Source organism: Mesocricetus auratus, unplaced genomic scaffold, assembly GCF_017639785.1.
Source record: "Mesocricetus auratus isolate SY011 unplaced genomic scaffold, BCM_Maur_2.0 Super-Scaffold_100007, whole genome shotgun sequence".
NCBI classification, from domain to species: domain Eukaryota; kingdom Metazoa; phylum Chordata; class Mammalia; order Rodentia; family Cricetidae; genus Mesocricetus; species Mesocricetus auratus.
The window spans coordinates 89,899,825-90,044,003 of NW_024429191.1; the positions used below are offsets into that span (position 1 = coordinate 89,899,825).

The following is a 144,179-nucleotide window of genomic DNA, read 5'->3' on the forward strand; positions in this document are numbered from 1 at the left end:
AAAGACTGGACAATAAGGGCCCAGTCACAGCTCAGCACCCTCCCGGCTCCCACTGAGCCCTTAGACATCCAGACCTCTTCTCCCCACCCGTCTACTGGCCTGGAGTGGGGAGGTGGCCCTTTCCCTGATGTCCAGCCCCAACCTTTGCTCTTTGGTGATAGACTTGCTGCAGACAGGCCTGAAGACCAAGCTCAAATCCTGCCAGTCTACTTTTTGTCTGTGTGGCTCGGGGCAGGTTAATTACACTGTGCAAGTCTGTGTGCACATCTGTAACTTGGAACTAGCTACTGTCCTCAGTTCACATAGAGCTACAGGGGTGACTTGGCCTCTGTTCGTGTTAAATATAGAACCATGGCCTGGCACACTGTTGGCACTTGTAATAAATGTTAGTGGGAGTCATTAGTAAGTTTTCTCAAACTTAGCTTTTGCCTGGCTTCCCCAGCTAAGCATTCTCTTTCCAGTTCAACCAAGATCTCTCCTCTGCTTACTTATTGCTTTCAATCCCCAAAGGTAGCCCTACCCCAGGGTCTCTTTCTGTCCAAAATGTTTGGCAACAATGAAGTGTATAATGTTATACAGTGCGGCTACTACATAAGGCATGTGACCTAGGGCCTAACTCCCAAATGTTCAACCTGTCCCCAAGGATCTTGCCACTTCCACCTCACATCTAAGCATACAGGGTCAAGAAAGATAGGGGTGGAGGTAGAGGGGCATACTATGAATCAACTTTAGTTTTCCACATTATCTCAACAACAGACAGGCTTTGTAGGCAGACACAAATTATATGCAAATAGTATGCAAATCTGAATGTAAATACTTTGGACCCAGGGAGAAAATCCAGGAGGAGACATTCCCTTTCCTCTACTTCCCATGAGGCATTTCATTTTCTGATTGGTCAGTTGGGAAATCATTATGAAGACTCAAAGGTGCGCGTAATTGTCTGGAGGAGTTTGTGTTACCTGCTTGTCAAAGGTCACCTACTGAGGAGATTTAGGAGAAAATGCCTGTCGCTAATTCCTTCTATGGAAGGCAGGGCTGTGTCCACTCTGACCCTAGCCTTGAGAAAGAATAAACATGGATGGAAGCTGGGGGGAGGGAGGAGCTGCTGGCCCAGGGTAGCTTGGCTGTATTGTCCCTGGCCTGGGTAGAGAAACCTACTTTTCACTTCTTTTCAAATTTGAAAGGATGCTTGAAGGAACATAGCTGGGCTTGGGACCAGAAGAGGTCAGGAAAAAAAAAGAACATGGCCACGCTGTTCCCTCATTCGGATTTGGACCTCAGAATTATTTTTGATTTTTTGGTTTCTTTTTAAAGATTTGTTTTTATTTTATGTGCATTGGTGTTTTGCTTGCGTGTGAGGGTGTCGGATCATCTGGAACTGGAGTTACAGACAGTTGTGAGCTGCCATGTATGTGCTGGGACTTGAACCCAGGTCCTCTAGAAGAGCAGCCAGGGCTCTTAACCACTGAGTCATCTGTCCAGCCCCATCTCTTTTGTTTTGATTTGATTTTGTTTCTGAGATAGCGTCTCACTGTAGCCCGGGCTGCTCAGAAGCTCACTAGAGCTCAAACTGGCCTTAAAACTCCTGGTCCTCTTCCTGCCTCGGCCTCCCAAGTGCTGGGGCTCTAGGGATGAGATTCCTGGGCCCTAACAGAACAGGACACAGAGAATCTCTTCTACAATTGTCAGAGGGCGAAAGAGTTCAGAAAGCATGCCTCCCACCTCCCATGAAGCCCCCACCAGCAGCATGTGCTCTGAAGAGAATGCTATCACTAGGATGCTCTCCTTATGAATCCGTGGTCCCCCACATCAGCTAGCACCCAAATTATCCTGGAGGCCCATCCATGTGTACTGTCAGCTTGTGGCCCGTTCTCAAGGAGGGTTAGCTCACACCAACTGCTCTTCTTACATTTCTCTTCCATTCTCTCCGTTTGAAGTGCTCGCTCTTCAAACTTCAGACAGAAGCTGAGGGCCACCCCTACTAGATTCAGACTCACCCATACCCTACCCAGCTTCCTCCTTCCCTGAGGCCCCAAGAGAAGACAAGTCAATGGTCAATTAGTCTGGCTCCTCCCCCCAGGGAGCACTTAGCCTCTCTGGGTCAACTTCAAAGTCCCTTTAATGCTCAGAGTCTTCTTTTCACCATTCAAACCATGCAGTAGATTTAGAACACTGTCTGTATCCAACAGGTGTACCTAAAAGTTGTCTATAATTATCCTATTAAAAGATGATCATATATATACCCCAAATCCCAGGTCCAAGGGCAGCCCTGTCCACTCTTCACCCACACTGTCAAAAATGGAAACACTAGAGGCCCAGTGTAGCAACAGAACCCTTGGTTTCTGAGAGTGACCACTGCAGAGATGAAATTGTATTTACTCTTATTCCAATTAACTTAAACAATCATATGTGGCTGGTAGTTTTGGTGCTAGTTAGCAGTGGCCTAACCATCTGACAAAAAAAAATGAACTATACTATATACAATGGATTGATATTACCCAGTATAGTTCAGGCCAGTGTGGAGAGACTGGTACCGCTATCACTATCAGCAGGCAAGTCAATTAGCTATGGCCTTTTGCTGAGTGATAAGGTAGTATCTGCCATTTGAAGTGTGCATTCATCAAGTTCTCAGAATCTAGAATGAAGTGAATTTACAGAAAGGTACAAAAGGGTCAGGGTAAGAAACTAATGTGTATTTCCTGTTTCTGTTTTTAAGTGTGTGTGTGGGGGGGAGTACCATGGAGTATGTGTGGAAGTCAGAGGACAATATTCAGGAGTTGGTTTAATCCTTCCAACACATGAGTACAAGTCCCTTTACCCACAATGATCGGTCTGAATCCTTATTTCTTTTCTTTTTACTTTCATTTTATGTGTATGTGTGTTTTGCCTACATGTATGTATATGTACCACATACATGCCTGATACCCACGGAGGCCAGAAGACAGGTGGATTCCCTGGCACTAGAATTACAGGTGTTTGTGAGCAGTGTGTTGCTGCCGGGAGTTGAACCTGGGTCCCTTGCAAGACCAGCAAGTGTTCTTAGCCACTGAGACATCTATTAATGCTGTCAATCATGCTATGCTATGGCCCTCTACTCATCTAAACGCCGATCAAGATACTCAGAGTTGGTGAAAGATAGTTAATTAATTCTAAGTGCCTAATATGGGTTCTAGAACAAAGAAAATGCCAAATAAGTGCTGGCTGCTATTAATTGGTAACAACACTATGAATATGTTAATAGTGCAATTATTATTTTTAATAGTAGTAGTAATATAGAGTCAAGATTTCTGTCAAAGTCTTATAACTTCATTCTAAGTCCATCCTAGTTCTCGTTTTGCTTTGTTAAATGTTCATCTGTTTACGTTTAATCGAGGTGTATGTGTGTGTGCCTGGGTGACTTCATATGCACCATGTGCATGCAGGAGCCCATGGAGGCCAGAAAATGACATCATTGAATTTTCTGGAACTGGATTTATAGGCAGTTGTGGAATGCCAGGTGGGTGCTGGGAACAAAACCCTGGTCTTTTGTCAGAGCACCAAGTGCTCTTAAGCGCTAGGCCATCTCTGTCGACCTCAGGCCTTCGAGTTTTATGATAATGAAAATTCAGGGAAGACATGGTGGCTGAACAGAAGAGTCCTCATGGAGAATATGTTAGAAGGAGAGTATGTTACTTTAACTCCACGGTCAGTGCTGTCAGTCAAGGGTACAGAGTCCAGGTATCAATTGTGGGTGATTTGGACTCTTAAGAGAACATTTAGCAATTTCTAGTGTCCTTTTTGGTGGGGAATCATGGTGCCGCCTTAGAATTCAGTGGGTAGGGGCCAGAGATGCTTCCTAGCATTCTATCATGTATAACACAGACCCACCCCAATCAATGATGCAGCTACAGTGGCTTCATGTCTCTTTGGGCTGAGTGTTTCCACATACCATGGAGGCGATGAGCCTAAGAAGAAATATCCCACAGGAAAGGATGGATTGGCTTAAGATCAGGAAGAGGTACAGACTTTGTGTCCAGCCTATAACAGGTTCAGTGAAAGTGATAACAATAATAATGTTATCATTTACTTTAAACCACAGCATGGACTACCCCCCCTTAGACCCCAGAAATTGGTACTACAATAACCCTTCGCACTAAAGCAAACCCAGACCTCAGCTCATTTCTCTGTAGAAACACTTATATGAGAAAATGCATGGGAGGTATAGAAATCAAAACTGGAAATAACTAACATGAAAATTTTTAATAAGTATACATATACAGTGTGTGACTGAATAGAGAATTGTAGTTTGGATGTTGTTGAACTTGTCCCTCGCATGAAGTCTTAAGAAGTTAGAAACTTAATGTGACTATGGGATCCAGAGGAAGCACCTTGGGGAAGTGATTTGGGTCAGAAAACTCATTAGGACAGGGTCCCATGGTTGAATCCCGGGAACTTTATAACATACAACCATTCCATGTCCTATGCCATGCATCAACTTAAGACTGCCCAAAAAAAGGACCATCACCAGAGGCCAAGACCAGAGTTTACCCAGTCTTGGATTTTGAACCAAGAACCACAAACCAAAATGATCCATCATCCTTCCTTTATAAAGTGTCCAGCCTTATACAATTAAGCACGTTAGCAAAGAAACTAGTAAAGGGACACTGACAATTATTCAGGACTTCTCTACATGGCACCCTTGAAAGCTTAAAATTCTCTTGAAGGGTAACAAGCTATGAGAGTAGTTCCCTAAATCATGACAAGTCAATGTCAGTCTGCGAAGGATGATCTAGGAGCTGAGATAGCTCCTCACAGTCCCATCCCTTCTACTTCTCTCCTTATTCTTTTTCCGTGTGATGGGGAGAGGGAAGAAAAGCAGTGTGAGCCCTCCAGCCTGCATGCTTACTCCATCTTTTCTTTTAAAAAACTATGTGTCCATTGGTAGGTGACTGAACTCTTCTGAGTCTGGGAAACCTGCCCAGACCTTTCCCCTATACACTGTCAGATCTGTGATAGACTATAAGGTTATTTACTAATTTTGCTGTCATCCCCTGACTCCCCCTCCCCACCTCGACCCCAACACACACTCCAGGTTATATGTTGATGCTAACCTCCATCTCTCAGAACAGAGCTGTGTTCGAGATTTAGACTTTAAAGAGGGGACTAAATTACCAACATGAAGTCCTGACTAGTGTCCTTATAAGACACACATAGGCACACACACACACACACACACACACACACACATACATATACCGCACACATATACATGCATACACACACTTGCACACTCATACATACACACAAAGGCTGAACACAAGGAACACAGAAGAAGTTAGCCAGAGGCCTCAGAATAAGCCAGTCCAGAAGGCACTAAATCTTGACCTTACATATCCAGCCTTGGGAACTAAGAAAAATAAATGTCTGTTGTTTAAACCGCATAGCCCTGGTATGTTTTGTTATAGAAAATGAACACACCTAGAATTGTCTTTACAGTTTCACAGAAGTTTCTGGAACACCTTTGCAATCTAACGGAAGTGAAATCTTTTGGGAGGATCCCCGCAATAGTGCCAAGCTGTGGAATAGCCACCCTGGCTCAGCCCTGTTGCGTGCACAACTGAGCAGGCTTTGCCACTGTTCGTCTGAAGCTATTCTTCCAAGTTTAAGATCTCCTATGCAGCCTGAGGATCTAGTACAAACCACTGGTCAGATTTCTAAGAAAGTAGGAACAGTAGGGGAAAATATCTGAACTCTTAGAGGCCCTTCCATGGGAGTGAAATGCTCCCTTCTGTGTCTAAAAACTGTTTCCAGCTGGAGTGTGGAAATGGTAGGCCTAAGAGTCCGTGTAAGAAGGTCAATGTGAGGGCAAGATGTTACTGGGGCAGTGTCCTGCCTCTGCATTTATTCTCTGCCCTGTCTTGTCCCCTTCTCCGCCTCTTTCCACAGTCAGGCTCTCTCTGCAAGCTGCCTGCTTTTTCCAGTTCTTTCTCTTCTTTGTCTTTCTCCTCCTTCCTCCCTCCCTCTCTGTGGTGGGGAATCCCAACCTCAAACTAGACTATTGTGAGACACTGAGGAGACTGTTAAGGCATACTGCTGGGTGGGTCCATGAGCATATTCCCATAGTTGACGGGCACGAGGGACTGGGATGTGGTGGTAGATCTGCTTCAAATGGAGGTAGCAACACCCCCGGTACACTGGGATGCCCGGTGGAATGAAAGATGGAGGGGGAACCCCAATACCATGGGCATCCTCTGTTCACTAGCCCTAGTGAGGGGAGCAGTTTTACTCTACCAAGCCCATCTTTCATGATCTCCTCCTTCACGCCCTAGAAACCATAGAGACTGCCCACCATGGACTCAAAGCTTTGACACAATGAGCCAAACTATGTCTTTCTCTGTTTTTCTCAGGTGTTTTATCATAGCAATGGAAAAGCTAATGACTCCCCGACACACACACACCAGGATCTCCACTAGCAATAGGTTAGAATTAAGGAAGTCAACCATGATTTATCTAAGAAGCATGGTTCACTTAGTTGGGTGAGTCTTGCCCTCTCTTTCCATCCAGAATCCCCCAGCCTAAAGTGTTTCCATGACTTCACTGGATTTAGCAATGGACACCAGTTGGTTTGTCTTTTCTCCTCCCCAGGAAGATATGAAAGCAAAAGAAAGAAAGAAAGAAAGAGGACTACTGGGATTGTTTCCCAAAGTACCCAAGGCTAGCCTTCTTCTATCTTTCCTTTCTCCCTTCAACACCCTCTGCTTCCCCCATACCATTTTAGAGACAGAGGAATGCAGACAAGGGCTTGGAGCTCCAACCTCAGGAGAGTTCAGAGACCAAACAGACCTAACACAAAGGGAAAGAAAGGAGAGATGGAATTCAGCCCATTTCTTTCCCACTTGTTGCCTGGTTCTCATTGAGCCCGGTCTTAGATTTCCATGGTCCCATTGCCTGCTCCCTTTGAGGACCTGAGCCTGTTGAATAGTGTTCATTTTTCCTAAAGACTCCCTTGTGCCATCAACAAAGACAGATGGTTGGACCCATTGGCCGACTTCCATACGACTTCATTTGCAAAGTCCAGGAAAAAGCACTGGGCATCACATCACAATCCTTATCAATGCAGCGATGGGCGGGGAAGGCTAACCCTGGGCAGAACAAGGGAAGACAACCCGAAGGCAGCTATTCCATCATAGGAAGCCTGCTTTTGATTTTGCAGCTCACACAATGCTTCTCACCACGCCTGCCAATCGGCCCAGCAGGGGAGTGGGGGTTGCGGTTGGTGGGGAAGAGGAAAGCAAAGGCCTCATTCAAGCTGCCTGACCCTGTCTGTGCGTGGACTGTGCTCTTCTGCCCTCATAATTCACTTCTCCGAAGTGTCACGGCATGAAGGGACGAGACATGCTTCCTCATGGTTTCCCTAATCCTCCCGTGTCAAGTAACACATGCATCACTCCCTTGCCCTCCACACAGTTTTGGCAGGTCCTCCACCAACATCTGTTGCCTGAGGCCTGCCCCATATGAGTTTTGCCTTCACCAAATGACAGGACCATTGGGTTAAACCCCTCTCTTCCTCTCCCTTCTGCCAGGTCCCAGCTTGGGGGCTCAGGGTGGGGCATTCTTGCCTGAGACAAGCACCAATCGGGCCGAGAGACAGAGGCGGGGCCCTAGAAGTGTGTCCTGAGAGCCATCTCCCTTCCCATCCCCCACCAGAATGACACCGCATGACCTCCTCCACAACATTGGTAATTTGTCTTGGAGAACCGCCATACCTACAGCAAACACAGGAAGGATTAGAAGGCAACATATGTGGTGCAGTCACTTCACCAGGCTAGGGTCCTTCCTGAGGCTGAAGGATTATTGGGGGAGGGGGACTGGGGGACACAGGGATGAGAAACAGAGAGCAAGAAGACAAATGCTGAACAAAATGAACTCCCAAGAGCTGAAAAGAAACAGGTTTCAGACCTGGGTGTGTAGAGGTCAAATATGATCTGGGCTCTGAGGCACAGGCTCCTGACAGCCCATTGGTGACAGATGTGGACTTTCGCCAAGTCAACCACAAAACAGGATCAAAGGAAGTTGAAAACAACAACTGTGGCTCCCTAGCTAAAGTCTTAGCTCCCTTGGAATGTTGGCACAGTGGACACGGCCAGGAAGTAGAAGGACCACTAAGAAGAACTCCATGAAAATGAGCAGAGGGGAGCTGGAGAGATAGCTCAGTGGTTAAGAGCACCGGCTGCTCTTGAAGAGGACCGGGTTCGTTTCCCAACACCCACATCAAGCAGTTCATAAGCTAGCTAAAGAGGTTCTAACACCCTCTTTTGACCTCCAAGGGAACCCCTCCCCCAACACAAACTGAAAGTTTTTAAAGTGAGTTGGGGAAAAAAAAGAATGATCCAGAGACTGCTGCCTTTAGCACTCAGAATAGTCTCCAAGTGACCAAACATCAAACTAAGGGATTGATACCTAGAACCAGCCTTGATGTTGAGTGAGTGGGTGGGTGGGGTGTCTCTTTACCCTCATTCAAAATATGCAAATGTACTTTTATAGTCTCAAGGAGTTCAATGTCCTCCTGGGCTACACAGCAAGTAAAAAGTCAGCCTGAGCTACATGAGACCCTGTCTCAAAGCCACGGAGTGTACTTAACAGGCAAAAGAGATACTAACATACTGGATTCTGATTACTGGCTTTGAAAGCATGTAACTTGGGTTCAAATCCAGATTCCACTCTGTGTCAGGTGACCTGGAGAAGGCCATTTGATGTCTCTGGATTTTGTTTTCTCTACAAATAGAGGGGGGTTAACAGCATCCTTTGTCTTAAAGGGCTTAACTATTCTCATGCAATGCTCTTAGCACAATGCTGGCAAGAATAAGAAGCCTATGATTATCAATTGCTGCTCCAGTATTGATCCATAGGGATAACTAGACATCCTGAAGAAGGAAAGCAGCTGCGTGCTCACGTTGCAGAACTCAAGGTCTGTCTGCAGAGAGTAACGGTAACATGCAAATGAAGTACGTGCTAACCAAAGGCATGCAAATTTCATCCACTCCTTTGGTCACTCTGTTGAAGACCTAGCTTTCCTCTCAGCCACCCACCTGAGGAAGGGTGGAGACTTAAAACTAATCAGTGAGGGGACAGGTAGGTCTCTAATGGGTTGTGGCATTTGCTAGTGGCCATACATTTTAATTGGCTCTGCATTGGCTGCTCTTGAATTATCTGGTGACCTTTGACCACTACCAACAGGCTATCATCCCCTCTGACCAGAGTTCTGCAATTCAGGTCTTCTCTACTCTTATTACCTAGTCTAAAGGCTTGGAATTCTCAGATTTCTCCATCCCAACTCCATTTGATCAGTCTTCTAGGCCCCTATATCTGGGCTTCATGGGGATCAAATCCCCAGACCAGGCATTAGTCACCTACACCCCAAGGGAAAGAAGAGATGACATCAACACTACTTCTTGGATGAGTTTCCTCTATATAAGACATCCTACCCACCAGTAGGTAACCCTGGCTTTAGAAAGAACAGTTAATGACCCTGAAAAGAGAAGACATATGTTCTTTGTCACTAGCTATTTCCATTCTGGGGAACTCCTTGGATAGAACTTCATGCTTTTCTATGGGCAATCAGGGTGCTGTGGGGGACAGTGGATGAAGTCCTTTGTGAATGTGTGTTATTGACATGTGCACAGCCATACCAAGGACCCCTAATGCCTTGGACCCATGGGAATGGCAAGGCCTTCCCCTTTTCAAATACAGATGTTGTAAGCAGGGACAGTGTAAGCCCCAGACTGCTCCTCTACAGAGACCCCCATCCTACCCTACCCAGATTAGCCAACCACCTCCATCATGTCCACACACTGAGTTTCCAGGCTACTGTTGTGTCTCCATCAAAGTACTCGACCTCCATCCAATTCTAACATCCAGTTTTCTGCATATGTGCCTGTCATTTCTTCATTCTTGTTGCCCTAGTGAGGGCAGCCCCTAGGCCATGCCGTTTGCAGCACAGTGCATCTCAAAGGCAGGCAGAAATGGCTCAAGAAGGTACCACACAGTTTGTGGATCCATGACCTCCCAGACATATTTTGATGATGTAAGGGGTAAAATACATTTGAATGGAAGTTCCTAGTCTTACAAAGCAGTAAGCAGAATTTAATTGAGTAAATGAAATCCCGTCTTAGTATTAAGATCCGTTTCAATAAAGCTGGAAGATTTTGCTGACAAACTTGTAACACATAGTTTCTACTGCAACTCAGCAAGTAACCATAGTGGGCTGGTGGTTGATACCTAATGCAATTTATGTAAATGATGAAGTCATAAACCAGAGTAAGATCATCTGTGGTTGATTAGCAATGTCTGCCATAGGAATGGTGAAATAGTCCCGGTGATTAACAATGTCTACCATAAGCCATGGACATTACAAAATAAAAGTTCTTGTTTTGAAAATTAGAGTTGTGGGGCTGGAGAGATGGCTCAGAGGTTAAGAGCACTGAAGGCTCATCCAGAGGGATCTGTGTCCTCTTCTGGCCTGTAGGTACACGTGCAGACAGAATACTTTATACATAATAAATAAATAAATCTTTAAAAAAAAAGAAAATTAGCGTTGTTTGGACTATCACTGAATAATTATTTTAGGAATTATCACAGAATACAGAACAGAGAAGAAATAATTAATGCTTTAAGAGGTAGATGCATGAAGCGATGTTCAAGGATAGTTTTTTTAAACATTTTTGTTTATTTTTTGAGAATGCCATACATTTATTTTGATCATATCCCCCCAACTCCTTCCAGATCTTTCCCCACCTCCCTACCCACTAAATAAAGTCTGATTCATGCTGGCCAGTACTCCTAAATGTGAGGCAGTGGAATTAATATACCCAGCCACTCCACTGAAGAAGACTGGTTTCCCTCCAGCTATCAGTTACGAGTACCTTCTTGTCCAGGGGTGAACCTTTGTACCCACTTCCCCTCCTCCACACTGTGGTTGTGCATACCTGTTAAAGCAGGTGTGGAAATCCCCTCTCTAAGCACCGGGTCCAGTCATAGACAATGAGGTCAACTTTGATTTCTACATAGGACACTGGTTTCACTTTTTTTGTTGCCCTAAAATAATTTATTAGGCAGACTGATCTTCCAGCCACCTACACCTGCCCTTGGCACTGTTACCCCAGCCCTTGATTCTGAAACAATCTGATCAGGTCCCAAGACCTGCATTGGAAATCAGGCAAGCTCAGCGCAGGTGACTATAAATGTATAGCTGTTGGTTGTAACCAGACAGGAGATTGACATAGACCGACATACTTCTTGTACATCGGGGGGGATAGTGCTTTCTCTCTTGTCTGTAGACCTCTCCTCCATCTTTCAGACATGCCAAAGACAGGGGAGTGGGTGAACAAACTCCTAATTTGAAACCAAAGCTAGGTTTTATTGGCTTCACTTGAAGACTATTGCAGGTTGTTTCCCAGTCTGTTTTGTAACGGACTTTTGCTGTCCTGGTAAAATGGACAGATATAGGTGGTGCTGTGCAGCTCTCGACTCTTCTTGTCTGGAGTTCTGATGTGATGCCTGAAGCTGCTCTGTATCCAGGAGGATGAAAAGCCACCAAGTATCTAAGGAAGGGGTATAGAAAAGTAGGAGGGGCACAGGTTTGAAGATCACTCTGTGCCAAGCCAGCCCCGCACAACCACATGCCTTCTTTCTTGTAAGACTTTTTTTTTTCTGAGACAGGGTTTCTCTGTGTAGCCCTGGCTATTCTGGGCTGGCTGGCTTTGAACTCGGAGATCCTCCTGCCTCTGCCTCCTGAGTGCTGGAATTTATGGCATGTTCCCCCAGGCCCAGCACTCACAAGAGAATTTTTTAATGATTTCTTTTTATTTTAGTAATTATGTATGTGCATTTGGGCGGTGCCCCATGTGCGTGCAGGTGTCCTCAGATGCCAGAGAGGGCATCAGATCTCCTGGACCTGGAGCTGGCAGCAGTTCAAAGCCCTTATGATGTAGGGGCTAACTTGGATCTGTTGGAGGAGCAGCCAGTGCTCTTTAACCACTGAGTCAGCCCCTAACAACTAAACTGTAAAACTGCCACCATTCAATTTGTATTATTTGTAGCTCACAGGATGCCTTTATTTTTATTACTTCTATTTATTTATATTTATGTAGTGTGTGTGGTGTGGGTTTGTGTCCGTGTGTCTGTGTGTCACAGAGCATGTGCAGAGCCCAGGGGAGAACTTTCAGGGGTTGGTTCTCTCAGTCCCCTAAGTGTGTTCTGGGGATAGAACTCCGGATGTCAGCCTTGGTAGCAAGTACCTTTACCTGCTAAGGCATCTAGACAGCCCACTCACAGTGTTTCTAAAATAACTATTTACAACTGTGATTTGATTTCTTAGGTTTGGGACCTATACTAAGTTTGGAAGTTGCTTTAATTGGCTCTCAAATCATGTCAAACAAACAGCCTTAAAATGTCAAAGGGTCACAGAGAAAAATGTGTATGGTACCAGCAAGCAAAGGTAGCAATGGGGTCCTGAGAAGATGAAGGCAAGGAAGGCCAGGGTGATGTCTCTGCCATGTTCTGTCTGTAAGTGCGCAGTCTAGGCATCAGCAACCCTCTCTAAGCAGCACTTCCCAAAGTCCTGGATGTCAACACCTTAGAGACTTGAGTCAGAGAGAGCCCATCTGTACACACAACCTCCGCCCACCTCCAGCTTCCCCAGTAAACAAAGGCTCACTGAGTCAGCTCCTGGCACTGGGTTCCTAATCTGGAGACCACGCCTCCCCCCCTCTCTGTGTGTGTGTGTGTGTGTGTGTGTGTGTGTGTGTGTGTGCAGCTCAGTAGAGATACTGGGTCAACTGCTATAGACACCCAGTCAAACAGTTCAGTACCCTAGCACTCATAGGCAGTGTCCTTTGTTCTTGTGACCCAGGTACAAAACTCAGAATGGCCTAGGAGGACCTGTTCTTTTCAAACAGTGACATGGTACTAATTTGTCTTGAGAAGACCAGCAAGGAATCTTAGCACATCCTGGTTTACCCAATTGAAACCATCTGTGGCCCATGCTGCCTAGCCTTTCCCTATGGGCCTAAGAAGAAACTAGTAGGGGGAGGAGTAGGGGAGCACTCCTATGACTCCCCTCTGTGCCTGGCATTGTACTGATAGGTATCTTCAGAAGTAGATTGCTTTTGAGCCTTACAAGAGCAAGATACTCTTGAGTATCAAGATCAAGATACTCATGAGTTGGTTTTCTCATGAGGGAGAAAAAGTACCTTACAAAATCAACTTGGGGAAGGTTCGTTTGGGCTCACAGTTTGTGGAAAGACAATCCGTGGTGTTGGGGGTCATGTCACAGCAGGACCAGGAGCTTGAGGCAACTGGTCACATTATACACACAGTCAGGAAGCAGAAGCTATAGACACTCATGTGCAGTTGGTCTTCTTTCTCTTTTTTATTCTGTACAGGATTCCAGTCTTTGGATGGCACCACCCATATTTAGAGTGCATTTTTCCACTTGGACTTACCTAGTCTAGAAACTCCCTCATGGTCGTGTCCATAGGTTTGTATCCTGGAGATTCTAGAGTCTGTCAAGTTGGTTACAATATTAATCATCATACAGGAACTCTACAGGCTGTGGGCTATTATCCCCATTTTTCAGAGAAGGAGGTAAGGCTATAGGAGCACAGATGACTCCTCTGGGGCCCACAGTGAGGTATGTAGGCTAGTGGTCACACCTATGCACAGTAACCAGTCTTCCTTGCAATTATGCTATGCTGATAATCGGTCCTGGAACACGAACTGAAGAGACATCTAGCACCTTGCAGTTAGACTGGTAAAGTATCTTGCAAATTCCTGTTCTTGTGACTGGAGGGCAAAGACTCCAAAGTGGAGTAGCCAGAAGATGGAAGGAACCAGACCTTTGCATTGCTATCTGGAAGAGGGTTTGCCATTTATCCTTTTGGACCATGCAGTTCATCACCTTGAGTGGATTTGTTGTAGAAGAATGATCAAAATCATTCTGATTTCTGCAATGGCCTCATTTCCTCCAGAGTCCATGATAAGCCAGTAGGGGATTCTCTGAAGCAACCAGACACGGGCATTGCACAAACTCACAGGCCCAACACAGCCGCTGGGAGGGGAAGCCCCTTCAAATGGAGGGTAGCATGTAGATGAAGAAGACACACCAGGAGCTCTCTCGGGCATGCTTTTCCACTTTTCCTTCTCCAGCCAACTCGGCCCTTGGACAAAACAGAATTTGGAAAATACACATTTCATGGAATCGAATGTAGCTTCAGGTTGTGCTTGAAGTTGGTGGAGGTGGAGAGTAGGGGAGGGAGCTGTATGGTAATAATGTCTGGAACATTCTTCCTAAGAGCCATGGCTCCACTTTTGCTTCTTAAACACGGGAGGAATGAAGTCCAGGTTCTTTCTGCTGTGTTCCCAAGACTCGTGAAAGCCAGACACTGGATTCCTGGTGAACCTAAAAGGAAAAGCCCAAATAAGTCCACAGTGTTACTGGGGAAATGACTTGAAGGACCAGTGTTTCTGATTTTTCAGGTACATGCTCCAGGCTGGGATATACTTCAAGAAGCTGAACCATAATCATCATACAGGAACTCTACAGGCTGTGGGCTATTATCCCCATTTTTCAGAGAAGGAGGTAAGGCTATAGGAGCACAGATGACTCCTCTGGGGCCCACAGTGAGGTATGTAGGCTAGTGGTCACACCTATGCACAGTAACCAGTCTTCCTTGCAATTATGCTATGCTGATAATCGGTCCTGGAACACGAACTCAAGATCATCTTTTATTGAGAAATTGTCAAAAAAAAACAAAAAAGGAGGTGGGGAAATGGATTAGTGCACTGGAAAAAGGCTAGAGGCTGGGAGTGAAAAGCAACAAAGGTTTGGCATAGAGGATTTTGCATCCTATTCTGCAGTTCACATTATATAGCATCTTCCATGGTATGTGACTGCTGATAAATATTCATTGGAAGGAGGAATGACCTAATGTAATGCAAATCACATGCAAAGAATATGCAAATCAACCCATTCTATGAAGTCAATAGGTGAGGTACCATGCATGTTAAAACTACAGAGCAACAGCTTCCAAAGACCCAGGAGAGGCTCCTAATACTAGCAGGGACCTTCCATTCTTAAAGGGACCCCATAGTCAGAAGGGACTCTACTGTCAAAGAATGCCACCAAGCATGAAACAGCCAAGCAGGGGCAGTGAGATGGCAGCAGAGAGAAAAATAGACATGGGGACAATGGCTGTTCCCTTCATCCTTGTCAAGGCAGCTTCCAAACAAGTTCTCCTTCCTGGCCCTCCCATCCTGATCACATCTGATAGTGATTGATTGGTCAAGTCAGCTGAGTGACAGGGAGGCAGGCTGATCTGCTTGTACATTAGCCACGCTACTCAAGATGGCTCCTTCAAGCCCCCCAACAAAAGAGCAAGGGACACGGAGCGGGAGCAGGAAGAGCGAGTCCCCAGCGCCACACCCAAGGCGTTTACAGGCTTTTGTATCCTTTGAAAGCTTGCTTCCCTCGAGCGTTGCAGGCTCACACCAGGACACAAATGCTTCGCACAGATCTACATGCAGACACACAGAAAGCAAGAGAAGCCCAGAGTCACGTGGATCTGGATTCTTCTGCTTTTAGCATCCTCTGGGAACCGCAGGAGGGGCTGATGTCATGAATTCTCTAGCCCCAGAGAAGGTCACAAATTGTTTCGGATTGGAACCCTTGGCTCTGTTTGCTTTCAGTGACTCTCAGACCTCCTGACAGGACAGGCGGACATGGAAATAAGTCAGGGGTGACCCTGTTGCTGACCCGTAGCCTCACCAGCCGACTCCTGATTGCAACCTTCTGGCTTCAGTAACAGCCTTTAATTCAGGCCTTCTGGCTTCTCGGAGGCCACAGTTGCAGTTCAGCGGCAGTAAACAAGGGTCAGGTCAGATGTTCTATGCCCTCGGTTCACAGTGTGACAAGCCAAGGTAGGAAGAAGGTGGGGAGCAGGGGGTGGGGTAGGGGCACTTCAGGAAGGAGCAGAGAGAAGAAGGTTCTAATCATTCAGCAAACCCATACCTCCCTTTGCCTAAGTGCCCATCTTTTAAGCCCATGCGCAGAGCTGGTGTATTTCAGTCATGGGATGCAAACCTAATATGTGTGTTTGGATCCTGACTCTCAAAGCCCTACCTTCCAACCTCTGCTGGAATTAGATCATAAAAGCCACTCTCACAGCTATGCAGTAATACAGTAGGGCATGAAGGCAGACTCTGACTAACGTTTATATATACACAGCACAGACACTATTTATGAGGGCCACACACACACACACACACCTTTGCATGTACCTTCATTGTCACACCTCTGTAAACAGGGACATGGGCTTTTTTTTTTTTTTTTTACAAAGGATCTTATATGTGAGGCAACTTACACCAAAGAATGGAGGTGTTCTGCTCTCTACAGCCCGGGGCATGGGGTCAGCAACACCGCACGCAGACAGTGGTGTCTCTCAGGATGAGTGGGATACTTCCTCCCATCCAGCTGTCCCCGTTTCAAAGATGCTAAACCTGAGACCCCGCAGGAAACACCTCCACAGGTGAAGGCAACACTTCTGGGAAGTAAGGATGGAACTTGGGGTGGGAGATGGGCTGAACTTCCAGTGTAGGTGGCTCTCCAGTCCACAACCACTAAGCATGGTTGTCAGATGCTCATCCCTGTCCCCCAAACCCCCACCCCAGGTCTGGCCCCACCACTTCAGCAAGCACTCACAGTTGGAGCCCTGACTCCTGTAGCAATGTGCTTATATGCCAACTGGACCGTTTCTAGTGAGTAGATCCTATTGACACAAAATAGTGCCAACAGGGCTGACTGGGGTCTTGCCTCAGTCAGAAATGGGCTGCCACACCAAGGTCAGGGCCCGGCTTTGGATCCCCAGCACTCATGTAAAAAGCCAGGCACATCAAGGTACATCCCCCCACTTCTAGGGAGATAGAGTCAGGCAGATCCCTGGGGTTCACTGGCTAGCCAGTCTAATCAGTGAGAGACTGTCTCAAAAATAATGAGTCATTAAAAGCCCAGCATTGACCTCTGGACCCCAGACACTGGTGCATACATATTCTCGGGGAGACTGCATATGCGAATACAACACCACCAAGATAGCTTGAACTCCGAACATTGAACAACTCTAGTAATCTCTTAAATTCTGATGGACCTCTCCCAGCCCACAGGCCATGGCTGACCCGGGTTCTTCCACAAGTTACCTTTGCTCTGTTTCTCCAGCTCAAATTCAAACACATCCTATCTTTAGAAGAATTTATTTTCAACTCCAAGGTCCTTTCAGGCTTAAGAAGTTGCAAGGCAAATAATGTAAAAAGATGAAAGTTGCCGGGAGGAAGTGCATGCCGATAAGGAGAGCTTTACAGGGCTGTAAACCCAGGCCTTGACTCTCTCTGGAGGCACTGGACTGTCTTTCCAGGCTTTTCTAGACTCAGCCCCTCTCTGCAGGAGAGCAGCCCCCTCGGTAGGAGAAAATTCATACACTATTGAACACGCTCCTCCTCCGGTGACAAGCGCTCATCTGAGCTTCCATTTTGCAGAGCTGGTGGCAGGTGAGCCGCCTGTTTTGTTTAGTTGTTTCAGTGACTGGCGTGTGTTGAGCTGGACAGGCTTTCTGAAATGCATGTTTTGCTTTTGCAACCTGGGACACCTTTGTGGCCCATGGCCATGGGGAGCTCTGCTCGGCCCCACATCAGGAAGGCTTCAGAGTAACATCTACCATGCCACCCAGGCAAGATTCACAGTCACCAAGGTTAAGCAGGATGAAGTCCTTTGGGGGGAGGAGCTAGCATAGTGTATAACAAGGGGTTCTAACCCTTTCTATCCCGGACAGTTTGCTGGATGAGGACCTTTCTTTGAGTCCTAGCTCGGATGGCCCCGAATTGCTGAACTAAGAGAGCCATTTTACTCTCACACTTCCATTTGTTATATAAAGGATGAGTAAGTAGTTGGGAGTGTGTCTCTCACTGAGCCTGGTGGGAATGGATCAAAGCTGAAGCCCTGGGCTTGATTCCCAGCACTGTGTAAATAGGGCGTGGTGGTGGTGGTACACTTTTAGGCTGGAGGCAAGAAGAGTTCATGGTTATCCTTAACTAAGCTAGCCGAGTTCAAGGTCGGCCTGGGCTACGTAAGAACCTATCTCTAAAAAAGAAAAAAACTGAGGTAAAGAGTGAACAGATCAAGCGGTTCCTGATTAGTAGAACTCACTACCACGTCATCAGGGGGACAGGTGATTGTCAGACTTCCGAGACTGACCAAGCTGAGATGCCATGCGTGGGAAGAGACAGTATTGGATCAGTTTTAGGCAAGACTGGCCCCTGAAGGCAGGAGGCCCTAGAGGCCGTTGTGAAGGTCATACATGGGTCTAGTTTCTTCCACAAAGGGCATGCTCTTCAGGCTGAAGTGAAGTCTTCATTCTTTGGTGCAGAGAGCCCCTGTATGCTGTGTCCCAAGTCATAGCTCCCTGCTGCACACGCCACATATGAAAAAGACACTGAAACTTGAATGCCAGCCATGAGAAGGCTCAGAACGAGTTCAGGCTTCCCCCAACGGACTAGATTTCAGCCAGGGCAGAGATGAGAATAAAGGCTGAGAGCTGGCCATCCTTGTCCACTCTCTTAAGAAGCATGGCCAGATGTCTTCATGTTGTTTAGATGGGCGGGGGAGGGGAGGCTGGAGAGATAGCTCAGTGGTTAAGAGCACTGGCTGCTCTTCTAAAGGTCCTGGGTTCAAATCCCAGCAACCACGTGGTGGCTCACAACCATCTGTAACAAGATCTGGTGCCCTCTTCTGGTATGGATGAAAGTGAAGCGCTCATACACGTAAGATAAACACATAAATAAATGTTAAAAATAAAAGCAAGTCAGACGACCCCTCTTCTCTCTCTCTCTCTCTCTCTCTCTCTGTCCTGTCCTCCCCTCTTCTCCTTTCCCTCCTTTTCCTGTTCTGATGTCTCCCTCTCCTTTCTTCCCCACCCTCCTTGATATTCCCCATGGGAAACGCATGCATGGCAAGGAGACAGAAGAGCCAGAGGTGCTGATGGTAAGTCTATCTCCAGGGACACTAGCCACAGTGCTTTCCTTTGTTATTGTCACCAAAGGGTAGTAAAAACTACATGCATAGAGTGAACTATAAAAGCACATTCCCCTTCTGAGAATGGGGAAATATGAAAATATCGAAAGGGGAAAAGGCTGGAAAGGGGCTTCCAGCAGACCCTTGTCCAAAGGAGGACAATGCTAGAGGCGTCCGCAGCTCTGGTCTCTTGTAAGAGAGAGAGGAGGGGAGGTGAGCAGATGTGTCTGGAGAAATACTCCACGCCACTTTCAGAAACAGCCGATGTCACATCTCCCTGGCAAGACTGACTCTCAATAAATGATTCCCAGAGGGAGGCTGCAGTGGCTGTGTTTACTTAAAGGTCCTAGGATATTTGCACTTAAGTAAGAAGCTTTCTCTATCAAAAAGCTGTCATGTGAACAGTGTAGTCCAGATCCAGAAAATTCTGCACATAGAGTAATTGATATCCTCCAAACACTGGGAAATACACAATGCTTCAGCTTGCCCTAAAGCGGCATGCTTTCATTCAAAAACACCAACGTCCTGGAGATGCAGTTCACCAACTGAAGGGCTTGACTAACACACACGAAGCTCAGGGTGTGATCCACGGCACTGCCTAACTCGGGTTTCTTAGGGTTCTCACCTGCACTTAGAGAAGTTGAACAGAATCAGAAGCTCAAGGTCATCTTTGGCTACTCACAGAGTTTGAGGCCAACCAGGACTACTACATCAGATCCTATCTTTTTTTTTGTTTGTTTTGTTTTGTTTTGTTTTTCAAGACAGGGTTTCTCTGTATTGTTTTGGAGGCTGTCCTGGAACTCTCTCTGTAGACGAGGCTGGCCTCAAACTTACAGAGATCTGCCTGCCTCTGCTTCCTGAGTGCTGGGACTAAAGGCGTGCGCCACCAACACGCTGGGGCCATCAGATCCAATCTTAAAAGGTAATAAAGAATGGGGCTGGGGAGATCGCTCAGCTGTTCTCTCCCAAGGGACCTTGGGTTCTCAGTACCCATGGCAGGTGGCTTGAAAGCACCTATAAATTCAGCTCCAAGGAACCCAATGACTGTGGCCTCTTCAGGCACCTGAGCGAACACACACACACGTGTATGCTCACACGCAGACACACAGACATACCTACACATAGTTAAAAATTAGAAAAATAAACACTGAAAAAATTAATAAAAACAAAATAAAAACAGTCACTCTGCTGTGGGTCCTGGGAAACAGTACTGTCTGACAAGATAAATATATATATATATATATATATATATATATATATATATATATATTTACAAGCTGACAGCTCATTTTACCGCTCAGAGAAGACAAAGACTCAGGGATTCCAAAGCCACGAAGGAAGAGATGAAACGCATGGATGCCAGGCAGTGTTTAAGTGCTGTGGTAGGAAGATGGGACAGTGGGGAGACAGCCCTGGGTGACATTGAGCAAAGCCCTGACAGGCGTTGTGTGGACGGAGGCAAATCTACACAGCCTTTGGATCGTCCGGGAGTTTCCTGAGCAGCTCGGATTGTGTCCTTCTGCCCTCCCCAAGCATGCCCCCCCCACCCAGGGCATGAGGTGCAAATGAAAACTGGAAGGGTGGAGAAGTGACAGAAACCACGTCACCCTGTCCTTGTTGCCATCTGGTGGGCCCTGGAAACCATCAGCGGATTTAGTTACCATGTTTACACAGCAGGCAGGACACACACTGTTCACTCTGGGCGTCCCCAGAGCTGTTGGAATGGACTCTGCTTCCCTGGATTCCTGAACCCACACCCAGGCTTCTCCCCCCTCCACCCCTGAGTGTGGCCCCCATACTTGGGGGCTGGAGCTCCACCTCTCCTGGGCTTCAAGAAGCCTCCTAGACTACCCCAAGTGTAGTGCAGTGTAGGCTGCCTGAGGCCTGGAATAGGTCACATCTAGCTCACGCCTGGGGCCTGGGTGTCAGTTTGGGAAGGAGGACTTGAGAGCATGTTGCCTAACCCAGGAAGGATGGTCCTCCAGCTGCACAAGCTGCCAGGCTGAGGAGTGAATCGCAGACAATGCAAACCACAGTGCCTGGACCACAGGAACAGTTCACTGGACTGTCAGTAGACTATTAATAACCTGTTTCAGATACAGGACATATGTACCTGCTTACAAAGTAGGTGGCATGCGGTGGGGTTTCCCACGTGATCCCCCCTCCATTAAAAAACAAACAACATTTCTGGAGAGAAAAGGCCGATGGTTTAAAAGGCTCACTTCTCACCAACTGCACCAGCTAATAAACGATGACCAGAATTTGAACGTGGGTTCCTGTTCTCCGCCTAACTTTGGGGGATAAAGTCATGGATGAGCTGTCATTCTTCTGAACATGCTGACTTACTTCCCTTTCAACTTAGAACAGGAAGGGGTGGTTTTTGTGAGGAGGGGCTGAGGAAAGGACTATGCTGGTGAAGACCTTGTCTAGGGAACATAAGAACCCTCATTCAATCCTGGAATCCACACTGAAAGAATAAGTTAAAGTTGGTGTGACCAAGAATAATGGTACACACCTGCTGTTCCAGGACTCAGGAGGCGCAGCAGGAGGATCACATGTTCAAGGCTAGCCTCGGGTACGTAAGACCCTGACAACGAAAGGCCAGCACTGGCTGGTAAGGTCAGCTGGACTCACTGGTGAACCCAATGGCCTCTCCACCCAGCTCTAAGCCAACGGAATAACTTGTGTCCAAAAAAAAAAAAAAGGTGAATGATAACACACATGTGTGGATAGACCCCCTCCATTTGCACACGCGAACACGCATACACACAGAGTACAGAAGAAGTAAATGACTCGGGAGAGTGAGCCTTAACCTTAGCAGCCGATCTCAGAGCACTTGACCCGTCTCCCCTGGTGGGGGTGCTTGGTAGGATGTGGCGAAGAACCGAGCAAGAGGTGGTTCGGGGGATGAGACAAGGATGGGCAACCAAGCAAGGTTCTCAGTCCTGTAACACAGTTGCCTTGGTAATCTCTGGCCTTCATTTGCATAGCGCCTTGGGCCAAATGTTACCGACCCACTGGGGTTGGTTTCTCATTTCAGTGTGGACGTTTGTTATAGGAAAGGTTGGACTGACCTGTGGCCTCTAGATGGAAATGAGGAAGCAAGAGGCCCAGGGAGGTGAGAGGTCCCATCTGCAGTCACTCAGTGATTTAGCTCAGAACCCGAAGCCGGGGCAATCCAGGCTCCCTCTAGTCACCCGGCCTTCCTTCCAGCAGACTGTCCAGAGGCGTGCGGCCTCCTTCATCTTTGGGCTGACGTTGCCAGGCAAGCAAATAAGGATCCATATTTGGAAAAAGAATATTCCAGATTGCCCTACCCCTTTCCACCTCAGACCTCGAAGACACTTTCAGCCAAGGACCTAAATAGACCCTGAGGCCAGGCAGGGTCTACTCTCCCTGTGTGAAGAAGAAATGCTTCTCCCACCCAGGACTGACCAGGCCAGTGGGTGGACCAGTCTGGGCCAAACCAAACAGGGACACAGCACCAAAGCACTGTTGACAAACTGGGTGTGTTAATGGCCTCAGCTAAGGCCCAAAGAGGACAAGTTAGAGCCCCAGGCTGCAGAGAAGCTTGAAGAGGCTAGGAGCTAAGTGCAGCCTCCCATGTTGCTACCCTCTACCCTAGCCTCACTACCCCTTGCAGAAGTCCTAGTGTTTCTCTGCTCCCTCCCTCCCTCCCTCCCTCCCTCCCTCCCTCCCTCCCTCCCTCCCTCCCTCCCTCCCTCCTTCCCTCCCTCCCTCCCTCAGTCCCTCTCTCTCTCTCTCTCTCTCTCTCTCTCTCTCTCTCTCTCTACTTACACACACACACACACACACACACACACACACACACACCATATCACACCACACACAGGACAGGGAGGGGAGTGATAGACAAGAGATGGGGGACCAAAGAGAAAGAAGCAAGGGTCTCTCTCTCTCTCTCTCTCTCTCTCTCTCTCTCTCTCTCTCTCTCTCTCTCTCTCTCTCTGTGTGTGTGTGTGTGTGTGTGTGTGTGTGTGTGTGTGTGTGTGTGGTGCACTTACTGGTTTTCCTGAAGACAAGCTGTTTAACTAGGCAGGTTGAGAATTTTCAGCCTCTAACTGGTGTGTTCTAATCCTATTAAATATGTACCAGCTTCAAAACTGAGCTTTTAGAAAACACTCTTCCAACCCTTAGCCACTCCACCCCCACCGACTCCTCTTACCCAGTGTGACTCCCTGAGCTCCAGCCTGAGAAGCCTTTGCTCAGTTGCTGGCCCGAGTCCCACCAGCAGTTTCTCTTTTCTTTATTCTTTTTTCCCCTCTTTCTTTTCTTTTCTTCTTTTTTTTTTTTCAAGGATTTGGGCTGTGACTCAGCTACCTGCAGCTGTTCCCCAGTTACCACCCACATAAAGGAATTTCTGATATTAAAACGGGTGACAAACTTCCTCCCGCCTTCCCCCAACATATTAGTTTGATTGACGTCCATAGCCCAAGTGGCGAAGCTCACCCTCACTGGTTCCTCTCGGTTCACTTGGTGATGGGTTTCATTCTACCCACCCTTGGCTGTGCTAGAGACCAGGGAAGTACCATTCGGGAGGACGTTTACAGAGCAATCTAGAGACCAGGGAAGTACCATTCGGGAGGATGTTTACAGAGCAATCATCTAGCAAATCTAAAGGAGGGAATTTCATTCTCTTTTTATCAATGACTTATTAGACTCTCTTCCTACCATTGTAATAAATCTTCCTAATTGCTCCCACAGTGTGGAATGTCATCAAGCAGGGAGAGAAAGGGGCAAGTCACAAATGGAGAAAGCTCCACAGAGCCCTGAGGTGGTGGCTCAGTGGGTCGAGACTTATTCTGCAATCATAAAGACCTGAGTTTGAATTCAGTACCCATGTAAGAAAAAAAAGCCAGCCATGGCTGTGCTTGCCCATAACACCAGCACTGGGGGTAGGCAGATCCCAAGGGCGTGCTGGTCAGCCAGCCTAGTCGAAACAGAAAGTTTCTGATTCAGTGAGAGACTATGTCTCAACTTAGAGCTGTGGAGGAGGCCACCTGCCATCTTACTCTGGCCTCTGCATGTGCATACCTGTGCAGACACATGCATGTATACACACATATATACACATATACACATATTCATATTCTTGCACCACACATGTAACACACATGTGCACACACACACACACACACACACATACACACACACCAAATTAAGTCTCATAGGGCCATTCAGAGCTAATTTGGGCCACCTGCCTCTCCCTGGCATGTGAAGCAGATGGAATTGTTTCTACCAGAGCACACTCAGTCAGGACCCACAGGGCTAGGTTTAGAAGGGGCCGGCTTCGTCTATCTTCTTGTGGATATATGGGACTTGTTGGGTGGGTGGAGAAGACTTGTGGTGTAAACCATCCAGGTGGCTCTGAAGTCACCCAGCTGATCTCCCATGAGAGGTCCTGTCTCACCCTGAGCTCATCAACTTCATGCTTCTGTTTGAAGGAGGACATGGGCGAAGGCAGTAAAACCTGCCCAATGGGTTGTCATCTTTAGACACTAAACTTAAAGGTGGGCACTCCACAGCAGCCTTTTCAACACTCACATGCTCACATCCCCGGACCTGGAGTACCTGGATTCCTGCCTATTTGGCGGACACTCAGCCAGGGAGCACCAGAGTGGTCCCACTAGTCCCATCAACTCATCCAGAGGCCATGTGTCCTTGCTTCTGGGCAGGGGCTGGTAATGTGATCTTGGAAGGCAGTGCCAAAACCCCCTATTGGGAATTCAGCCAATCCCAGGGCTCCTTGGGGAAGAAAATTCCTTTCCTTGACCTCTGCAGGTGATCAGATTGAGGTTCCCACAGCTTGAAATTTGATTTGATCTTTGATCCCTGCTTGCACAGCTGCAACAGTTATTATACACCATAAAGCATCCGAATTCACTGCTTCTTGTTCACCTGCCCTCCACCCAGAGGGCGTGGGGAGGGGGAGGGCAATGGCAAGCTCTCCTGGGCCAGGGCAGAAGATTCTCTGTTTTTCACCTGGGGGCTCTCCCTCCAATCCAGTTCTGGGTTCTAGTTGTTTTCATTCCCAGGACTTAACCCCAAATTCCAAGAGAAGGAACACTTTCGGGTCCTATCAAATGAGACCACGTGGTTTAGCAAAAGAGAATAAAAAAGTGCTGTGAGTTAAGGCCAAGGTTCAGAAGAACAGTACGTGAGCGCCTGCAGCTCTTGATGGAGAAGGGTCCTCACTTCTCTGTGGTAGAGGGATTGATCTGTGGAGGGGAGATGCAGCTAGGGATGTGAGTTTAACATGTCAGTCTGTAAGAAGTTACAAGATGGGGATGTAGAGATGCATCCATAGTTAAGAGCACTTGCTGCTCTTATAGATGATCCAGGCTCAGTTCCCAGCAACCAACCAGTGGTTCACAACTATTGTAACTCCATTTCCAGGCAAATCAGGGCTGTGTCAGGTTCTGGTACACATACATACGTTCAGGCAAAGCACTCATATACATACAATAATAAATAAATAAATAGATAAATAAATAAATATATTTTAAAAAATGTAACAAGAGGGGCTGGCCAGATGACTCCGTGGCCAGGCTTGCTGCCAAGCCTGAAGACCTACGTTCAATCCCTGGTTTATATATGGTTTATATGCTGGAAGGGAAGAACCAATTCCTGTTGTCCTCTGACCTCAACATGTATGTATGCTATATCATGCCAATACCTATGCAATCACACAAGATAAATACATTTCAATGGAATAATAATAGTAAAAACTTGGGAAAAGTTTTGAAGTGACATGATTGGAGATGCATTTCTGTATCCTGGGTATTTTGTCAGTCACCTGACTTGCATAGAAACAGCGAAGCCTCACATCTTCCATGAAGAGTACACTGTTGTCCACTTATTGTACACACAAGGAGAGTCAAATTTAACAGCTGGATTAATATGGCACGGTGAGTGGACAGTGTTGAGATCCCCTCTTCTACCCAAAGGCACTTGAACTCAAGCTCTTAACCAAATTCATGTTCTGCCCCTCTTTATGTTATTTTATTTGCTGGTTGGTTGTTGTGTATTTGTTTATACTGAAGAATTGTGCGATTAGGAGAATAACGATCTCTCATGTCGGCTGGCAAGGAAGCTCAGTGGATAGAGAACTTACCCAGCATGCCCGGGACTACTTCACCAGTACCGCATAAAGTAGGTGTGGTTGGTACAACAACTATCATCCCAACACCCGGAAAGTGGAGGCAGGAGGATCCAGAGTTCATGACCATCTGCTATAGAGCAAGCTTGATGCCAGCCTCTGTTACATAAGACCCTGTCTCAGAACATAAATAAAAATAACTAGATAGGACCCAAGAGATTGCTCAGTGAAGCTAAAACCATTAGCTATGGAAGCCTGACAGCCAAAGAACTCACATAAGAACCTAGATGTGACAGCGCACACCTGGAATTCCCTACATCCTTAGTGGTCCTAGTGGGTGGAATCATCTGAAAACTCACAGGCTTGCTAATCTGAAACACACAGTGCAAAAGCAAGAGAGGCCTTGCCTCAGTGTAGTGGAAGGACAGAGCTGATTCCTGAAAATCATCCTCTGACCTCAAAATATGCTCTAAACAAACTGTACACAAATGCACACACCACAATAAACAAAAAATAAATTCATTAAAAACAAAAAAACCAACACCATACTTCCCCACTCTGTCCAGAAAACCACCTCTGACACCAGAAAACCAGCCTGACAGATGTGTGGAAGGTGAGGACATTGGCAGTGAGTAGGTTTCAAGGGTTTGCCATACCCTGCTGCTGTCCCCAAACTGCCAAGTTTGCATACAGTTTCTGGCCGGCAGAAGAGTCCCTTCCCCCTCTTCCAGGAGTTTCAAGTAAGACCCTACTTCACTGGAGCCCATGGCTTCATGAAACACGGGGAGGCAAATCAGGGCTGTGTGGTGTTCTGGTACAAGCTCAGCATGTGCTCCCAGCTCAAGAAAAACAAGCGTTCTACTAGCTTCCTTCTTAGTAGCTCACATCATGTGCCCAAGACGCATCTCAACCTTTGAGCATCTTGATGTCTGGGGTTCAGTCTTCAGAGCCCATATAAAAAAGGGGGGGTGAAGCCGGGAAGATGGCCCAAGGGCAAAATCACTCGTTGCACAAGTGAGAGAATTCTGTCTTTGAATTCCCAGAACCTATAAGAAAAACCACTGAGTGAGCCCGGTGGTTGTGGTGGTGGTGGTGCGTGCCTTTAACCTCAGCAGGGGCAGGCTGATCAATGTGAGTTTGAGGCCAGCCTGCTCTACAGAGGGAGTTCCAGGACAGCTAGGGCTATTACACAGAGAAACCCTGTCTTAGAAAAAAAAAAAAAAAGCTAGGTGCATGTGGCAGCCTTGCTATAACTGCAGCAGATAGGGAACTCTGTGGCAGTCTGGTTGGTTAGATCATCTGTACCATAGAGCTCTGGGCTTGACAGAGCTCTGCCTCAACGAAAGTGAAAGATTGATGGAAAATTCCCGATACCAACCTTGGGTCTCCACAAGCTGGAACACACACAAACCCATGTGAACATGCATACACACGTTCATACACACACAAAAAGAAGAAACAAAAAACTGGTGGCATCAGTGTATACTAATAATTCTAATTATAGAGGTGAGATGGGTAGCTCCCTGGGCAGCCAACCTAGTTGAATTGGAGGGACCCAAGGCACTGAGAGATCCTGTCTCAAAACAAGATCAGCAACCTGGCAACCTGAAGAACAACACCCTCTGGCTTCTATATGCAAGACGCATATACACCTTCCCAACACACACACACACACACACACACACACACACACACACACACACACACTGTTTATGGGATTCCTTGACTAATGGCATCATCATACCACTTAAGAAAAACAGCAAGGTAGAGATAATAAGCAAAAAATATCTTCTGCCCTGTGTCCTCTTTGTGGCTGCTTTAAATAAATCTAAAAATGGAATCTAACAATTATTAATTCTTACCAACCTCAGCCTGCACTTGTTACCGCCATAGTAAAACACCACCCTACTTATTTTTTCTTACATTTTTTGGTTGTGAGCCTAGCCTTTAACTGCTGAGTCATCTCTCCAGCCATTATCACTATCTGTAAATGCCTCATCCCTGTACACATCACCATCTCGCTGTCTGTCTCTTCCATTAGGATGGGAGTTCATAAGGGCAGACCCTTCTTCTACTGGGTCCCCAGGACTGAGCTGCTAGATAGGCATACAGTAGGCATCTAATACCTGTTTGTTAAATGAATAGTTAAGAGACTACCCAGAACTGGAAATCTCATGAGATCTCATGAACTCTTCAGGGACTGTGACTTGACTTTTTCCTTTTAGTTCTTTTGCAACCCACTGTGGTACTTGGCACTTAGTAGGGTCTCTGTAAACACAGTGATTGAGTTGAATGTCATGAAGGAGTCTTCGGGATGCCATGTCCTACTTTTTTTTTTTTAAGCTCTTCAGGAGAGGACAAAGGCATAGAAGATACTGTCAGGAACCCAGGATTCCAGCTTGGCAGGATAGAGACAAAGGGTTCAATGCGCTCATTTGCATTTTGTTTTGCATAAATATGCAAGCTGAGTGGTTGAGCCCAAGTCTCCAAGGATGTCAAATGGCAACTGGCTGTGTTTTCAAATAGGATATTCAGTGCCTACACACAGAGGATTCCCACCTCAAAGGGGCTGCTGCTTCTGTCCTTGTTCTGGTGAGACCCCCTGGTCTTGCCTAAGCCAGAGTCCCTAGAGAGAGCCTTTCCTGTCGCTGGCCATCTCCCCACACTTACCCCCTGCAGGAACCTTGGCCAGCCACTTTAAGGTGTGGTGGACTCGAAAGAGGGCCCTGTTGACAGAGTTTACAACAAACCTCCCTTTGCACCCACAGGCTCCACAGATGCAAAGAGCCAAGGCAGGACTTTGTCCTGGCCTAGGCTACTGGTGCAGGAGTTTCAAAATCAGAAAATGACATTTAAAAAAGGAAACCAAAACCCCTCATCTTTACTGAAGCTGGGCCCCAGTGCTGGGAAGCATGGGGTTTCCACACGCACACCCCAAGCCCCCCACTTTAGTTAATCCAGTTGCCCTGATTTGCATAGGATTTGCATAAACAGCACATCGTATTCAAACAGCCCTCACTTCAAGAGCCAAGATTAAGGTTGAGGATTTGTCCCACCCGCAGTAGTTTTGTTCAACCTCTACTACTCAGAAGCTCAGACACCTAAAATAGCTCTTTATAAAACAGCTCTTTATATACTGGTCCAAGAAAAAAAGGATACATAAGCGGGATACAGAGCCCTGGCAGGGAGGCGAGCCTATCCGCTATCCCATTCTCTCTCCCAGGAGAGGAGGTGGGACACAAAATATTTTCAGACCACTCCCAGTACTGGAATTCTCCATAAATCTCTGCTGGGTGCCAGCACCTAAAGGTAGGCCCTCACCAAATATTGGGATGATGCCACATAAGCAAGATGCAGTAGGAGCCAGAGTTAGCTTGTGCTAATATTTGCTGAAGGTGTTTCTACTGCAGTGATGGCCATTTTGGGGATAGGAGGAAGGTCTGGGCAGAGAGAGCAATGTCTGCCCATTCAATTCCTGGACTAGCACCTTGGCTTCTGTTAGCCAAGTGAGCAGTTGTTCTCAACCCTCCTAATGCTGGGTGCAACCCTTTAATACAGTTCCTCATGTCATGGTGACTCCCAACTGTAAAATTATTTTCATTGCTACTTCCTAACGGCAATTTTGCTACTGTTATGAATCGTAATATAAACGGCTGATACGCAAGATATCTGATATGTGACTCCTGTGAAAGGGATGTTTCACCTCTAAAAGGGTCATGATCCACAGGTTGTGTACCACTCAATAGATTGTGGCCAGGATGCACAGGGCATAGTTCATAGGAAAAGCTTTGAGGTCCTGACTTGACAGGAGGCTAGACTTGAGAAAGGGAGGGGTCAGATCCTACAACCCTTGGGCCTGGCTGTCTGCTGAAACTCCTGCCGATCCTTCATCAGACAGACTACCTGGGTCATTTCCCTGTTCCAGGGCATTGTGGTGAAGGAGATAAAAAAAAAAAGGTCCATGATGACACATCACTAAATTCATAGCACTGGATCTAGTTAGAGCCAATTCTAACCCTTGAAAGGCACGGAATCTACTCTAGTATTAAACTCTCCAGAGTAAGTCCTTAGCTGTTTGTTTTATATTCTTTATAAAGCTCTGTTTTTTGGGGTTTTTTTTTGTTTGTTTGTTTTTGGTTTTATGAGACAGGGTTTCTCTGTTTTGGAGGCTGTCGGTCCAGCCTGGCCTCGAACTCACAGAGATCCGCCTGCCTCTGCCTCCCGAGTGCTGGGATTAAAGGCATGCGCCACCAACGCCAAAGCTCGGATTTTTTTAACACTAGTGTGGTGAATCAAATCTAGAATCCCGGTGCTCAGGAGAATGGTTGTGAGTTTGAGGACAACCTGGGCTACATAGTAAGTTCCTGACCAGCCTGAGCTATAGACTAAGACTCATCGGCAGGGGGATAAAAATTATCAATTAAGGGAACATGAAATTAGGGTTTTTGATTCTGTGCTACTGGTCAAATCCAGTGGCACATGCCCGCAGTTCCAATCCTAGGGACACTGAGGCAGGGAGTTTGATGAGTTTGAGATCATGAGACTTTTATCTCAAAAAAAAAAAAAGCAGAATTCAGTGTGGTTTACCCTTGTCAGCTAATCAAGAATAAGAAAAGACATCACGTGATGCTAAGCAGGTGCTTCAGGGGATCAGGGGTACCAGTCTGATTTAAAGAATCCTGGTCCACAGATGCAGTTATCATGTCACCTCAAGTCTGGACTCTCCTAATGCACCTTATGACTGATTTGCTTTTCACCCTTTCTTTCCCATTTTCTTTCACAGGAGTTGAGAGAAAAGGCACTGGGGATTTCTGGAAACTTCCTGCCTATAGACAGCAGCCCCACCCCGGGAAGGCTTCACAACCCCAGCGCCTATGCAGAGGCAGAGACCCACGAAGAACACCTCATCACCTACAGCAAGGAGACACAGCAGCTCAAAATTGAGGGGTTTCTCAGAACCGGAATCTGAGAAGCTGAGGTTGGATGACCAATGAGGCCAATCTGGGCCACATAGTGAAACATTACCTCAAAAATTAAAGTAAAAGATTTTCTCAAAGGTGGGGGGCACTTTGGGCTTTGGGGAATCTTCAGAGGGCCAGGAACCAAACATCTTTTAAACTGGGTGGACATATCTAATGCTAACCACCTCTGAGGCTCAGCTGGCTTAGACGCCTTTGGGTTTATCTTCACTACAGACAATTTTCAAGACCTTTGGTTACTCCTGCTCCCTCTCTCTCTCTCTCTCTCTCTCTCTCTCTCTCTCTCTCTCTCTCTCTCTCTCTCTCTCTCGGTGCTCTGTCAGTGCACCACACCCCAGTGCCTTGTCTCCATTTCTCACTCTAATTTTTATTCCTGGAGTCTGCAAAGATCGAGCCTCAGAGAGCTCCCTGCCTCAAGTGACTTCGCTTCTGTACCCCTGGTGTTTGGACCACCACCGTGGGATGGCAAATGCTGCAGGAGGCCCTCGAGCACCAGTCATTTGCCTATGGATTCTTGAAATGCCTCTTTGGCCACCATAAAAACCTTACCGAAGTCCAGGAAGTAGGAACACTGGGACAAAAAGGAAGCATACAGTTCCAGTCCCCTCCGCTTCACTGACCGTTAATTGTATCCCGCTGAGAGTCCTTCTTCACTCCAGAGAGCATGTCAGGCACAGTTCCCTCTTCCTGTAGTTGTCAAGAGTGTATAGACCCTTCTTTTGGCCCCCTCCCTAGACCCAACCCCAAAACATTACCAGTCTGTCCAGAGGGAGGAGGGGGAGTAGAGGTTTCCAGCAGGGCAAGGGGATGGGGTCAGTCTTGGGCTAGAGCCTTTAAGTCTAGACTGTTTCCCCGGACAGGTCCTGGGGGCTTTGAGCTCTTCTGTAGTTGGTGGCAAGATGGGACAAGGAGTACCAAGCAGGGTTACCAGAAGTCAAGAGGAAATAGATTCAGTTGGATTTCTCCTCAAATGACAGACACACTGGATCCCTCTTCACACATCCTAAGGCCCTTAAATAATTATAGCATCCTCATGGCCCTGGCTCCCCTCCAAGCCCTGTTGAATCTTATAGATAATGGAGTGAGCTGAAAAACCCTTCTCCAGAGGATAATGAGGTCCATGATTAGGAGACCAAGAACAGGGACTAGGGAGATGGTTTGGCCAGAAAAGTACTTACCACTTGAGCATGAGGCCCTGAGTTTGATCCCCGAGGACCCAGGTAAAAGAAACTTGAATATGTTGGAACTGGGTACGTAGATTGGTTGACTATGCTTGCCCAACACACACGAAGCCCTGAATTTGATCCCCAGCTTCCAATAAACCAGGCACAGGGACACATCGCCTAAAAAACCCTTGACTACACAGTGAGTTCAAGGCTGGGCTCCACGAGATCCTGCCTCAAAAAATCAGGAGGAAAAGACTGATGTTTGCATGTGATGATGTCAGCACCTAGTTCATACATTACTACCCAATGCTCAGCAGATCCTACTTCTTTTATTACTTCAATAGAGTTAAAAATGGTAAGCAAGTCATCTAGTAGCTGTTGTTGGATCTGCAACCACTAAGACACTTCCTCACTCCCCACCCTACCCCCACCTCACTCACCTCACCCCACCCCTTCTCCTGACCTTACTGCTCCTATATTTAGTCCAAGGTCTCCTATCTCTTGAGTTGAGATCAGTCTTCCAATAGCCATAGCTCATTACCATCTCATGAAAATTCAACCCAAATGAGACAGGCAAAGTAAACTGAAGTCTTGCTCTCCTTGACCCTTGCTCAACTTCCCTAAGGCACACCACCCAAGACGGCTGCTGTTCCCACCACACTCTGCCCCTGATTCAGTGTCTTGAGCTCTACTCAGTTTGAGGCTGCCCGGGGGGACTGAAGCCACCTATAAAGCAAACATTTCTCTCCATTGAAAGCATCCAGGGCCCCTTCTGCTCTGTCCCTACCACTCCCCTGACATTGTCCTACTACTGTTTCCGTGTAGTACATCTGGCCAAAGCAAACAGCTCCCTGGAGCCGGTTCTCCAGCGAGCAGCTGCAGAACAAAGTTGACTAGCTGTTTCAGGAAAATTCAGCCTTCCCCTGCCTGCTTACACACAAGCTCCTCTGCAAGACACAAAACCCAGGCCCAGTCTTTACGTCAGCCCCTCCTGTGGGGCCTGACACTGGGCCTCCGTCATTGCCCTCACCACTTTTCAAGTTGGGTTAATTTCTCTGTTCTTTGAGAACAAGGCCAGTGTTCGATGAACATAGACGTTAGGAGCTAAGGGGATAGCTATGAATATTTAATATTATCCTCTTCTAATGGTTCTCTGAGTTGCAAGTTTGGAAAGGATGAGGAATCAAGAAATGGGAAGAACAAAGGAGAAAAGAAGGAGGAACTGAAGGAAAAGGGACAGAAGGATGTTTTAGCATTTTCTGTAAGTGAGATAGAGGTAGGTGTTTTGCAAGTGTTTTCTGCTTCAAGCTCTATAGGTTCTTGAATTTTGATTGTCCCCGTTTTATGTACATGATAGAAAGGCTACAGAGAGATGGGATCTTTCACAAGATAACTATGATGATAAATGAATGGAAGATGAGAATAGATGTTTTTCAGGCCCAAGGGCAGAAAATTAATGCCAAATTAATGTTTTCCAAATCCTTCAGATTGCCTTAGAACTCACCTTCAGTCCCATCTGTTAAACAATCTGGAATGCATTGTTTGGATAAGCTTTGGAGTTTCTAAGGGCTACCTGGTGGTGGTGGGAAGGGACTGGGAGGTTGAAATGACCGTGTTCACAGCAATGGTAGTGCTGGTGGTAATGGTGGCACTGATGGGTGTTATGGATGATAGTGGTAAGCGAAGGGTGTTATAGATGATGGTGGCGGTGGCAATTATGGTGAGGTGCTGGCTATTACAGGTGGTGGCCATGGTCGTGGGAGGGGAGGTGACAATGATGGTGTTAGTAATGGTGCCGGTGACAGGTGTTGCGTACTGTTGTGATGAGACGATAGTGATGGTGACAGCGCAGTGATGGTGGTGGTAGTGGCGATGACAGTGATGGTGATTGTGACGGCAGGCAGAGGTGATGGGTGGTATGGATGTTCACTATATGATGACATTAGTAACGATGGTGATGGTGATGGGGGTGGTGGTGGTAGGCGTGCTGGGTCTTAAGGTCGGTCGGTGGTAGTGACGACGGTGATGGAAGAGGGGATGGATGTTGGTGGTAATGGTGTAGTCATGGTGGCAGTGATGCTGACGGCGGTAAAGATGGTGATTGTAGCTTGTTCTTGTTACATGAAGCAGTGTTAGGAATAATGAAGACCTGTTAGTGCAATCTCTCCATTTTTGAACCCCCCCCCATTGCATCTTACTTCTCACCTTCTGATCTGATTTTGAACGGAAAACAAAACAGTACCCAGAATGTTTTTTTTAAAAAGTTGTGGGCCACTGGGGTACCATAAACCCTCAAACACTGTGGGGTATTAAGATTGCTCTTGGTTGCCCTCCAGGATTTGACAGTAAGATCTTGTTGCTGAAGACACCACAAACTTGAGCCATAGAACATGAAGAAATCAAACTAGTAATGAGCTATAAGCTTAATTTCCACTAGCTAGATTTGATAGTGCTGGAAGATCTTATATACACTATCAGATGTGGAAAGTAATTCCCCCCGGCCTACATAACTGCAGACCCTGTGAGCTACAATAACGTCTCTCCTGGCAAGATATGCTCACTGGTGCCAATAGTGGCAAACATGTTGTGGGAATAACCATTTACTTCTGACTGGATTTAAAGCCTGCTCCATGAGATGGGATCCATACCTGGGATAATTATGAGGGCCAAGAATCTGTGGCTAGATATATCATTGGCCCTAGGAGAGAACCTACTATTCTGATTCTGTTAAATGGATGTGGTATTGAAGTGATACCAAATTATTAATTTCCATACTCATAGTTCAGTGCATCACAGAAGCTTTGTCTTACAATAGATGGCAATTAACGCAGAGACCCATAACAAGAGACTGTGGAGGGCTCAGCCTTAGTGGGACATCTATATTAAGCTGTTTCCTCTCAAAGCTCAGGGGTCTTCACAGATGAGAGATGGGAAGATTGCAAGAGTAAAAGGTAGCATATGGCAAGGAAAGAGTGTTTTCTAGACACAACAAGGCATTTGAACGGATGAACTCACAATGAATACAGCAGCATGCACAAGATCTGTGTCATCTCTAGCTAAACAAAATTCCAGGATGGAGGGGTAAGGTGGGCAAGAGGTAAGGGGTGAGGGAGTTCCTGGCAATTGATAGCTTCTGGGAGAGGGAGAGGCAGTTTTCTTTAGGGGTGTGACCTCTGGTCACATTCCAGGACAGGCCCCATATCCAAGAGTATTTGGGCAGCATAAATTGGATCCCATGGGTTTAAGAAGAAAGATAGAGAGAGAAAATACAAAGTTGGGTGGGTAGGGAAGTGGCAGTGGATTTGGGAGGAGTTGTGGGGGAAAGGGTGACTATAATCTAAATACATCATATGAAATTCTCAGAGAATTAATAAAAATATTATTAAAGAAGAAAAAAATCCCAGAGCTCTAAACCTTTTCCATTGCAAGCAACATCTGTAAAATGATACAATAGCCTTCTATTTATTTACTTTTGAAAGGATGTTAGGGAAACAGCTTCCCTTATTCATATAAAACACAAGAGTCCCCAGGGCTTCAAAACTGGAAGCTGATTCTCTAGGTGGAGAGAGGAGAGCTGAGCAGATTGTGTAGTGACCGGTGACCTTGTCTTTCTGGAGTTTCCTCTTCTCTTTATTCTTCTCTCTCTCTACTGTCAGCCAGAGAGAGCCATTGTCCTTCAGAACTCTGGGCCAAGTGTAGCCAGTCCCCAGCCCCCATCCCAGCCCTGCCTCTCTACCTTGGAGCTTTTGAGTTTTTCTTTTGAGACAGGGTATCACTAAATTGATCAAGTTGGCCTTGGATTCACTCCAGAGTGTAACTATAGCAGGACTTGAATTTGTGATTTTCCTGCCTCAACCTTAGGAGTAGCTGTGATTGCACACCTGGGTCATCAGGTCCAGCATTGACAGCTCTAAATCAACAAACAGACTTCATTATCAATGGCTCAGAGGAGGAACAAGATTCAACCGGCTGATGTGGAGGACCAACTCTGGCTAGTTCCCTGGTTCCTTAATAAGATGGGCATTGGAAAAAGAACATACTTAAAACTCAAAAGAAAACAACTCAGATTTTCACAAAACTGCCAAGTGGCTTACTTTTGGAGGACCCAGACCCTCACCCCGCCCCCTGCTTTGGAAGCCATGACAGACTGCAGAAAAGACCCAGCAAAATGTAGGCCTCTGACTCAGCAACTGTGCTGAGACCCGACCTTGCCCTAATCACTGGGAAGCCAGATACCCTCCATATGGCAAGGAGCCAATCAGAAGTTAGCTGGCGGAATCTGGATAGACTTTACTGATCATAGTGGAATGCAGAGCACAGTAAGTGCCCTGGGAGGGCCTCTAGGTACAGCAACCTTCCTGTAGCTGCAGCTGACCAATCAGCTCAGGACAGGTTGCCCAAGCCCAGAGGTGCACCAATCCTGAGACTGATGATAGGCAACTAGTGGACCCCCAGACATCCCCCTTGTTCTACCCCAATATATGCCATTCCCTGCCCCACTGCTGCTTGGGGTCCCTCTTACTCAACCCACTGTGTCGGATGGACGGTGGACTCGAGTTAACGCCAGTTAATTCATAAATTAAAAAAAAAGACTCTTTGCTTTTGCATCGGATCTGGTCTGTTGGTGGTTTTGGGAGTTCACAGTCTGGGCACAACAACTTTCATGATCTTTGAATTGAATGACCCCTTTAAAAAAAAGATATACTTTCAATTATGCATATGTGCCTGGGTGTGTACACTTGAGTACAGGTATCCATGGAGCCTAGAGGCATTGGGTTCCCCTGGAGCTGGAGTTATACATCACTGTGAGCCAGCTGGCATGGATGCTGGGAACCAAACTGGGGTCCTCTCTAAGAGTTCTACTCTTAGAGAGTAACTGGTGAGCATCTCTCCTGTCCCTCCTTTGTTTTCTGAGAAAGGACCTCACGTATCCCAGGGTGACTTTAATGCTTGAACTGAACCCTGAATCTCCAGCCTCTACTTCCTTAGGGCTGGCATTATAGGCATGTGCTACCACACCTGCTATGGGGATCAAATCTCTGATTTGTATGTGCTAGACACCCATTCTGCAAACAGAACTACATCCCCTGCACCTCCTTCTGAAGCACAAAATATGAAATAGCACAAAACGCCAAGATCGCCTATGAGAGATATCTTTTACAGTGAGTGACATCCTAGATGCCTATGTGAAACCTTGGCAGTGAATCCAAATGTGCAGTCCTCCCCAACATTGTCAGCAAGTGAAGGGTCTCCCAGCATTGGCATGCTAACCTAACAGGAGGTCACAAGTTCCCCAGGCTCCTGTGTAGAGCTCCCTCAGCTCAATACTTCATTTCCCATGTGTGGGGGGGTGGGCTCCTCTTGCAGCCCTCATGAGATGGTGCTTTGGGGACACTTGAGCAATGGATGTGGGGTTAAGAAGACAGAAAACAAGCCCAGGAGCACTATCAGGCATATCTTTTCTCTTTGCCACTCAAGTAGCAATTTACAGTCGGTGGATACACACACAGACTCTTCTTTCTTGTACCAGCCTCCTACATCATTTCCACCCCAGGCCTGCGGTGGACTGAAATATCCTTTCAAGGCTATACACTCAGAATTCCAGCCTCCCTCATCATTCCAAGCCTGGGATAACCATCTGGGGTGGCTAGTAACTTCCCATCACTCACAAGCTGGCTCCAGAGGCCAGCCAACACCCCCCCACCACCACTTGCAATTCCTGGTGGCCTTGAAGCCTTTGGAGACACAAGGTAAAGGGTAGTCTCCCTTCCCTCTATCTCCTCAGTGTCCTGTTGGAGGACAGCAAATGTTTCTTTTTCCAGAAAACTCTCTGACACAGCTCCAATTCCCCCGCAGGGTTATCACTCCCAGCCTTATAACAGTCTTCTTAATCTCTCTACAAAAGTCAAACACCTCATCCTTCAGTGGGCATTCATTCTCAAGAGTGGGGTGGAGGCTCCAGAAGGAGGAAGATAATGCCCAGGATGCCAACAGCCTGGTATTCAAAGGGTTAAGTGAACTTGGCTTTACTACCATTCCCCTGATCCCAGATGGAGAGCAGTGAATAACTCCCTCCAGCCATGCAACTCGTTTGGTTATCTTGGAGTATGGATTGGGGCTAAGTCATCCTGGCCAGTCCTTCCGGATGTGGCCTTACTCAAAATGAGGCCCTCCACTGAAGCCTTGTTCCCCTGAGGCTGCCTCCTCCCAGGCTGATAAAGGGTTTCATCATGGATGACTCAAGAGGTTGAGATACAAGCCTCAGTGACAGTCATGAGCTCTGCAGCCCCATCTGACCTCACATTCTAGCTATTGACAGGTTCCACCAGGCTGGCCAAACCAAGCCACAACAAATGGTCCCCAGCCCTCTTGTCCCCCATGTATCCAAGGCCTCCTGGATTCACCTCCAACACTCCCAGAAGCCCATCTCCAGACTGCCCTTTCTGCCACAGGCAATAAGCAAACCAGGGAAAGAGAGGCATAGAGCACTCAGCGTCTTCCCAGACTCTTTTCTTCCCACTCAAACTGTTCAGAACCTGAGTAGGTGGATTTGGGTCTTGACTCACTTTAAGACACGGGTAGGCCAGTTTGTATACAGAGAGCTTATGAACACACACACACACACACACACACACACACACACACGCACATCTCTCTCTCTCTCTCTCTCTCTCTCTCTCTCTCTCTCTCTCTCATTCCTCAGGCAAGTCAGCAATGGCAAATGCAACCTCTGTATTATCATCTACCAAGGGATCCAGCTCCTGGGGACTGCTCAGATGCTAGAGTGGGTCAGAGACAGCAAGGCAGCTCTGAAGTCTCTCCATGTGGCCATCAGATAAGCTTGCTTGGGACAGCATCTTACCCGGGACTTCCAGAGTTAAGCAACGCTTCAGAAGCCCAGGAAGTGCTGGGGCGGTGGGGAAGGACCCTTCATCCACACAGTCAGCCTGGGAAGCCTGAGCGGCTTCCACACCAGGCTGAGGCTGAAAGGGAGCCAGGTCCTCCCATGGCTACAGTCCATCGTGTTAACCTCGGGGGTCCCCGATAATGGCTATGAATCAGAGTCCCTGACACCGCACAGTGCTTTGCCATTCCCAAGGTGATTTTCCCATCGTTGTCCAACCCTCATTCAATGCCTGTGCGCTCAGCATATCACCCCTGCTTCAGTTGCAGAGGAGGAGACTGGCTTAGTAGGGAGGAGGAGTCCAGCCCTGGCCTCCGGCTGCTGATCCTGTCCTCCCTCGCAGAAGAAACCTAAATGTACTTAGGGATGGAGAACGCTTTGCTGTCATGTGGGGGTGTGAAACTCGCAGCCACAGTGACAAGATTGACAGAAGCCATGGGGCTGAAGAGGACAGGACATTATTATTTTTAAATATATTTTAAATTGCTTTGCCTCAGCACACTGTAAATTTACTATTTATTACTTTGTGGAGTTAGTCTGCTATATGGTAGAAATGCTTAAAATACTTAGCAGAAAGGAGGAAAAATGAAACCAACAGGCTATTAGCATATATATACACATACATACACATCCACACACATATATACATATGAATACACAGCTATACATATGCATGCATGCACACACACCTACACACATGCATACATACACACATGAATACACACACACAGGCATACATACATATACATACACACATACACATGCACATACAGACACACATGAATACACACATACCCTCTAGAGTTATTCTATCTCTTTATTCCTATGAGTAATATATATAAGTATAAATATTACCTATTACTCTGTATTTTGGACACAGAAAACTACCAGAAGCAGTTTTCACATTAGAAAATAGCTATTGCTTTTAAATGGTTTCCTACCATTTTATCATACTGATATTATTGGAAACTGGAGGGTTTATCTTATTTTCCTTCTGTTTTTTAAAATTATTTTTATGTGTATGAGTGTTTTACTTGCATGTATATCTATGCATCACCTGCATGCTGTGCCTGAAGAGACCAGAAGAAGGCATCAGATCCCCTAAAACTGGAGTTGGAGATGTTTGTGAGCTACCATGTGGGTTCTGGGAACTGAACCTGCGCTCTCTGGGCAAGCAGCCAGTGCTTCTAACTGATGAGCAATCTCTCTAGCGCCTCCTTTTATTCTTTTTTTTTTTCCTTTTAGGGAAGAAGTTGGTGTGCGTGGCTGCATGTGGAGGTCAGAGGACAATTCTGTGGAATAAATTCCCCCCATCTACATTTCTGTGAGTTTCAGAGTTCAGACTCAGGTTACTAGGTTTGAATAGCAGGCACCTTTCCTAGCTGGCCATCTCGATGCTCTCTCAGTCTCTCTGTCTCTCTCTGTCTCTCTCTATCTCTCTCTGTCTCTGTCTGTCTCTGTCTCTCTATCTCTGTCTCTGTCTCTCTCTCTCTGTCTCTCTCTCTCTCTCTCTCACACTCACACACACACACACACACACACACACACACACACACACACACACACAAACCCAAAACAAAAACAAAAAAGAAACCTATGGAATCCATTTAGTACCGAGACTGGAATCCTTTTTGGGAACCCATCCCTGGAGGAAGAGCCCCCTCTCTCTGCAGTAACTGATCACCTGTAGTTCTTTGTCTAGAGGTTGGATCATATGGAATTTCCCCTGTAGACTGCTCAGTAGGAGGGAACTCATGCCTGGTACTATAAATCTAGCCAACTACCCATGGAGAGGTCATAGACTCTAGAGAAGAACATGTTATTGCCATTTCCTTAAATGTAATTTCGAACTGTACTCTAAATACGGATTCTTATGCCCACAGATAGCATGGCTCTCACCCTTCAACAAAGAGGCATCTTTTTTACAACAGATGGAGACTATTACAGAGGCCCACAACTGGTCAAAATGCATCTGAAATGCAACCCTACCCCTGGGACTCAGGGCAAATCATGGAAGAGAGGGCAAGAGCCAAAGGCTCCAAGACACCCATTGTTACACATTGTTCCTCTAAGCATGACAGGGAAAATGGGAAATTTCAGCAATATGGTTGCCCGAACAAGAACCGCATAATGACCATGTCAGTTGTCACCTTTCCCCTCAATATTCAAGCAACGGTGCAAACGACACCATACTTCTGCTTCTTCTGCACAGATCTGTGTGCAGCTGTCTGCTTATGTCCTTAAGACAAATTCCTGGAAGTAGAATGGCCTACTGAAAATAGCGCTTCCAAATTTGTTCACCATGTTGTCGAAGGGTGTGCCTTCTTACATTCCCAGCAGCCGCAGGCGGGGTTCAAACGTCTTAGCCAATAAGTACACCTTAAGAAAAGTACAGCTAGTCAGAAGGCGGGGCACATCTGGGGCTACCTTGTGGGGCCTAAAGCAGAGACCACACTGAGTTCCAAGGGCCATGAAAGTTTCTGAGTAAATCATGACTTGGCAGAGAAAGCAGGAAGGATAGAGCAAGAGGCAAGAAACAGAGAAGACACTGGGACCCAGGCCAGGTGAGGGAAGAGCACAGAGTGTGGAGATGGGGGACAGGGGGCTGGGATGGATAAAAAAGAGGATCCCAGAAAGACAAGGCAAAGGACACTCAAGTCTCTGGGGGAGTAACTAGAGAAGATGCGAAGGCTAAATCCGTTGGTAAGACTGCAGAAGCTGGCAGGAGGGGATTTTCAGAGAAAGCCTGGCTTGTTTTGCATAGCCTGACTGCCTTTGCTCAGCGCCCTCTCGGTCAGATCATTTGCTTAGGGATGGTCTGGGCTCCTGGCTGGCTTAAGGTAAAGCCTCAGACCCGATGAATGCGAGGTGTGGAAGGAGGGACGAGAATCAGGGAAAGGTGGAAATCCTCAGACAGTAGCAATGTACAAACAGGGCAGGATGCAAATGATGTATCTGAAATGCAACCCCACCCCTGGGGCTCGGGGCAAGAGGGCTCAAGAGGTGGGTCAAACTGGCAAAGGACTTCCCTTGCAAGCATGAGAACCTGAGTTTGATTCCCACAGCCCACATAAAATAATTGCTGGGTGTGGTAGCCTGCACTCGTAATCCCAGAGCTGAAAAGGCAGAAATAGGCAAATCCCTTGTGTTCTTTAGTCAGCAACCCAGCCTATCTGGAGAACTCTAGGTCGGTGAGGGACCATGCCTTAAAAGAAAACAAACGGACAAAAACTCAAAAAAAAAAACCCAAAGTGGTCGAGGCATGATGGATGATACCAAGGTTGACCTCTGGCCTGCATGCACTCATGCTCACGCATGCATCCGCACACACTTACACACATGCATGTACACACACGGAAGAGTGTCAGGAATCAAAACAGCTAAGGATGACTGAGATGGGGCCAATGGAAAGACGAAGACAACAGAACATTCCATGTGACAGGAGAAACAGAGGGAAATAATGACCCAAATAGGGACAATATGTTGTCAATGGTACAGATGTCTCCACACCAAGATGTTCCTCATGGACATAAAAAGAGGACATCCTCCAGGCTGCTGTGAGGGTAAAGGGAGCTCATTCTGAGCTTTTTCCGAGGACAGACTTAGAAAGGATGGGTTCACTGGGCCCAAGACAGTGGCAAGTGTGTGTGCTAACCAGGCCAACCAGAACAACTTCTGCTTTGCCCCCCTTGTGCCCGCCAGAAAGGCAGTCATTTGGGAGTGTTGGCAAGGAATGCCCAGCAATATAAAAGAAGATGGACAGTTTATTCTCTGTTGCAGAGAGTGGTACTGGGCAGCCCAAGTGCTTTTCATGTTTTTTAAAGTAAAATTCTAATCCAGAATAAGAAAGATGTCATATTCTGTCATAGGAATGTCGTGTATGGTACCTCAGGGGGTCAGAGAGATGGCTCAGCAGTTAAGAGCACTGACTGTTCTTCCTGGGGACCGGGGTTCAATTCCCAGCACCTGTTGGGGAAGTCCTGTGTATATGTCAATAAATTACTGCTGGCCAATAGGAATCTAGATAGGTGGGGCTAGGAGTCCAGGAGGACTCTGGGAAGGAGAAACACAGAGAGTCAACATGTAACGCCATGGGGGTAGGAAGCCTGGAACTATTCTCCGGTAAGAGACATACTTAGATTAACAATTATGGGGTAATTACTTAAGTCAGAGCTAGCTAGTAAGAAACAAGGAAGGCCAACGGCTTCATAATTAATATAGCCTCCTGTGTGTTTATTTGGGACTGATGCAGCTCTAGAACCAGGTTGGCGGGGAAAGCGGCTCTGGAACCAGGCTGGCGGGAAGGCTTCTCTCAAGAAAAAGCTTCTCGTAACAAGCACCCACATGGCAGCTCACAACTGTCTATGACTCCAGTATGACACAGACATACATGTAGGCAAAACACCAATGCAACTTGATACCTCACCTCTTAATTCACCAACAAAAGGTGAAGGTCTTTGGTATGATGGAAATGCACCCTCCTGAACATGACTCCTGAGTTAGAGAAAAAGTATTCTCTCAGAGAAGGTGGGTGTTCTAATGCAGTGTCCACACCTCCCTTCTCTTTCTAAGGCAATTTATTCTTTGAGCTGTGTCCCACCCCTGCCTCAGAAGGCGGGGGCAACCTTTCCCCAAGTCCCCCAGCTCTGCTTTGCCTGTTCTGGGACACAATTGTGAGTGTACACCAGACAGAACAAAACAGTGGCAATTGATGACAAATGGACTAAACTGGCCCCATATCCCCGCCCCACTTTTTGTTACCATGGAGACACCAGTCAACCAAACTCAGAGACCAGGAAATATCCATCAAGGGCTGTCTGGTTGACACAGGTGCTTTAGGATCCAGTATGCCAATGAAATCCTTCAGTCCACTGAGGATGAGATGGGAAATCTGAACTGACGTGCAGAGATGAGCTTTCTGTTTGGGACTGTAACTGTGTCTTGTCTCTCTCCCCCAGGAATGATGTCATTCTGATCCTTTGTGACCTAAGCCCCCTTTTCTCATTTCTATTCCTGACTTTCTTTCTATAAATATCTTTTTATTTTTTATTTCAGGTGTTCGAATGTTTTACCTATGTGTATGTACATGCACTGCATGTTTACCTGGTGCCTGTGGAGGCCAGAAGAGGGTGCTGGATCCCCTGAAACTGAAGTTCCTGATAGTTATACACTGCCATGTGAATGCTGGGAACTGAACCAGGTCCTCTGCAACAGTCGTAAGTGTTCTTAGCTGCTAAACCATCTCCCAGTCCCTACTCCTGATTTTCTTTCCTATCTACAAACTTCAAAGATAGGCAGCTACATACATGCTCAAGAAGGCTTGTAGCCAGAAGAACATTCCAGAGACTAGCTCATCATCAGTTCTCTTTAACTACTTTGGAAAATGGACAATAGAACCTAAGTACTATCAGAAGCCTTCCCCGACTCCCTCTCTTTGAGACAGTGAACATATCCTCCTAATTGAGAGGCAGAAGTGACTCTCTTGAAAAGGGCTGAGTCAAGAAAGCTGGACAGAGAAAAAGAGAAGGGAGCAAACATATTGTGCAGTTTACTGTTAGTTCTCTGAGAAGCAGGAAGCCAAGGGCCAAGTGTTAATGGAGTACGGGATAACCCAGCACACCTAGGGAGCACAGTTTCCCCCAAAATCACTATCATTAAGCATATACACGGAAAGAAAGGCACTTCCCTGGGACTCCTACTTTTTAATGCAAATATGTTCCTTTTTAGATGCTTTGAATCTGTGATTTGAATGGTTCAAATTCTACTCACCACAACTGCTATACTTCTATAACAAGCCTGGAAATACTTGGAGACTGGTTTAGTTTTCTGCTCTACACTTCTGGATACCCCTTGGTTACTTTGGTGATTCTGAAACTCAAGACCAGAATATTTGTAATCAATAGCCAAAAATCCAGCAAAGCTTGTAGCTTTTAGAAAGGACTCAAAATGCTCTCTGGCTCATAGAAATATGAAGTCTAACTATAGTGGGAACAGGAAATAATCCCCAACAAGCCTTTTCTTTTCTTTCATTGTGTTGCAGCCATGGAATAAAATGGAGATTGACTCCAATCAGCTGTGAGATTGAACCAATCAGAGGCCACAGGCCTCACTCCTTCCTCAAATTAAATCTAAGCCAATCAATTAACACTCATCTCTTATCTGACTCACACAAGGAAGTTTTCTGGGGCTTCTGACAAAGTGAGAAAGAGAGTTTCAAAATTTGTTGGGGGGAAAAATCAGCATAACCAACTTCCTTGTCTGTGATTGGAATAAAATAAATTGCTGAAGCCATGCTGCCACTGGAGACAAAGAGAGCATAGCAATGAGACAAAATAAAGCAGATCCTTGATGACTTAAACAGTTATTGCTAAGATCAAACCATCCTTGAATTCCGTGCAATCTATTTTTCTTCCAATGGACTAAGCCAGCAACTCTCCTCTGGTGCTTACGTTGATATGAGGCAGATTCTCAATTTGTTCATTTAACTTTTTTATAATTGATTAATTTTTTTAAATTTACAATTATTGTGTGTGTGAACATACCTGTACTGAGTCAGGGAGTATGTGGGCTACAGCATGGATGCATGCAGAGGTCAGGGAATAAATTTGTGGGTTTTGATTTTATTTTTTGCCTTTATGCAGGGATCAAAGTCAGGTCTCTAGGCTCGCATAGCAAAAGACTCCCAAAGCCATCTTGCCAGCCCTTAGTTGATTTTTAAACAAAGAGTTCTAACAAATTTTTTGTTTGAAAGAATAAAAGACTCTTAACTATAACAACATAAGCACTTAGACACGTGCTTAAATTGCCATTCGTATTTACTAACAGTGATCAACGAAAGTTGTGAGGTCCCAGAGATTAAGATGACAAATGAGATCTCCTCTCTGGAATTGGACTGGTTAAGGTGCCCATTCAATTGTCCTGACAGTATTATATTGTCATCAGCAGCTTCTGAGAGTCATTGTTGGAGGGCCATGTCAGAAGTGTGCTGTGCACAGATAACACTGCTATCTAGAGTTGAAGGAAGGAATTTGTTCTCATTGCTTCAGAGCCATGGAGCAACCACTTCCCAGTGAGGACTAAGGTACACGCTGCAGCATCTCAAGAGTCCTCAGCTTCAGGTATCCATCACGTCAACCTAGGGCATCAACCACAATGGCAAGAGTGAGGCTCCATCTGCCTCGAGAGCCATCGCAGGGGTACGGCACAGGCTGCTGTCCTCCTGTGCCTCCTGCCTCCATGCTCATGAAGAAGAACCAGGCTTCTTTCTGGCCTTTGTAAGATGTCTACTTGAAAGGACGAGTTCTGATGAAATGGTACTGTCCTTTGTTAAAACGGAGGCGTTGCGGTGGGAGGTAGGGGGGAGCCTCAGGTTAAGGAGCAAGACTTGGAAGCAGTCGATCGTGGCTCATAAGGAACTGAAGTAGGTGGTGGTAGTGGAAGCGATGAGAAAGGTGCCAATGAGGTGGGCTCTTTAGTGTTTACAGATTGGGACTGGCAGCCAAATGAGAAGTGAGGCTCGATTATGATTTCCTAATCTGGGGCGTTGGTAAAGGAAAACTATGTGTCTGATAACAGAGTCAGTAGGAGGCCATGGCTTTGTCCATAATTCAGTGAACTGGAGGGAAATCAGAGGGGGAAGGAATAGGTCTTAGATATGGGACATGCAAGGTCAAAACACTAGAGGTAGTCTTCTACCCCGGTATCTGCTAGGATTCTGTGACCAGAAAGACTGTAGAAAATGCTGCTAGGGAATGTGTTGGGGGCTAGAGCTGGAGGCTCCCTGCCTCGAAGAAGAATGTGTATGGTTAGATGGGGAGTCACAGATTAGTATTCTTTCATGAAAATCTCTACATGTCAGTCCATCAGTCCATCCACCAGGCAATCCAATCCGTCTACCCACCCATCTACCCATCCATCCATCCATCCATCCATCCATCCATCCATCCATCCTTCCACATAACTGAATTCTACTTTTATATCTCCTATTTTCTAGATTCTGTACTTTGGAAAGTCAAACACAAAACCTGTTCATCCCTAGACCAGCAGAATATAGCTAGTAAATTATAAAAATCTCCAAAAAGAATGCTAACCATCCACTTGGCAGACTTTTGCTGTACAGTGGGCCAGAATAATCAGGCATCTTTTTGTAGACTGAGGAGCTAGTCAAAGCTTTCCTTTAACCTAAGTGACAATGATTTAAATTCCAACGGAATATATAAAACCTTTTCTTTCTTTCTACCTTTCTTTCTTTCCTTTCTTCCTCCTTCTCTCCCTCCCTCCATTCCCTCCCCCCTCCCTCCCTTCCTTGGGACTACCTAACATAATATTATTTATTTCAGATCTGAAATTGATTTAGCAACCTTCACATCTTTCACAGATACTCACACTTTGTGTTGAGGGCAGGTCTTTGAGATTTGGCAGGTGCTTCTCCTTCAGAGAATAAGGCTGAATCTGGGGCTAAGGGTGGGGGGAGGCACCATTCTCTTGGCTACCCATCCCTACCTCAACAGTTCTCTGCTGAAAACCAAGGAAATCCTTCTATCCACAGAGAAATGGGTATATAAATGATAGACACAGATAGATGACAAGACAGATCAATAGATTGATAAATAATAGATAATAGAAGGTATATAGATAGATGCTATAAAGAAATACATATCACACACAGAGAGAGTTCTCATGTCTGTCTCCTTTCATCAACCTATGCTGACACCATCTAATGCTTGAATTGTTATGATAACCTACAAATAGGTCTCTCTAATTCTAAAATCACCCTTTTCATATTCATCTTATAGCTGAAATCCAGATATGACCATGGCCAGGCCACTTTACTTTAAATAGTTCCACAGTTCCTTTTGGGCTAGGATAAAATCCAAATTCCCTTCATGATTTCCTACACAACTATCTCCTTGGTAATCATTCTGAGAATTACCCCAGAATCACAGGGCTTCAGAGGAAGATGGCCACGTTGGAATGTGAGCCAGCCTATGGCTAGTCTTGGTCCTGAGTGGGCATTTGATCACATTTGGTCCAATATGCCTTTCTCTGCCATGTTGAACCTAGTAATGGCTCCCATTTGAGTGCACTGTCCATCATTGTTGCTGGACAGGAGCCTGCTGCAAGACGGAAGCAGAGAGTAGAGTCAGATGGGTCTTGTTACTCTGGAGCCGAGCTTCTGTTCTCAGTCTCAGGAGGAAGCCATGCCCTCCCCATTCAGATGCACCGTCAGTGCCTCCTTGGACTCTATGTACACCTCAAATACCCCTCTTTTCAAGTTCCCTTTGTATGTGTATTAACCAGTATCCAGTTCCTGTGTTTGCAACTCAAGGTTTTAATTGTGCACCTTCTGTTTGCTGAGTGAATAATTGGCTTGGCAGTAAGTAAGGCTTTCTAACAATCTAGTCTAAGGCAACTACAACAGGCCATGCCAGAAAACTCGTTTTCCAAATGGAAACATAGAAATTTCCCTCAATATTTCACCTCTCTCCATCTGCTTCTGTAATTTCACATCCCAAATACATGAGTGGTGACAGAGGCCTGTAATCTCACCTACTTCATGGGCTGAGGCAGGAGGATTGCCAAGCTTAAGGCCAGATGTCAAACAGTTGGTTTAAAATCTGTCATCAACTCTTACCTCTCCTGTGCTTCCTGGAACCATGGCACCCTCTCTTTGGAAAGAGGCTGTGGTGTCACAGCAACAGACAGATGTTTAGTCTTACCTGGGACCAAGCGTTCAGTTATCCCAGGAATTGTTGTGGTCATGCTGTTGTTAAAACCACTTCCATACTGATGGGCGAAGGTGCTGAGGCCTGGAGAGCAAGGCACTTTGCTGGAGGTTGGTCGAGTCTTGCTAGAATACAGAACCAATCCACCAGGCTCCATGCCCCGTGTCCTGATAATTTTCCTTGAGGCCTTCTCATCAGGTCTCCTGACCTGCTTTGGCTCTAGGCTTGGTTAAACTTTCAGAATGTGAACACTGATTTAATCCCCTGTCCATCAATCACTTCTTACCACTCCTGCCACATCAGAAATAAAATCACCTGAGTCCCAGATAGATAGATGGTTGATCATCCTGGCCAATGCCAGACTTAAATATCTCATAGCCATGGCCACTAGCTGAGTGGAACTATTTAGTTAAGAGTGTCACCTTGCTCAGCGTCACTGTCCTCTCCCTTCCTCCTCTCTCAGCATCACCAGCCTCCTTCTTCAGGGACCTAAAGGGTGATGTCAAGAGCTGTCACTGAAGGTCAGGCCAATGGAGAAACCTTGGGATAGGTCACAAAGGGTTAAGGCAGCTGCTGACAAAGCATGCAGTGGAGCTGTAGTGATACTGGTGACCAAGTCATCTGTCATCAGAGAACAAAGACCCACCCTCAGCCCTTCTACAGTTCGAGTCAGACCCGGGAAGCCACAGACATATATTCCCCTTTTAGTCTAAAGAAAAGATTTAGACTTGAAACAAAACTAAATTGTGTCAATATACAAAATGTCTTAAACATATATAAAGCATATATATATAGAAGATGATAAGGATATTTATGCATCAAACATTGTGAATAGAAAGAAGACCTTACACAGAATGACAAATTGTGTTATACAAATTATAAATCACCAGAAGATACAATAATCTACCTATATCCCATCCTAAGCATATCTATCCCATCTAAACCTTAAACTTATCTGAAAGAGATGCCCAAATCTGAATACCTCCTTCTAATACCAAACCTAAACAATTGAGAACTAACCCCAAACAGGTGTAATTATCCTTTAATGTCAACAGTAGGGAAAGGGGGCATAGTATTCTCAGAATTACTTCCTGCTGAAATGGGACAACAATACCTCATGGGATCCTGTAGGAAGAAAATGTTAAGAGTAGCAAAAGTCTTGAGTGGACAAGCTACATTTATGCCCAGTCTCTGTTTGGTGGGAGATTGAAGTTCCTTACTGAGGTTCTTATCTTGATTGAAGTTCTTGACTGAGGCTCTGGCCAGAATGTAATAAGAAGGTGTACAATGTCAGCTAACTAGTCTGGAGTTGTCTAGAGTGATGTAGTCCCAAACCGATTTTAGGGTAGTAATTGTCAGTTCAGATGCATCAAGTTGGTTCAAGTGAAATAGATGAAATGGAGCCCCATTTTCTTTCCAGAGAGTTTGAAGATTGCTGTTAGGACATTCTTTGTTTGCTGTGGAGGACTTAAACACTATGTCAACAAGGAAATTCAACGTTTATAGGTATGCATACCAGGAAAGGCAACAATAAGGATGATAATAAATATGAGGGAAATTAGACTTTCAGAGACTGACCCAAGTATAGACAAATGACAGTCCCTAGATTTTGTTTTCTTTTGGCTTCTTGATATAATACAGAAACTCTGAATTTCATTTTAAGAGCATGCTTGGGTTTAGAGGAGGAGAGCCAGATCCAACTCCAAAGCCAGCATTGGTTTAAGTGAATTGGGACTAAAAGAGTATTAGGAAGTAAAGGGAAATAGATTTTTGTAAAGATACAGGTTAAGAGAATTAGACATTGGTGCCGAATATCAGATCCATCTTTGTTTGATGGTTCTTTTTGGTTAGCTATCCTCTCTTCTTTAGGTATCTACACATTCAGTGTCTTCTTGCTTTTTGGAGTTGGATTAACTTGTTAGGACAAGAATAAAATACTTCCCTTTCTTTTGTGAAGTCTCCATGAAGCTCGTGGGACATGACTTTGTGGATGACCTGTCATCTTTCCTCACCCAGAGGTTTTTCCTGTTTGTATAGAATCTTGATCAGTTTTGATGGAATCCAAAGCTTTTCTTCTCCTATGGAAAGGAAGGCAAAACCCCTCCGCCAATGTAACACATATCCTGGTTTCCATACTGAGGTCATTAAACCCTTGAAATATACTGAGTGTTTTAGTTTAGAAGTTTTCTCTGTAGTCCAGTGTTGTTTGCAGCTGTTTGTCCTTTCTCATTTGCATTAAGAAAGTTTAATGTTAATAAAGCATTATGCAATCTGTGTTTGGGGGTCTTTGTTCCCCTGCCTGTTTATGGAGCATTTCTTTTAAAGTGTGGTTAGATCTCTCTACCACTGTTTGTCCTGTGGGGTTGTGTGGTATAACAATTATGTGCTTTATACTATAATATTTGAAAAACTGTTCCAATTTACTGGAGACATATGCTGGATCACTGTCAGTTTTTATTTGTGCAGGTATACCCATAATGGCCATTACTTCTAATAGGTGTGTGATAACAGAATCAGCCTTTTCAGAGCTAAGAGCAGTGGTCCATTGAAACCCTGAAAATGTGTCTATTGTAAGGCGCACATATTTTAAATTTCCAAATTCTGGAAAGTGAAATGCATCTATTGGCAAAATTTTGTTTTTATGTATACCTTTGGAATTACTGCCTGTTGGTAATGGAGCCTGATTATAGAATGAACAAGTAGGGCAGTTTCTTACTATTTCCTTGGCTTATTGCCAAGTGATGGAAAAATCCTTCTTTAAACCTTGGCTATTCATATGGTGTTTTTTATGAAATTTTGAGGCTTCTAGTATACTTCCTACTAATAAATGATCAATATCATCATTACTTTGTGCTAGAGGATCTGGCAGACCTACATGGGATCTGATATGTGTTATATACATAGGATGAGTCCTATTCCTCATAGTTTCTTGTAATTGTATACACAATGAAGTTAGTTCCATATCATCAGGAATAATTTCAGTGGTCTCAATCTGCATAGTCAGTAACTATATTGAGAGGCCCTGTAAAACTATAAGTACCATGAGAATGGCGTACAACTTTGCCTTTTGTACAGATTGTAAGGGCTCTGAACTACTTTACTTATATTTCCTGATTTATATTCTGCTTTACCTGATTTGTTTGCATCAGTATAGAATGTAGGGACTCCAGAGATTGGTGTTTTTCTACAATATGTGGAAGGATCCAACTAGTTTTCTTTATGAATTTGATTCTCTCACTTTTGGGATAATTGTTGCTAATAATTCCCAAAAAGTTACTGCAAGCCCTTTGCCAATATTCATTATCCTTCCATAAGGAGGACATTTTCTCATTAGTTAAAGGTACTATAATTTCTGTTGGGTCCCTTCCAGTTAGTTGACGAAGTCTTAATTTGCCTTTTAAAATTAAACCAGAGATCTTTTCTGTATATGTTTTTAGTTTTTTATTATGTTTATGTGGCAGAAATATCCATTCTAATATGATATCTTCCCTCTGCATCAAAATCCCTGAGGGGTATTCTCTAGATGGTAAAATAACCAGAATACTGTCTAGTTCTAGATCCACATAGTCCACATGTGTTTCTAGTATTCTCTTTTCTACCCATTCTAATTATTTTTCAGCTTCAGCTGACAATATTCGTGGACTATTTATGTCCCTACCCCCCTTTAGAGCCATTTTTAGATGTTTCAAATCATGCCCTTCTACTTCAATAATTGTCTGTCATTGAAAAATCTCTCCTAGTAGTTTTTGAAGATCATTAAGAGTCTGGTAACAATCTCCCCTGATCTGTACTTTCTGTGGTCTAATTTTTTTGTAGATCAATTTTGTAGCCTAAGCAATTGATAGAATCTCCTCTTACTTTGTGGCAGCTTCTTGCAGCTGGCCAAGGCAGCGGCTTTTTGGGTGCTCATCCGGCAAGCACTCCTGACACCAGCTGTTATGGAAAAGTAACAGTATACGGAATAAAGGTATTGTTATTTATTGTGAGAAAATACCTACACAAGAAACCAAAAACCCAGGTTAGTCTCTGCAGCCTTTTAACACCTGACTGGAACCCCAAAAAGAGGGCAAGTGCCTCTATCCTCAACCCTTTATTCCACATACCCATATGCACTTGCAGCCACACCCAAAATAGGCGTGGTCAGAGGGACAGGTGCCTAGGTCTCTACAGTGTGTGTGTGTGTGTGTGTGTGTGTGTGTGTGTGTGTGTGCATTTAGAGAGGCCAACATCAGTCAGGTATCATTCCTATGTCATCTACTTTGTCTCTGAGACATGCTCTCTTATTAACCTGGAATCTACTACTTACACTAAGCTGGCTGGCTGGGGATCTACCTGTCTCTGCCTCTGCAGAACTGTGTACCACCATGCTTTGGGGGGCCTAACTCCCGGTCCTCATACTGACATGGCAAACACTTTACTGGACAAGCTGTCTCCTCAGCCCCAAGAATGGGCGACTTTAAGAAGTTGGATTTTATCTCAGGCACCTATTGGGAACCCCAGTGTCTTTAGCTATAAAATAAGGACCTACTTTTTCACAAGGCCAGTGTGAGAATTCAATGAATAAATATGGACATGCCGAGCCTGGCAAAAGAATCACATAATAACTAGAACTATGGCTGTGTGGACAGGACAAAATGGAGAGTTTATGGACATAAGGGGTCAACAAGTCAGTGCTGGACTCAGCCAGGGAGGGCTCAACAGTACGTGTTACAGGGGCTATAGAAGGATGCCTGAACACTAGCCTGAAAAAAAATTGGTCCCAAGTAACAACTTATGACTTTAAAGTCATTGGAGGCAAGAGAAGACTTGATTAACCTGGCGGCAATAGGAATGGGGTAAGTGTCCAGGAAGGGTAGAGAGAAGGTCAAGCCTTTGTGCAGCACGCTGCCTGTCATTGGGAGAGGCCTCTGACGCCCACACTCAGCCATTGGGAGGGGCCTCTGATGGTCCCCGGACCCTGCAGAAAGGATGTCCATCTGCAAACTGCGCTGCCCTAGACTTCAGTTTCTAATGTTGCCATCTTCCTGTGCTTTCTTGCTCCAGCTCACCACTTTTTCCTCTCTCCCAGAACCCAGTGACTTCACACTTCTTCCTCTCCCCTCTTAAAACCTGCTCTACCAAGATTATTTAACAGTGCCATGGAACGGGGGAGGGGGGAGGGGGTTGGCGAGACAATGTAATGCTTGTGTCCCTGGGGACTCTAAGCGTAGTTTAACGGAAGAGGGCTTGCCTTATGTGCACAAAGGAGGCTTGCACTATAGAAATAAATAAAAGAATCTACACCACAGTTAGTTTCCTTTGAAAGTCAGTCTGACAAGTGTGGTCAGGCAACACTTTGGAGGTGTTGTCTTGTCTTTAAGTACAGGGTCAGTCATCAGAAATGCCTGATCCTTAGCCTAAGGACATGATCTTGGGTCATCCAAGTCACCTGCTCCTCCAGGGGATAAGACGGACCTGAGCTCAGCCTTTCAGTGGATGTCTCCTGTACACACAGACGAGAGAGAGAGAGAGAGAGAGAGAGAGAGAGAGAGAGAGAGAGAGAGAGAGAGAGAGAGAGAGAGAGAGAGAGAACAGCCTCCTCCATCTAACAACTAGTGGGACAGGGTGTGGGTGAGTATCAGCCAGCTCCAGACATGGGAGACCCAAACTCTTGTTCTTGCTTGTGTGACCCTGGAAGCCATGTTCACTCTCTGTCCCTGTTTCTCTTTTGAGAAGCAGAGAGACTTCTTCCAGCTAACACACTCTAGGATTCAAACACACAAGTCATATCAGCTCTGATGATTACTTCAGGTTTTTATCAAATCTTTTGTACATGCTTGTATGCTTTTGGCACCCTCCTGATACATTTGTGTATGCATATGTGAATACATACATATGTATACATGTGTGTGATATTGCTTTTTGAAAAAACAAGGTAGGCATCAGAACTTAATCTTAAAGACTATAGATTCCCCTAACAGTGGAAGTGAGGTTATCTCTGTCTCTTTTGCCTGCTCTTGGGACCCTTTTCCTCCTACTGGGTTGCTTCATCCAGTCTTGATATAAAAGGTTTGTGCCCAGTCTTGTTGCATCTTATTAAGTCATGCTTGGTGCTATCTCTGAGAAGCCTGCTCTTTTATGAAGGGAAACTGAGGAACAATGGGGGGATTAGGAGGAGTGGAGGGAGGGAAGGAGGTAGTAGGCATGTACTCTGAGAGAAGAATAATAATAAAGTGGCATCCTTGAGGGATTATAAGATGGTGCAGCTGGTAAAGGTTTCTGCTACCGTGTCTGATGACCTGAGTTTGATCCCTGGAACTCACAAGGAAGAGAGAGAGATAATCAACTTCCACAACTTGTTCTCTGACTTCCACACAAATGCTGTCCTCTGTCTCTGTCTCTGTCTCTCTCTGTCTCTGTCTCTGTCCCTCTTGCTCTTCCTCTCCCTCCCTCACTCACACATGTAAACAAACAAATAAGTATAGAAATGTCTGAAGTCATGCCCTTGATGACAAGGCTTTTCCCCTCATGCACAGTCACAGGCTTCACCCAGCTGAGTTAGAGTAAGGACAACTGACTGTATTATTCTTGGGGCAGAGTCTTTGCTTCAGAACTGGGAGAACTCCCATGGGAGTGGGGTGATCTGTTCCCTAATTCATTTCCTTGGTTGCCGTTCTAACTAGAGCTTGGGGCCCACTTCTGGCTTCCCGCCACTGAGGGATCTCTCAGCCCCTACATGTACTTAGGCTGTGTTTTGTTTCTTAGGGGGACTTACAGGAAATGCTTCATGTAGACTAGTGATTTTTAACCTTTTCATACAGTTCCTCATGTTGTGGTAATCCCCAATCATAAAATTATTTCATGGCTACTTCATAATTGCAATTTTGATGCTGTTATGAGTAATAATGCAAGTATCTGGTATGTGACACCCCCCCCATGGGGGTAGTCACCCACAGGTCAAGAAACAATGATCTAGACAAAAGCATAAGTGAGGAATCGAACTGCTGAACCTTAATGTCAAGTCGATGATGGTGGTGGTGGATGCTTGTGAAGTGTTTCTAGTCAGTGTCAGAGGGTTCTGGAGAGGATGATTTTCATCCCAGACCAAAGACAGAAATGGAAGCATCGTTCTTGGTCTTACAGAATGCAAATCTTAATACTTAACCTGTCACATCCTACCTCATGCAGGTAACTCAGCTGTGCTGACTGACTTTGCTCGTGTACCCTTCCTGTTGATTGGACATTGTAAATCTAATATTGCTAACATACAGAAGCAAATATCGGGGTAGAAGACTTTTTCTCTCTGGTCCTGTGTTCATGTGGACTAAAGATTGCACTTGAGAGCTTGGAAAGATGGCTTAGCGGCTAAGAGTACATGTTCCTCTTGCAGATGCCCTGGGCTCAATTTCCAGTACTCATAATGGGGGATTCATAATTGCCTATAACTCCAGTTCTAGGAAAAGTTGTCACCCTCTTCTGGCCTCCTTAGGCACCTACACTCATGTACACACACACACACACACACACACACACACACACACACACACACACACACACACGAGAGAGAGAGAGAGAGAGAGAGAGAGAGAGAGAGAGAGAGAGAGAGAGAGAGAGAGAGAGAGTATTTTAAAAAGAAAAGTATGTACTTGGCATTTCCTAGCGCCCTGTCCAGGTCATCTTTGCTTCAGAGTAAATTCCCACAGAATTGTGGGAGCAGGATAAAGCTCCTCTCTCAAGTATGAAGTATTTCTGAAAGAGTCAAGCATAGTTGGGAACGCACGGGAGTCTTCCCGCATATTCAAGATGAGCAGACCTGTGTCCTCTGTTCTTTGGGCAACCCTCGCCAGCAGCCCCCACTGTCCTCCCATAGGCAGCCCCTCTGGATCCAGCACTCACGTTATAGCTGATTGCATTCACTGACCCACGAGCATACAGTACACTCGTCATTTGGACCAAACATGAGCTGGACTAAGCAGACCCCTTGGGCATTTGGGGATCAGAAAATGGAGAGAAAGATATCTCCAACCAGCTGATAAGAGGGCGAGAAAGGGCTGGGCGATGGTGGCTCACGCCTTTAATCCCAGCACTCAGGAGGCAGAGGAAGGCAGATCTCTGTGAGTTCGAGGCCGGGCTGGACGACAGCCTCCAAAACAATACAGAGAAACCCTGTCTCATAAAACAAAAAAAACAAAACAAAAACAAAAACAAACAAACAAAAAAAGAGGGTGAGAAAGGAGGAGCAGGGCTGTTCTGGTGTGGGACCCACAAGCCGTGCATATTGTGATGGAGGGGATCAGGCCTAAAAGCGAATGCAGCTGTGCAATGGAGAAGAGCCGGGTGCGAGAGCACATGAGAGACCGTGAGTGAGTGAAGAGCCCAGCCCACAAGACCTCCTAGGCCTTTCCCGAGAGGAACAAGGTCAAGGGCAGATAAAACACTCTAGAGTCCTGGTAACACAAGAGACATCGACACTTCTAATTTCACACCCAGCACTTAACTATTTTTACAAGTGGGTTTTCATAATCTCGTAAGTGTGTGTGTTTGTGTATGCGCAGATGCTTGTGTGTATGTGGGTGTGCACGGCAGGGTGGGTGAGTATGAGAGGTCAGAGGTTACCTTTGACTAGTATTCCTTAGGCGGCCCACCACCTTTTGTTTTTTGAGGCAGGGTCTCTTCAGTGGCTTGGACCTTATCAATTCAGCTAGCCTGATAGCCCCAGGGATCCGACTCTACTTCAGTAATGCTGGGATGGCAAGCACATATCTGCCATCCTCCACTTTTTAATGTGCCAGAGATCTGAACTCAGGTCTTCATGCATAAGGTGGGGAGCAACAGAGGAAGAAAGCAGACATCAGCCTCTGACCTCCACACATACATATACATAAACAAGTGCTAATGACCACACACATGTAGACACAGATATACACATACATGCAACACACACATACAGAGAACAGCTTGCTTGTCAACCACAGCCCTCCCTTTCTGAACTTGTATCTCCCAGGAGTCTCTCTCTCTTTGAAGTGTTAGGAGTTTCCTAGTCTTCACTTGACCCTTCCAATCCCAGATCTCAAGTTGCCATTGTCCGGGGCAGCTGATATCAGCTAAGATTTAAGAGTAAACAATTAAATTTAGCCAGCCATGCTAAAGTGTGAACGCCTGATTCAGTGGAGAATGGTTGAAGAACACTGGCAGGTTAAAGGATCACTGTGATAAATCTATTTTTTTTCTAACCTCTGGGACAAAGAGCCTGCCAGACTCTTCACCACATGCACAGAAGATGTCCTCCCTACTTCCCATTTTGCAGTTGGCCGTCTCATTCATATACCCTATCCCACCTCTTGGCACAGTCTCACTGACATGCCCCTTGTCAGAACCAGAAGTGACTGCAATCCACTGTGAATTCTTGGTTATGCTAGCATGGCTTCACACCAATTTAAGTCTGTCTGCAGTGACCTCACCTACAACAGACAAAGCCCAGGGGCTGGGGATGGCTCTGAGCTCAAGCACGAGGACCTGGGTTTGGTCCCCAGCATGAATATAAAAAGCTGGTTTTCATGGTGTGCTTATAATCCCAGTGCTGGGGAGGCAGAGACAGGAGGATCCCTATGGCTCCTTGGCCAGCCACGCTAGCTCCATCAGTGAGCTCCAGGTAAAATTAAGAGGCACTGTCTCAAAACACGAAGTGAATAGTGACTGAGTGGGACACACGTTGTTGACCTCTGGCCTACACACACACACACACACACACACACACACACACACACACACACCACAGTCACATCCATAAAACACAGTGGCATCCATTCTCTTGTTTGCTGCTAATTCTCAATACTAAGTTCTTTCCCAGAGTCCGTATCAATTGCGTTAGAAAACAGTGATACTCTCCTCAGCCGCCAATCATCTAGCACAATTAGCCTGACTGCCATGGAGCTGGGCCTACAGACAGATTGACTTGGGAGAGGACTCAGTGTGGTATCTTGTCCTACCACAAGTGGGTATGGGTGTGTCATTCTGTCCTTCTCCCTCGGAGTCTAAGCTGAATGCACCCACAGTGAAGAGAAAGCCATCTTAGACCAAATCTAGTGTCACTATGGAAGAAAGAGTTGCTCCCCATTTTTCAGAGCCCCGAGTCCCAAAAGACCCTTCCCATGGGGGATCCAGAGTGATCCCAACACCCCCTAAGAGACCCCCTTCAACATGAGGGACCCAAGAGAAAGCGTTCACTGATTTCTCTCACCTCTGATGGCTGGATTATGCCTCCCAAGGGCTCCCAGGTAGGGTTGGCACAGAGGACAGATTAGTTGACAAAGTTGAATCATGCACAGATACACCTGCAGCCACCCCCACACACGCTAACCCTCTCTGGGACTTTATAGGTTAGGAAGAGAAGGATGAGATTCATTCAAACCATCATGATGTCATGTAACAACTGGTCAGTGTGATGCAACACAGCGAACCCACATAAACCATCGGAGAAAGAAGTGTTCTTCCCACAAAGAGAAATGGGGGGGTTGGTTTTACAGGATTAGCCTTTATGCACTCGGGCTATGTCAGGAAGGTATTGAAGCTAGAAGCTATAAGGCAACAAGGGTAGTTCAGGTAGAAGCACTAACCACACAAAGAGCAGGGAGAGAGAGACAGAGACAGAGACAGAGACAGACAGAGAGAAACAGAGACTAGCTCTGGGTGGGTGTAAGGAGAACCTGAGATCTCCAGGTGGGCAGTGTGTGTGTGTGTGTGTGTGTGTGTGTGTGTGTGTGTGTGTGTGTGTGTGTGTGTGTCCATCCGCAGGGGGCTAGAGGCTGTCAGGAAAGAGGGCTAAGGTCACAGGTGGGTGGAGAAAGCCACAGGACCATCTGAACAAGGGTAAAGGCCAGTCTGAAGGAATGTGCCCGGCTTTCCTGGCTCCTTGGGGACTCTCAGGCATTCTTTCTAACAAGAGACATGTCGCCTGCCAGCCAGCAGATGTGGCCCATGAATAAACATCCCTGCCGGGCTGGAGGGGTGGAGAGAATAATAAATATGAAGAAAGTGGTGGCCTGCCCCTCCATACCCCCCTCCCTGCTCCCAGGGTAGCAGACACGCTTGGCCCTAAGGGGTGGACTCAGACACGGACCGTCCTCACCCACCGCAACCAGCCCTGGCCAGTCGCACATTAATCCGGTGGATTTGGCCATCTTGTGACATAGCCAATCAGTTCGAGGGAGGGGATGGCAGAAACGCCTCTCCTTTCACGCCACAAAAGGATTTTCGTCCCTTGAGAGCACAATGAAGGGGGAAAAAAAAAACCAATCAAGGCGGGATCAGCTGTGGGCTGGTGGCTGCAGATCCGTGTCTCCCAGAGGGGGGTGGGGGCACATATCGGTCCGTGTGGGAAACCCACAGCCTCAGCTTCTCACACATTGTTCTCCTCCTCTTCAGCGGCACCCCCTCCCCACCAGCCCTACCCTCCATTCTCCCCTCCCCAGAGCCGTTAATACCACAAAAGATACATTCCCCATTGTGCCCCTGGACAGCTGAGAGGTCCGAGTTAGCCGTACACAGCTCCCAGAGTCCTCTCCAGGGAGAAAGGGGTGGACCATCCACAAGGAGAATTGGATGCTTATCATACAAAGGACTTAAACCCACTTGGGCTCCTGGCCTATGGAAGCCGGTGGGGGGTTAAACACAGTTACATTTTCATTAGGTGCTAATAGCCAAAGGGCAACTCTGGGCAGCCAGGACCAGACATTGTTATGCAGAGAGTTCCCTTAGTTGCAAGGGCAGGGCAGGTGGGGTGGGGAACTGGGGGTGGACCAGTCAGTGCTAAAGTCTAATTTGGCGGGGTGGGGGTGCAGTGGGCCGCATTGTTGGCCTGTGGATTCCATCAATGGGAAAAGTCATGTTTTTCTCTGAAGGAAACAAGCTGACATCGCTGGGGAGGGGAAGGGCCGGTGTTGGGTGGCTGGAGACAGAATTAGGCTGCTAGTAACTCCTTTGGCCTTACCAAAGGGCCTTCCCACCACTGGCCCTACCTCTGAGACAAGGCAAATATTCTGATTTCTATGGGGGGTGGGCAGCTTGGAGAAGGGGAATGGTTTTAGAATCAGAGAAAGTTATTAAGCCCTGGTTCCAATCCTCTGTCACAGGTGGTATGGCCTGGAGCATCCTAAGGACCAAGGTGAGGAATGGTTTCTTTATAGTGTAAAATGGAGTTAGAACCTCCTTGTGGGATTCTTGCCCTCAAGGAGCTGATACCAATGAGGCCCTCAAAACTAACAAACAAACAAAGGAAACCCACCATCTCCTGTCCACCAACTGCTCCCACTAAAAGGAGCATTTAAATCAGAAAGGGAAAGCATCTGGAGGCTGGCACCGCGGAGCAGTGGCTTCGGTGTGAATCTTGTCACCATGCTCACTCAGTTCTCCCGCTTCCTCCAGCTGGGGAACAGGTCCCCAACTTCAGTGGAAAACTGGGCTTTACAAGAAGCCCCAGGTCACTTCCAGGTCCCCCTTGCTCAGGAGACTTGAGCATAAATAAACAAGCCACCTCATGGTTTGCTTTCTGTTGAAGTGGGAGAAAGGGCTCTGCTGTTGTAGCTGTAGCTGTCTCCTCCGTCCAGCCAAGAGAATGGAGTTCATCTCCGGTTCTCTTTCCAGAAGTTCAGAATTCAACGGACAACTCAGCTACAAACGGAGGAAGGGCTGAAAGTGATGCACAAATAATTGCCAAATGAGGTGCTGGGAAGATGGCCCAGGCTGCAAAGCGCTCACTCTGCAAGCACGAAGAGTTGAGTTTGACAACCTCCCCTGTCCCACAGACGGCTCAATGTTTGTATAAACCCAGTGCTAGAAAGCCAACCTCGCTTAATCAACAAGCCTAGGGGTGCAGTGTGAGAGAGACCCCCCTCTCAGAAAACAGTGTGGACAGCTCCCGAGAAACGGCACCAGTGGTTGACCTCTGACTTCTACAAACATGGCCATGCACACCTGTACTGAGCACGCGCGTGCGCGTGCGCGCGCGCACGCACACACACACACACACACACACACACACACACACAGAGAGAGAGAGAGAGAGAGAGAGAGAGAGAGAGAGAGAGAGAGAGGCACATGCACACTGCCAGATAAAAGATGCCCATATTCCTGTCTGTGGGGTAAGTGGAATGTGGGGGTATTGATAGCAGGAATCCCAAGGGGTATAATTTGTATCATCATCAGGTGTGCCGCAGTGGCCACTACCTCCTCATCCTGCCTGTTTATGCCACTGCTGATTACTCTCACTACCATGTGCCCTGGCCTAAGGGTGCTTCAGTTCCTACAGGACTACTGACATCAACTTCCCAGACAGATAGCCAGTGCCAGGCCAGGCTGACTCCAGAATTTGCATAATAAAGCACTTTCAGGAAATGAAATGGATTGAGCATCTATGGAAGGTCTGGGGAGGGGGGATGTCTTGTTTTCTGGAGCTACACCTGGGTCCTGCTGGAAGGTATTTAGTGGGAAGTGTTCTGTGGAGATGGTGGGGAGGTGGGAACAATGATTTCTTTAAACAGGCCAAAGAGGGACCCATTTGTCTTAGCAGAGCAGTGGCTGCTTTTCTCCGGGAGGCATCGCTTCCCAGAAAGTGAGTTTAGGACTGGAAACCATCTCAGAAATGTATCCTCTTGGAGTATCTCTGGAATGAGAGACTGGACTACGCTTGAATCTAGAAAGAACCCTGAAGCGTCTTGCACTGTGAGTTCATAACCAGGATCTGGATCTAACATCCTCAAGTGCCCCCTCTTACCGTCATCAAATCTATGCAATTGTATGTATGCCTGCTCCTGAGTGTACGCATGTGTGTGTGTGTGTGTGTGTTAGCATGTGTGTGCACATGCATGGATGTGTGGAGGCCACAAGTCCGTTTCATGTATTTCTCTATCACCCTCTACCTCATTTTTTGAGACAGAGTCCCTCGCTGAACCTCAGGCTCACCAATTTGGCTGGATGAAGCTGGCCCTCAAGCCCAAGGAATCCTGCAGTCTCGTCCTTCCCAGACCTGGGTTTCCAGGCGCATGCTCAGCATTTCCCATGGGTGCTGGGGATCCAAGCTCAGAGCCTTGTCTTTATACAGCAAGTGACTTGCCAGCTGAGGCATCTCCTTGGCCCCACACTTTTTGATCAATCACTGAAACTGCCAAGTTCCACCCACATCCAAGGATTCAAAGAAAACCCAGCTAAACACAAGGGCACATGAGGTTTGCAATTTGGATCTTAACTCCCTCAATACCCTTCTTTTCCTTTTCCCTTTGGATGAAGAGAAAGCACCTCGTTCTGTTGGCTAATAAACTTAGAATTCAGACCCTTCCAGGTGCAAGGAGAGGCCTGTGCTGCTAGAGGAAACTGCTTCCCCAAGCCAGCAGTGCCCACAAATTACAACCGGTTTCAGCAATTAAGAAAAGTAAAACATTAAAAAAGCATGAGGTGGAGCACATTTGCATGCTAATAGCCCCTCTGTAGTGCTTGGGAAGCTGTGTTTTACAACAAAGCAGATAACTTCCACACTAGAGCCATTTTAACCCTTGGGTTCTCACTCCAACTTTCAAGCCAGGGTCCTCAATGTCTGGGATTTGTCTCACGATGGTTGAGGAAGGCATGGGTTAAGTCCGCTTACCAATCCATCCTCCATGGCCTAGTTTTTCCTGGCTTTGGAAGGGAAAGAAAGAGAAGGAGACTTACAAGCTGGGAATGTCTTTATGGATAGTGAGAGGAAAGCAGAGTGACCCACTGTGGATGACAAAGAAAACTTTGCTAGCAAATACCATGGAATAGGCTAGGCAGTGTTGGAGTTATTGGTCCTGGTATGTGAAGAGAGGTGAGCTTGAATCTGGTCTGACCACTTCCTAGTGGAGTTGACTGTGACTTACCCAAGTTCCTGGAGCTGGAGTCTCGTTATCTAATTAGGTGGAATAGAGTCAATGAAAGCAAAGTCTCTATGGTTGTCATAGCAGCAGGTGGCATTTCTGCTGTTCCTGGGTAAAATCTATGAAGAATCCTTGTATGACAAATTTACCTTGACGTCAATGGAGATAGGAAGCCATTCCTCTGACTATGCAGGAGTAAGCTTTACAGTACCGGCAGATAGCAGACAGAAAGTCTTCTACACTTTCCCTGGGAAGACGACAGGATGTTTAGACCTCATTGGTACTGTCCATCCTTAAGAACACAGAGTAGGCTTACAGGAGTCTGCACAAGTCAAGAGAACATTCTGAGCCCTTATGGGAAGAAGACAGCTTGACTAAAGTTTGGGTTTTAGAGCAACATAGACCTTTTTTGTTGTTGATGAGGATTGTTGTTTTGTGGGTGCACCCATAGGAAGGGATGTGTATGTTCACGTGTGTGCACCCATGCACACATATGTATTCACACATGAGTACATGTTTGAAAAGGCCAGAAGACCTTGGATGTCACTGCTCCGGCCCTATTCACTCTTTCTTTGAGAGAGTGTCTCTCACTGGGTCCTGAGGCTTGCCAATTAAGCTGGGGAAGGTTGATTCATGAGAATGAAGGGTCATCCATCTGCGTCTCCATCTCCATCTCCACAGCCCATGGCACCACTCCTGGCTTTTTCCATGTGTTCTAGGGGGAACAAAGTCAGGTTCTCAAGCTTGTGTGGTAAGCATTTTACCAACTGAGTCACCGCCTCAGCCCACGCCCTTGTTTTCAGGTCTTTTGACAGAATCTGGCTTTGTTACTCTGGGCCAGTTCCTGAACCTTTCTATACCTCAGTTTCCCCTTGTCAGATGGGGATGATAAAATCTGGTATTTATCTGTAAGGGAGGTTTCACAAGCAGGCTCTCGCTTTGTTTCTGTTTTAAATATCCGATTCCCCTCATCCTTCCCCATGACACAATAAGGAAGCAATGTCCAAAGTGTGTCATGTCTTAGGTTCCAAGCCAAGTCAATGAAATCTCACAAAGACAAGGAAGGAGTTTTGATTTACACTCCAGTGTCCCCGGAGTGTTCCAGAGCTCTGCAATGGGAAAGAGGCTGCCGGAAGGAAATGAGAGTTCAAGGGCTGGTCAAATATTAAGCTGGTGTTCACGGATGGGTGGCAGAGCGCACCCTCTGATAGCAGGCATGCTTCATATCCATACTACCTGTGGGCAGAGATGAGCCCACCACCTCACCCTGGGCTGGATGCACTCACCACGGCCTGCTTTCACTTTCTGCCCTGGACCTGCTTGTGAAGGACTCTCTAGTAAAGAACTGAGGAGCACAGATGAGAAGCAGAAACCAGACCTGGAGATCGGGCATGGGGACAATCCTGGGTCCACACAAACTTTTCATTCATAGGGAGCAAACGCTCCGATCAGCTACATCTGTGGCTCTTAACCCTAATGTGAATTAGAATCGCTGAAGGTACCTGAACAATATTGAAAGAGATGTCCTGGAATGCTGCCTCTACTGAGTCCAACTTCCTGTGGAGAGTCTCACGCAGCTCTCCAGGGATTCTGGCATCTCTCCTGGCTTATGAGCCACTTCGACAGCCTCTTTCTCTGAGTGTGTTTGTTATATAAGGGTGCTGCCCATTCTTGCCCCCACTGGAGGATGCTTCCAACACCAGAAGGTTCAAGACCCCTCCCTAAGACTTTCTGATTTAATTCACTTTAAATCGAGAGCAGGTATCTATCAAATATGGCCCCCCAACAGCGTATTGCATCCAAGCCTTCAAGACAGTTCATTGCAGCAGAATGACAGAAGTGAAGATTTGAGACACTGCAACAGGAGATGAGACTACATGAACTCTAGCCCACCCTTGCCTTAGGAGACTTGGGTGGTGAATTGCTTGCTTTGTAAGCCCAAGGTCCTGAGTTTGGTTTCTAGAACCCACATAAAAAAGCTCAGAGTGGTGGTATGTACTTATTTATATTCCTAGCACCAGGGAAGTGATCAGGTACATCCCTGTGTCTCCCTGGCCAGCCAGCCTAGCCAAGTGATGAGTAAGTGAAACACCCTGCCTCAACAGAAGGCAGATGGTGTTCCTTAGAAATGACACCCAAGGCCGTCCTCTGGTGTATACACTCACGCACATACATGTATATGTGAATATGTACACATACACAGAATACTGTGCCCCTGTTAAAAAGTCTATACACTATATTGGTGGTATAGCACAGGGGTAGACCTCTTGCCCAGCAATATTTGATGTCTTGGGTTGAATCTCCAGCACTGCAAAGAGGGGGATGCAGCGAGTAGGGTTGGGGATGTAAGAAGGACCTCTCTAGCGGTCTTAAAAATTCTCTGTAGAAAAGAAAACCAGCAAGCAGACAGCACTTAAGGGGTGATATTGCTTGTGTAGGGAGAAAACAAAGTAGACGTTTTATTTACTTCAAGGTAATACAAGTAGTGAAATCACGGAGCAAGAGTGACAGAACACTTTTGGACAGGGACAGGACAGAGAATTTGACAGCATCATCTAACATGCTCACTACAGATTTTGAAAATAAAATCCATGGAACATTTCTTCTGTGGTTTCCACAAGGTTTTGCAAATAGCGAGGGTAGGGTAGAGGCCATCACACTGCAGAGTGGGGCCCCAAACAACATGCTTGCTGTCTGCAGTTTCCTGTGTTTTTTTTGTTTGTTGGTATGTTTGCTTTTGTTTGTTTTAAATAAGCTTTCAAAGACAGTTTCAGATTTCCAAACTTTACTGAGAACATAATACGGACACGTTCTGTCTACCTCCCAGCCTCTCTTACGGACAACCCTCATCGATGGGTGAATTCACCATCATTAACAGATAGATAATGGTAAGTTGTTAAGTAGCTAAACCCATATTTGATTTGCATCTCTGCAACTTCCACTTCAGTATCCCATCTGGGACAGGCATTACATTGCGTTTCCCATCATGCCTCCTTGGACTCCTATTGGTTGTAATAATTCCACACTTCCTTTGCTTTTGACGACAGATCCTCACAGCCCTGAGGAATAGAGTACCAGCATTTTGTTTACTGTCCCTCAGTTGGAATTAGCCTGATTCTCCCATGATGACACTGCGATAATGTGCTTTGGGGAAGAAAACTAGACTTAGAAAGTACCGTTCTCAGCACCTCAAGAGTGAATGAATAAAGTAAGATTTATCACTGTTAAATGGGCCTGCTGGCACAGGCCCGTAATCACAGCTTGTTGGGAAACTGAGCCAGAAAAATCACACATTCAAGCCTTGCCTGAGCTACAAAGAGAATTCAAAGTCTGAAAAGGAAAGCACTAAAAGGGCTCAGTGATACTGTACCATTCTTGCCTAGATGATGTGAAACCCTAGGTTCAGCCCTCAGTTCCTAAACAGGGGTGGGGAGGGTTCATCGTTGTTGAGGTTAACTTGGGCCACATGGTTGAAGGACTGCCTGACCGTTTTGCACACCATAACATGACTCCCTTTTCCTCTCTTCCCACACCTAACTCTTGGGAAGGAAGCCCGTGTGTGCAGCTCACGTGTAAGGAGTGCAGAGTTCTTATTTCACTTTCTCAAGGTTAGACCATCTATACACGTTACCAGGAGTTCTTCTGCTGGGAAGATTTGCCGGCTATCTAATCCTGTGTGCATATCTTTCTGAATGCGTGGGGAATATTCAAGAGTCTACACAGATGACACGCCATATTTTTGAGCCCATATTATATAGGATATTGCTATATTTGTTTTAGTTCGATCAGTTTTCTCTCTGGGGAACTTCCTCAGTTGGCTTCCACACCTCTGTAAGATACTTCAAGAACGTAGGGACTTGTGGCTTTATCATTGTTATTGTTGCTGCTGCTGTTGTCATCATTTTAAACCCCTCCTTATATCTGTCACCCAAGATGCTCCATTGCAAAAGAGTGGTCCTTCACTTTGGAGTGCATCTTTTTCTGAGCTCTCTCCATTGCTTTGTTGGTCTACTGTCCAGTCTCCTACAAATACTACTGATTTTTGCAGCCATGGCATGAGACATGAAGTTTGTCAGTCTGAGGCCTCCAAGTGTACTCTTCAGTGTTGGGACACATGCCCTAGATCCATTGTCTTCTTACACAAACTTCAGAATCAGTTCATCGGCAACATGAGAATCAGCTTAAGAAAATCCATGGCTGAATTTTGACTGGGACTGTGATGAGTGCATAGATCCAGGAAGGAAGACATTGCACTGCCCAATCCATGAACATGGGATGCTGCTCTGCTGAAATGAACCTTTGACTTTCATCTAATCAATGTCTTGTAGTTTCCCTGCCTGTTTTTATAACAGGATTTTGTGAGTTCATAGCCATGCTTACTCATTTACTTATGATCCATCACACGTGACTATACCAGGATTGACTAGTTATAAGAGAAACTGTGTGACCCTCAAGCCCTAACTTATTATTCTGATCTTTGTAGAAAGTTTGCTGGTCTCTGACAGTATGAATTATAGAGATTTTCCCCACAGCTTTTCTGGCCTTCTTTGGGGGAAGTTGATATCTCTCATACAGAAAGAGAGCTCCCCAGATCTCATCAAGGAGCTGGAAACCCTCCTTTAAAACAGTCAATTAGGGGGTGGGGTCTTGGAGAATTTTTATTTATGTCTATGAAGGTTTTGCCTGCTTGTGTGTCTGTGCACCACTGTGTGCCTAGTGCTGGGGGAGGTCAGAAGAGGGATCAGATCCACTGGAACTGGAGTTACAGACTGCCTTGAGCTGCCATGTGGGTACTGGGAATTAAAGACAGTTCCTGTAGAAGAGTAACCAATGATCTTAACCACTGAGCCATCTATCAGACCCATTGTAGGAAGCACTAACTACATATTTGCTGGTTGAAATAAGGAATAAATAAGGGAGTGATGGTTAATATCAATTGCCAACTTGACAGAATCTAGGATTACCTAGGAGACTGTGGGTATGCCTGTGAAGAATTTTCCAGGTTAGGGTAGTCTATGGACATGTCTGTGAGGGATTACTTAGTTTAGGTAGTTAACATAGGAAGACCCACCTTGAATGTGGGAGACATCATTCCATAGATTGGGGTCCTGAACTAAATAAAAGGGAAACGGCAAATTGAAAACCATTCATCTCTCTCTGATTCCTTACTGAAAATGCTACAAGACCAGCAGCCTTAAGATCTTCCTCCCAGGACTTCTCCACCATAATAGCTAATACCTCCAACTGTGAACCAACATAAACCCTTCCATCCTTCAACTGCTTCGTCAGGTTTTTTTTTTTTTGTAATGGCTATTAGGGTAATTAATATAATGGGGACAGAAAAAGAGAATACCAAGCAGTCGCACTTGGGGCTACTGAAGTGCATTAGTAGCCATCATAAGAACCATAGTGCCAGAACTAGGAACAACAGGGCATCATGAGCTACACAGTTGACAACAGGTGTATGCAGAGGATTTTCTAATGTATGCCAGGAAAGGTGGAAGACCAGAGAGGAACTGGTTTCTGACTGGACACATGCACTCTTGAATCTAGTGTGCAAAGCAATGTGAGACACAACATTCAGTATCATTGTTTTGAATTGCCTCCCCTCCCCTACAAGGGTCTTCAGGCACACTCCTCCCAAGCCATATATTCCTTGTGTGTAGTGATATATTATTTATGATTTAATAAAGCTTGCCTGAAGATTCAGAAAGCAAAGTCAGCCACAGCTATAGAGGTCAGGCAGTGGTAGCACACACCTTTAATCTCAAGACTCGGGAGACAAAGGCAGATGGATCTCTCTGAGTTCAAGGCCACCCAGGCTTACACAAGATTGAATCAGTCTAAAAGAGCAACAGAGCTCATGCCTTTAATCCCAGGACTGATGTGAGGTATTTAAGACAGGAACAGAGTCAGCATGAGGTATTCGTCCTCCAGCCACACTGAGGAGGGGCAGCAGTTTGAGGCTTAGTGAAGAGCTCCTGCATGGATCAGCCCTTTCTGCCTGAGGTAGCAGTAAGAGTTAATGGCCAGCTACTTTGCTTTTCTGATACTCAGTTTAAAGTTTGAACCCCAATATCAGTCTCTGGGTCATTTATTTATTTGTGTTACACTCGTGTGGTCTCAGTATTCTAGTTTTATGGGCCAGTTCACTAAGGTGGAAAAAAGATCTTCACCAAGTTTATTTCATAGCAGCAGAGACAACTCTCACTGCATGGGGGAGGAAGAACCTTGACCCTGAGCACCATCAGCCACATGCAGGTAACCACTAGAAAACAGTACAAGCTGTGGTCCAGAAGCTGTCTGCTTTCACTCAGCACATGTTTATAGATGGCACTCACAGGCACTTCATAGCAACGCCACAGTCATTACCAAACGTCTTCCCATGGTTGCCAATCTCTGTCCCTCATCCATCCATCAGTTCATTGTTCAAACGGCATATCCCCAGCCTAGCCCCCTCAATAGCTGACTTTAAAAGCCCATTGTCTTAACTCTAGCACACAGGAACCTCCTTAGGAGGCTGCAGTTCCTAATATGTACATTCACTTCCCTTCCCCAGAAGAGTTTGTGAATCCACTGAAACCTCACAGAAGATAATAATCACTATGCAGATTTATGTGCCCAGACATTGCCTGGTTGGGTGTAATGAAAAAGATGTGGGGTGGAGATTGAGACCACCCTAGGTGACATAGAAAGATTAAATAGAAGGTGGATAGATGGATAGACAGACAGACAGATGGATGGATGGATGGATAGATGATCAACAGATGATATAAGAGACTGTTATAAGTATAAAACCTAAGGACTCATATTTTAATATAAAAGAAGCAAATATAAGATAGACAAGGCAGTAGATACCTAGACAAGAGATTTGTATAAACTTCAGAAAGAAAGAAAAATTAAATAGCCAATAACTAGTGAAACCTCTCCAGTCATATAGGAAACAAAAATGAAAATACGTATTTATATATGCATATATACCAGAATGACCAAATTAAAATACCTATAACAACAAAACCCTCTGGTTCTACAAGTTCTCTGATTGCTTGCCCATCTTTGTAGACTGCAAACCTCTGGTATTGGTTGGAGTCCTTCTGCACAAGCAGCCGTGTTAAAGTAGAAAAACTAACTTATCTTAGTAGTGTGTTATTTTTTCTAGCAATTTTATGTGGACTTCACAAACATAGCACTCACTTTGCAAGATGACTAAAGCAGCGGTTGTCATAATCCCCATTTCAAAGGTTTATACAGCAAGGCCAGGTAAAGGAACCATCTTCTCCATGGTCACACAGATAGAAAGTCAAAGCCTGCACACCTGCGGATGGTTCTAGTGGTAGTGTTGAGTCCCAAGGCCCTTGGGTCCCATCTTTTCTCTATCCAAGTGCAATCTTCATTTCCCAGTGCAGTGAGAATGTGATGCTGAGGCTTGTTTTCTTCTCCCAGAGAGTCAGACCCAAATGAGCACTCCTTATCTCTCTCACTGACTTCTACACCCCTGTGGCCCTTTAGAGTCTTCTAACCACAAAGGGACCTACCACTCCCAGAGGGGTCAAGAAGAAAGACGGAAATACACGAGAAATCCCACTGCTTCCCTTCAGTGTTGAGAACCTGAGTACTCAAGCTGTAATGAAAACATGAACAAGGGTGGGCCCTTTCCACAGAGAGTAACAGTTTCTACTTTCACTTCAGAAAGTGTCCTTCCTTACCCAAGTTTTCACCTGAGAGGGAACAGAAGAGACAGGCAAACTCCCAGAGACCAAGACAAGCAGCTGAGGGGTGACCCTGCCTTTATGGGTTTCTGTTGCAGGCCACAGTCACGCTCACAAATGTCATGGATCCCTTCTGAAGGACAGAGAGGTTTTACAGGGGACGGATCTCATGGGTGACTCAGGTCCCCAGGGTGCTGAGGCTGATGTTTAGCCACTCACTCACTCACTCATAATCCTCTACCTCACCGTTTAAAGGACTGCTGTGGTTCACATCTGTGATAATCAGTGTTAACTGTCAGTTTGGCAGAATCTAGAATCACCTGGGAGATGGACCTCTGATGGAAGGTGTAACTTGATTGCATTAATCAAGATAGGAAATCCTACCCACTGTGGGCAGCTTCATTCCCTGGCTGGGATCCTGGACTGTGTAAGTGGAGAGAGGGAACTGAGCCAGAGCAAGCATGCATCACTCTCTGCCTCCTAATTGTGGATGAGAAATGATTACCTGCTTCCAACGCCTGCCCCCTCGACTTTCCTGCCATGGAAGACTGTACTCTTGGACAGTGAGTCAGAATGAATAGGTTTCCCTTAAGTTGATTTTGTCAGAGTATTTTAATTATAGCAACAGACAAAGAAACTAAGATAACCTAAGGGGGAAAGAAGCCAAACATTCAATTATGCTCTTAAGTTTCCCAGTTATCAGCAACGGGAAAGGACTTTTCTACATCAAGCAGGCCCATCTCAGGCACTTCTTATATCTTGCTTATTACAGTGTTTCTGATATGAAGCATGCCACTTGTAGGCGTATAGTGGATAGCCAGTACCTCTTTATCAAATGGCTGGTGCTATCAACACTATTTGGATCTTTGAACTTAATTCAGGCCATTGTTACCAACTAGTTCAGTAGACATTTGATCTAGGATTCTGGGCACTTTCATGTATTGTGTCAACTTGGACCAACATAACACATAACCAAAAGCAGAAAAAAAAAACTGTGAAGACTGAAGGAGAGAAAACGAGCAGGCCCAGAACTCACGAGCGTCACCCCACCTGGACTTGAAGTCAGCACATCGCTGTTGCCTTAGAGACGGCCCAACTTAGAAGGCCCTCAGCAGGAAGGAATAGTTTCTAGACATTCCAGGACAGGACATGGATTCCGTGAGCTGAGATTTAAGATTGACTGATTAGTTTTAAAATGTCAAAATGGACCTGGTGTCAAAGGCCTGTGATCCTCGTTACTCAGGGGACTGAGGCTGGAGGAACAGGATTTCAAGGCTCCTCTGGGCTGCAGAGGCAGAGTCCAATGTCAGCCTGAGCAACTGAGAAAGATGCTGACTCAAAATAAAAGGTGAACATGCGATGCGGTGGGGGCCAGGGTATAGAGAGCCGTGGTAGAAGGCTCATATCGTAGATGCAAGGCCCTGGGTTCAGCCCCCGACCCCAGGGGTAGAGGGGACAGTGCAGGCAGTGGTGGGGGTGGGCGTGGATGTGTAAATAATTCACAAGAACTAGATAGAGTAAGTCCTGAACAAACAGAAGTATTATCCCCACTTCCCGTTTATTCCCAGGGGGAGGTGTCATGATTGCTAACCACTCCTATCTTCTTCTCTACCTCACTATTTTCTTTTGGCTTAACCGTCTCCCTAAAACAGCTCAGAAGGCTATGTGGACAGCAAGCTACCCAGCCCTCTCTCCCCCGCCCCTACCCCTCGCTTTCCTTAAAGAGGTCTGCATGAATCCATGAAGCCAGACAGATCTCAGCCCCAAGATGCAGAGTAGCTACCGCAGCTGCGAAGTTATAAGGCCATAAATAAGGTTTATGGTTCAACAGGCCTGGCCTGGCTTTGCCCCTAAGGTGCAAAAGCAGTATCTTGTCATTAGTATTCAGAATACATCAGCCTAAAGTCTGTGCATTTGTTCCCAAGCTGCTCTGCCCTATAAATCTTTTGGAAAGGGTGGAGCAGGGAGGGGGGAGCCCAAGGGAGGGTGAGGAAGGGAGGGGCCAAGGGCGGCTGGGGAAGCGCCTCCACTGAAGCCTGCTGTAGTCACCAGCCCTTACTGCTTGATGGAGGGGAAAGTCACAAGCCTTCCCTCTCCTGGCATAGATGAAGGAGGCGGCTTCAGGACACAGGTTCTAATTTGTAACATCAGAACTTTGGTTTTTTTCTAATCCCTCTGGTTCAGAGTTGCCAGTCCTTTGATTTTATTGAAGAAGTCACAGCCCCCCACTTGTTGGTTGCTTATTGTTTAGTTGGGCTGGCTGTGCTTACTTTATAGTCTGCACGGTACTGCGCCCGCCCACAGCATGGGGATAGGTTTAAAAGGGAGAAGGTGGGAGTGCATTTGCAGTATTTCAGGTTTCTGGGGCACATGTAAGAAGGGAACAGAGATGGGGGGCATGTTGGAAGGAAACTGATCAGAGAACTCCCTGTAGTTCAAATAATAAAAACCCAGAGACAGGCATTGGTGGCACACGCCTTTAATCCCAGCACTCGGGAGGCAGAGGCAGGCAGATCTCTGTGAGTTCGAGGCCAGCTTGGTCTACAGAGTGAGTTCCAGGACAGCCTCCAAAACAATACAGAGAAACCCTGTCTCGAAAAACCAAAAAAAAAAAAAAAAAAAAAAAAAAAAAACCCAGAGACAGATATTGGGCTTCAAGCTGAAGATCAGAGAAGTAACACAGCCAAGTCACCAGAGAGTTCTTCCCTCTACCAAGACTGAGAGGGTGATCTTGAACTCACCATGGTTGGAGACTGAATGAATGCCAGAATACGAGACCCTGCTCCTATCTCATACACCTCCCTAGTGCTGGGATTAAAGGTGTGAGCCCTGTCTGTTTCTCTTTTAGACTGATTCACTCTCATGTAGCTCTGGCTGGGCTTGAACTCACAGAGATCCATCTGCCTCTGCTCCTGAGTCCTGGGATTAAAGGTGTGCGTCACTGCCTCTTAGCTTCTATGGCTGACTAATGTGGCTGGCTTTGTATTCTGATCTTCTGCGGCCTTATTAGGTCACAGACAATATATCACCATGCATCCCTGAACAGGAATGCTTCTGAGATCCCATGCAGTGTGCAGAGGAGGCAGACTTCAGTCCCTGTCCCAGGTCGTGAGATTCCCCCCCCCCAAAAAAAAACACCCACTCTGCTGCCCGAGCCTGGCTGCTGGGGAAATGGAACCAGACCTGAGGGGAGTAAGGAGGTCCTGGGATTTGTGGCCTCTTCAGTGTTTCCAAGTGTCCAACTAGGCAGCAAGCAAAGAGACATGTCCCTGTCTGCCTCCATCTGGGCCCTGACACAGGGAAAAGTCCAGAGTGGGTCAGTGCAGAGCCTTGGCAGGCTTGCCCTTGGAAGGCAGGAAAGGGCAGAAAGCCAGTGAGAGAAGGGATAAGGATATCCAATGACGGGGCTGCCCATCCCACAACAGGGCCATATGCATAAAACCCATCAAAATTAACCTCAGTGAGCCTTCCACTGACTGCCAGAGAAGTGGCTTGTGAGTAGATCTCTAGCTTGTAAGAAGTAGATGTGCCGCTCCCAGACAGTTCGGACCCTGGTGACTGCAATTGTTTTTGTTTTTTTTAGATTCAAGTTTGTAACTAAGACATTAACTGATGTCTCTGAAGGCAGGGTATCACTGTGTAGCCCGGGCTGGCCTGCAGCTCACTATGTAGAACAGGCTGGGATTGAACATTCATAGATAGGTTGCCTCTGCCTCCCAAGGGCTGGGATTAGCGGCATGCGGTAGGGTGGGCCAGCCTCAGGTAGGTATGATGAGAAAGGAGTCCTGGCCACATTATAACCTCCCAGGAAGGTGGAGGACTCACTGGGAGGATCGAGAGGTGGAGACATCTTCCCTGGCCTGTCTGGCTGCCATCTATCTTGCTTCCTCTTTGAAGGAGGTCCGTTAACCATGGCCTGACAGAGTGAAAAGAGAAGGGGAGGGACCAAATGGGGCCTGTGAAGCACCTGAGAAGTCAGGGTGACAGATGGGGACAGTGAGAGCAGAGAGGAAAATGCCAAGTCCAGAGAGTCAGGCTAAGACTAAAATCTTCATGGGCTAAACCGAGAAACCAGCTTTGGTGAGTTTAAAGGGAAATTCCATAATTTATGGGGCAGATAGGACAAGGAGAAGGAAGAGACTTGCCTCTAACAGAGAGCCCCAACCCACCTAGGGCCACTGCCCCCTAGCCTACAGAAAGAGGACATTAGGCCCCTGTCGCTGTCTTTACTTACTCCCCATACAGACCTGCTTTTTCAGTGAGGAGAATTGAACCCAGGGCCTGGGGCATACTAGGGATGTTCTCTACCAGTGAATTATGCTCCTTCATTTACTAATCCAAGTGACTCTTAGCTTCTCCCCAGTTGTCGTTTCTACCTTAGCCTGCTCAGTTTTGCCTTCTCCTTTCCTCTCTTGAGGCACAAGCGATGCCCAAGGCTGAGACCTCCCGCCACTGACCTTCTTTACTGAGAACTGGAAACTCCAGAACTCCTAGGCCTAAGGTTTTCTTCGAAAGTGATGCAAGACAGCTAACATTTAATAGGACACTCGGTTTCCCTCAGTTAATGCGTACTCAGGAAGCCCAAGGCTCACTCATGGCATAACCCTCAGAGAGCAGTGAGGTACAGTTACCCAACCTGTAACGTGGGGGAGGAACCCTGGACTGCCAGAAGAATTAATGAGAGACCTGAAGGAATGGGTATGTAACTCAGTTGCTAGAATGTTTGCCTCACTTGCACAAAGCCTCGGGTTCAATTCCCAGCACGGAGTAAACGAGTTGCTGGGAGGTGGCACACACCTGTAGTACCGGTACTCAAGAGGTGGAGGCAGGAGTTCAAGGCCAGCCTGGGCTACAGAAGAATCTGTCTTAAAAAATAATACATGCATGAATAAACAAACAAACAATTTAGCTAGCTACCATGGAAGCAAGTTTTTAAGCTAGAGTTCTGCACAGACAGTGTCACCCTTGAGGCCTTCAGAATGCAAATGGTATCTGAGAAGGGAAGGGTTAGTGTTGGGGAGAAACAGCAGGCCTGTCTTTTCTTCAGGACAACAAGCTAAATTCCAGAGCCTTCTCAGACAGGCCTTCGCGTCTCGGTAAAGCAGAGCTGACAGGCATGACCTCCCCATGGCGGTTCACCTTATTGAAGCTGTCTGGTAGGTGAGACATTTATTAACATGGATGGACTGCCCATGGAGAATGGCTGCCACCGAGGGCTTGCAGAATAAATTCCTTCCCCAGATGCAATCATTTTCTGCCTCAATGTGGAATTTGATAGCAACCCAGTGTGGAAGGAAGGGTCTAGCCTGCAGGATGACTGCGCTTCTGATATGGGGGCTATCTGTCCATGGGACTAAGGATATCATGGGTCAACTCTGCCCTGGGACTCCTGTGGTTCCTCGAGTCTGAACTGATCACTCCAAAACTCAGCTTGCCCGTCTATAAACTGAGTCAAAAACCAGCCAAGGTGATGATAAGAAAGGAGTGAGGGAGAATTTGGTAACAGCTACTGAGTCATCTCTTTAGAATGTTGGGTGGTCCCTGCACTGTGCACCTGGTAGATGTCCCTGTGTTTAAGGTAAAAACACGTAGGGAAAATCCCGGGGTAGCTACCATCAACTCTTTACAACTGACTCAAAACAACAGGTTAAAACCACAACGCTGATTGCTTCATCATTCCCATGGGCCTGAAGTCTGATGAGGACCCCGTCTTAGTGTCCCTCACGGGCTGCTGTTGCCTCTGAAAGATAGATTCTGGTTGGGCTGGGCTTCCGGGCTCACTCATGGGGAACTCACTAGGTATTAGCCTGAGGTCCTCATCAAATCCCAGTCATGAAGGCCTTTCTAAGGCAATGGATCACAGCCTGACAGCTGTTCTCCCTCAGAACAAGGGGATGTGAGCGGCATGATTATTCATATGTGCCCATTTGGCTGGGCTACAGTGCAGCTAGACTTAGTCACAGATCATTCTAGAAATTTCCGTGATACATATATGTTTTAAGATGAACATTTGTGTGGGTGGACTTCAAGTAAAACACATTAAACTTTACAATGGAGTAGGCCACAACCGATCAAATGAAGGCTTGATTAGAAAAAAGCCCGGCCTCCTCTGAGAAAGAAGGGACTCTTCTATGAAGACTCCAGCTTATCTGCCTCCCTGACCTTCACAATCACATTCCAAACTGAACTCATCACTTCCCAGCCTTCTGGTTAAGATCAAGTGCAGAGCCCAAACTCACCAAACCTCCATCCATAATCACATTAAATACTTCCTTAAGATAAATCAGCTCCCCTCTGTGGCTCTGTATCGTTTGTATGTGTGTGAAGGGTTTATGTGAATGTGAGAGTGTATGTGAATGTGTGAGTGTGTGTATGTGTGTGAATGTGAGTCTATGTGAATGTGTGTATGTGAGTATGCATGTATGTGTGTGAGTGTGTGTGGTGAGTGAATGTGAATGTGTGAGTGTGTATGGGACTATGTGAGTACGTATGTCAATGTATGAAGGTGTATGTGGGTGTGTATGTGTGTGAATATGTTGTGTGAGCATGGTCATGTGTGTATGTGTGTGTCTGTCTATATGTATGTGTGTGTATGCATGTGCCATACATGTATGTGGATAAAAGGGCAATTTGTGAGAGTTGTGTCTCTTCTTTCACCATGTAGCTTCCAGGATCCAACTCAGGCCATCAGGCTTGGTGGCAAGTGCCTTTACCTGTGAGCCATCTTAACAGCCTTCTACCATGTTTTGTGGGACAGGGTCGCAAGGTCTCTCACTGAACTTAGAAACCACTGATTCTGCCAGACTGACTACCCAGCAGGCCTCAGGAGTCCTCTTCTCTTCCCAGCACTGGGAATACAGACATGTGACACTGAGCCTGACTTTTTATGTGAGATCCCAACTCAGATCCTTACTCTGATGCTGTGCACTTGATCAGCTGGGCCTTCTCTCCAGGTCCTGGTCACAGTTTTTACAGCTGTTGTCTTCAAAGATGGAGGCCATTGGTGGACAAAGGACCTGAAGCACATGGATAGATGATAGATAGATAGATAGATAGATAGATAGATAGATAGATGATGGATATATAGATAGATGATTGATAGATAGATGATAGACAGATAGATAGATGATGGATATATAGATAGATGATTGATAGATAGATGATAGACAGACAGATAGATGATGGATATATAGATAGATGATTGATAGATGATAGACAGACAGATAGATAGATGATGGATATATAGATAGATGATTGATAGATAGATGATTGATAGATAGATAGATAGCTATAGATAGATGACAGATGGATATATAGAGAGCTGTAGATAGATACAGAGCTAAAGATAGGTCATACTTACATACATACATACATACATACACACACAGACAGATAGATAAAGCTGGTCTTTCTCCCTCCTCTGTATGCCTCTAGCTTCTCAGAGTTTGGCAGCAGAGAAAACCCCTTCCAGCCCCCACAGACCATAATGCTGAGCCCCAACGCCTCTAACACGTTTGCTTTTAACCAGTATGTCTATTGTTCTCCTGCTGTTTGCTGGTTCTTTCACATCTGAAGTGAGACCTGGCATATGAGTAGCTATGGGAAGGGGAGGCTGCAACCCCCTCTGACCCTCAGCTGCACAGAGATGGCTCTGACATGGCTGCTAGTTCTGCAGAGACTAAACCCAGCAGTGAGCTTGCAGTCTGCTCACGCACTGCGTGGATGCCTCTGTCCTTGTGGTGTGTCCTCAGGCTGGACATCCTTGTCTCCTCTACCCTCAAATCATGCTGCTGCGCCACCCCAGCCCCTCCCCGTGTCTCTCTGTCCACTCCTTGACCAGGTTCATGGGATCTTGTGTTTTTATGCCTGTGTGATAGCCTCTAAAACTCCACATTCCCAAGGTCTCTTCTGCTGTCCCCACCCCAGCCAACATCTCAGATGATGAACCCCAGAGCTGTGCTGACAGCCTCAGACTGAGCATCTACCTGAGTGGCAGCCAGCCTGTCTTCCCGGGTACTGCATAAGGGCATCAAAGTCAACAAAAGGGGAGCAGAGTGTACCTCAACTCCTTCCTCCAGGGACCCACACAGGACCCTCCTCTGTGTACGCAGACCCTCCAGTATTACACAAGCCATTAAAAACCTGGAAGTCCACTTCTCCCCGCTTGCACATTGGACGAGTTAATATCTATTTGTTTCACTTCCTGCGCGTCCAACCTTCCCCTTCCTTCTCAAACCTGTAGCCATCATTTAACGTCTTTATCATTCTATACCTGGACCAGGCAGCAGACTTCTACTGACCTTTGCCTCTCCATGTCCTCCTGGTGTCTTTCAAAGTCACTCTCTGAGCTGCGACTAGACCACGGCATCTAAAGTGTGCCTCCATCATTCCCATCCCCAGTGTGAAACTTTCCCAGCAGGCTTTTTAACAGGACATGTAAGGGCCCCCTCACAGCCCACCCTTGTCCAATCTTTGTGGCCTTCACACACTTCTCTCTCCCTGTCCAAGACAAACGGCCACTGTTCTGTCAACCCACCACACTTTCTTACTTCTATAAGGTGTTTCCTGACAGGTGCTTTTGTTCTTATCTCTGCCCCACACACCCAATTGTTTTCCCTTGTTTATCTCTATTACTCCTGTTCATTCTGTGAAACCCAACAAAGACGCCAGCTCCCCACAAAGCCTTCCAGGGTTGCATTGATTATTGCACCTACCGAACAAAGATGCATTCTCAGTAAACAGTAAGAGCTTACTTGCAAAATCCATTACATTCTGCAGGCTCAGCCTGCACACACACACGGCCCACTACCAGGACCCTTTGTACCAACATTCTGCAGTGTTCCATTACCTTACCTGGAATGTGGGAATGGCACCTTGCAGCTTTCAGGTAAAAAGAAGCCTTCATCAACTGGAATGAAAACTGCTGCTGAAGGTCATGGATAGAGTACAGATTCCGACCTAAGGGAAGATGCATAGAGTTCATATATGTAGGAGAAAGCTAAGCCACATTTTAAAATCTTAAAAGTTTGGATATTTAAAAAATGTTATACCATAAGAAATCAACAACAGGTCTTTCTTTGAATTCATTAATTATAAACTTCCTTGGAATATTGTATATATTTGGGAAAGAATGAGAATATTTTGCACAGCTGATGATTTGTTACTGACTTTCTTATTAGAATGAAAAGGGATCTTAGCAGCTACTGAGGACATAGTTGGTGTTAAGTGCTTGCTAGACTTTCCACTTGCATTGTTTCCTGTAAGCTTCTCAATAACCCCAGGAGGCAGAAATTACTATGACAATGATGACAATTACTTTGATGATTTGCTTTACAGGTATTACTCAGAAACTTCTTCCAAGTTCCAGCATTCCATCCTGTAGGGAAGCTCACAAGACTTAGGAAATAAATAAATGTCTTAGGTCTTGGAAAGTAAAAATACAAGGTTCCCATGATATCTCCCCATTCCTTCTACCCCCACCCCAGAAGAATATAGAAGCAGTAAAGAATATTGACCAGCCGAGTTCCCCTGGTGGTGGTGGTGGGGTTATGACGACTCTCCAATGAACTAAAGTGCCTAGAAGAGATTCTCCAATCTGTCATGCTGTCTGGCAGGAAGATAGGGAGCACTAGGGTTGCAGCTTTTGTGAATTGTCACCCATGCTGTGGTGAGATGTTCAGCAGCAAAGCCACTTCTTTGAGTCATCTCTGATCTTATAAGCACCCCCCCCCCCGCTATACTCCCATAGGTAACCTCAAATAAACTCAGTGGGTTGCCAAACTGGACTTCAGTGGACTCTTTAGCCTGTCATTAATTCCCTATCTGGAGTAAATAGACATGTGTGTCATGCCTCCCTCAGAAGAGTCATACAAGCACAGATGTGAGTGTCCTTGGCTTTGAAATGTTGTATCCCTTCACGAAAGCCAGGCTGCAGAGCTAAACCGCATGGTCAGATCTTGTGAAATCACAAAGAATATTAAAGACTACATTACAGTCTGCAGAGCAAGAGAGAAATCGCCTTGGTGTGTTCCTTACTTTCATAACAGAATGAGCATAGACTGGCTAATTTATAAAGAACAGAAGGTCATTTGGCACGTAGGTCTAAAAGGCGGAGGAGTCCATAAGCATGCAGTGATTTTTTGGGTGGGTGCCTGCACGGAATGATAACATGGGAGGTAAGCAAGCACGAAGGGAACAGAGGGGAAACCAGTTAAACATACCCCTTCCTCTAGAACCCAGGCTCAAGGTAAGTGACACAGAAATACGAGCATTCTTCCATCCATGGGGGCGGAGCGCTCTTAACCCAGTGATCTCTTAAAGGTTTCACTTCTTCTATTTTGTTTTTAGTTAGCATATATAAGGTGATGAAGTTACTTATGACATGTTCATGCATGTACTTACATGTAACCTTGCTCATATTTGGGTCCCTCATTACCCTCCTCCTACTTCTCACTGCCCCCTTCCTGTCATTACCATTGTGATCTCAATTGAATTCATACCTAAGCTTTAGAAAGTGTTCAAGTCATAGCAGAAATAAAATTTCATTTCATCATTGGTTACAACAGCTTGGTTGGTCAAGATCTAACCTTCACGGCAATAGTCCTTGGCATGGTCTGACTGATACAATGTAGCAAAAAGAAAGAAAGAAAGAAAGAAAGAAAGAAAGAAAGAAAGAAAGAAAGAAAGAAAGAAAGAAAGAAGTCAAACAAAAGGAAAATAAGAAAATTTGCATCTTTTACTTTTAATCTCAACTGTTATTTACATGCGTTTGTGTATACAGGTGCCAGCAGAGGCCATAAGTGGATATCAGATCCCTTACAGAGAGCTGGAAGCTGCCCATTACAGGTGCTAGAAACCAAACTCAGGTCCTCTAGAAGAGCAGCAAGTGCTCTTAACCGCTGTGCCATCTCTCCAGCACCAATGAGTAGCATTGTTCAGGCAAAATTACATCTCAGAACTAAAAATAGTCAATTCTTATTTGAAGTCCCTATACACTGGCATTAAGAAAAGTCCCACAAAAATGTACAACTGCCAATGTGCTCTTATTACTAACATTTAGCGTAGTTCAGCTTCTGCAGTTACAGTCCTTTTTCCCACCTAGAACAATTAATGTCAGTGTGTAACTGAAAATGAACGCGCTTCATATTTTTATAAGTAGATCTTTATCTGTCTCATGAGTTATTATTATTTTTTTTATTCTTAGCGATGGCTAAGCTTCTAGAAGTCAAAACATTGCCTTACATTCCACTGCCAGTTAGCTAAGTAGTATGTACAAGCAGTTCCTGGAATGTCCATCATAACTGAATATATAATGTGTCCAATAATACTAAGTACTGTCAAGAGTCAAAAAAACAGATTCAGGGGACATTCTGGTTTCCTTCTGTTGCTGTGATAAAGCACTCTGTTGAAAAGGAACTGAGGGGAGGAGTTTATTTAGCTTACACTTCCACATCACAGTCTATCACGGAGGGAAGGCAGGGCAGCTCGGGCAAGAACTTGAAGCAAAGACCGTGGAGGACCACTGCTTGCTAACTTGCTTGCAAGCTCATGCTTACTTAGCTTTCTTATACTTCCAGGACCACTCATCTAGACAAAGATGCTGCCCCAAGTGGGCAGAGCTCTCCTGCCTGAATTAACCACCAAGACAACTTCCTCCTCCTCCACACACACAGACACACACACAGCCCAGTTGGTGCAAAACAACTCCTCAATGAAGTCTTCCCTCTCAAATGACGTTGAGGTATCCTAAGTTGACGGTTAAAGCTGACTAGCAGAGTAATACTACAAAGGAAGCAACACGATGGAATAAAGGGCATACAGGCAAAGACTTTGGCAAAGGGTAGGGTTCAATGTGTTCCAGAGTCAGAGAGACCAGTGGGATGGAACTGCAATAAAATGGCAGATGATTAGGAGGTGGCCTCTAAGAGATCATTAGAGCCAAGATCTCCGTGGATAATTCAGGGTAGGACAAGACCATCAATTCTAGTGTGAGCGGTGTGGAAAGTGCCAGAGGGTGTTGGGTGAAGAAGTGTAATGTACCTGAGTCATATTTTAAAGTTCCCAGAACTTGATGAGTGAATGGCTACTTGCTGAATGAAGATCTGAAGTTGTGGTTTCCATCCTGGCTATACATGGGAATCAATGAAGAGTCAGAAAAGACAGGGAAATTAAAAACGTGGTCTCTTCCTCAGGACAACTGAATTCAAGTCCTTAGAACTAAGGCCCCAGGCCCTGGCATTATTTTTACAACAAAGCAAAAGCAAAGTAAAAACCTCTCCCAGTGTCCCTAACATGCACTCAGGGTTGAGATGAGTTGCCTAGACAGTGACAGTAAATGATAACCCATGGTCAAACACATCCCATGAGTTTCTAAATAAAGTTTTATTAAAACAAAACTATTGTCATTTATCTCATTCACTTATTCATCTGTGAGAGATGGTTGCTACAATGCTGAAGTTGATTGGTTATAACAGAGAACAGGTGATCTGCAGAGCCTAAAAGACAGTAGCTATAGCTGACAGTTTCCAGACCATGCACCGGCACCTGGCTTATTGTAGGACTCCTAAAATTGGTGGTGGGTTATCAGAATCCCCACAAAATGTGACTCAAATGTGAAATCCGGTGTCCTCTCCTACTCCTATAGCTGGAGCCTGTGAGTTGTTGGGCACGCCAGATGTGACTGTAACAAATCAGGGGTGAGATCCAATGGAAAAGATCAGGGAAAAAACAGTGCCTTGCGTTGAATTTGAGTGGAGCCCAAACTGGCTGACCTCTTCTCTCTGCATATATAAGCTCATCTCCTGAACTGACAAGTTGGGATGTCACAAGAAACATGCTGGTTGCTTTTGAAACCATGGGACAGTGTCCTCCCACACAGGCGCCCGAATCATAGCCTCTGCATGTTCATAATTGTATTGTGAATTCTGTGGTCAGACCCTGCAATGGGGGCAGGGAGGATGGAAAGTCAAATTGCAGATGGTAGAGATGTTCTTGGGCAGTGTGTGAGGTCCATATCTTTGACTACGCTAAGTGCCTATGGAGCTTTCCTCATGAGGGTGATGCTGATATACACAGGGTGCAGAGTCAATGTTACTCTGGTGCTGTGATGTTCAGCCATGGCCACACGGCATCAGGATACGCATACAGGTTCAAAGAAGCAAGCCTGACGCTCGGTCCACACTCTTGGAAGTTCTCGTTTACCAGGTCTGGGATGAGGACTGCATCCCACAGTCACAATGGCCAGGGATTGTTGCAGACTCTAGATTTCCAACCTTGAGCATACCTCAGAATCCCCTGGAGGGCTTGTTAAAAATTGGTTGCTAGGATCCACCCTAGAGTTTCTGGGAGTTTGGGGTGGAACCCAGGACTCTGCCTTTCCAGGAAGTTCCCAGATGAAGCTGAGGCTGCTGGTTCCAGGACACGATGTTGAATGCTAACAAGAAAGGTTCCTCAGTAGGCTGAAGCGCTTGACTGGATTTGGGGATGTGATTCCTGTTGCCAAACCATTGCCAAGCTCGTTATCATGTATGGATGATAAGTCCATAGGCAGGACCTTAGATACTCCCTCACCCTCCCAACCCCCACCTCTACCCCCCCTACCACAGCAGGTACCATGCTGATGAATCAGGGTGAAATCAAACAGAGGCCAGGAAAACAAAGCATTTCAAAATTGAACGTCCGCAAATCTTCCTGAAAAACCTACCACAAGTAAGAACCCAATGGCATAATTATCTAACCCATGCATATAATTAGGTACTTTCCTTCTATTTGTCCCCACCCACTTCTCCCAGGCTAGCTTTGGGAGAAGGAAGGGGGCCCGACAGTCTGAGGATTCCCAACATTATGTCCTAAATTCCCCTGCTCACATAAACTTCCTAAAAAAATAGTACTTGGCTACAACGGGAGCCAAACCTCAGAGCTTCTTGTCCATCCATTAATATTTATTGGACCTTCACAATGAGCTAAGCAGCCATATAAAAGACAACAGTACCCATAGACTGTTATTAAAGCCAAGGAAGGAGAAGTACCTCGCCTTCCTTTTCACAAGGTGTTGGCAGCTGGGTGGTTGTGTCTGGGTCAACGTGAACAGTCAGCCACTCAGCTCACAAAAATGCCCTGAGCAATAGCTATGTCATGGGCATTCTCTCAGGTGCTACAGGTAGGGTAGTGACTACAGCAGACAGCACAGGGGAGAAGCCGAAGGCTTGGAGAAGTGATAGGCAGGGGCTGACAGCTATGCCTCTGTAAGCTGAGCTCTGGTCTGGTGACTGGACTGACCAGTCTGTTCTAGGACTGTTGGTTGGTGTTGTATAGGTCAGACCACGAAATACTCCTGGAGTTAGACATCTTTGTTTTCAAGGTTTGTAGATGATAAGGTCTAGGTTTAGAAACAAAGTACATCATGTTTAGGGAAAATGCTCAAATTGATTAGATTCCCAGGGTTTGTTTTTCTTTATTAAATAAAATATGCATCAGTAAACTCAGATGGAGTTAAAACACGGAAACCCATCCAGGTCATCTTCTCTAGCTCTGTTCCTCAGAACCTGTGTGTCTGTTTAGAGGTTGTCTTGATGTCTGTTGGAAACCTGGATAGCTAGGTCAATCTCTCTTCTTATCTCCCTCCTTAAGACACTCAAGAACCCAGTTGGCCCAGCCATGAGTGCCTCTGTTGGCCACAAAAAGAGTGTTTCATATGTGGATGCTGTGACTCTAAGGTCTGAGGAGGCGTGTGTCATTTATCTTGCACTTGGTAGCAACACCAGCACATAGCAGGGTGCCCCATACCCAGGAAATAAATGAAGGAAAGACCAGGGAGACGCACGAGTCAGAGATACCTCACAAAACTTTGATATTTCTCTCGATAAGAAATTTCCCCACCCCCAGTACTCTGACGCTGATTTTGCTGGTGATGCTTACCGCACTGCTCATGGAGAATGGAGGTGGTAGTAGGAGCTGAGACCAAAATGGAAATGTGTGGATTGGAATGTTGCCCAGTGGAAGAAGAAGGCAACTGTCCCATGAGAGATGAAGGAAGTGGACAGTAAAGTGGAGGGTAATCACCAATCAGTGACCCCCATGCTCCTTTTACCTCTGATCCCCAACTGAAGGCACTGGGGAAAAAAGAAGAATTGAGATAAAATTTTGAAAGACTGGTATTTTAATTCATTTGATTCATGTTCATGTAATCCATCCCTTAAAGCACTGGTTTTCTAAGGGTTAAGCTAAGACCCATATATTGAGGTGGGAAGAAATAGAGAACAAAATCCAAAATAGTAGAACAGTCTTGTACTGGGCTACCCACAGGGATATCAGCATTGGATGCTGACACGAACATGTCAGCACATAAAGAAAATATATACAGGACTAATGGGATATGTGTTCTACAGAGATGCAACATCAGGAAACTTAGCTACGTACAAACACAAAGAAAAGTCCTACTGAGGGCAAGCAATGACTATCCACTCATTTGTTCTGACTCTATAGAACATGGTCTCCCTCTGTGCATGGCCATTTCGCTTTCTCTGAAACTCAAAAGCTTTTCTTCTCAGGAAATTCTTTTTCAGTTTTTAAAACTTGATTTTCATCATATCTTTCACCTCATTAAGTGATTGATTTCTTCTGTGGGCTGTCATGGCAGCCTTGACTTCCATCATCATCGTCTTGTGATGGCCACCCATCCACCCCATTTGACTTGGAATTTCTGAAGACCAAGACATTGTCCTACTGGCCCTTATCTCTACAGCATCTGTCATGCAGAATGCCTCAGGATATGGATTCAAAAATAAGTAAATAAAAATAACATGCTGTGTCAAATTTGAATATCCAATGGGATCATGTCTACTGTAGATGGGAAAGTTCCATCTGTTCTAGAGAGTTTACAGTGGCCTGACTTAGACCTTCCAAGCAGTAGAGAGAGTAGATATCACATGTTAACACTGGATGAGAACTACCCCATCACTCAACAGGCCTTCTTGGGAAGCAGGGAGGCTCAAAGGCGATTGGAGACTTGTTTATATCAAATAAGCACTTGCATTCAGTGTTCAAAGATCAGCAGGTTCCAACTTGAACTTCTAGAAAAGTCATGGCCACATACCTACATTCACTACAGGAAGATGGACAGCCAAGGCAGACTTCCATCTGCCCTTGATGAGCTGCCCCTTGGGATTTCGGGAACTCCACTGTGAGCAAAACTTCAATGCCTTGTGGGGATATACTCCCCATCCATCCCACCACTGGGGAGTGGGGGGGTCTCAGAGTTGTTTCCTGAGAGAGTGGTGACAGAATGAAATAACTGTGGTATTTACCGCTGCTAATTAACAGCACTGTGTTCATGAGTAATGTTGTGGTGTCAAGGGTGTGGAGAGCTTTCATTATTGGCTCCGCCTTTGCAGGGTTATAAACTCCAGGAGAGATGTTGTCTCCTGGCTGAAACTTGGCAGCTGGCCTGAGGTTCTTCTTGTGGTTGGTGCTGGCGCTGCCTGCTCACCAGCCTGTTGAGATCTGTCCCCATCTCCACAGCTGTCCCTGTAGGGGCCACAGAGCTTCATGGAAGCTGAGTAACCAAAAGCCACTCTCACAGTGATGCCAGTACTTGAAGACTCTGCAGCAAAACAATTAAAGAGTGAGCCCCATATGTTATATAACTATGCAAGTCTAAATGAAGTCACCCCAAATGAAAGGCCATCAGGTGACTGTCCACTTCATGGATAGCTGTCTAGAGATTGTGGCTGTCAAACCAAGAGCCAATCTGCAATTCTCCTTGCTCAGTAGTCAACACTTCCTGCAAAAGTCCTCAAGAGGCTTCTTCAGGTGAGAAGTAAGGGGGCATTGGGGTATGTGTTTTTTTTTTAACTTAGATCACATTTCTAAGTGATAACAGTCTTGTTTCTCAGGCCATGGTTATAACTGTCTGCTGGGCTTTATGCTTTTCAACATCTATTGTCATTTTACAAACACCATCCCACTTTAACTTTCCTCCCCACACAATGATTCTCTGAAGTTGGCCATGGGAAGTTTTATTACTCCAATTTTACAGATAAAGAAATCGAGGTTTGGAACATTCAAATGACTTTCCCAGATTTATATGGCAGTGCCCAGGCTCCAACTCCAACCTGGCTGTGCCAAGCACAGGACTCAGAGTTTCCACCCTAACATGTTCTGAAAAGGGTAAGAGTCAGCATTTTCCTTCCACCTGGGCCCACGTCATGCAAAGGCAACTGCGGAGAGAAGGTGGATAGTAATGAATTACGAATGTCCCTCTGGAAAGGGGATTGTTGCCCAATGGGCAGTGACTGGCTTCTGCTTCTGCTTGGGGAAGCTTGGTTTTAGATGGTCAGGTATCTAAGATGGAGACCCTCTACTGCCGATTATAGATCAGAGGAGAATTAAGGAGAGACAGCTGGGAGACTATTGCCAAATCTCTACAACCCACATAGGTAAGAACAAGAACATGGCCTCCTTGCCCCTACCCCTACCCCTTGAGTCCTCAGAAGATATTAAGGTGATAAAAAGGAAGCAACAAATTAATAACTCACTACCTTGAGGTTTTAATTAGCCATGAGAACTAGACCTAGCAGGAAGCCATCCCTGGAAACCCACCCTGCTCCAAACACCTGGCTGGGACATCCACTCCTTTCTGAAATATTTCCAAGACGTGGGTAATAACCCGTTCAACCTGTCCCACCTTCTCAGCAAAGGCAGGAAACTCTAGGATAAACTACCGAGGTCCGGCTAAGGACTCCAGCAGAGTGCAGAGAGCCATGGAAAAGGGAGAGGGCATTGTCACAGCTGCCTCAGATATCTCAGTAAACCAGGGCTAACCACACAGAAGGGCAAAGGAGACACATCATTTTCATACCTGAAGAGTGAATGACTGTTCTAAATTATCCATCTGAGCACAATTACACTAAAACAGAGAGTACAGAGAGGCACTTAGGTTTCATTTAGAGATGAGCCAAATGGGCATCATTTTGCATGCGCAGTGCCTCCGGATCCCATCTATCTCACTGTGTGTCTTTTGATAACATCTTAGCTACAAAACAGCAAGCAGAAGCAGTGGGAATGGAACGTGACTGCAGATGGACACAGCGTGGAAGTAACCTGCAGGGGGTGTGGCCTTGGTTCTGTCTCAGAGGTCTCAGCTCACCAATGAGATGGAAAAGCTAGCAATCTTGATCCCCCCCCCCCGTCCATGTTCAAGCAAGCATCTAAACCACTGCTGGTCTTCTATCCTCACCACTGAGGAGTTCTTCCACCACAGCTGCGTTGACTAGGGATGTACCAGAAGAAAGGCTGGCACTTCCTCAGTTCCACGGCTGCTCAACCTGTTCACATGAAGACAGGAATCTGGGTCCCTTCTTATTCTGGAATCTTCTGCTTTTCTGGTCTTCTTCAAATAGTTTTATGAAACATTCAAACCTTTTTCACTGTCTAGTCAGGATGAAGAGGCATTCAACATACTCATTCTGTCCTACCAACCAAGACAAAGACGCAGGGATCCCGGCAGGATACTTTCCGTGTTCTGACTGGTCTCATTCCCAATTTTCCTTGTCTTTCCCGAATTCATTCCAGTACGCATCTGCTATGGCTTGGATCAGGTTTGAGTTTGTTCCCCAGTAGTCATGTGTTAGTCTTCAGTTTTGAAATCTTTTGTTGTTGTTTTTTTGTTTGTTTGTTTTTTTGAGACAGGGTTTCTCTTTGTAGCCCTGACTGTCCTGCAACTGGCTCCGTAGGTCAGGCTGACCTCAAACTTACCTCTTAGAGATGAAATCTTTAAGAAGTGGGGTCCAGTAGAAGATTCTGAGGTCTGTAAGGGTATGCTCTCGGGAGGAGGAACTTATGTAGTTCCCAGGGAACCTGGTTAGTATTCTTGAGAGAAGTCTTATAAAAAGAGCAGGATGGACCCCTCCCTGCCCTCTGCCTTCCTGTCTCGCATAGCCTCTCCCTCTTTCGGGTGCCCCCACCCTTTTGGTACCACCTGCCATCAGGCAAGAGTCAGACGGGACCTCACTAGAGGTAGTACTATGTTGCTTAGACCTTCAGCTCTCAAACTGTGGCCTAAATAAACTTCTTTTCTTTGTGAGTTATTCAGCCTTTCTGTTCTGTTATGGTAATAAAAAGCACACAAACGCACCATCCCACACATCCTCCTCTTTGGGAAAGCCACCCTTTCCCTCATTCCCTGCTTTCAAAGTTAGCATTGACTATATTCAATAAAAGACAGAGAATCATCTGCATGTGTTTGAACACCCTGAAGGAAAGGTGTCCCAAGAAAAGGGAAGAGAGTGGGAGAGCCTGCTTATATTAAAAAGGCTTCTTCAGGAATAGGGAAGTGGTTTGCTTTACAAACATGAGGGCTGGAGTTTGAATCCCAGAACCTAGGTGAAAAGGCTGTGTGGGGTGTTGAGAGTAATCCCAGGGCTGGAATGGTAGGTAGACTGGGGCTCACCATCCAGCCAGCCTTGCTGAATCTTCAAATTCCAGGTTCAAAAAATTGAGGCAGATGTTCATGAAGAACCCAGGTTATCCTCTGGCCTCCACACACAAGCACATGCACAAACATGTGCACCCCCACATGAACAAATGTGCACACACACATACACACACACACACACACAAACGCTCTCTTTCTCTCTTCTGCAACATAAAGCTGTCACTGATTTACTTACAAGGCACCTAAGAAGCAAGACCTCATCCAAGTCACCACCACTGTTACTTCCTCAAAGACCTAAAGACCTCTCATCTGGTCTTATAGGAGGAAAATACCTTCTTCCTCATAACCTAGCCTTGGTTTTGTTCCTTTGCAGAATAATGACTCTTGACTTGTTCCTGGTATTTTTTTTACATTAATAAGAGGACATTATGAGAGGCTAAAGAGATGGTTCAGTGGTTAAGAGTACTGGTCTTCTATCCTCACCGCTGAGGAGTTCTTCCACCACAGCTGTGTTGACTAGGGATGTACCAGAAGAAAGGCTGGCACTTCCTCAGTCCCACGGCTGCTCAACCTGTTCACATGCTCTTCCGGAGGACCCAAGTTCAATTCCTAGCGCACCTATTGCAGCTCATAGCAGCCTGTCTATTACCAGGGAACCCAACTCCCATTTTTGGCTCCCTTCATGCATTATTAAGCAGATATTCATGCAGGCAGAACACCCATACACATAAAATAAAAGGTTAAAATTTAAGGCATTCATTGTGAGTAAGTGAAATGTATCTGTTAGGGGTGAGTGGTGACAGTGACAATTAGACAAGGCCCATGACCTGGTGACTTCATCTCTTTCCAGCTTATCTCATTATAAACTGAGACACGGCTTTATGGGGTCTTTGTTATATAATACAGATTCCTTTGAACTTCTCATGATGAAAAAGATTCAAGAGCGTTAATAACTGAAAGATCTTGGCATTCTTCCCCAGCTTCTGACTGCTGTAGTGACAAGACTCAAAAGGTGAGGATTTTAACCCAAAGGTCAGCTGCTTATATAAACTGATGGGAGAATTGGACTTCTCTCTCAGGGATGAATACTCTCCTCAATTGAGCTCACAGATACGCACTTAAGATTACATATGTGTCAGTATACTCCAAATACAGTTCTCATGAATATTTATATCATTGCTATTATCTGTCAAGGCCATCCATGTTCTTACATTAAGGCCATTATTATTAAAAAGAATGAGTTAAAATAAAAAATTAGATAAACAAAAATTTATATGAGCAAAAGGAGGAGGAAAAATGAGAAGCTGGCTTCCCCAGTCTGATCATTCCAACAAACCGTGTGGTCATCCATAAACAAGTGTGACAAGGCCACACAAATCCCAATGAACCAACCACAAAGAGGCCAAGCCAGGTGTGAGGGTGGGGCCTTGGGAATTGAAGAACTCCACCAATGAAAGTGGTACTTACAAGACTTACAAGCATCCACTCACTCATGTGATGACTCTTTCACACCCTGTACTGTTTCTCACTCTACAATCTGTGAGGCCCACGGTAAAGGCTTTGCTGCCTTTCATTTAAAGTCATACAGTAGATGGAGAAGACTTTCATGGCAATTTCATCTGTAAATGAGGTTATATCTAGATTGTAACTTGTGTCATTGAAGCTTGAGTTTGTCCTCTCTTCCCAGAGAACAGGTTCTGTTTAGTTCACATCATCTTCTGTGGTTCTTTTTCCAAGGAAATTAAATGCCTTTCCTACCCACAGTATGGAAGTAATAGCCAGAATATGTCCTGACCTCCTTGGCCATAAGATGTCCTTATAGATGTTGGCAGACATTGGTCAGAACTAAAGGGAAAGAGAGGTCCATGTCCTATGCACATTTGCTATGGCTACTGTTCTGTGGCGTCCGTGTTTCAGACCCCATCAAACCAAGAAACAGGAGTAGGCAGGCTTTCAGGTTAGACCTAGGATTTCAGACACTTAATATTACCATTTTTCTTTTAATCACATAGTCTGGGAGACAACTATGTTGGTAAAGTGTCTCCTGCACAAGCATGAGGATCTGAGTTTGAATCCCTAGAAACCATGTAAAAGGGCCAAATGGCAATGTGTGCTCAGAATGCTACCCTTGAGGGGGAATGAAGACACGCAGATCCCCAAGGCTCAGTGGCTGCTCAGCCTAGCCAAATGGGTGAGTTTGAAAGAATAGAGGACAATAACCAAGGGATACATCCAACATCTACCTTGGGTCTGCAAACACACACATATGTGTACATATGAATATGTACACACACACACACACACACACACACACACACACACGGGGGCGGGGGAGTCGGAGGGCAGAAAGAGAATCCACATCAACACCTGAAGAGGGAAAATGATTGAGGAAACATGTACAGTTTAAAGTTAATGAGACAGCATAGAAGCTGTTGGGGGAGCCAGAAAATGTGATGAACACTCCAGAGATCTGACATGAGTATTAATAACTAAACAATGCAATTTTATAGCCATACCAGTGTTCCACTTGAGGAATCTTGAAGAGTGGAGGGAAAGAAGCTTCAGATAAATCATATATGAGGAAAGTAAAAGAAAAGGGAGTCTTGGGCAAGGTCAGGGTGGGCTGTTAAAGTTTATGCACCCATATTCTTAATGAGAAATAGATAGCATTTATTGAGCTAATGACTTGAGCAATTGAGCTCTGGTGGATTGAATATAATTGCTGTAAGCTGTAACAGTGGGAGCAGGGGTAGGGTGCCAAGACACTTGACCAGTACTGAAGGTATTGCCATTGCCATGCTCCTGGAATATGATGAGGAGTATGGGCATTGAGTTTAAAATTGCATACTTGGGTTGAGGTCATGTATCTTTCATCCACTGTGGGACTGAGAGAAAACCATTGGAATGCCCTGAGTCCAATTTTCTCCACTAAATGAGACAGGGATAACAACATAGTGTGGTTAAACCATCAAGACCAAAACCTGAGTTTCATAGGAAGGCTCCATGCTAATTGAAATTACAGTCATTTGGGAGTGTTTATGGATGTTATACTGTGTCATTGACAAAGCTTTTGCTTCTTCCCAACTCATCTGAGAAAAGCCCAAGAGGGATATTTCTCCTTAGATATCAATATGGAAGCTTCCCAATAGCCCTTGTGTCTCTAGCACCGAGAAGACAGCAACAGAAAGCATGGTGTCAGAATACAAGTATGCACACATAAAGCATATACCATGGTTACTAGGTAGGACAGACTTAAGAGGACAATGGCAACCACTGGAGGCCCTAGAGGCTGGCATTGTCTTATGGAGATGGGAACCATCCCATACATAAGCTCTCTCCTCCCAAGGTCCTCATGGGCTTGCCTGTGTCATCCAGAATGCCAGCTAAGCCATAAATCCACCCACTGGGTGAGCCCCAGCAACCTGTCTAACCCTGCTGGGAAACAACACATCCGGCCCTCGATGGTGCTTATGGCTAGTTGGCTGAGAGTCGGTATTTTAAATAAAGAGAGAGAGGTAGAAAGAAGTACGCCCTATTATTTTACTCTGGTAACTGACAACAAGTTTCCCATGAGTAATTTTATAGCACTCAGGGTGTGCCAGAATTTGATTTAACTCTCTTTACAGGAGCCTCAAGCTTGCAGTACAGACACTATTTTGAAGTACAGAAATGCCCATCCCTAAAGGCCACAGATTGAAGGCTTTTATTTCAGTGTCTTATCACAAGGTTCCACTCTGCAAGGGGAAATCATATTTCATTTGAAATTCTGTATTGCTTTCACTGGTTTTAACCTCTACTTTGTATATTTCTTTTTCTTTTCTTGTGTTCTTTCTCTTCCTCCTCTTCCATTTTTTAAAAAATGTTGTAATAACCAATGGTTCTGAAAAGGGAATAGGCAGAAACTTAGTCACTTTGAACATCTTTAAAATAAAGTATGTCCTTGGTTCAGTCCCCAGACACACACACACACACACACACACACACACACACACACACAAACAAACAAACACGGCACAAAATATGGCTTCTGAAATCAAATAAAGTATAAAGTTTGGGAAAGGCTGTCTAATTCAATGTGGATTTCAGCAATTCCCAATATACACGGTGAATGTAAGACTCTCAGAAACTCTACTGGAGACAGTCCAGCTCATCACTATTTACAATGAAGATTTTCCCAAGTAGAAGATGGGATTTTGTTATGGAAGACGCATATACGCAAACACATTCTAATACTCCAATCTCCTTTCTTTTCTCTCTCTGTGGCCCCTCTCTCCCTCTCTTCCTCTCTCAGGTATATTCCCAGCCAGACATCCTAATACTTTCTAATTTAACAGTGATATCAGATCCCACAAAGCTTGCTAGAATCTTGAGGACTGTGTTTTGCAAAACTACACGGAGAAAAGGAAGGTAGTACAGTCAGACTGGCAGGAAAGGCCTTTGTACCCTAATTATTCCCTGGACAAATATGTCTAGGTACTTTATGGGACTGGTGGGCCAGGGGAGGTGCAAAGGTAAGCCAGATATGAAGAAACCCAACAGGTGACAGGTGGGTCACCAGGTCTCCTTAGAACCCCTTTGTTACTTAGATCAGGAAACTGGGGTGGAGAGAAATTAGGCCACTGGTCTCTGTACATAAGGTATTTTCTAACCTTTTCTACCTTAAAGTCTCTTCATTTAGAATGCAAGCATGGCCTGGAGTAACCGTGCAGCCTAGACACAAGTGTGTACACAGTGTTATAAGCCAAAGGCACTTTCAGTGAGGGTGTCAAATCACATGACTTGTAGGGAAGGAACAGAGAGGAAGATGACCTGTTTTCCTTGAAAGATATCAAAGAGGAAATCCGATGAGAAAGACATCCTGCTTTGCAGAGAAAGCTAGAAGGCACCTTGGTCTCTGTAGCAACAGGGAACAAAACTGTAGGAGGTACATTTAAGTGGGCTTGGCTTCTTCTGGGAGCCTTCATGCCTAGTTTTATAGGTAACCTTGCTCTGTTCACTCCAGTGGACACCAACAAGATTCAGTTTATGTGTTGAGAGTGTGTGGTTTCCACCATTGCTGTAGGTGAAGAGTTGCTTCCGTCTTAAGTAGACAGTTCAGGATGAGTGTTCCTAACCCAAAGTGCTTGGACCAGAACTGTTCCATGTCCTTGCATTTGGAATATGTCCATAGACTTTACCAATTCAACATCTCTCATCCCCAGATCCGAACTCCAACATGTTTCCATGACCTGTCAACTTTCTGAGTACCAAAATGACACTCAGAAAGTTCCAGATTTTGAAAGAGATTGGATTTTAGCCCAGTAGAGAAACAGACAGTCCCCACATTGCTAAGCCCAGTTCTGTGCTTTGACTCATGCTCCTTCCTGTACACCTCCTGCTTCCAGTGGTGCATTTTAGTTGGTCTCTAGACGTTCCTCTGAATGGTAACATATCTGGGATATCTACACTCAAGCCACCATCCCTCCCAGTTTCCATACTTCATCCCATAGAATGATGTCCCACCATCCCAATCCTGTCATCGCTATTCTCTGGGGCTCTTTGGTTTCTTATCTTACACTTGTTTTCATTTTGTGTGGGTATGTGTGCATGCCCCCAGGGAGTGCCTGTGCATTGTGTTCAGGAGCCCATGTTGATGAGAAGAGGGCACTGGACCCCCTGGAACAGGAGTCATAGGTGGTGGTGAGCCTCCATGTGGGTGCTGGGAGTCAAAGGCAGTTAGCAGCCTTAACTTGAGCCATCTCAACAGCCTGCAAGGTTCTTGGTTTTCACAGCATGGGATGTTTATCCATTCCCTTCCAGTTACCACAGGCAAAACAAGTAACTGAAATGTCTCCATGTTCTCTCTCTCTCTCTCTCTCTCTCTCTCTCTCTCTCTCTCTCTCTCTCTCTCTCTCTCTCTCGTGTGTGTGTGTGTGTGTGTGTGTGTGTGTGTGTGTGTTTGAAACAAGGCAAGGCTCACACTAGCCTAAAACTCACCATGTAGCCCAGACTATCAAAAACCTTGAGGCTTAATCCTCCTGCCTCAGCTTCCAGCCTCCCAAGTGCTACGCTCACAGGAGAAAACCACCCATGCCACCCTTCTTTTCAATTATCCCTTTGTTCCTTTCTACCTGTCACTGACATCAAAGCAATCTTACTCCTTTTGGTTGGATCACCAATCTAACTCCCAACCCTTCATTCCCATCCTCTCTTCCAACCCATGGCAGAATCCCCATGTGGGCAGTAGGGATGCTCTTTTTATTAAATTTGCTGGATAATCCCAGTTTACCTCCATGTCTAGGAAATTCCATTTGCTCTTAGCAGCTATCCAAGTCAAGGTGCCTCATCTCAATCTTCTCATTGGTAACAAGCCATCGTCTCTACTACCTGCTTGCCACAAGACAGTGACTTCACAGTATCAAGTCTTCGCAGGGAAATTGTTCATTGGCATATAAAACTCTTACAAAAACCTGACTTCCTCACTTTCCCGTTAGTTAGAATTATCAGTTGTTGTGTTAAGTGCCTTAACATCAGAGTGGTGTACACAGTGATGCCTACATGTATTTGGACCCCAGCATGAAGAACTGGGGAGGAGAACAAGAAATGAATTAGACATAATTAGAGGAACCAGGTAGAGAAACAGAGTAGTGAGGGGGGAGGGGTACTGTGTGTGACGCTCTGGTTTGAAACCAGGGTACCGCCTTTTCAGTACATGGAGACCTGATATTAATGCCAAACTCGAGGTCTAACAAATGTTTCTGCCTGTTATGCCTTTTAGCATTGGGGGAGGTGTCCAGGGCCTATTAAAGACCCTCCACTAAGCCAGGCTATATCTTAAGGAACTTATTTCAACAATCACCTCCACCCTCAGATCAGAGTCCCCCAGGCTTTACTCTCATGCAGCTGCCCCCCCCCAAGTTGGCCTGTTGAACCTTTGCTGCACCTGCCATGACCTCACCTGGGCTCCAGAACAAACAACTCAGCAGAGGGGCAGGTGGGATCGGGACCAGTGAAGTACAGATAATCCCAAGCAAGGGCTTCTGATTTGGGGAGTGTCTCCACGCTGCCCTCCCTGCAGCTCTTCCTTTAACCACTTGCAGAGATCCAGCCTGCTGGGAATGGGATGCTTCCGGAGGCCTTGCCCTGCGATATCTGGGCTCGGGAAGGAGGGGAGGGTGGTGGTGGGGTGGATGGTAAAGAAGAAAGAAGAAAGCAAGACAAAAGAGAAGGCACTCTGCAATCTTTCTGCAGAAAGCCTTTGTTCAGCCGGCAGGTTATTTGGTGATGTAGACCGGGCATAATAATGCACTTTATCTGTTCAGTTTATTATGTGTGTGTGTCATAGGCCTATGTGTATATTACCAACTATAAAGTACATGTAATAAGTGCCAGGGAGAGAAGGGAAAAAGGTGCGCTTTTCTGAGTCAGTGAGACTTGCCTTTGTCTTGGGAAAACTGGTCTCTGAGCATCCACATTGTGACCATCCCCTTAAGCCAGACAGTCACTCTTTCGAAAAAGCCTTTTCAGGGTGTAGACTTCATTTGCTTTTGTTCTTGTTTAGTTTGTTGGTTTTGAGATAAAGTTGCACTATCCCAGGATGGCTTCCAACTATGTATGTAGTTGAGTATGGCTTTCAATGCCTGAGCCTCCTGCCTCCACCTCCCCAGTGCTGGGATTATAGGCACATTCCAACCCAGCCAGCTCATAGAGACAATTTTTAAAAAGAATAATCAATGGCTGTCAGTTCCCAGCTTCAAGAACATGAACAAATGTCAGTACTAAGACTTGATCAGACATCAAGAGTCAACTTAATTTTCCAGACATGCAGCAGGAAAAAGAGATGGGACAAGACTATGACAGAATATTCTAGAAGGATACATTACTGCATGTTCACTTCCTGCAAGTGCAAATGTGCTTATCCAAACACACTCTTAATAAATGAAAAATTCACAAGGAAGCTTTCTTTCCAGAACAAGGAAAAGATTTGATGTTAGATAAACCTGGGTTCAAATCTTGCCTGGTCACCTTGGAATAGTGTGTAACCTCCCAGGCCTCAGTTAACTCGTTTGTGAAATGGAGTAACACTTGTAGGTCTTGTGAGGAGTGGAACTGAGTGTACTCAGCACCCTGCACATAGTAGCATGGTAGCTTTATAACTCACAGGGATACAACTGGAGAGTGATTTTGCCCCTTCTTTTAAGACAGCCTTTCCTCCCTATTGTAAAAAATCACAGTTCTGAAGGAGACTGCCTCTCTCTGAATGTCTTTAGGAGACTTTCATCAAACTCTGCAATGTCCATGAAAGGACATTAAATTCTCATAAAATACAGCAGAGTCCAAGAATGTAGAAGATATCTTAGTAATTTGATTCTAAAAAGAGCCTGGGGTGGTTTGGATGAGATGTCCCATTCAGGTCTGGGGCATTTGAATATTTTGGTCCCTACTTGGTGGCAGTTTGGGAAAGATTAGATGTGACTTTGCTGGAGGAAGTGAGTCACTTGGGGTGGACTTTGAGTTTTTAAAAGACTCAAGCTATTTCTATTTAGTTCTCTTGGCTTCTTATTTGTGGTTTGAGAGGTGAGCCTTCAGCTGCTGCTCCAGTGGACTGCTGCCATCACGGACTCGAATTCTCCAGCCCTATAAACCCCAAATAAACTCTTCCTTCTAAAAGTTGTTTTGATCAAGGTGTTTTATCACAGAAATAGAAAAAAAATACAAGGGGACTCTTCCATGAGGCATCCAAATGGGTTAGCTTATAGCTCCCTAAGAGAAAATGGGGAGATAGGAACAAAGTGTCTTCAGGGTGCCCTTTGCTCATGACTGATAAAACAGTTTAAAGTTCGTGATTCATGAAGGGTGACATTTGAGTTCTTTCAGGGGCCATACTGGCAGCTCGGCTTATCACTGGGACCAAATACCTGACAAGAAGCAACATAAAGCAAACATTGATTTGGAATCACATTTGGATAGGGTACAGCTCATCAAGGTGGGGAAGGCATGGTAGTAGAAGCAGCCCTCAGCTATGGCAGCAGAAGCATGAGGCTGCTTGCTCACATCTCAGTAGATCAAGGAGCAGAGATGGGATAGGACTAGGCACAGGCTACAAATATCAAGCCCCACCCCCCAGTGACCCACTTCCTCTGGCAAAGATCCACTTGCTAAAGGTTCAGCAACCTCCCTAAGCAGGACCATCAGCTCAAAGACATGAGAGCCCATGGGTTCATTCAAACAATAATAGGGAGCAACAGTCACTTCCCAGTCACCATACTTGGGCATCTATACCTGTTCACTCATCCCTTCATTTACTCATTCACTTACTTAGCAACACCTGATGTCACCCATATGAAGTGAGTGAACAGAATGTCTTCTGCCCTGGGACCACTCTTAGGGCAACAATGAACAGTTTTTGACAAGCCTAAAACTCTTACCCTGTGCACCTCTTGTTGTTTCAACTTTTTGGATATCATCAAATACAGGTAGAAGGGAAATGAGCCTTTCCATCAGCCATTGTTGGTGGTAGTAAGAGAATAAAAAAGAAAAAATGAGAAGCAAAGGACATTTTCTGCATAGCCTACAGCCATTGCTATTTAGTCCAGTTGAGAAAATTGAGTATATTACTCCTCCATTCCTTCCTTCCTTCCTTCTTTCTTCCTTCCTTCCTTCTTTCCTTCCTTACTTCCATCCATTCACATATATACATGCTTTTAGATATTAGATATTAGAATATCAAATATTAGAATATTTGATATACACATACCTCCTTAACTTCTTCTCAATCCAACCTCCCCTCCCCTCTTCACCCTCTTAACTTCATGTCCTCTTTTTTCTTTAATAATTCACCAAGTCCAATTTGTACTAGTCATGGTGTGTGGGTCTATCCATTGGAACATGGCCCACTTACCAGAGGTCTCACCCTTAAGGAAAGCTGACTGTCCTTCCACCATAAGCTAACAACCATCAGTAACTCCTCAGCCAGGGCTGGGCTCATGAACCCCCTCCCTCTCTGTACAGTAATGTTAACTGGCTTGATCTTGTGTCATCAATGTCTGTATCACATATTTGCCTCCAATGCTCAGGGACCATGGAGGAAAAGGAGATAGAAAGATTGTAAGAGAAGGAGGACAAGGAGGACCTGGGAGAAATAGTATCTTCTGGACATGACAGGCCCTCTGCACTCATGAGCTCACAGCGGCTGTGGTTGTCTGCACAAGAACTGAGCATATTTTTATGATGAGATATTCACTTAGAGTGACAGCCGAGGAAAAGTCATTCCTCTATAATAATGACTTCCAAAGGCTCCAAAGTTTAAAACAAGAGCTACAAGCAGTGTCTATTAATTTTCTCAGCAGTCTCGCAAACACAATTTGGATTAGTGTAAGAATCCAAACCAGGTGATGGTGATCTTCAGCTATAAGGTATAAGAAAGTCCTGGACAGAGTTGAGCCTTTTGTGAAAATACTGGCATATGCTATGCAGACAGTACTGTGTATATATCCTAATCTGCTTCGCCTGCTCCTTCATATAACCCTACAAGGTAAGTTTTACTATCTAATTCTAAAAAGGAGGATCTGGGTCTCCGAGATGATTAGGAACTTTAAAACTCTCACAGCAAGAGTGGGTGAGGATGACAGTGTTGATACCATGATGCTGTTTCTCTCTGTGGATGATTCATTAATAGATAAGCAGGGGCATGACAGATAATGGGGACATGTACAGCAGTGAAGAGACAAAAATATCCTCAGACAATGAAGAAAAGGAGATAGTAAGGATGACTGGATACTCTTAATGTCTTCACTCTCTTTCCTTTCATAGCAAAACCCCAAGTCTTATCTAGGCATAAACTTAGAGATTAAAAATACAATTCTCAGCATCTTCTCTACCTGGCTATGATCCTGTGACTCAATTTTGACCAATCAGATCAGGTCTATATCATGTTAGTAACTTCCAAAAATTGTTCTTTTAATGAGAACAATTCTTAGCCTCTGAAGGGACTGAGGATTTGACAACTGATCTGAAATACTCAATGGGTGTCATGAGTGACACTGACAATGTAGGCCACACAACACACAACGAGGTAGCTGAAGCCCTGGTCTCCATACTCCTGATGGAACACAGACACCATGCCTGCCCTGGATCATCTGTCCTTGGTCTTTGAAATGAGAGGAGCAGGCTTCTGTGTATCTTAAGTCACTGTTATTTGGGATTACACTGTTCCTGGCAATGGAGGCTAATCCTAATTAACACATAGTCTAAGTGGACTTGAGCCAGGAGTTGTAGGTGATCAGTGGGAAAAACAGATTGGGAGGATATGGAAATCATGGAGAATCTCTCTAGTCAAGTTACGGCATGTGTCATTTATTTCATAGGCTTCCAGAGCAGACAAATATAATGAGAGTAGCATTTCCAGAATATTCTGTGCCGTGGAGACTGTCAGTGTCTGGAGAGTTAATGAAGAAAGTGAAAAACAATTAGAAAAAGCAATACTAAACAACCAGGGCCTCTCAGGCAGGGCGGGCCTGGGTGGTCAAGACTTGAAGTTGTAAGGGTTGGATTCTGAGTCAGGTGATTACTATGTCTTCTTGCAGAGGAGTGGTACAAGAGCAAAAACAAAGACATAAAAACGTGAGCCATAGTCTTCTCTTGTAACCTTGTGGAATGGGCAATCACAGCCAGATATTTAGAGAGTGACAGCCAAAGTGTATGTCCCTGGAGCTTGTGGGAAGCAAAGTCAATAGATGCCAGTTTAGACCACAAAGAGCATAGGAACAGAGATAAAATTGTGACACGGGGTTGAGTGCCTCAAATAATATGATAAAGGAACAAGATGCAATTTGTAAACAACACCAAGGAAAAGAAGTAGCAGAGACAGAGAAGTGGCAAGCAGACAGACAGACACACACACACACACACACACACACACACGGTAGAGGGCACCGAGGGATGACACCTGAGTTGTCACCTAGCCTTCACATAAACACACAAACACATGCATGCACATACATAACAAAGGAGCCAGATAATCAATATGGAAGAATAATGTCAGGGTCTTCATTAGGATCAGAGAGCACTGTACTTGTTAGTTAGCGATGGTTCAAACTTGGGGAGGCCACTCTCAAGCCTTGGTATCCTCGGGTGTCCAATGAAGACATCAACACCAACACAAGGATTAACAGAAAAATTATGACGCATTGACCAGCATAACCCAGAGCAAGGCAGGTAGCAGGGTCCCAATACACGTCTACTTATCTCTGTTGCCTTTGGATTGCCTTTCCTATTTGTGTGTTATATTTTTCTACCTAACACCATTCAAGCCAGTGCCCTAGTTTAGGAAGATCAAATGAGAGCACCTCAGAGTCCCATCATAATGCCAAGTCACAGTCCCTTGATGACTCTCGGGATCTCAGAACTCACAAGCATGCTGTAGAGCTGTCATCGGCGAAGGAGGAGAGAACTCTCAGAAGATCACTGAGTCAATCCTGACCTCTTTTCATCCATCTGTCCTATGAAGGAACACATTTCACACCATGTGTGAAGGACCAGGATCTTGGAAAGCTCATAGCTGGCTTCCACTGCAGAACTTATGCCATGGTTGAGCTTGTAGGTGGTTAGAACCTGTGGCCTACTGCCACCAGTCCTTAGCCTTCTGCTGATTGGTTATTTTAAAGCCTGGAAGTCTCCCTTGTGTTGAGTTGCTTCTATAGATGCCCACCCAGGAGGGGAGAAGCCTGACAGTCCTCAGCCAAAAGCTTAGAGCTGAGACAAGATGGTCACAGAATAATGGTGTCCACACTGAAGAACTATCATCCTCTACAAAAACACAAGGGCACAAAGGTGGATAGTGCCCTTGGTGATGAAGACAAACCCAGCCAAAGACCTTTCACACAGCAGCATCCAGAGGAGAGATTGGGACAAAGACCTGTGGGACCAAGACCTCACGGTCTGGCAAAACCTGACATCCTATGTCCTGTCCAATGGTTTCTGGTCACTGGAGTGACGACTTCATGGAGACAGACTCCAGTCTTCATACCACAGTGATTATGGAGAGAGCCAGCCCACCTCCACCCCAAGTGACTCCACCCAATCCCGGCCCCTCAGAGAAGCTTTTCTACAGTGCTCGCTCAGACTGTTGCCTCTCTAAATGAAGTCAGCCAAAGATGAAAGACCCAGGCAATCCCTGTAGTCCAGGCTTATACGTAATTACGCATTCATCAGTCGGAGCTCTAATTATCCAGACGTGAAGGTACCATTAGTGTTCCAGGGGAAAAACTGGCTTCGAAAAAAATGTATTTCTTTTGACTCCTATCCAGTGACAACTAACTGTTATCCTCAGAAGGGCTTAAGGAGACAGACTCCAACCTAGACCAAAAAAAAAAAAAAAAAACCGAAAAAAGAAAAAGAAAAGCCTAATTCCCCAAACTGTAGCAACACCATGTATACCCCAGATTTCATGGAAAATGAGCCCAGAAGAGCTTTGGGGACAAGGATATATTTCCTTGAATGAAACAGGAATAGCCTCAAGAACAGAGACCTGGGGTATTTAAGAGGGTGGTGGGAACCTTTGGAACCCCTATGTGTGTGAGTGGCTCCTTGTGACTTCCTGGCGTGAAATGACCTGATGAATCAGACCATTTCTCTGTGACTCCCAGGTATCTCCGAGGAACACGAAAACATGACATATTGCCGTAGAGGCCCTTGCTCCCCGACCCCTGACTCCCACAGGACAGCATCCATGCTGCTAAAAGGAAGGGCTGCTGTCTTGGCCGCGTCTCCTGTTGATGCGTCTGATCCAAACCAAACTGGAGGCAGAAATGTGTGTGAGCAGGGTGTATTTTTCTTTTCTGTTAGCTTCTAGAAGGAGAAATAGATTTCTCCCTTTCAGACTTGCTTTAAAAGGCAAACATAATTGAATGGGGCAAAGTGGGTCGGAAGTAAAGGCCGTAAAACACACAGAGTCAAATTGGAGTGATTAATAAAGCTGAGACGCACAGCATCCCCCGGTGTGGTGCGAGATGCTGCGACAGACAGGCCAGGGCAATCTACCTCCCGCACAAAGGGCCTAAGGGCTGGGGCAAGCCGCAACAGAACAAACCGTTTCACAACGAGACCAGGAACCTGGCAAGAAAGAAACCTCAAGAAGGGGGAACCTGGGCTGAGAAGGAATCAAACAAGGAAAGAAATTCCTCGGGTAGTGAGATGATAGGTGTGGTGGGATGTCAGAGAGCCATCTGACCACACCCACGGGGTGGGATTCGCAGCCCGTAAATGCCAGCCTTCCAACCCAGGGCTTTCGATAATTAACCAAAGTTCTGAGATCTGAGGGTAGATTTGGCTCTCAGTTCCAACACTGTACTTACTAGAAAGGTATACTTGGATGTAACATGTTCTCACTGGGCCTCACCTTCCTCAACTGTGTGATGGGAATAATTCCTCTGACCTCAGAGAGTGGCAAAGATGAAATGAGACGGTGCAGCTACACCTTAACAAGATGCTGGGTGCATCTTACACACCCAACCATGATAGTGATGATCACATATGGCTTTTCTCAGCATATTCCTGTCACCCACTCTCTCCTTAATCTTCTTGACCTTAATCTATAAGAGGATGGAGTGCGGTTGCGATTTTATAAGCATCCTGCCTTGCTGCGTTCTTGCTCTCAAACAGCGTTTGCTTATTCCAGTCCATCCATTCATAGAAATACATTGATCACCCCCTGCATCCTAGGCATCGTTAGCTGATCATCTGTGTGTGTTAGTGGCAGCACAGGGGTGGAGCACATTAAAAGTACACAGAGCCAAACAAGTGTGTTGTCCTGTCTTATATATGCTACTGGCTTTTCTCCACACCGGCTCTGAAGATGTGCAGGAAAAGTTACAACCAACCCTCTGGGCCTCCTGGAAGTGACTCAGAAAGACCTCCACTACATAATGAGCTGTTCAGGGTTCCCTCCATCCCATGGAGCAACCAGTTCCTGCACATCTTGTCCTCAGATGAGGGACAGGCGCAAGGCCAAGGATGCCAGTCTCAGTCACTCCTCAAGCACGATGCTATGTGCTCTGCATCCCAAACTCGAATGCCCATAATCCTGACTCATGCCCCTTTCTCTCAGTGATGACTTAATGGGGAGGTAAGTGAACCAATTCAATTTCACCTCCTAGGAGGCAGGTAGGGCGATGAAGGCCTCAGGATCAATGCCCAGAGGCTGACAAATTCTTGGTGGCCTTTGTCAGACACTGCCAACAAAATAAGGAGCTTTTCAGGAATGCTGAAATGCAGACATTAATGATCAGGCTCTGAGGTCAGAACCCCTGTTCTAGGGCTGCAGAGATTACTCCATTTGTAGCGATATCTTGTCTGAGAACCCGCACCTGTAACCACGCCCAGTGCTCTCTGTGACCCAAGCGGCACTAGTCCCCTAACCTCCCTTCTAACCCATCATGTCCGCACCTGTAACCATGCCCAAAAGGCGTGGCCACTGTTACAGGTTCTCAGGCAAGATATCACTCTATTGATGGCGTGGTTGCCGCTGTATAACCGCGAGGACCTGAGTTTAATTCCCAGAATCCATGTGAAAAAAGCAGAGCATGGTGGTGCATGCTTGCAATCCCAGAATTGGGGAAGCAGAAACAGGCAGATCTCTAAGGCTCACTGGCCAGACGGCACGGACTGCTTGGAGACTTCTAGCCTATTGAGAGACCTTTTAAAGCAAGATGGACATTTCCTGAGGAACAGCACCCAGGGATGTCCTCTGGCCTATATACACCAGCAGACACTCCCATACATGTGTTCACACTCACACACACAGATACACCCACACACCGTATACCTATCCTATTATTAGGAATAGCTCTTTGGCCCAGATGTTCAACCTCTCTATTCTTGCCTGGTAATTGGCGACCTATCACTAACTACCTGTACATCCACCAAGCTTGTGGAAGGAGGAGGTGGCACACTCCACTGGCTAGTTAAGGAGATTTCAATAAAGGAACTAGTTGGCAGGTACAGGGAAGCCGCAGGGGATAGTGCCATGCACCAGGGCTAGAGACAGTGGAGAACCACCCCCTCCCAGCACGGAAGAGACAGAACTCAGATGCAGAGTGATGCATTTATAGAACAGCTGTGAGCTCAGATGGACAGGTGCACACAGTTTGAGGTCACCCTGCAAAGAAAAAACTGGGCTGGAGGAATCAAATTGACTCCACACCCACCTGTATTCATTAGGGTTCCCCTAGAGGAGCAGAATCGATGGGATGAATAGGCAGGAAAAAGCTTACAGGACAGGGTCTGAGCTGTCCAACAACGGCTGTCTGCACACAGGGGAGGCAAAGAACCCAGTGTTTGCTCAACCCATGAAACTGGATGCCTCACTGGTCCCAGCGTGGTGTTGAAAGCCTGGAGGATTCTTGGAGAACTCACTGTTCAGCCCGTGTCAGGAGCCCAAGGAAGCTGGGTTCAGATATCAACAAAGAAATACAGCCGCAGTGGCAGCAGCAACAGGTTAGATGAACATGCCAGCAGTATATGAAAGAGGGGGAAGCAATTGAAGCAAAATCGAAAACCCTTTCTTTCAGACCTCCCTTTCTCTGGGTTGCCACCTACCTGGTCAACAGAATCACTCGCTGCAGCTTCTGGCAAATTGCCAACCTAAGATACCATCACAGCACTGTTAGTAGCTTCTCATATTTGGTACAGAGGAGGACTGAACAGGAAACTGTGCAGCCCACAGTATTAGCACATAAATGAGGGATTCAGGCTAGATATAATGAGTTCATAAGCTCAGGGGAGCAAATATTTGCAAACCTCAGGTCTGTTTCACCATTATCTGAAGAAATTCAACTCTCCGTATGGTCCATGAGAAATAACACTTTTGTGTGCACACGAGCCCAGAACTGGAAGACCTTAGAGCATGGTCAGGAATGCCCACAGAACACTCTAGAACCTGACCACAAACTTCTCCCTTTGTCCACCAGTCCTCTTCACTTCTTCTTGAGGGGAAAGAACTTTCTAGCTAGTCCATGAGAGTCCCAGGGCATCCGGGACCTGGCTTCCTTGTATTTGTATTTAACTCAATGATGTTTGCATCTTGGGGTGCTGTGTTTGGAAGGGCTCACATAGAAATGACACTCTTGGCCAGAGGTTCTCAACCTGTGGGTCATGACCCCTCTAGAGGTCAAATGGGGGGTCACCCAAGATGAGAAAACACAGATGCTTACATTATGATTCATGACAGTAGCAAATTTACAGTTCTGAAGCATTAATGAAAATAATTTTATGGTTGGGGGTCACCACAACATGAGGAACTGTATTAAAGGGTTGCAGCATTAGGAAGGTTGGGAGCCACAGATCTAGGCATTCCTAACTCCCTGAAGACCATACAACTCCTTACACCCGAATTCATCTTCCCTACACAGAGTAAGAAATCATTCTGCTCTGATCCAATTTGCTCTTCTCATAAGATCCCAATGGATCCCCAGCGCGAACCCAGGCTCTAGCAAAGGGTTTAATTAATCTTCCAAGCTGATAAGCCTCTTTAGGAGCCAGAAAAAAAATTGTTTACAAACCTGACTCAATTATATTTCACTTACAACACTGTCAAAGTCATTCCCGAGCCACCCAAGACATACCCCAGAGGGTCTTGTTTGTTAACATTGGCTCCCTTTGCTCCTGGCTTCCACTACTACTGGCTCTCTATAAACTTCTCTGCACCTGGCTGTAAACCACAACCCACTGTATCTCCAGGAGGGAAAACAGCAGTGCATTGCAAAAACCTTGGCCTCGTTTGCAAATTCCCTGTAGCATTTACTCATACCCAAATCATTTCATTTAAGACTCATCTAATGGGAAAAACAAAGAAGCTAGAGTCCACATCAGGTAACTCCAGAGCAAGTCATTGCCAGGGAGGGTGGTGACGCGAGCTCCTTTGGGGGCTACCCAGGGAGCTGCCCTACCTTCTGACAGCCCAGATATTCCATGTGTGGGTCAGAAGCTCCACCCCTTCGTCTATCAAGGCGGAGCTTAACTCCTTGTCCTATTTTGCTCTCTGTGTTGTCCTGATAAAACATTGACCTAGAGCAACGTGGGGGAGGACAGGTTTGTTTGGCTTACATGCTACTGCCCACCATCAAGGGAAGCCAAGAGGGAGCTCAAGACAGGAACCTTGGGGCAGGAACTGAGGCGGAGACCCTGGGGGAACACTGCTTACTGACCTACACTCTGTGGCTTGTTCAACCTCCTTTCTTATACAAGCCAGGACCACATGACAGCCGGCAGTGGAACGGGCTCTCCCACATCAATTACTGAACAAGAAAATGCCCCCTCCTCCAACATGCCCATAAGCCAATCTGATGGAGGCAACTCCTCAACTGACTTCCCTCTTTCCAGTTGTTTCGAGATTGTGTCAAGCTGACAAGAGCTAACCAACTCACCCCTAGTCACCTTTTTTTTTTCTTCAAGGCCTTACTGCACGGTGCAATTTGAAAACAAGGGAGTCACACTTTAGTCTCAGAGCTGATTCAAGCATAAGCATGCATTCCTAAATGGATACCTCTAGCTTCAAGAAGCCTTGCGCGTCGGGCCTCTAATTATAAACATTTCTGCCAAAAAGGGGCTTTATATTCAGTTCTCAGTTCTTTTTCTGGAGGAACAATAGAGAAGGCGCTCAGGGATTTTTCCTTTAACTTTTGACTTCTTAGGACACCCTGCTCTGATAATGACAGCCTGAAGCCACAAACAGTGTACATAGTGGCTCCACCCAGGACCTTGTTGGGAAAATGGACACACTCCCTTCCTCCCTTTGCATCTCCTACAGCCTCAATGCTTTTCTGCTTCACTTGTGACTCAGGGAAGGAAAGTGTTTCTTTAGCTTACAACCCCAGGTTGCAGTCTATCACTGAGGGGAAGTCAGGGCAATTTCATCACATCCATTGTCAAGAGCAGAGGGGAATCAATGAAGCCATGGTTCCTGCTTGCTAGCTAGTTCATTCTAGTTAGCTTTTATGTAGCTTTCTCCTGTCTCATGTAGCTCAGAACACACGCTCGTGGAATACTCCATTACATTGTGTGAATGTATGTCACAGTGATTGGTTTAATAAAGAAGCTGACTGGCCAGTAGATGAACAGGGTAAGGTCAGGGGGAGAGCCAAACAGAGAAGGCTAGGAAGAAGGGCAGAGAGAGAGAGAGAGAGAGAGAGAGAGGAGTAGGGAGCAGATGCAGAGAGAAGCAAGATGGATATGCCATATCGAGAGTGGGTACCAAGGCACATGGCAAAACATAGATAAGAAGTATGGGTTATTTTAAAATGTAAGAGTTAGCTAGAACAAGCCTGAGCTATTGGCTGAGCAATTATAATCAATATTAAGTCTCCATTTCAGTTATTTGGGAACTGGCAGACCGGGCCAGAAAGAGAAGTCTGCCTGCACATACTCTCTCTGCTTAGGGAATGGTATCACCCATTATGGTCTGGACTTTTCTAATTCAATTAACAATCAAGACAACCACCCCTAGACATGCCCACAGGCTAACCTGACCTAGGTAATTCCTCAATGGAACTCAGGTGATTCTAGGCTGTAGCCAAGTTGACATGAATAGTTAGTCATTAAACTCAGTTTCCATCCTTGTGAAATCAGGTTGATGATGTGGTCGTGTCCTAAGGAGGCTACGAGAGGTCAGAAAGAATCCATAAACTTTTGAGTGTGGCAGATGGTAGCCCTCAATAAATACTAAAAACAAGCACACAGGGAGGAAACAGACGATCACCCTGATACTTGTCTCTTTCCTCTATCCCTAAAACTAGTTCAAATAAACACTCAAGTGGTTTGTGTACAGGCAGGGATGGGAAGCCCTCCATCTAGCAGGCATGCTAACTGAAATGGTCCATTTTAACTCGCTGATGGAGACGCAGAAAAGGGTGGGAGTCGAGAGGGGGACCACCCGCAGGCCCGTGTGAGCTAGGGGCTGGGATGAGAGGGTGGGAGGGTGGTTGAGTACCAGTTCAACAGTTCTGTGATAATCAGATGAGATCTGGCTCCAAGGCCCTTAACTAGTGGGACGCTGACTCAGCCGATGAAAAACGGTAAAAAGCTAATAGGAAAAACTGAATCCCACCAGGCAGCTGCCTCCTCTTGCACCCTGGCTACGAGGCTGAAAGCGTCACGGGCTTTCAATAAATATGAACTAATAATCAAATATAAAAGCGAAGAAATCATTGTTCTCCCGGGCTGGCTACCTGCCAGGCTGCTTCTCAGAGGGTGCTGAACGGCTTTTTTATCTGACAGTGGATCTACCCTCTGCCCAGAGAGACGATCAGGGACTCCATCCAGCTGGCTTTCCGCTGCAGTATTTGCTTGGACTGAATCCTTCCAGCACCGTCCTCAACACCACACCGCAGGGAGCCTCACCCTCGCTTTTTTCCTCCCTTCTTCTTCTTTTCTTTTTTTTTAATAAGCAACTTAATTGACTCCAGTTTCCCAAGAGACTGAAGTCAAAAGACTCCACGATGCCAAGAGTAAAGTTACGTTTAAATCAGTGAGAGCCCCTGAAAGTCCGGAGGAGAAACGCCACTGGAGCCCTGTGAGTAAGTCCAGACTGACTCCACCATGGAGTCAGGAGGTCCTCTGGGGTCTGAAGCAGAGTTCTTGTGTCATTGCCTAGTGTCCCTGGACTGGTCTTCCGGTCAGCTCCCATGACTACCTCCCAAGGAGATTGCTGACAAACTCTGAATACCAAATTGGGGCTTAGCATCAGAGTTGGCAAAGATAAAACAAATGTTGGCATCCTCAAAGCACAGGATCCCAAAATGCTTTAAAGGTGATTATAGAAGGTCTCAGTGCCACAGAAACTTCTAGAAGGTGAAAAACAGAAGCCTTTCTCACAAGGACATAAGAAATAAAATCAAAGTTGTGGTAGGAGATGGAGAGAAAGGTTATCCACGCATTTCGGATTTGCTAAGTGGATCTCAAAGGGAACACTGAAGATGCCAAAGTCCTTTTGTGCTGACGATAGCTCTTGCCAAAGCCAGGCCTGTTTTCATTGTCCTGTGTCGTGGGGGACACTCTTTTCCCAAACTGATCTGAGGTGGGAGAATCTGAATCATAGAATAACTTGATGAAATGGTGAGTTTCGGGAAAGAAGCAGGAGGAGTACCGGCAACATTTCCCCCTGAACTATTTAAAATGAATCAACTTCAAAGACTCTGTAGACACATATGTGCTGTCAGGGTAAGGCACACGTTCATGGAAGTTACTGTTTATCAGGTATTCTGTCCTGGGCAAAAAACATTCCAGTTTGAGTCATTCCATATGAGAATTAAATTTCCAGTTCATAAACTCTTGCATCACGTAGGGGAGACTGGGAAGAAATGACAGACGAGTAGCTGACTCCATCAGATGGCACGAGTTACAACTTATGCTTCCCATCCCCAGTGTGTGACCCACCAACCCTGACAAGTGGATTGCCAGTCTTGCCTAAACACTGCCCACTGTGTCTAAAAAGATTGAGCTCGAATCTGGGGAGATGGTTCAGTCAGTAAAAAGCTTGCCACGCAAGCGCAAGTTCGGACACCAGCATACATGTGAAAAGCCAGACATGGTGACCGCGTTCTTATAATCCCAGCAATCAGGAGGCAGAGACTGGCAGGTCCCTGGTGCTCTCTGGCCAGCCACCCTGATCTAATAGGCAAGCTCCAGGTCAACCAATGGAGACCTTGCTTCAAAGAGTAATATAGACTGCTTATGAGGGAAGGCACCTATGTACGTGCACACAGGCACAAGCACACATAAATATGAAACCTGGGAAATGCATATGCAATTAATTAATTAATTAATGGATGATCTCTGAAGATGCCCGCTGCAATGCCCAGTGAGATAGTCTTTTTTTTAAACAAAGTCTTCCTCAAATTCTTTTTTTTATATTTTATTTTTAAATTTAAATTTAAATTAGAAACAAGGTTGCTTCACAAGTCAATTCCAGGTCCCTCTCCCTTTCCCTCCCCTCCTCCCACGCCCTCCCACCAACCCCTCCAATATCCCCTCATTTCCCCAGGGAGGGTGAGGCCCTCCATGGGAGTATCCATAGTCTGTCATTTCATCCAGGGCAGGGCCTAGACCCTCCCCCAAGAGTCCAGGGTGAGAATGCATCTCTCATTGTTGGATGGGTGCCCAAAAATTCTTAATCAGAAAAGCAGCAGAATACAAGAGCCAGAAGATTCCAACAGGCCCTCTGCTCCAATGGCAGGCATTTGGACTTTATCATCATATCTTAGAGTGTAGAAAGTAAAGTTACCTTCTACCTGCTCTGCACTTCTCTAGAGCAGGCTCATTTTGGTTTTCCAAGATGTACTAGATGGACAGTGACTCAAATTCCAGCTAAGCAGATCCAGAACATTTGTCTGTCAGTGGCTATGATTGTCACCTAGGGAATTGGGCACAGTTGGAGCCATCTGAATGGAGAATGTAAACATCCAATTGAAAGTCACCATCGGTTCCCTTCATTCTGGTTTACAATATGCATGTGCGTGCATGCACACACACACACACACACACACACACACACACACACATACACGCACACTCCCAAGCATACATGTCTCTGTCTTGACATCTTAGCCAAGTTCTCACATTTCAGGACACGAACTATACCCCCAAAGTAAGACATCTCTAAAAGGGGACATCCATTAATCTGGGCAATAATTCTTTGCACTAGGCAAGTGTTAAAAGAAGAAAGAACAGGATGTATCCCATAATATCCACTGCAGGACCTCTGAGCCAGTTTGCCTAAACATTGCCATGGTGATGTGCACATAAGTCAGTTTTCACCAAGAACCACAATCCTCAACTTGACAGCGAACACTTATTTGGTCAAAGTCAGGTACTAGCTAGGGAGCACTGGTGTACAGTATGTTCAGATGGAAACCTGATAGTCCTTCCTCTTCATGGGAACTCTTCAGCCTTGGGGGAGGAGTTGTTTCTCTCTCTCTCTCTCTCTCTCTCTCTCTCTCTCTCTCTCTCTCTCTCTCTCTCTCTCTCTCTCTCTCTCTCTCTTCCCCCCTGCCTTCTTCTTGCTCTGTGTGTTCCTCAGCTTTGGAGGAAGAAAAGACAAAGAAGATGAAGAGCCCTGAGAAGAGCCTGCAGGCCGGCTGCACATGTGCCTACTCTGCCCACTCTCAGGACTAAGCCCAAGACAGAAGGCAGAGAAAGGCTTACCCTGGCCTAGGAGTCAGAGTCTCCTTGCCAGGAACTCACAGCAGAGATACAGGGGGAGAAACCAGGACCCTAGGATGGGAACTGATGTACACAGTCTCCCAGAGAGTGAGTGAGAGTTAGCTCAACCTTAACCTTGCAGACCAGAGCAGTCCTGCAGACCAGGGTTCCTCCCAGGACCACATCAGGAGCAGACAGGCTTCACACAGAAGACATTCTGCCTGCCCTGTGTGGAAGAGCACCGGAGCTTGAGCCAACAAACAAATGAATGAATAAATGAACAAATCTTTCTTTTGCATTTCTGTACAGTCACAATATGGAAGATTATATCTCAACATTCCCAGTTCACAGCCTAGAGCCAAGCTTCTTCTAAGTCCCATATAACCATTCAAGTCTAGAAAGATGATGAATGATACCCTGTCCCACACAGACACATCAATAAGCATCAGACCAAATTGTAGGGTCAAGGGTATAGATGCAATGGATTGACAACTGGGGACTGGGGGAGCAGAGAAGGCATTTGAAGATTTGAGAATAAGGATATAACCTCATAAATAGTTTCCCCCCAGTCCCATTTGGAGCAAGAAGACTCCTTTGAAAGATTATCCCTTTGGAGTAGCAGTGTGTTCTGTGGCCCGACTTAGAGCCAAGTGAATTAGTACTTAAGAGAGAATGCACCAATAAGAGTGACCTTACTTTAGTGAATCTAGTTAAATCACCAGTTGCCTGTCACATGGCATAGCCACACACCCCTGTGCAATCCCCAACAAGGCTGCGCATCTCAGAGCAACAGAAGCACTTGCAAGAAATCTAGAGTGCCCACAGAAAGAAGGATTTCTTACAGGAATAAATAGAAAATCCCAACTTTTGGAAATTAGCTTGCTGCTTCTTGGACTTTTGTCCCAGGCCCTGCTGGCTGACAGCTCAGTGTGTCCCTTGGTGACACCCATGATGCGTTTGGCTAGTTCTTGGCTTCCAGTCCTGTTCGTAATTTGAAGCAAGGAGAGATGGCCAGACAGCAAGGAGCCTGTAGGCTTAAAGGGAGCCTCCTACCTCGACTTGACACCCCATGGTGTTGGAGATAGAAATGAAGAGCTCTCAGTTTTGCAGAGCTCTGCCTCCAAGATCTTTCTAGAAGCCAAAGAGAAGGCAGAACCCAGGATTGACTTTAGGAACCTTTGGGAAGCATAGAGATAAGTGCCCACAGCGTGATGTTCCCAGGAAAGGTGAGGTGTTTGATCAAATACCCAGTGAAAGGCAGGTTCATGTCACTTTATGGGACTTAAGGGAAAAGCAAGCAAACACTTGGCACTTGGTAAGAGCTTAGGAAACCTTGGCTGAGGTAAGCCATTGTCACCTGCTTCTTCCCCCTTTCTGCCTTATCACTATACCAGAGAAATCAGTCACAGTGCCATGTGAATGGAACAATAACTTTGATTTGATTTTTAAATCTACATTATAGTTACATTGGGTTGATACAGTCATTGTAATCAGATTGGCACAGGAAATAGATTCAAGAAATCACATCGGGGCAGGAGAAATGGCTAAACAGTCAAGACTACTTGCTGCTCTTAAAGAGGACCCAAGTTCAGTTCCCAGTACCACATCAGGCTCAGGCAGTTCACAACTGCCTGTAACTCCAACTCCAATGGATTCTATGTCTTCTTCTGGGCTCCACGGGCATCCAAACCCATATGGCATATTCTCTCTCTCTCTCTCTCTCTCTCTCTCTCTCTCTCTCTCTCTCTCTCTCTCTCTCTCTCTCTCTCTCTCTCTCTCTCTCTCTCTCACACACACACACACACACACACATACAAATAGACATGAAAAGTTTTAAAAAGAAACCACATCAATGGTCAGGACTGAAGGGAGTCCAGAAATGCAGAAATGGGCAGGTGGGTGTCCCAAGTTGAGGTGTGTGAATGAGGTGAGGCTCACTATCGCTTATATGGCAGGGAAGTGCTGTCAGTAAAATAACTGGACCTACTGGGTAGGCCATTCCAGGATGACTCAGCCGGGAGCACAGTTTGCAGTGGGTTCCAAGTGTCTGGCACCTCCAAGTTCCAACCTTGAAAATACGTAAGTAAAGACATGTATAACCTTTCCTTTGGAGGAGTTTAGTGTCTTTGACCTGATAGTTTCTGGTCCTGTCCTGAGTAGACTTCAGGGTTGTAGACTAATCCTCACACACACTAAGGAATAGCATATAGTCATGAGTGTCGATTTATCTTCAGACCATCTGGATGTTTGAAAGGGGTTCTCCTGAATCCTCTGTTATTAAGATCATCAGAGCCTGGTTCACTCTGCAAATACTGCAGAAGGAATGTGAGCAGGTGCTCAGGAGGCCTCAGTGCTGCCCAGGATACAGTGAACACCTTTGGAGCATCACTACCTTCGGCTGGGAGTCCCGCTAGCAAGACACTGTTTGTGGTCCAAGAACTGTGCTAGGTGCTTAAGGAAAAGGCAACCAGGATAAAGAACCTGCCTTGGAGATGTCTCCAGAGAAGATCCACACCTCAGCCAAAACCTTCCCCACCACTCAGTCAGCGCCAGGATGGGAACACAGCAGCCTGGCAGAGGGAATCCCTCTCTCTCTCAGATCAGTTCACATTAGAAGGTGAAAAGTGAGTGACTACACAGGAATGTTCTAGTTAGAAATAGTATATTGGGTTTTACAACATATATATTTGCACAGTGACCGAAGTGTGAACAGTTCTGTGGTAGAATGTATGCTTAGCACACATTAAGGCCCTGGTTTGATCCCCAGCACCACACACACACACACACACACACACACACACACACACACACACACACACACACACTCAAAGAATTATCTGAAAACAGCACTTACATAGAACACACTCTTTCTCAGGCATTGTCCAAGTAGTTGACAAATGCAGAGTTATTTAATTCTGACAATCACTGGTATTGATTTGATGGCCATTTTTATAGGTAAAGAATCATGCCCTCAGTTAGACCAGTTGGTGGCGGGCAAGTCAGCTCTACCTCATTATCCAGGTGCCTCCACCTACTCTAAAGTTTCCTGACAGCCCAGAAGGGACCAGCCAAGACTCTAGGCAGATAACTGAAGGAAGTCCTGTCTGTGGCACTCACACCAGGTAGAGGTACCCATACTTCCCTGGAAGTGTCTTGTAGTACTCCTGGAGGATACTTACCTCTATCAACGATGATGACAACATTAATCACCAGTGACAGTATGGTCATCTATCAACTAGTTCATATAGAACATACACTGGTTACAGCAGCACAATAATTAAAAGCAACATGTCAGTCGATGTCAGCTAAAAATAATTGCAGAGACCACATTTTAACTTAAGAAGCAAGAACAAAAACAGTGGTTGACCAGATGTTCATATCACCTCCCCTCAAAGGTAGCTTAACAACAACAACAAAAGTTCTCTAACCATTCTCAGTGGTGCTCATCCCACTGAGGACCCTTGTTTTAGTGAGCAATGCTAGGAGCCCACATGACATCATACCTGATGGGCAGATGCAGAGCACAGGGCATCCAGGAGCACCCTGAGAACATCAATGCCAGATGGGCCTGCTCTGAGTTAAAATTCTGATTCTTTACCTTTGGAACTTGGGACATTTAATTAAACTCTGAGCCTTCAACTGATCCAGATAAAATATGGGTTCTAATACCCACTTCAAGACAATAGAGTCGTGGGTCTGAGTGTGTAGCATAGTCAAGTAGAATAATTTCCTAACATTCGTGAGCCCTGGGTTTGATGTCCAGCAAAACACACACACACACACACACACACAAACTAATATCCCCATGAAAGAAGGGCAAAAAATGAATGCTTCCATTACCTTTAGTAAGTAAATCACAACAGTGCCCACTTGTCTCACTAGGGGTGAGATGACTGAATGTTCCTTGGAATCTATAGCTACCTTTTTCCTTGTCTGTCCTGCCTGTTCACTAGAAAAAATACAGGACATCCTGTTAAGAGAGAGTCAGAGAAAAATAACCAATGAGCATTTGGTGTGAATGTGTCCAACTCAGTCTTATGGGCATGCATGACACGAGAAGAAAATATTGTTTCTCTGCAGCGTTTTGGCCCTTTACATTAATGATTAAAAAAAAACTTGACATACTGAGATCTGAGATCCTCCAAATCCTTGAAAGAGCCCTTTTACCTTTGCATACGCTACCACTCATTTGAAATCGAAATCTGAACCTCTCTCCTTTCTTGTTTTGGTTTGTTTGTTATTACTATTGATTAACTTATTCGATTTGAAATAAGGTCTCACACTGTTTAGCCCAGTCTGGTTTGGAATTCACCTGAGAGCCAAGATTAGCCTCAGACTCATAGCAATCCTTCTGCCTCAGTATCTCTAGTGCTAGAATTTCAGACATGAAACACCACAAATCATTCCCCCTTCAAATCCAGGGTGGTCTCTGGCAGACTTACAGAGACACAGAAAGAGAATTCGGCACCTACACACTACACTTCTCTTCGTGTATTGTTCATACTGCTAACAAGTTCTTCTTGTAGGTCAGAGGTCAACAAACTTTGATGTCAAGAGCCGGTAAGTAAATATTTCAGGCTTTCAAGCCACATCGCCCTGCTCAACTGATGTAGGTCAGAGGAACCGCACTCACGTCAATGAGCAGGTGTGGCTACACCCTAAGAAAGATTTTTATTGTGGGGTTGCTGGAGGTGGGGTCCAGGGCCCTGTGCATGCCACTCAGTGCAAGAGCTCTACACTGAGCTACAACCATAGCCCTTCCCAATCAAGTTTTATTTACAAAAGCAGATAGTGGGTTATAAGAACCCCTGCTCCACTCTGAGATGCAGCTTCCTCAAAGTCAAGAGCTGTGTCTTACTAACTTTTGTGTCTGCAGCTTCCAGTTGCCCTTGACCTCGGTGTATCATAGATATTATGTAAATGATTTAGAGATGAAAGGGTGACAGGGTCTGTAGCTCAGTAGAAGGTCTAGCATATGCCAGGCTCTGTGTTTGAGTAACACACACACACACACACACACACACACACACACACACATGAATGAATGAATGAAAGTAGGTTTGTCATGATACCAACATTCACAAAATACATGACTACAAAGTGTTTTGTCATTGTAAAAATCAGGAGCTGATTAATACAATAAAATGCATCAATTCTTAGAAGCTAAATCCTTGAAATCTCAGTGTGGTCACTTAAACAAGGCTGGCACAATGACACCACCAGTTGATAGGGCAACTTGCATAAGAAAGCTCTCACAAGGACTTACACATAGATGAAGAGCTACCTGCAACTCATGGTTACTGAGGGGCGAGCCCCCATGTAGGTTACCCAATCCCAAGGAGTTAGCCCTAAACACATACACATATGTGAGACACTAAAAGGACTCAGAAGACCACATCTACATATATGTGTGTGTGTGTGAACACGCTATCAAAAATAATTAAGAAGAGCTCATGAATTTGAGAAAGGGTAGGGGAACACAGGAGGAGTTGAAAGGGGAGAATGGAAATTATATAAATACAGTATTCATGTATGAAATTCTTTAAAAACTAAATTAAAATGTTTTAGCTTTAAATATATATCTAAATATTATATATAATGCTCAACCCATGGTAAATATTGTTCACTGATTTAAATTAAACCAAGGAGGGTAAAAAATAAAACCTCTATGCTAACTTATGAAACCAAGACTCATCTACACCCAAAGATCAGCAGATGCCCCTCTTCCTGGGTTACACCTCCTCTTCCCTGGAGATCTGTAGCAGGATTGCAGAGTTGCTGAGAAAATTCAAGATGTCCTGCATGGCTGGAATTTCAGGAACCCGATAAGTGTTTAATATTGACCATGTTCCGTGTAATTGCTGGGGAATACTTACTTTCTTTAAGAACTTACTTACTTATGTATTTATTTGTGTGAGCACGCACACATGTGCATACAGATGTGTGTACACATGTCTGCGCACTTGTCTACGGAGGCCAGAAGAGAACCTGGGGTGTCGCTCTTCAGGAGCTGCCCATCCTATCGCTTTGAGACAGAGTGCTTCACTGGGACCCCAAGCTTGTCTTTTTAGCTGGTCTGGCTGGCCATTGAGAACAGGGGTCCTCCTGTGTCCACATCACCAGCACTGGGACGGCACTGGAATTACAAACACACACCACCCTACCTGGCTTTTCACATGCCGGGAATCAAACTCAGGTCTTCGTGCTTACACAACAAGCCTGTTACCCACTGTGCCCTTTCCCCAGCTCCAGGGTGACTTACTCTAAAGAGAAAATAGCCATTGTTTCTCTGAAATATCTTTCCCTTGGTATTTATTTGCTAACCCTGGCTACCGTAGTTAGGCATCGACTTTTCTGTTCTGCCCTTTCTCAACCTTCTTCCAGCACAAGAGGCTGTTTGGCCCCAGAAAAGATGAGAACCCTGCTGGGTCATCCTCCTCCATACCCTGAATGAAGCCCCATGACTGTGTTGCTGGAATGGGGAATCTAATTAAGGAAATACTAACATGCAATTTCAGAAGAAGGGGGAAAAAAGTGCTATGGTGACGTTAATAAGAGAAATATTGTAATGACAGTATTTAGCAAGTTATGACCACGCCGATGCAATGCGGGGATGGGGGGAGTTGCATCTGCGTCCGTCAAGAACCCCAAAAGCACAGAAGGGATGCAAGGAGCAGAAGCAGAAACATGGTGTCCCAGGCTTCTCAGATCCCTTCTTTGAGGCCTTGGGCTCTGGTGTTTGGAAGCACGTTGGGAGCAATCCATGTTCCCTCTCTCCTTTGGCTCAGAGAAAGGTCCTCATCGTCCCAAGCCTCCTATGGAGGCACATGAACCCCAAACCTGACCTGTGGGTCTTCCATCTGCCACACCAGGGGTGAAGATACTGGCCTTTCCTCTGGACTTCTGGCTTCCTCTGTCTCCTTTACCACCCCCATGGTGGCACCATCTCCTTCCCTTCCTTCAAATGTACCAAGCAACAACATAGGCAATGGGCTTGGGTTTAAAGCATGGCAGGGATGGAGTTGGTAGCCAAGTCAGAGGGTGGTGGGGAAGCTCTAGGAGGGTAGGGAAGCTCTAGGAGGGTCACGAGGTAGAAGGAGCCCGGCTGGCAGGGTGAGATGGTCCCACTGCGATGGGCTAATCCCACATCCCCGGTGGTGGCAAAAAGGGTCGTTACAAGTGAGCAATGCAGTGGATTCCACGGCCTTTCTGGAGCTCAGCAGTTTGCAGAAGGGCCTTCAGAATGCAGGGCCAGGGCCCCTTGGTATTAATCAAGGCAGGGCCAGGGAATGCTTTGGTTTTCCCAGCTGCAGGTTCTCACCTCACACCACTTCCAAGCATTTCTGTCACAGGGACAAGACGGGACTTCCGAAGGGGAAAAAAAAGCAGATGTAGGTCGGAAGGCTCAGCTTGTGCCGTGGCCATGGGAGAGCGGTAGGTGCTAGGGACGTGGCCTCTGAGAAGAGATCAACAAGTGCTACCCCAGGACATCTCCCTGCTTCTGTCACCACAGGAGGCTCTGTCCACCCAGAGCAGTGTGAGCAGCTAATGAAATCGAGAAGCCCCTGAGTGTGGGCAGAGGGGACACGAGTGTTCATGGTGACGCATGAGAGCAAGCCGAATTACCTATTCTTCACATCCTTGTCATAATTTACTGAACAGAAACCACTGGAGGGAAGTGGGGTTTCTTCTTCTTTTAGCTCGTGGTTTATAGAGGGAACAGTTCCATCCTGCCAGAGTCTGTAGTAGTGACCTAGATGCTTTCCCCCTCTTGGTGGATCTTAAAACAGAGACAGAACCGTAAGGAAGCAGGGCCAGCCTGTAACTCTTAAAGGGCCAGCCCTTGGTGATCCATCTCTGCTTCCTGTACCTCACCTCCTGAAGTTTCTCCAACCTCCCAAGGTAGCTTTACCAGCTGGGAACCAGATGGGCTTCTGAGGGCACATTTCTGATTCTAAGCACAAAGGAAATTGTGTGATGTGGGGTTCCTGTGGCATACTCCAGCAAGGATGGGCCTCTATAAGACAGACTTTATATCCATACAATATGCACAGTTGTGTGTGCCCTGTAAGTGTCCTGGGGTGGTTTGGATGGGAATGGCCCCCATAGGCTCACATATTAGAATGCTTGGTCCTCAGTGGAACTGTTTGGGAAGATTTAGGAGGTGTGGTCTTGTTGGAAGGGGTGTGCCACTGGGGCAGGCTTTGAGGTTTTAAAAGACTGATGCTATTCCCAGTGTGTTCTCTGCCTCCCACCTGCGGATCCAATGTGAGAGCTCAGCTGTCTCTGCCACCATGTCCATCATGGATTCCAACCTCTGAAACCTTAAGCCCAGTTAAACACTTTCTTTTAAAAGTTGTCTGGGTCATGGTGTTTTATCAGCAGTAGAAATGCAACTAATGTGTGCCCATTTAAAAGAGTTATAAAAACATTGAGATTGGTGTTCCTGGAGCTGGGCATGGTAGCACACAACTGTATTCCTAGTACTTGGAAGGCTGGGGAAGAAGGATCATGAGTTCAAGGCCAGGCATGACATGACAAATCAGAACAACATCTAAATGGGAGTTGGAATGTTGCATCTACATGAAGTCCAGATAACCACACACTGAACGTCACGAACATTTCCAATCACTTCACCTAACGCATTCTCACCAAATCACACTCCCCTCCAATGAATGATTAAAATATACGGGCTGCTGAGATGGCTCAGTGGGTAAAGAAACTGACTACCAAGTCTGCCCCACCTGAGATTAATCCCCCAAACCCACACAGTGGATGGGAAAAGTTGTCCTCTGACCTCCACATGCCCAACAGGCTATGTGCATGCACGCATGTGCACACATACACATACACAAACACACACACACACAGAGAATAATTAAATACGTAAATGTAAAAGAAATGTTCACAGAACACATCAATATCCCCTTACCTCCAAGTCAGATTGTGGCTGATCCAATAGACAAAGGAAGAGGCACATGCCCTGCGGACCCATCTAGGTGACCTTCTCCATCAAACTCCCCAGGAAAGGGAAGACTGCAAGGTATGCAGCTCCAGTGCCAGCCTGCCATGAGGCATGGCAATGGGTCGGTCAGGGAGAGTGCTGGAGATCACATAACACGGCCCTGGCACCTGACTCCGCATGGCATCCTGACAAATCAAACATGAGATCGCCAGGATGGTTGGCTGCCACCTGCACTTCTGGGATCCCAACTCTCCCGTGGAATGCTTGCGTTTGTTTAAAAGTAAGGGAGACCAACCCGGATCTCAGCAAATTTCATAGTTTAGCCTCGCATCAATTATATTCTTCAAACCGCTGTGACGAAACGTGACAAAGTGAAACTTGAAAGTAAAAAGGGGGGCTGGGTTCACAGTTCAAGACTTCGGACCACCAATGGAGGGGAAGGCATGGTGCCGGGAGCCTTAGGTGGCTGGTCATCCTGTATCCACAGTCGAGCAGTAGGAGACAAATGGTGATACATAGCTCACTTTCTCGCTTCTGTGTAGTCTGACTCCCCAGCCCATGGCATGGAGCTGCCGGCATCCAAGGTGGGTCTTCCAACCTCAGTTAACGTCACCCAGAGAATCCATCGCAGGCGTGCCCAGATATTCGTCTCCTGGGTGATTCAAGATTTTACTGAGTCAACAATATTAACCATCATGAGCCTTAGGAAGTAAGCTCTGCCATCCGTCTCCTGAGAGATTGCTCTGCAGACAGCATGGCTGCAATGATGCAACCAAAGCCTATACGTGAAGCCCGTGTTTAAATTGAGACAGGAACGATGTTTCCTGACGGTGAGTTCTCTTTCAAAGGAGGGCAAATGACTTAGAAATAAAAACACTTAGTTATGTCATTGGAGATGAAGTCTGAAGATAGGTGGTCTCAGGGTGGGTTCATTTAAACGCCTCCCTTGAATGTCTTTTTCACTTCTGCTTATGGTCACGATATGGCTAGTGATGCTCTAAATATCAAATCCTACACAAAGCAACTGTATTAAGTGCTATGTGTGATGAGTCAAACAGCCAAGATACCTGCCTGTTTGCAGGCTGTCATCTATTATTCACACAAGGTCCTGGATAATGCCCATCTGTAGGGCAATGGTTTCCCTTGTTTCTATTCGCAGAACACCGAGCAAAGTAACCCACCCATGAACTGTGGTGTGTGTGTGTGTGTGTGTGTGTGTGTGTGTGTTTGTATACATTTGCGTGAGTATATTAGCAATTTTTTATTTCTGTGACAAAACACAATGACCAGGGAAAAATATAGAAGGTTTTTCTTGAGTTTATGCTTACAGATGTATAAATGTCCACCACAGCAAGGAATCATGGTAGTAGGCAACAGACACGGCATCAGGAACAGCAAACAGTTCACATCTGAACCACGACCAAACCAACTGACATGGGACTTGCGGTTCCAGGGCCATAAGGGTCCATCACCAGGACCGAGGAGAAGGATGGCAGCAGGCAGCCATGGTAACTGGGGCTGGAAGTCAAGATCTGAAAGCTCACATCTCAAACCACAAACAGGAAACCGAGAGAGTGAACAGGGGGTGGCGGAGGCTTTCAGACCTCAAAGCCCACCCCCAGCGAGGCACTTCCTCCAGCAAGATCACTCGTCGTAAGCCTCCCCAAACAGTGTCACCAACCGGAGACCTGTACTCAAAGGCCTGAGAAGATGGGGATATCTCATTCAAAACACCACAGTGCGTGTGAGTGTGCGTGAGCCACGGCATAGATGTGGAGGTCAGAGGACAAACTCAGGTGTTGGTCCCCTGCCTTCCACTTTTCTCGACTATGGGCCTCTCCTTGCTCTCTGCCATACATGCAGGGCTAGCTGGCCCATGAGCTTCCAGGCTTCTCTATGGGGACTTTCTTGACTGGTAGCAAAAGCAGGCCCTTTCCAAGCAAAGGGTATTGTTGTGGAAATGTAGAGTCTCTGTAAATAGCAACAGACTTGGGTGGGAGGCAGAGGCAGCAACGAGTTGATATGTCTTGTTGCTGTGCAGGGCAAACACTCCCTCCTGACTTCACACCGCTCTGCCAAGTCGGAAAATTCCCCCTCTCCATCCTGCATCAGGCGCAGATGCCAGCCCTCCAGAGGCTGCTCAGTGAGGAGGTGTGGAGGACCTGGCTCAGCATGGATAGGTTGACGATGAGCGAGGCAGCCAAGAGGAAGAAGAGGGAAATGAAGTGACAGGCTGAGGTCAGCAGCCCTTTCGCTGGTCATTTTGGGCACGTCATCCATCGGCACGCTCTTGTCGATGTTTCCATTGCTCGGCATCTTGGAAACACTCCCTCTGGCCCTTTGCTGTTAGGTGAGCGGAGTCCCATGGATTTGGGGCTACTGGGAGAAGGTCATGAAACAATCAGGGATGGACCATCATTGCTGGTTGTGCTTGGCTTAGGAGGCCATTCACAGTGCGAGTCCCACCTCTGAAGGTGTCTGGATTTGCATCTAAGAGCAGGCCATCTCTTTGGCCTTGTGGCTTTTTGCAACACGGCAACCGTCCCAGAGGAGTCCAGTGAACACTAACGCTTTCAGTTCCTTGGGCATAACCTGAAGGCTTGCCCTATCTCTGAAGGCACCATTCCCCTCTTAAGCCCCACCTCCAATCTAAGGCACTCCCACTCCCACTGGCATTTCAAGCTCAAGGCCTCTGACACATTGTACTATCTTTCCAGCTTTCTCCCTTTGCCCATTCTCTCACCTCATCACAACGTCCAAACTCGGACTCCTCCCTTCTCTTGCAGGGTGTTGTCTCTCCCTCAGTGCCATGCTCTTCTCAACAAAACCCGTTTGGCCCTGGCCACCCTTATGCCAATAACTCCTACAATATTGCCTGTCTTTCCTCCTTCAGCTCCATCTACAGATCAGGCCAACTGGAGCCTGAGGACCACTAGGCAATGGCCATATTCAGGCTACCACATGAATAGAATGGTGGGACCCAGCCTGAAGACGCAGAAATGCTTCTACAACTTTCTTGAGTCCTTGTGTTTGGAAGAAAAGCACTTCACTAACAAGGCTATTTCTCTAGACCTTTGTCTTAGGTTTGTCTGTCTTGTTTTGTTTTTTGGTCTTTTAAGATTTATTATTATCATTATTATTATTATTACATATCAGTGTGTGTGTGTGTGCATGAGTGCAGGTGCTTCTGGAGGCCAGAGGTGTTAGATCCTTCTGGAGCTGAAGTTACAGGTAGAGGAAAGGGTTTATTTGGCTTCCAAGTTACAGTCCATCATCCAGGGAAGCCAAGCAAGAGCTCAAGGGTCAGGGTAGGGGTAAGCCAGAGGCAGGGACTAAAGAAGAGACATGGCAGAAGGGTGCTTACTGGCTTGCTTTTCCTAGTTTGCTCGACCTGCATTCAGGGCCACCTGCCAAGGGATGGCTCCACCCACAGTGGGCGGGGCCCTTGCACATCAATCATAAACTAAGAAAATGGCCCCATGGGCTTCCCTACAGACCAGTCTGATAGAGGCATTTGTTCAGCTGAGGTTACTTCTTCCCAAATGGCCCTAGCTTGAATCAAGTTGACTAAATAAATAGATAAATAACTAGAACAAAGCTTCATTAAGACTCAGGAATTAAGCAACTCTTATGAGGTCAGGAAGTCTCTGAAACCGACCAGACGACAGGGCCCCTTCCTCCCCTTCCTCCTCCATTCTTACATAAGCAGAAAGAACTACTGAGACCAGATCCCCCAAGCTGCCTAGAAGAAACACGTGCCAACGTGTTGAGCTGCCTGTAGGTCATGCAGTGAGCTGCAAAATGCCAGTTTTCATGAGTTGTCATCCACGCTGGCGGTGGCTTTCTGTGATTCAGTTGTCTTTGACCCATCTCTGTTTCCATAAGCAACCCCTCACCCAAACTCCTGTAAGGAGCCCCAATAAAACTCACTGGCCTACCAAGCTGGACTTGGTATTGTTTCTTTGGTCTGTGCCTGGTGTTTTTCTAGGATGAGTAGATGCTTGTTCACATTTTCCCAGGAATCATACACCATGAGTCCTATATAACTGGATCCCACTCTCCCATACATTTCCTCTGTCTCCTTTGACTTCCTCCTCCCAGGCTTGACATTTCCACGTGTTGATTTTCTGTCTTATACACTTATTAACCTTTCATTTTTTGTGAATAATAAATTCTCCCTCCCCTTAAATGAGCTTACGTTTAAGCAATTGACCTTGACGCCTTTCAATGACAACTTTACATTGTGCCTCCCCTTACCCCTACTCTCTACACTAAAACAGCCCTCTCCAAAGCCACACACAATCCCCTATTTCCCCAATAAGGATGTCCAAATTATCCTTTTCTGCTGTTTCCAGTATGATCCCCCTCATCTTTCTTTATGGGAAGTGTTCTATTCTCTCCTGATCACATCCCACCGCTTCAAAATGCTCCTGCTTAGCCCTTTCGTTAGCTTCTTACTGTGTCCATCTCTCCAATGCTTACATACAATGCTAGGTTTTCCTATCCTTGGGTCTCCCTTCTACAATAACAGCCCTGCACAGACAGGAACATCATTCATATGCTAATGGAGCCTTTCACTTGCTTCTGGGTCCCAGATTCACTGACCCAAGGACTAGCAGGACACTTTTCCTACCTACCCTTGGGCCTCCAGCAAGCCTCTTAGCTTCAACACGTCAAAGCGATTCTATCTTACTCTTCCTAACCATTCGCTTTTTGGATCTCCCTTACTCATACTAGAGTCTCCACTCATCCTTTATTCATGTCTTAAGATACAGATCCAAAACACTCCCCTTTTTCTCACATCCAGTCTAATCTCAAATTCAGCATAAGTTCTCTCCCACAGCTGCCACTTTCCTCTCCCCACGCACACTGCTGGTCCCACCTTCCCTGCCAGGTAAACACTCCTCAACAGGTCCTCCAAATTCCAACAGAATGTCCTCTGCGTGCTACCAAAGATATCTTTCCAACATGCAAATATCATAGGCCCTAAAATTATACACTGGCCCCCTATTACTAATTGGATAAAATGGCCTTTTCTTTTTATAATACAAAAGGTTTTTCCTGACATCGGTCCCTTTGTTCCTCCTGTCCAGTTTCCTCCTGGTTTCTTTTGTACCTAACGCGTCATCAATCATGAGTACTCTCCATTGTGGGATATCCGTGCTAGACCTTGGTGTGCATGTGTGGCTTTCTGTCTGAAGTAGCTCTCTATCCTGTTGCTGTCCTGTCTTGAAAGTCCCAGATCAAGCACCTGGCTTCTTATGAAATCTTCCCTGACCACGGTGGGCAATCCTGAAGGTCCTTGTTCTCATTTCTTTATGTACCTCTTCTTATGAAATCTTCCCTGACCACGGTGGGCAATCCTGAAGGTCTTTGTTCTCATTTCTTTATGTACCTCTTCTTATGAAATCTTCCCTGACCATGGTGGGCAATCCTGAAGGTCCTTGTTCTCATTTCTTTATGTACCTCTGGCCATCAAACCATGTATTACAGTGTGCTTCACACTGCGCCTAGGCCATTTGTCTTCTCCACTCGTCTTTTCTCCAAAGACAAAAATCATGTTCTTTTGCCCTTATGTTCCAAATCCAGTGAGTACTCGTGAAATTGTTATGAATGAGTGAATGAATTAATTAAAGAAAGAAAGAGCAAGAACCCCACTCCCGGTTTTTATTCATTATAAGATTGTGTGGTGCTGGTTTGTGTGAATTTATGTTTGTGTGAATAAGAGGCCAGAGGTTAATATTAGGTTTCTTTCTTGAGTTGCTCCCCCACTTAATGGGGTGTGTATGTGTATACATGTGTATACATGTGTGCATGCATGTAAAGGTCAGAGGTTGACAGTGGGTATCTTTTTTAATTGCTCCCCATCTTATTTTTTGAGACAGAGTCTCCATGTTTGTATGGTCAGCACTTCATTAACTGAGCCACCTTCCCAGACCCCAATAGGCTTCAGATTTGTCTTTACCTAGGGACTCTCAATAGGCTTCGGATTTGTCTTTTCCTAGGGACTCTCTCACGTTGCTCCAGAACCTCAAAACTCCTCATTCAGGAACAAGGAAGGATCTGGCCACCACGACAAATGGCTTTTGGGAAGAATGTCAACGTATCAGTGATGTGACTGTCACCTTCCATTCAGCAACACAGACACGTGAGCGGTGCCAATAGTGAAAAGAGGAAGGGAAATGAAATCTGCAGATGGGCACAGGAAGGCCAAGGTGGCAAAGTGAGGTCACTGTATGTCCTGCTCATGCTGCGTGGATTCTGACTCGAGTCTTCCTTCCAGTACAGTAATATCCCAGCAGGGAAGATGACTTCTCCTACCCACAGTTCCTGAGAGCATGAACTCATCCCAGCTTCCTCATTCCCTGCCACCAGGTGAGATTCCAAAGAATGAGCTAAGGGGAAGGGAGGGCTCAGGCGGAGCTCAGGCCAAACCACTGTACCAGTGCAGACAGATTCCTTTTGCTTCAGTGGCAGGTCTTAGGAAATATGGCCTCTGCTGATCTGATGGTGGCTCCCACTAAGCTTGTTTGTGCTTCTCCCAAGTCCTTCTCCTCCCCACTTCCCATTCCTGCCCTCTTCCCTTCCTAGTTCCTAGTCCCCACCAGCGAACAAATGGTTAAAAACACCCAGTCCCAGGGAGGCCAGGCCACATGGATGCAGGTGCTAACAGGGAAAGCATGGGCTAGAATCTAGAAGGCTCTGTCACCATTCCAAGAGCTTCTTTGTGTGGAGTGGTCACAGATTTTTAGTAAAAGTCTCCAGGCAAAAAGTCCATAAATCTAGAAACTGTGAAAGGCAATGGAAATTTAATTAAATGAGTTAATGTATGTTGAATACTTGAGACAGCGCCTGGCACACGATTGGGCTGTGCAAACACTTGGAAGTGAGTAAGAGTTTAGAGAAATGAGCATTCTAGTATCCCAACAGTCTATACAGTCCACAATTGACCTCCGATACCCACATTCAAAATCACTACTCTCTCTGCCACTAGGTCCCTAGACTTTGCTGTCCCCTGTCTCCTTGCCTTCTCCCTCCTCCCTCTCTCTGAGAACCTGTGAGTTGGTTTATATCTGTGGATAGTACTCACTCATCTTTGGTTGACCCCACTATGTCTTCCTCTCACTGTCCATGGAAACCCTTGACTTCGCTCCCTCTCTGCTGGTGCAGCTTACACGAAGCCTGTGCTACTTCCATAGCAGCTATTATATTGGCTTTGTCATAATAACCATGTGGAATGGCCCTATAATTATGGGAATAGGAGAAAAGCTTTCCTATCTGCTGCTCACTGGAAAGAAGTCTGTTTAGATTTTCCCAGAAATCTCACGGAAACAGGAGGAGGGTAGTAGAAGGAAGTAAGACGCCCATGGTTTACTTCCAAGGTCACCCCACCTTCACCATGAATCTACTGCTACTGCATGAGTTGAAAATGCAAACTCCTCGCATATCTTCTTCAACACCATGACTCAAACAAGAGAGAGGAAAGGGAAGAGGCCGCTCTACTCTGTGTTTAAGTCTGAGAACATATCCTGCCTTCACCTAAGTGTACCAGGCCCCGCATGTGCAGCTGACCTCCCGCTTTGCAGATTGCTGTCATGGCTGAGCTCATGCCCAAGGCTCTGTGGTTCCCTAGGGGAAGTGAATGATGGACGATGTGCTCCTGAGACACGAGGAGAAATGAGTCAGAAATAGGAGGAAAATTGGCTCCAAGATCTGGCTCAGCTAGCCAGCAGTGGGATGGGGCTGAGGGAAGAGAAGGGCCCCCAAGGGAAGTGGTCCTGTTTCTAGTTGCTTCCTTTCTAGCCCACTCAGGGATCTCCGATGAATGTCAAACATAGAGCGGGAAAGTTGGGGACAAGTCTGTGTAGACAGGTGATGAGGGCTTCCTCTGGGACAGGCACTGCTCTGGCTCTGGATATTATGGTACACATGGACCAGAGAAACTAAATGGTGATGATAATCCAGGTTTTGGTGGTGGTGGTGGTGCTAGTTGTAGTGGTAGTGGTGGTGGTTTTGTGTGTGTGTGTGTGTGTGTGTGTGTGTGTGTGTATGTGTGTGTGTGTGTGTATTTCTCTGCTATTGATATGGCTGTGACTTTATTATCTGCTTAGGTTCCTGCCTTGATTTCCCCTAAATGATGGACTATAACCTAGAATTGTAAGTCAAATATAAACCTTTTCTTCCCAGAGCTGCTTTTAGTCAAAATATTTTATCACAGCAACAGACATGAAAGTAGAAGAGCACAAACGTGTGCCTGGGCCTTGGATGTCATTCCTCAGGTCATCTCTCACTGGTCTGGAACTTGTCAAGTGGACGAGGCTAGCAGGTCAGCCAGGCCTATGGATCCACCTGTTTCCACCTCCCTCAATTCTAGAATTACAAGTATGAGCCACTGTACCTGTCTTTTCCATGTGGTTTCTGGGAATTGAACTCAGTTCCTTCTGCTTGCTATCTCTTGACTGAACTATCTCCCCATGGAGGATAACCCCAGTTATCCTAAATGTCAAGTCAGAGTTACAAGAGCTCTTAGAAACCATTGGCTAGCTGATGGATTAGCCAGCTAAGACTCAGAGGGTTTGTCTAAGAGTCAAAACTTCCCAGGAGGTGGGGCAAGCCCTCACTTACCCCAATTCCCTAGGACAATGTGTGGATACAATAGAGGAGTAGGTCTACAAACCAGCAGAGATCAACTCCCATGTGCAATGCCCTTCTTAGAGCCGAGTAGCACTTTGGGGACACCTGTAGGTGGTATGATGGACATAAAGTGACTCCATGACAATCTTGCCACACTTACCTGGTTCTAGGATAACCTACAGGATCTCTGATCAAGCCCCAGATCCTGAGAAACTCACAGGAATCCAAGGGATTCTTCAAGCACTGGTCTTTGGAAATGCCACCTACCAGGTACTACAGAGCTTTTGATTCTGTGGCTATTTTAGTGAAAGGGAAAAGGATGCCCAACAGATTTCAAGACTCTATAGTCTACATAAAAAAGGCACACGGAGCTTAGAGTAGAAAGAACGCAACTCAACTCAATGCTTAAGAAACGTACTACTTTTACCCAAGCATTATCTTATAATACCTCATAACTATGGAAATAATTGTGCTGTTTCCAATTCTAGGTTGTCTCTGCTATTTTATTTTGTAGGGATAAAAAAAATGGTCTGAGCCCTTGGATTCTGTTTAAATCAGAGAATTTCCCCTTCGAAATGATGGAGAATGCAGAGAGGCATGAATGTTGGAGACACTGAGAATAAGTCATCTTCAAGGGATCAGCCCTGAACAGGGCATTAATACCACCCACTCTAAGGTCAGAGATCAAATCGGAAGCCAAGGAGGGAAGAGTGTAAGAGCCAGAAGATAAGGAAAAGAACTATGAGCTGCTGTCTTCTGGGCATGACGAAGCCATTGTAAGTATGATCTCAGCACCTGCAGCTGCCTGCAGTGGGCCTGCACAAGACTGGGCCTGTCAACAGTCAATCACAGACCAGGGAGGGGCCCCTGTGACCCTACTCCTACCTGCTAAATGATGAGCTGATGGGTTCTAGGGGAGGGGCGGACATTATCTTCCGTGTGTACCCCCGCTGATGAGCTCACCACACTCCAATGAATGGTAACAAACCCAGGGACTCAATGACAGCCCCAGTTTAACTCGTGGGGGAACAGAACAGAACAGAAAAGAGGCATGAGTGTGGGAGAGGTACTTGTGAGGGGGTGGGGAGGTAGTGGAGGTTGGGGGATAAGAAGGGGTGGCAGTAGTGAGAGTCCAAATGCAATTTTAAAACACAAACAAACGTAAAGAGGTGCTGGATCCCAGGCTAGCATCCTCAAAGCCTGGACCAGAGTACTGGTGAGATTCCAGGTTAAAAACTACACATCTGGGTCCTTCTCCTGGCCCACAGAATCCACATCTCAACAAGGGCATCCAATTTGCCCCTAAGCATCCGTAACAGGAAAAAACGTCAGGGCGCCTCAGGTAGACCCAGCCAGAAGGTCACTGAGTCCTCAATCTTATTCCAAGTTGACTATCTCTAATTCAAAAAAAATCTGGAATCTAATAAACTCTAAAATCTGAAACTTTCTGAGCTCAGACATCACACCCCATGTGGAAAACCCCATGCCATGAAATCTGATTTTATGCACAAAATTACTGAAAATGTAGAAAATTATGTAGAGGTTACAAATGTAAGGTATATAGGCGATAATGTGTTTTGTATTTAGAACTGGGGTACATCCCCAAGACAGCCCATTATGCATATGTAAAGCTTATAAAATTCAGACAAACTGAAACCACAGCCTCCAAGATTTCTGCTCATGGTGGGCTAATTTGTGTTTTCTAAACTGTGGTGAGGCAGGGCCTCATGGTGGCAAGGTTCTGTGGCGAGATTCAGTGGCAGGACAGAAGCCGCTTCCATCCTGCCTCCAGGAAGCAGGAAGCATTAACTCGAAGCGGCCAGTGCTAAGACAAGCTCTTCAAAGTCACACCTCCAAACACCTACTTCCTTCAAATAGACCCCACCTTTCACAGATCCACCACCTTCCACCTTCCAGCAATCTGTTTAAAACATAAATCCTTTGAGGAATTGAAGCGTGCCCCGTCTCTTGACACTATGACAGATGGCACTTCTAAAGTTGACACTGAGAACCAGGGAATTGACCTTAAAAAGGAATTATAAGAAAATCTCATACTGGAGGTTGGGGAGGTGGCTCCATGAGTAAGTGTGAGGACCAGAACTGGGAACCCCAGAACCAGCGTAAATGCTTGTGGGAGCACCCACTCTCTCCTGCAATCCCATCCCAGCACGTGGGGAGCAGAGATAGGACAAGCTAACTAAGTCGATTGGCCAGATTGGCAAATTTGGGGCTAAAGTAACAGACTGCTTCGTTGTATAAGGACCTAGACACACACATATATCCACAAGCACATACATCCGCATGTGTGCCCATCCACATGAACGCACATAACACAGGCACATACATCACACACACACACACACACACACACACACACATCAATAATGTCTGAAGTAAATTTCTAATTTTGTGTTAGGCTGTATTCTTAGCTAGCCTAAGGCAAATGCAGCCCATGGGCCACAGGTTAGACATGCCGGAAAGCTACTGATTCAGTCAGACACACCCAGAGGCCTGCTTTTACTAATCTACGAGGTATTTCTCAGTCCAAACAGGCTAGCAAGAAAGATTAACTATAGCATAGACTATGAGCTCTCTGGAGATCAGAGTGTCACATGTGTTCCTGTCTGTTGAGTGCCTGGCTGGGAGCCTGGCCCAGGACATCTTACTAAATTAGGGCTGAAGAAATGAACAAGGTTTATTCCAGGAAGACACAAGGATGGGTGTCAGCAAAGCTGACACAGACATTATCACAAATCCTTCCCACTCTGTGTGTGAACTTCCCTAGGGGGCAGAATATTGCAGACTGTGGGACCACCGTGGGGTGAGGTAGCATGTAAATGAATCTAGGACACCTCGGGGGTTGAAACCCGAGGGACATTTTTACCTTCTAGAAACCAAAAACATTCTGTTTCCAAAAGTCTCAGCTCTAGGGAGCTCTGCTTGCTGGGGGTGGGAACGGGCAGCCTGCTAGGTCTCCAGGATACCAAATCTAAACAAGAATGGTGAACTGAGCAGGAAGGATGATGGGAGAAACTATACATGGCTGGCTGCTTGGAACTGCACACTGCTGTGTTAACACAAGGGCAGGGAGTGGGTCTATGGAAACCTGTAGCCTCCAGCGTTTCCCCACCAATTTTCAGAAAGCCCTGAATCAGTCCTGCAAGCGACAGTTCTTTGGCTTATGTCCCTTTTCTCTGTTCTTTTAAATTGAAAATTGTCCTGGAACACTTTGGCCCTGACTCATGCTAGGAGAGAAATGACTTACTGCATTCATTAGGTAGGGCTGCTGGGCCAGTGCACCATGGACTAGGTGGCTTACACGGCAGAAAGTCATTTCTTGCACAATCCCAGGGCCTGGAAGTCTGACATCAGGATGAAGATGAACCCATCCTTTCAAGGGATGTCTAGGCGTCTCACTGGCTTCTGGGTGCTGTCATTTTCCTGCGCTACACTTTGCCTCCCCTCTGTATGTCTTTGTTCAGATTTTCCTTTTTTTGTAAAGAAACAGACAGGCAAGACTAAGGCCAACCCACTCCAGTGATCTCACCTTGGAGTTAGAGTTCTAATGGGTGAACTTTTTTTTGGGGGGGGGTTGTGTGATTTTCCTGGGGAGATGCAAGCAAATGCCTATTGGCACCAGATAGGGTACCAATGACAAACTAAACAGATCATCCCACCCAAGTCAAGCCTGGTGCACTAGGGCATTTATTGGGATTACTTACACAGGAACATATGTGATTTGCAGGCAGCTGCCTCACCAGAAAGGCCACCCCTGCGTGGGCGAGAACTCAGGAAGGAGAGAGAGAGGTAAACTCCATTCCCCCGCCTCATTCTTTCCCGCCTACAGTGTGCCATGCCAGATTGGACTCTGTCTCAGGCCTACCGCACAATACTGCATCTGCCCTTAGGCTATTCCATTTTTTTTTAAAGTTGTGAAAAGGGGATGTAGCCTGTCACTTGTAATACAAGTTAGTTATCTTGGTGTCTCACTGACCTGGAATCTCATACCCGTTCTGTCACTTGCCACCTGCATGGCCCGGGGCGAGTTATTTAGCTTCTCTCTCCCCTTGACTTCTTGGTGAAGACAATGGTAATAGAACTTTGATGCTATTGCAGTGATTCGGTTACCTGTTGTCCTACTCATGCGTACCTGTGGCTTTATCTGTTGCTCTACTAATGGGCACCTCCAGCCGACTGCGTTTTATGTGTTCAACAGAGAGAAGTGTTTCATCCCAGCAGGCGTTAGACTTTGCACATGAAGATATATTCAATAGACTCTGCACATGCAGGTATTCAAAAGGGATCCCTAGTGAGTTTGGATCCTAGGACCCAAAGAAGTCACACATGACTTCAGTATGCAGTCTTCTTAAAAACCTAAAACTAGATCTACTATGTGGCCCAGCTTACATGGTTCCCGGGTCTCCGAGTCAACACCACAAATACTTACACATCCAAGTGGACCTCAGCACTGCTCACAACAGCTGAGTTGTGGAATCTGCCTCAGTGACCAACAGCAGAGGGACAGAGAGAAAATGTGCTCCACGTATACAGTGGGATTTTTTTTCTACCTAGAAGTTATGGCATGTGCAGGGAAGTGGGGGCAACCATTAAGAATCATATTTAGCCAGTTAAGCCAGTAGCAGAAAGACAAACATCACATCTTTTCCTTCCTTTTCAGGTCCTAGATTTCATATAGATACATGCACAGAGACCATGAATGTAGACGAGATATTGTCTAGGAGAATGAAGGGGGGTGTAAGAAGGGGAGGATAGAGGGTTATGGCGGAGAACGTGGCCAAAGAAGACTTACATATTTGCATGAAAATGGTCCTGTGTAACCTAAAACAATGTAATGATCTTTTCTAGTGAAAAGCCAAGTGTTCTGCCTAGCACACGGGCCAGAAAGGGTTAGTGTCCCCTGATTGCTGAGGGATTTCTTCATAATCTGACCACATGTCCCAGGGATCAGAGTGGCGGGCGGTGGTGCTAGTCTGTGGCAGTGGCTCAGGCCGTTGGCCCACCGCCCACTGCACTCCCCAAGTCCCCTTGTTGAAGCTGATTTTGAATTTAATTAAGAACAAGCCAGGAGAAGCTGGGGTCTCTGCAGGGCTAGAAACCCTTCAGTCTGAAGATATGGGAAGAACAGACCTCCTTGTGGCAACAGAAGGAAGGGAGAGTCACCCCCCCCCATCATCACCTTTACCTGTAAGAAACAAGGAACAAGTCCTCAGTAACCCTGGGAGCAGCAGAGCTGGGGCTCCAAGGGAGACTGGGCTGAGCCTGGGGAGGCTACAGGAAGTGGAAGGGCACATTGTCTCAGAAAAAGCTACACTCTTCTGTCTCAAAAGGTGAGGTGGCCTGCCTCCTCTGTATCTCCTAATGTCTCTCCCTGGACATCATGGGCCAAGAGGTCTTATACCAGCTACCCTTCAACTATCCATAGTGCTGAGATTACAGGCATTCACCCCACACCCCCATTTATTAGTGCTGGATATTGGTACATACTGGGTAAGCTACATCCCCAACCCAAGGGAAGCCCATGGGATCCTAAATCAGAAGAGCCCAAATTATGGGATGCTTCTAGATGGATTCCTAGGCTTCCACCCAGACTTAGAAAAGGGTCAGCTAAAGGGCTGAGAAACTGGCATTATGGACACTCTCCAGGAGTTTTTGAGTACATATTTGAACCAGGATTATCTAGAATATGGACCAGCAAGCTACTATCATGAGGCAGACAGAGCACCCCCCCCATCAGACCATCAATAAACATTGATTGGAACATGCTCCTTGGTCCATAGGGCTCTTGCAATCCAACAATAGAGTTGAGGAATTGCAATGGAGTTGGTATGACTCTCAAACCCTGACCAGTTTCAGAGGATACTAGACAACCAATGATCTATAAGTGAGTCAGAAATACCCAGGACAGAGAGAGCTTGCTTAGGAGGGCCCATCCAACTTAAGTCAAGTGGGATGGACACGGATTGGTTTTGATGACCCTAAGATCTAGACAAAGTTTGGAGACCATTCATAGTGCCCTACTGTCCCCACCTCTGATGAAAAGGAACCCCAAAGAATCTTTGTGAAGACTGTCTTAAGATGGTAAGAACAATTACAGGTACACAACTTCACCATACCTGCCTGGAGCTGTGATCACACAGTCCCAGGGGGTTAGATTCTGAAGCCTGGCTCTGCCTTAGGAAGCCCTGCCTTGGCTGATTCCGTTGACCCTAGACTGATTGCATCAGAATCCCCAGAGACAGTATAGCAGAAATGAAGGCCCTGGGTACCATCTCAGCTCAGTTGCCCTAGATGGAAGGAGCTGTCTTCAGTGAGCATCAAGGGGCCCTCAGCAGCCTGACTCGGAAAATCAGCCAGGTCAAGAGGGGTCATGTAGTCATTTTCATATGCATTTGGAAGGTGACTTATCATAATTCCTTGTCTTGGCTCCCACTTGTAAGAAACACTTTAAGAATGACACAATTATTGTGAAAGAAAAGCCATGCATGTGTGTGCATGCGTATGCACACTTGAGTGTGAATGTGTGTGCACTGTGAGCTTGTGGGTTTGAGTGTAAGTAAAGATAGGCAAATGTGCTATGTGTATGCACAGGAGTGTGTGCCTGTATATGAGGGACTGTGTGTACACAGGCACACGAACATGTTAGAGCATAAGCACATATTGATGTGTACATGCAAGTAAACATGTAGATGTATCTAGGTATAAAGGACTGTGCACACACATGCGCATGTAGAGAGTGTATATGTAGGCAAGTGTGTACTCGAATATGTGTACACTCAGGTGTGCATGTGTGCCTCGGAGAAGTGTACATAAGTAGATGCTTTGGTGTGTGCGTGCACACCTGCTTGACTATAAGTGTGGGTAAGTGGGAACTGTGCCTGTTTGGTGTGTGAACACGACAGTGTGAGGGTGTGTGCGTGTATGTTTGAATGACTGTGCAGCCACAATTAGGTGTGTGCATGCAATTGTGTGTGAATGTGCATGTGTATGTAAGATCCCTATCATGGTGTAGTCTTGCTCAGACATGAATCACTGGGCTCGTGCCAAGGGTAGTCAGCCAGGTGGAGTGGCTGGCAAGATGAGATTGGAACTCCTGGGTTGGGTCAGGAGGGCTAGGTTGGGGATCCAAGCCTCTGTAATGTCAACAGCACTGGAAGCCCCTAGGCTCTTTGCCTGGTCTGTTATTCTGTCTTTCCTTGCTCTGCCCCAGGGCAGGCCATGTCCTCTTTTCAACCCTTGAACTTTCCCATTCAGCTTGGGACAGCAAGTAGTTAGGAGGAAGTAATATCTTTCAACATGTACAATGCCCAACACGGGTCACAGGTTACCTAACCACTTGTCAGAGCAGCTGTGATTACCCCAGCAGCCTAAGACAGAGTCTCCTGTTCTCTCAGGAAAGGTGGAAGGGCCGTCAGAAATTACAGGCATCTCTCCTTCCTGTCCCCTCACCCTAGATGCACATGGCCTCAGCCTTGGGAAGTGTTAGAGCATGTAAGAGATAGGAGGGTGACTGAGGGGGGGGACCTCCATCTATGCGGCATTCCTAAGTTGTCACCCACACGGGTGTGAGACTATCCAATGATGCTCTGTCTAGCGGCCACCATGCTCCTGTTAATAAGCCCAGCCAACTCAGTGGTTCAGCAAGCCAGACTTGGGTATAATCATTACTTTTGGCCTGTGGTTGGTGCCTGATCTGCGCTGAGTAGGCATTTGTTCACATCTCCTGGGGGGGGGGTAACCAAACAACTAGAAATAAAGCATTGAGCAGCAGAAGAAGACATTGAAAATAGAAGGAAGAAGACAGAATCGAGGCGGATCATAAGTAAGACTTACCATCATGGATAGCTGTGAGAAAATGATAAGAAGAAGTCACCTTCAGATGACGGGGAAGCCGCACAAAGCAATAAACAGGGCCACTGACACCATGGGAACACAAACAAAAGTGTTCATGGATGTTCAAAGCAAGACACAGTTCACAGTGATATCATCCTTGTGGGTGGCTGGGCTCCTTCCCTTCAAGACCCCCTAACTTCCTAGGACTCAGAGACCGTCACTTGTGGCTAAACATTTAGCATTCTCTCTAGACTTCTGCAGAGCAAAACAAACCAAACAGGAAATACTCTGTTGAGTGTCTATCTACCCACATGCTCAAGAAATGGGGGCCAGAGGCATGGCAGGAGGGGGAGCTCCATTCCCAGGGGCAGAGCTGCCACATTGGGGAACAGCTCAGATCCCAGCCTGCCCAGGAGATGCGCCTCTAAAGAAGCCAAGCCCTCATTTTGAGGATGTAACTCTAGATTCATAAAAGACAGACACACCAGGATTGCGGGTTTGTGGTGGCTGCAGCCAGGCCCTGCTCCCGGGGGGGAGTTTTGTAATGAAGGAAGAAGATTTGGAAATAACTCGCTGTTCCAGCCAGTGGGAAATAAATCTCTGCTCTGGTCAGAGGCTGAGACTTACTGACTCTTGAATTCTCTCAGGAGAAAACCCCCCCATCATCTCCTGTGCTGAGCCTATCTCCACCCAGTGCCCCAGAGAAATGGTCATTTCTAAGCTCCATCTAAGGCTGTCAAAGCCTGAGGGTATCACCAGGGAATTGGCTTTCTGCTGAGGCTTTTTTTTCTCAACTACCACTCCAGCTGTTTCATGCAAACTCAGCCCTTATGCAAGTTTTGTTGCTGTATTTGAATGCATATTCCCTTACACACACACACACACACACACACACACAGAGACACACACACACACACACACACATACACACTCATCTTTGGGGGAGCATTCACACTGGATCAAATCATATAATACAACATCCCTAAGAATCCATTAAAAACTATTGGATAAGACACTCACATAAAAGTCAGGCATGACAGTACATGCCTGTAACCCCAGTGCTGGGGATAAGGGGGTGGCCGAAACAGGCAGATCCCGGAAGCTCAGTGATCCTCCAATCTAGCCAAAACTGTGAGTTCCAGATTCAGTGAGAGAGCCTATCTAATAAAATACGGTAGTGAGGGCTTGAAGACATTATGGCATCAACCTATGGCCTTCACACACACACACACACACACACACATACATACACACACACACACAGGGGAGCACATGTGTACACACATGAATATACCACAGAGATGGAGACAGGCAGGGACAGATACCAAAAGAGACAGACAGGGACACACACACACACACACACACACACACACACACACACACACACACACACGTAGAGAGTACTCAAACAGTTACATTGATGACAGTGAGCTCAGCTAACGCTGATAGACTTATGAGACACTGGCATGGAGCTCTGCCACATTTGAAAACTGTATAAATCAGGCAATACTGAATGGGACCCAGACTAGTGGTACCCATGCTTTCCACGTGAGCCGAATACTTTAAATGTGCACAGCTGTAGGATTCATCTAGACCCACATGAACTTTAAGACGAAGATTCTCCCCTGTCTTCTGGTCACCCACGTGGTGGTCCTTACTGTCTTTCCCACCTCCCTGGGCCACTGCACTAAATGGATGACGCATTCAGGGTGGAAGCTGCCCACCAGTTAGAAAGCTGATTTCTGTGCCCCTCCCCCCCTTTTTAAAACACACAGACACTCTCCTCTGAACTTCTGCTCTGTACTCTGCGTGTGAGGCAAAGATACAGAAGGGCATTGCAGGTCTGGGGTGGGGCTGGTGGAGCCTGGGATGCTGTGTCAGGCCTGTGACTACGGAAACACTCTTTAAAACATCCAAGCAGACCCCTTACCAGCAGTCAGTCACGTGGTCTCCAGGGACAGAACATTCCAGAAGGTAAGAAGAGTAAATGCTAATGGGTGAGGCAGATGCCCAGTCAAGGAACACACAGACAATAAACGTAAGACAAGGTGGTAGAGATCCAACACTCGGGTAAGGTGTGCTTCTGTGTATACAGGTGTGGGGGTCAGAGGACAATCTCAGGTGCCACCCACCCTGGACTTGGAGACGAGGGGTCTCTCACTGGCCTGGAACTCACCAAATAGGCCAGACTTGCCGGCCAGCTAACCCAGCTGTCCTCCTCTCCCCGCCTCCTTGGTTCTGGAAATGCAAGCGTTCACCATCAACCTAGTTTTTTGTATGCGTTCTGAAGTTCAAACTCGGGTCCTCACGCATACAAAGCAAGTATGTTAGCTGTTGAACCATCCCCCTGGCCCTTAACCAAGATCTCTTTGTCTTTTTTCTTTTTGGTTTTTCAAGACTGAGTTTCTCTGTGTAGCTTTGGAGCCTGTCCTGGGACTTAATTTGCAGACCAGGCTGGCCTTGAACTCAGAGTTCAGCCTGCCTCTGCTGTTCTTGAGTGCTGGGGTTAAAGGTGTGTGCCACCACCCCCAGTGATTCTTATGCATACCTATGACACCTCCATGATGACAGCTGCTAGGATGTAAGGAGGCCCTCACCAGAGCTGGGCCAAGCCCCGTACCAGACAGACCCTGGAAACTCCAGAAGTGTGAGCTGTAGAAATCTCTTTTGCTCCCAAGCGCCCAGTTTCACCTGTTTTGTTATAGGGACAGATAGTGACCTGACACTGGAATGTCCAGAAGGAATCCCATTGGCTGACCAGGACAGCGGCATTACCCATCTAAGAGGAGGGCCTCCCGGCATCCACTGACTTCTGGGACTCCAGCAGAAACATTACCCCAGGAGATTTCCCTGACAGTCACTCTTGTGCAATTCATTTTCATGTTATTTACTAATATATATTATTAGCATCAAGCGTTTTCGTTAGATACTTCCATGCGTGCGTGTGCTGTGATCACAGCTCCCTCTCTATCACATCTTCCCCTTAGCTACTGAGCAAAGAGAGACACCAGGGAACCAGGAAGGCAGGCAGGCTCTACCCTCTCTCCATCCTCCCTCCCCTAACCCCTGTCTTAATTTGCATGTGATAACCTCAGGAAACCATTCTTCCATTTGCAACAGAACAGCAAAAGCACCCCAGAGCAGGAAACCTGGAGGGTTCCTGGTGAAGTGTGAAAGCAGAAAGGATGCCTTGAAACACAAGCTATCTAAGCAAATGCCATATTCCATAGTGCTACAGATGACACTCAGTGCAAAACTATTTGCATGTGGCCGGTAAGGCTTTGATTCCTTCACAAGTGAAAAGCCGGAAGGACTATAGGAGCCAGAGGAGCTGGCTGCCTGCTGCAAGACTGTATCTTCCGTCAGGCCGGGGAAGCCGCAACCATAACATCCTAACCTACACAAAGACCTGCACAATGACAGCAAAAGCTGGCATGCCAATGTGGAGGGGGGGTCATTTCCCAAGGACCCACCTCTAGATGAAGAGCCTCATGCAATCAGTGGCTGTTCCAGCAGAGGAGAATCAGTTTTCTTCTTCTGGAACAAGGCCCCTAATAGGTTATTCAATCCTGAGGGATCAGCCGTAAAGACATTTACATGTGAGTAAATGGACTTAGTGTGTTACACACATACAATTCAACAGCAATTGAGGAAGAGGTCGTGAATTTGAGAGGGGCAGAGAGGGGGACACGGGAGGATGTTGGAAAGGGGGGGGAGGGGGGAGAGTGATAGAAATATAGTATCCACATATGAAATCCCCCCCCAAAATATAATAAAAGCATTTCTTAGGTGAAAAGTGAGTCCACGCTTACCATCCCCTGCACTAGTCTCTTGCCACAAGCAAGAGCCCTCAGGGGAGAGGTCCTGGGGTGGGGCTGTGGAGTCTATTCGCCCAGTGGACAGGGGACGGGGTTGGCTGGCGGGCAAAGACATCTGATAAACATTACCTTTGTTCTTCAAGGATGGAAGAGGTCTGTTTGGTGTCTTTTCAAAATTAAAAAGAAAAAGCATGACAGGTAGGGTCCTAACAAATATGAGTAAAAGGAGTGGGCATCCATCACAGAGCATGAGTTCCTACTCTCTGTTCAGCCAGTCTTCACTGTTTTCTCATTACATAGATTGACTTGTCCCCCCACCTACTTCCTCCCAAAAAAGATAGCTTGGTGTGGTGGCGTGCGCCTTTAATCCCAGGGGAGGCCGAGACAGGCGGATCTCTGAGAGTTAGAGTCCAGCCTGGTCTACATAATGAGTCCCAGGACAGTCAAAGATACACAGAGAAACCCCGCCTCCAAAATAAATAAATAATAAAAAATGGATATATTATACTCTCCCAGACCTCAGCAAGTAACCCTGCTTGGATCAGCCTTTATTGCAGCAATCAAATTGGAAGTAATCAATGTGAGTCTTTATTTGAATAATACAAGTAGGATGTTCATGTTTGTTTATTTGTTTAAGTAGGGCTTGGTGACACCTCAATCAGTAAAACACTTGCCTTGGTAACACTAGAATCTGAGTTCGATTCCCCAAAATCCACTAGAGAAGCCAGGTACAAATTTGCAATC

At 46.0% G+C, this 144,179-nt stretch overlaps 2 long non-coding RNA genes across 2 annotated transcripts; both read right to left on the minus strand.

Annotated features, from left to right (window-relative positions):
• Positions 1-13,384: 13,384 nt before the first annotated feature.
• Positions 13,385-80,523, minus strand: LOC121141551. Its single transcript, XR_005878493.1, has 2 exons — positions 80,417-80,523; positions 13,385-14,437 (listed from the first exon to the last, which is right to left on the minus strand). It is a non-coding gene; the product is annotated as an uncharacterized LOC121141551 (long non-coding RNA).
• LOC121141550 lies at positions 46,060-49,468 on the minus strand. The gene is made up of 2 exons (XR_005878492.1): positions 48,982-49,468; positions 46,060-46,397 (listed from the first exon to the last, which is right to left on the minus strand). It is a non-coding gene; the product is annotated as an uncharacterized LOC121141550 (long non-coding RNA).
• Positions 80,524-144,179: the final 63,656 nt, after the last annotated feature.